At 50.2% G+C, this 141,912-nt stretch overlaps 2 protein-coding genes and 2 non-coding genes across 9 annotated transcripts; 1 reads left to right on the top strand and 3 right to left on the bottom strand.

Moving 5' to 3' along the window:
• Nucleotides 1–45,067: 45,067 nt before the first annotated feature.
• Nucleotides 45,068–58,293, bottom strand: PPP1R15B (protein phosphatase 1 regulatory subunit 15B). 2 transcript variants are annotated; one of them, XR_004680219.1, is made up of 5 exons: nucleotides 55,909–58,293; nucleotides 49,305–49,368; nucleotides 47,006–47,048; nucleotides 46,565–46,715; nucleotides 45,068–46,265 (listed from the first exon to the last, which is right to left on the bottom strand). XR_004680219.1 is itself a non-coding variant. In XM_035010247.1 (2 exons), exons 1-2 carry the CDS (start codon nucleotides 57,811–57,813, stop codon nucleotides 52,379–52,381), a joined length of 2,127 nt encoding a protein of 708 aa, XP_034866138.1. In that variant the 5' UTR covers nucleotides 57,814–58,288; the 3' UTR covers nucleotides 49,957–52,378. The 2 variants fall into 2 exon arrangements, 1 of the variants encoding a protein (XP_034866138.1); XM_035010247.1 differs by lacking the exons at nucleotides 45,068–46,265; nucleotides 46,565–46,715; nucleotides 47,006–47,048; nucleotides 49,305–49,368 and adding an exon at nucleotides 49,957–52,600 and having other exon boundaries at nucleotides 55,909–58,288.
• Nucleotides 58,294–66,480: 8,187 nt separating this feature from the next.
• PIK3C2B (phosphatidylinositol-4-phosphate 3-kinase catalytic subunit type 2 beta) lies at nucleotides 66,481–132,665 on the bottom strand. 5 transcript variants are annotated; one of them, XM_035010242.1, is made up of 34 exons: nucleotides 132,143–132,664; nucleotides 109,137–110,169; nucleotides 105,773–105,873; nucleotides 104,999–105,153; nucleotides 104,553–104,673; nucleotides 101,580–101,691; nucleotides 101,335–101,414; nucleotides 100,920–100,983; nucleotides 99,301–99,447; nucleotides 98,647–98,680; nucleotides 97,101–97,296; nucleotides 95,958–96,080; nucleotides 92,386–92,553; nucleotides 91,763–91,874; nucleotides 90,383–90,525; nucleotides 89,922–89,993; nucleotides 88,941–89,129; nucleotides 87,635–87,728; nucleotides 87,388–87,482; nucleotides 86,736–86,916; nucleotides 85,426–85,533; nucleotides 84,754–84,846; nucleotides 83,818–83,947; nucleotides 82,256–82,392; nucleotides 78,436–78,605; nucleotides 77,793–77,949; nucleotides 77,344–77,453; nucleotides 76,219–76,420; nucleotides 75,684–75,808; nucleotides 74,542–74,659; nucleotides 70,483–70,564; nucleotides 69,958–70,064; nucleotides 69,063–69,191; nucleotides 66,481–68,551 (listed from the first exon to the last, which is right to left on the bottom strand). In XM_035010242.1, exons 2-34 carry the CDS (start codon nucleotides 110,079–110,081, stop codon nucleotides 68,363–68,365), a joined length of 4,989 nt encoding a protein of 1,662 aa, XP_034866133.1. In that variant the 5' UTR covers nucleotides 110,082–110,169; nucleotides 132,143–132,664; the 3' UTR covers nucleotides 66,481–68,362. The 5 variants fall into 5 exon arrangements, with proteins under 5 accessions (XP_034866133.1, XP_034866137.1, XP_034866135.1 ...); XM_035010246.1 differs by lacking the exons at nucleotides 109,137–110,169; nucleotides 132,143–132,664 and adding exons at nucleotides 107,276–107,405; nucleotides 107,712–107,847; XM_035010244.1 differs by lacking the exon at nucleotides 92,386–92,553 and having other exon boundaries at nucleotides 132,143–132,665.
• An 8,353-nt stretch (nucleotides 132,666–141,018) lies between these two features.
• TRNAK-UUU lies at nucleotides 141,019–141,091 on the top strand. Its single transcript has one exon. It is a non-coding gene; the product is annotated as a tRNA-Lys (tRNA).
• A 280-nt stretch (nucleotides 141,092–141,371) lies between these two features.
• On the bottom strand, nucleotides 141,372–141,444 carry TRNAK-UUU. Its single transcript has one exon. It is a non-coding gene; the product is annotated as a tRNA-Lys (tRNA).
• Between the last annotated feature and the right edge of the window lie 468 nt (nucleotides 141,445–141,912).

Here is a 141,912-nt window from a genome sequence, read left to right as displayed (position 1 = left end):
TATTTTAGGGAGAGAAAGAGAGCGTGCAGGGGTGGGGGAGGGGCAGAGGGAGAGGGAGAGAGAGACTCTCAAGCTGACTGCCCACTGAGCACAGGGCCCAATGCGGGGCTCCATCTCGCAACCCTGAGATCATTACCCAAGCCGAAATCAAGAATCGGATACTTAACTGACTGAGCCACCCAGGCGCCCCCTGTTCTAAGTTTTTACATGTGTTTATTGGCTTAATCTTCTCAACAACCCTATGAGGTAAGTACCATCACTACTCACAATTTACAGATGCATAAATTGAGGCTCAGAGAGGTTAAGGATTATAACCAAGGCCGCATAGCTGGCAAGTGTAAAGTCAAGTGCAGGCCAAGGCAGACCGCCCCAGAGCCTATATTTTTCCTACTGTGTCATATTATCTCTTGACCCTTGTATGTCTGACTCTTGAAACCAGAGTCGAGACAAGTTTACCAAAAGGTAGAAGACCAGCTTCAGTTCAGCATTAAGGAAGGATACAAGCTGAAGCTGTCCAACGATGGAGAAGGCTGCTTCCCAGAGCAGTGCTGTTCATCACTGGGGGAATCCAGTGGTGCTGGTGCTCACGTGCCTGGGACACTGGAAGGGTGACCGCTATTTGCAAGAAGCATTGGGCCAAGACTGAAACTCCATGTCGCTCTCCTGTCTTGGTCTCTCTGTCTAGAAAAAAAGACTCTGACACCCGAGCACAGTGTTAAAATGAGCTCCATTTAGCCCGGACTTGCCCACAGATTCTGGTGCGTGTGATGGAGAGAAAGTGACAGCAATGCCCAGAGGACAACCTGCCCAGTATGGCTAAGAAATTGAGCCAGAGGAAGGATTGTGGGAAATATGCAAATGAGCTTCTGCTGACATCTCCTTCCCGTGACCTGTTACAAGGTTCTGGTGGGAGTAATAAACTCCTCTAAGCTGGCTGAAAATAGCTTGCTCCTTCTCAAAGAAATATTAAAAATATACAGTCATCATTAAAAGAACGAAAGAGGTTTGGTGTTTCCTAACCCAAACTATACTGTGGGCCAGCACCTTATCTACATTATCTGGTACCCCAGCATAAGGGACAGAGCCTTATCTCCAAGGAGAAAAGCAGAGAAGGATGGAAAAGATATCCTCAAACTCTACCCTGTCAATCCTTCAGCCACTGGCTGGGAGACAGGGATTCCGGCTCTGAGCCAGAAAGTGGAGGAATCTGACATCTCAGCCCACAGAAAGATCTGGGCTGAGAGGAGCTTCCTATCTTATTCATATCCTCGCTCTTGCACGTTGCCCCATCCCCAAGCATGATGCCTAGGGAAGGTGGGGGAAAGTGTGGTCAAGCACCAGCTATTTGCAGGCATTATGCTGGTCACTGTGAAGAGACACAAGTTTATCAGAGAGAAGGACATATGTGAATGAAAATATTTCAGGACAACTTCTACTTCCAACTGGTTGTTTCAACCATTAAAAGGACACTTTTAAAAATATAACTTAGTAAGTGTAAGTGTTATTGACTCAGTTCTGACAACACCAGATTTGGGAGAGGCTGGGCCCAAGCAGGAGGCTTTCCGTTTAGGTTCCACAAAGTCTCTCCTGAGGTCTGGCCGCTCCCTCTGTCGCTGAGGCTCTGCCGCTCTGCCTCGGGGACAGTTGGCCAGAGGCAGCCCATCCGAAGGTACACACTCTCCATCTGCTCTTCCAGAGGTTCCTCCCTCGCTTCCCTGCCTTCTCCACACGCGGGATCTGCCGCCATGAGGCGGGTCTGCAGGGTCTCCACGTTCATCCCCCCTCCACACCGGGGGCGCCCTGACTTGCCTGCAGGGCACCCTCACCCCCAGCACCCGGTCACACGAAGTGACCCCAATGATAAAGGCTAACAGAGCGGAGTCCGGGAAACATTTGGGAGTAGTGGACAGGGAAAAGAAGGGACTGAGGCAAGCCTGCTCTGCGAGATTAAGTTGGGTTTAAATGAGGACGTCGGGTTTCTGGATTCAGAGAAGGCCTGCACTCCGAAAGGAGCTTGCTCTGTTCGATAACCCCTCCTTCAGTTGTGCGGGGTGGGAGGGAGCTGTAAGGACCAGCCCTGGATATGCTGATTCTGCCTCCGAGAATCCCTGCAGCTCCTTCTCCAAGCCTCTGCCTCGGCACCGTGGTGACTTCCTCTCTGCATGGTCAGACCAAGAGCAACCGATGCCCCCCCCATATGCACACGAACATGCCAGTAACACATGCACACGCTCCCACTGCTCCAGGAGGCAGCAGCTACCCCCGGCCTCTCCCAGGATGCAGGGTCTGGGCATCTGGGCAGAGGAGGCCAGCTGGGCAGCCCCGAGGGGCCACAAATGAGCCATGACTGTTGGGGGTGTCACGACAAGGTGAAGCCAAAAGAAAAGTCCCATGCTACCCCTCCCTCCATCTCTATGATCTCCGTGCAGTCGAATAGGCTTCCATTCAAGCTTGGGTCCCACGAGGGGTAAGGAGAGGGTTCGGGCAGGAAATACGGACACATCCACGAATTCTAATTCTGATTCTTCCCCCACCTTTCAGTGTGGTCTGGAGTAAGTGGCCCATTGTCTAAGAAATACAGGTTCTTCACAGATAAAGAGTTAAATCACCCTGGACAAGCTGGAAGGAATATGGTCTATAGTACGCTGGGTACCTGCAGAGCACATGGGTGCAGAGACAAGGGGTCCCTATTAGATACTCACCCAACTTCACGGTGTGAGTCAGTCTACTTGCAAGCAAAGGCACAGTCTCCTTTTATGATCCTAAGCCCCTGATTCTTCTTATTGGGAACCCAGCTCCCCAGGCTCTATTCACCCCACTTCCATCCCACTTGAGTTCCAGCAGAATTCCTGGTCACACACCCATCACCCTGGCCTATCCTGTGACAAAGGTACCAAGAGCCTGAGATCAGGAGCCTGGACAAGATACCTCTGACTGCTCTCATTTTTACCACTGGCAATGTTGATGCTCAAATCAGTGGGTGCTGAATAAATCACAATAAGGCCAGAAAGACAAGGACACAGCCAAGCTTGAAGCGCACCCTGCCCCACAGCTTCCCAGAGCCACAGTGCCTCTCCTGGAAGCCCCCCCACGCTACTCCTCAGCCCCCGCGTCGGGCACTTGGCAGGTTAGGCAGCTTTCTGTGCCGTGGGCGACACGTAGGAGCTGAAAACGGAATACGCCCAAACGGAAAGGAAATGCGTCTCCCCTGTAAATGCCTTGCCCAGTCTTCTGTTTGCAAAGGGCAAAGTCTGTGGAGGGAAGGGACGGGACTGGACCGTCAACCGAGCCCCTACAAATGGGAAAACCAGGTCCTGAGAGGGGGAGAGACAGGCTCAATTCTCACGGCACGGTGGAAAACAGAACCCAGCAGTATGGAGTCCTCCCCATGCTCCTAATTCTTATTCCAGGCCTGATCCTGAATTTATCAGAGTAAATATTTACAGGGTTAGCATTCTGCCTGGGTGCTCCAGAGCCGCCCTCCCCTCTCCAGCCACTCCCAAGCTCAGCCACCTGGTACTAAGCTCTCCTCCAGCCAAACCTACTCTGTGGTCAAGTCCACACTGGGCAGGCCTCCTGCCGACCGTCATTTCTGTTGTAGTACAGGAGATGGACAATTAAAAGCTCTGCTTCTCAGGGGACGGGCTTAAGTCTTTCCTGTCAGAAAATCTTCCAGAAGCCTGAGGCCTTTAGGCCTTGGCCCCAGGACCCTGACACGGAATCCTTCCTCACAGCTACACCCAGCCTGGCTCAGCAGCCAGAAAAGCTCGTTGGGAGGGGTGAGCTTCAGTGCGGCCAGGCTCACCCCGTCCCCCCCGCCTGCAGCCCCTCACAAACCCTGAGGGGAACACACAGGTTGCTTCAGACTCAGCCTCATCTCTCGACAGCTCTCCTCAGCACCCAGCTTCTCCCACCCCTGCAACAACAGACAAGAGGCACCGAGTTCTGGTCTCTGCTCCAGGCCCTCCATTTTGAGGTGGCTGGGACAAATCCTTTTGGGTCTTTAGACCCCAGTTTACCCCCACCCCCAAGAAGAACCCTTTGGCTCCGCTCACAGCCTCAGATTCAGCACACACAGGGGTGCCCCGTGAACCCACACCACAGAGACCCTGGTTCAAAAGGCGTCTACAACTCTGGGCAAACCGCAGGCCTGACCTCCGACCTGTGACCCTGGGTAAGTCGTGTGACCTCTGAGCCTCGGTTACCGCCCAGTCTCGAGTCGCAAGGATCCAACCAGATGACATTACATGTGGAAGGTGAGAGAAGCCTGAGGTCCTACACACACCCGAGGGAGCTTTGGTTTCTATTCTCTCTCAGGGCTTCCCACTCTGAAGGCGGTGACCCGTCGGTGGGCGTGAAATCAAGCTCAAGAGTCAAGACTTTTTTTTTTAAACAAAACAGGCCAGACTAGACTAAAATATAACAGGAAGCTAGTGTGCACTACACGCAGTCAGGGTAACACACACGTGTTTGCTGGATTCTGATGGAAAATGTATTTCTACTGGTTGCAGTCAAACATTTCAATTAGGTCTTACTTTGAAAACTTCCTTGTGGACGTTCCCACTTGTAAAAACTTGCTTCCTGTCCCCAGCAGATTGGGATGGTAAACTCCTTCAGGGTGAGAGCCATGTCTCTGGATTCTCAAGAACTCCAACCCTCCCACCCCCCATCCCCGGCCCCAGGGACCAGGGTGGGCCCCAGATAAAGCCCCTGGCAGCTGGAAAGCATCCACGGAATAGAAAATCAGCATGGAAGGAGAGCAGGAAACCACATTGATGGTGCCAGCCGCTGTGCCAGACAATGTCCCTGGAGGTGCGCATTAGCACCTCCATTCTACCGATGAGGAAACTAGAGCTCAAAGAGGTGAAGTTGCCCAGGGGGTGGGGGAGCCGGGATTGAGATCTGGGTTTGGATGGTCCACGGCCTCCCCTCTGGACCTCACTGCCTTTATCACTGCCCGGGGGATCCTGCCCAGACCTATCAAATCTTCCAAACATCCTGCATTGGTCAAGACAATTCACCCCACAAAACACACACACACACACACACACACATGCACACGCACATGCATGGCAGGAAACACCACCACATCCTTTCCTACCTGCCTTTCTTGGGCTTTCCCAGTCCCTGAGGGAGAGAGGAGAGGGCTGTGCTGGGGGCATCTGGGATTTGTCTTCGTCTTGGTCCCGCCCTTGTCCTTCTCTGCCTCTTTGAGGCTGATTTCCCCCCAGCTCCCCACCTCCTCCCCCAATACCAGCTAACTGGTTACCCGGGCAACCCAGCTGGGAGGCTGCCAGTTACCACGGCAACCCAGCATGGCGGCCAGGCTGCCTTGCTGAGGAAGGTCAGGGGACCAGTCAAGCGACAGAGCCCAGGGATGTTGCTGCAGGACTGGCCTGGGCTGGGGCCTACGTGCCTGAGGGAATTAAGTTCCTGCTGTCAGGGGACCGCGTCTCAGTCTCCCTGAGGCTGGCTCCCCCAGCTCAGGGTAGCAGACTCGGGCTTACCCCCGGGGGCGCGCCCCCCCCCCCGGGGGGGGGGGGCCGGGGCCCCCCCCCCCCCCCCCCCCCCGCCCAGTTCTGGAGCGGTTCTCAGACTGAGCTCAGCCTAACCCCAGGGGTGACCCCTCAGCACCTTCCTTTCTGAGCATATCTGGGAGTCAACATGCATGCGACATGTGTGTGTCTGCATGCAGATGTAGTCTCTCCATGAAATACATTGGTAATAATAAGACAGCTAGTATTTTCTAGTACTTACTATGTGCCAAGCTTGTCCTAGGGGCCTGGTGTGAAGTCTCACCACTGACCCATACACAAAGGCACGGTCCCCACTTGGCGGACACAGCGGCTGAGACTCGGAGCAGTGACGGAACTTGCTGCAGGTGGTGCAGGTATTTACGGCAGAACTAAGCAGTGCAGCTCTGGGGCTCAGCTCCTGAAATTTTTGAGCCCCCCCTCCCCGCTCCTGCCCTTCCCTCACCAGCCCCCCACCAAGGAAACATTTTTAACATTTATTAAAAGATTATTCAGTGTGGGATGTTTTTATTCATATTATTTGATTTCATTCTGTCCTCGCCTCTGTGAAGGAGACTTTAGTTCTGGTGAGAAATCCATGAGCTCCAGCTTCAGGCCCCTTCCTCGGGAATCCTTTCTCTCCCGGGAGATTCTACCAGTTTCCTTCTTGGCCGCCGACATATGTAGCATATGTCTCTATCACATACAGGACAATTATTTGCCCACACGTCTGCTCCCTTACTAGACTGTGAATTTAAAAATTCATTTTTGCAACCTCATACCTGCCTGGGACATAATGAACATATGGTAAATATTTGCCAAAAGAAAGTGGCCGGGCCAGGATTCTAAGCCCAGATCATCTGTCAATGTCATGCTCTCTCTACCACATGACCCTGTCTCACTCATGCACTCACTCATTCATTCATTCATTCATTCATTCATTCATTCGAAAAGCAGTTACCCAACAACGGGCATGTGCCTGGCTCTGTGCGAAACATCACAAAGACAAGGACAAATAAGACCATCTCTGGCCTTGAAGCAACTCAGTCTAGGGGAATGAGGCGCAAGGCTGAGGAGCACAGGAAATAAACACCTCCCATACACACCATCAAAGGCTTTCTCGTGACTGTCTCCTGGAGCCAAACCCCCTCCCACCCAAAGCCCCATATAACCAACCAACATTTACTGAGTACCTGCTATGCGCCAATGCGCTCGAATCAGCCGTGGTTTGGAGGAGAGAGGGCAGGATGAGCAGACAATGGAACCAGGAATTACCGGACAGGCGCCCAGGGACACTGAGACTGTTTGTATCTCACCTCTGATGTGATAAAGCATTCTCATGGGGCCCGGCTTTACACTCATACCCACTTCCTACCTTAGCTCATGTGAGCCTTGGGGTTGCAGGTGGGGCAGGAATTGTTACTCCCATTTTCGAGATGAGGAAATTGAAGCTCAGAAAGGGAAGAGCAGGGCGCCTGAGTGGCTCAGTGGTTAAGCATCTGCCTTCAGCTCAGGTCATGATCCCAGGGTCCTGGGATCGAGCCCCGCATCGGGCTCCCTGCTCAGCGGGGAGCCTGCTTCTCCCTCTATCCTTCCCCCCTTCTCATGATCTCTCGCTCTCTCACTCTCTCTCTCAAATAAATAAAATCTTTTTTTAAAAAAGAAGAAGAAGGAGAAAAGCATGGGATTAGAAGGAGGAACCCAGGCTCTAGAGCTCACCTGTGACGCTAACAAATCCACATCTCTATCGGCACACTCCCACCCTCCCATCCCACCTCACCAAAAGTCGGTTTTCCTTCCCCACGACGACCTCTTCAATTCTTCAGCCTGGCAGCCACAGTTTTAGGTGGAGGCAAGCAGGCTTGGATGTCTCTGGATGGCCCAGTGATGCTAATGAGGACCCAGGAACCAAGCAAAATCAGAAAAATGACCTTACCACCAGAGGCCGGGGTGCATTGAACAGGCTAATTGCAAGCATTAGGCTAATTAAAAGCAAATTGGCCCCTGCAATTATAGACTCAGGTTTTCAGGTAATGATGAGCCAGACGGGGTGGACATGGTGATGTCAGAGCTAAGAAGGGGTCTCACCTCCTCCATGGAGGGGGATCCTAGGTCCTGCAGGGGTAAAGCCTGAGCATCCATGAATGTTCATCAGATCTGCACTGAGGTGCCCAGCCTTATTTCCTGAATTCACACAGTCAGGACCAACCCTTAAGAGAGCCTAAATAAATGGGGGAGGAGGATTTGACGGTCACCCTAAATACTATCAACCCTAAACACATTTCTTACCAACTGACCCCTCCTTGTCATATCTATCCAGAGTGTGCCCAGTTCCTGGGAGCCCTCTCAGCGCTTCCCAAAGTAGCGCTAGTTGATCTGATAAACTAATCCTGGGCTTGGTTCTGGTCTGATCTTTGAGTTAAAGCACTGCATTCTGATACACATTGTTTCAATGCACGCATCTAACAATAACTGACATTTGGATAATTATCTGCAGTTTACAAAGCACTTCCATAAGTATATATGTATTACTCTCCTGGCAATCAACTAGTTAAGTGGCTAGTGATACTAACCCCATTTTTCAGAACAGGAAACAAAAGCGCAAAGAGATTAAGGGACTTGCTACAAATCACACAGCTCTGCTAATTTGGACCAGGGTTTGAATCTATGTCTTCAAGTTCCAGATAGGCCTTCTTCCCACAACCTGCGAGGGCAGCGTACCCACTCAGTCTTATTATTAACATGCAGCCCAGAATTAGTTTATCAGATCAACTAGTGCTACTTTGGGAAGCGCAGAGAGGGCTCCCGGGAACAGGGCACCCTCTGGATAGATGTGACAAGGAAGGATCAGTAAGGACACACACAGCGGGGAGGGGGCTCCAGGGCAGAGTCCTCATGTGTGCAGAAGACACATGAGGAGCCAAATCCCCTTCATCCAGGCCAGAAGTCCCCAGAAGTGTGACATTCCAGGGGATCATGTTCTGTCCTGGTGGGACCGCACCACGCACGTGAGGCTCCAGGAAAGCCTGAGAAAGGAATTGGGGCCGTTGGAGGAATAGGGGCATTTAGCCCAGGACAAGGAGACCTGGGGGGCTTGGAGGGTGGGAGATCATGATACCATCTTCAGATCTCTGTGTTTCTCACACACACCAACAACAGTAAAATAAGAGCAAACGCATGTGTCGATCTGCTCAGCGTGATTCTACCTGCTCTGTAGATGAGACCTCGCCTATCTCCACAAGAGGGGCATGAAATAGGTAACTTCATTATCTTCATCTTACAGGTAGAGAAACTGAGGCACGGAGAGATTTAAGTCACTATCAAGGTTGTATCACTGGTAGGTGATAGAGCCCAGATTCAACCCGAATTCCACCCCCCTTCATCCCCCATCCCCCAACCCCCATCACTGCCATCTTGACGACTGCACTAAACCTTAAATCTCACTCCTAATCAAACAAACACATTACAACAATGAAGCGATGGATGAAAGCAATGACAATGTTATAATGTTCAATGCTGATGCTCGTATAAGAAAACATGTTCTCGAACACAACTGCCAGGAATGTAAATTAGTAATTTCCAACAAAGAATTTGGCAAAATATGGCAAAATATTTTAAAACACAGCAATTCCTGTTGGTGGGAATGCAAACTGGGGCAGCCACTCTGGAAAACAGTATGGAAGTTCCTCAGAAAGTTATAAATAGAACTACCCAACCATCCAGCAATGGTATTTACCTAAAGAATACAAAAATACTAATTCAAAGGGATACGTGCACTCCTATGTTTAAAGCAGCATTCTCTACAGTAGCCAAGATATGGAAGCAGCCCAAGTGCCCATCTATAGATGAATGAATGGATAAAGAAGAGGTGGTGTGTATATATAATGGAATATTACTCAGTCACAAGAAAGAATGAAGTCTTGCCATTTGTAAGGACATGGATGGAGCTAGAGAATATAATGCTAATGAAATAAGTCAGTCAGAGAAAGACAAATACCATATGATCTCACTTGTATGTGGAATTTAAGAAACAAACCAAATGAGCAAAGGGGGGGAAAAAGAGAGAGACAAACCAAGAAACAGACTCTTAACTATAGAGAACAAACGGATGGTTACCAGAGGGGAGGTGGGTGGGGGATGGGGGAAACAGGTGGTGGGGATTAAGGAGGGCACTTGTGACGAGCACCAGGAGATTAAAATAAAAACTTCCAAAAAAAAATAAAAATAAAAAAACACAGCAATTCCATTTCTAGAAATGTAACCTAAGGAAAAAAAATCATTGATATGTGCAAAGATTCAGATATTTATATGTTCATTGCAGCATTGCTTATAAAAGCAAAAAGCTGGAAACAACTAGTTTAACAAGGGGGGTCAAAAAAGAAAACAAGGGGGTCAATTAAATAAATAGAATAGATATATAATGAAATGCTAGGAAGCCACTTATGTAAGTGACAAAAATATATGGGGTCCAAAATGTTAATAGTACATATGTGTATTGCGATAATATAGTTACACGTCCATGCATGGATTCATAAAAACATATATGTATCAACATGGTAAAATTATATACCAAACCTCTGAGACAATTACGGGCAATTTTAATCTTTTCTCTGTTTTTCAGTTTTTTTAAAGGGCTATGTATTATTTTTCAACTCAAAATCGTAATTTTTTTTTAAATATTTTATTTATTTATTTGAGACAGAGAGAATGAGAGAGAGAGAGCACACGAGAGCGGGGAGGGTCAGAGGGAGAAGCGGGCTCCCGATGCGGGACTCGATCCCGGGACTCCAGGATCATGACCTGAGCCGAAGGCAGTCGCTTAACCAACTGAGCCACCCAGGCGCCCCCAGAATCGTAATTTTTTTAATGTATATACTCTATCGCATTAATTCTATGTCTTGGGATTTATCCTAAGGAAAGAATCCAAAACACAGAAAAGGCCTTTGCACACAAATGTTCATGTTGTGTTATTTGTAAAAGTAAAACAAGGGTAACAACCTAAATGTCCCAATACAAAACTGGTTACATAAAACCCATTACATCCACACATTATTATATGCTATTTTAATATGAAGAAAACCATCTTTATCACCACGGGAAAGAGCACTGACTGTTTCGTGCTGCTTCAGAGAATCAGAACCAAAGGGCAGGCCTTAGAAGTGGGCAGATTTTGGGGGCGCCTGGGTGGCTCAGATGGTTAAGCGTCTGCCTTTGGCTCAGGTCATGATCCCAGGGTCCTGGGATCGAGTCCCACATCGGGCTCCCTGCTCCTTGGGAGCCTGCTTCTCCCTCTGCCTCTCTCTCTCTCTCTCTGTCTCTCATGAATAAATAAATAAAATCTTTAAAAAAAAAAAAAAAAAAGAAGTGGGCAGATTTTGATTCCATATAGAAGAATGTTCTAACCATGGAGCAGGCTGCCTGGTGGGGTAATGAGCTCCCCGTCGCTGGAGGCTGGGGCTCCCAGCAGGGAGGCAACAGAGGGCTCGTCTGGGCTTGGAGGGAGGCTGGACCAGACAGTCTCTGGGGGGCATCGGGAGGTGTGGGTGCTGAGCAGGAGCCCACCTGGACTGATCGACTGCCAAGGGAAGAACCCCACTCAGCCTGCCTCGAGGCCTTTACATCTCTGTTCCACATTTATTTCTAAATGTTTCCCAACCAAACCGTTCTTTCCTCTCTAAATGTTTTTTTTTTTTTTAATTGCTTGGGGACTGGCCTGCTAAAGTCATCTCACTAATCGCGCACTGGCTCCCAGACCACCTCAGCCCAGAGCTCAATCCACTGCACCAAACCTCTGGCAGCCAGAACCCCCGGCCCCCGCTGCTCAGCAAGCTCTCCCTGACGCCCAGCAGCAGTCCTCTTCCTCCTGACCCTCCCCTGGGGGACCCACATGGATCGGGTGCCTGCCAGGTGCCAAGCTCGGTGCCAATGTCTTCGGGGAACCTCACTCCAGGCCAGCGAGGGGAGCGCTGAGGACCAGGACCTCGCTTCTTCACGCTGGCCTGGGCCCCCTCTCAGCTCAGCTCCCTCTTCCGCACCCCGAGGCCACAGGCCGGGCCTGGACAGGCCACGATGTCAGCCTGGGAGCCAGGGCTGGCTGCCCCGCTCGCTGACTTCCTCGGTAATTACTTCATTTACACTGAGCAGGAAGAATCCGACTCAATAATCTAGGCAGACACGTTAAAAGTAATTGTCTGTGTAATGCATCCTGCACCGTCACCTTCCTGTGAAGATGGGAAAAAAGCTGAACCCGGCAAAAAATTTAAAAAAAAAGCCCCCATTGTCTCGAGCCTGCACAGCGCCCGCCAGGATTAATTACACACCAGCGCTAACACAGTTATCACCTCGCCACTGATTGGAAAACCAAGGACTTTTAATAATTCATATCTGCAGCCCAGCACTCTGCGCCCTTGTGAGCAGATACAGAGAGCCGCCTGTTTTCTGTAAGGGAGCCCAGCGGTGGGGCCAGGAGGCCTGCCCCGGCCCCTTCAGCTGCCCCCACCAGGAGATGGCTCCCAGCCTCAGGCCACTACCCGGTCCTTCCAGGAGCCAGCGCCCGCTGTGCCTCTATGGGACCTCCCTCCCACCTCCTCTCCACCACCGGGATCTGCTCATCTCCTGCCCGAGCTGAAATGCAGCTGCGTCGAGGTAGAAGGCCACAGAAAGCCTCCCCGGCTCCGTGCTCCCCCAGAGGGGCCTGGAAGCCAGGATTTGGGGGGGCTTTGTAAGGGGGGATGCCTACGATCTGGACAAGGCCATCTGGACAGCCAGCTCAGGCCGAGACATGCCCACATGGCTCCCACCCCCAGGCATTCAGGAGACCCCCCCAGGGAGCCAGCCACCCAAACTGCCAGACTGAGGGCAAGGGGTCTATAGGGGTAGGGGAAGAACTGCAAGCTCAGAAGACCTTCTCTGGCTCGGACTCTGACTCCAACTCCATCCCCTCCCACCACCTCCCCCTTTCTGCAGCCCTCCCCACCCCTGCACCCTAGGGCTAGCTCCCTCTGTCCTGCCTCTCCCGTCTCCGGCCTTCCCAGGCTCCAGCCCCTTCTCTTCCCTTCTCTGGCTGGCCTGTGGTCACAAAGAGCCTCTCTCTAGCCTCTTCTCTCTTCTCCCTCTGCCTTCCCATCTAACCCCCTCCCTACCCCCCCACCCCTCTCTGCCAATTCCCCCACCTTGCTGCTTTGCCCAGAACCTCACACAATAAGGCTGAGGCTCTGTTAGCTGCAGCCTGACCCCCACCATTATGAACCCATCCCCTCAGGCCCCCAGGCCCACGTACCAGGCCTCAGCAACTCAGGTGCTCCCCACTAAATCTGAGATCCCAGAGATCAGCTGCCCCTAGGAATTCAAGAGCCTCAGTGGCCCTGGGCCCCAACCTCAGACCCACAAAATACACATGCCGTGACCCCTCACCACATTGAGGGAGGTGAGTCCCTGGGGCTGACCCGAGCCTGACCCCTGGACCCCCCTCCATCTCTCCTTCCTGCTGGCCTTCAACTCACTTCTGGCAAGATTAGAGGCAGGGTGGGGCTGGCCTCTTTGCTCTAGCCAGGCTGGGGGGGCCCAGCTAGACCCTAGGGGGCTGGCAGCCCCAAAGCTGGCCTCACCCAAGAGATGCAATTCAAACGTAATAAATTCCAACAACATCAGCCCTTACCGGGGATTCTAGAGGCGGGGGTGGGGGCACAGAGCGGGTTGTAATTAGCATTCTCAGCATCCATGATCCCCAAGTAAGGCTGCCAAGAATGAGGGATGGGGAAGGCAGTGGCTCCGCAGTGTCAGCAGCCCGGACTCACACGGCTGCCAGGCCGACCAGAGAGAGCACAGCCTTCCTCCTCCCGCCTCCTCTGTACGATTGATGATGCATCAGGACAGACTCACCGGCTTCAGAGGTGTGAGCCCCGCGGTGAAACGCTCGAACTCTCCGCGCCCGAGGCACCCCTCCCCCAGCTCCGGCCAGCTGGGGTCCTCCTCCCCCGCCCCTCAGGGCCCCCTTCTGAAGAGCGGGGCTCTGGATGTGATCCGGTCTAATCAGTCATCTCTCCGGCTGGCAGGTCCCTGGCGCGGGGAGAGGATGCTGTTGTGGTGACTGCAGGATCCAGCATCTTTCCCAGGCAGAAGCAGCTGGGCATGCTCCATGGGCTCCCGCGGGGATTTCAGGGCCACGTGACTCTCCCTCCCCAAGCTGTCACTTAGGATCAGGAGTAAATAGTCCCTGGAAAGGTTTAACTCCATCCACACCGGCGACAAGCTGCTAACCACCCATGCTTCCCGCCCAGGAGAGGATGGAGTACTTGGGCACAGCCTTCCTGGCCTTCCACCACCAGGAAGAGCTGCCCCCCACCAAAGGGGATCTGGGGCCACCTTCCTCCATGTAAGCTGCAGTTTGCTGTTCTCCCACTAGAGTGCAGGGAACCAGAAGGTGCCCAGGGGTCTGGCATCATGGGGGCTCAGCACACCTGCCTGTGGGCGCCTTTCATCTCTGCGGCTCTCCACCCAAGAGACAGGCACATCTCTGGGTGTCAGGAGGGCTTGGTAGGGGCCCTAGCACCTTCACATCCCCTCCCCCAGCACAAGGAATTGCAAAAAATAACATGTGCAGCTGGCTGGAACCCATGACAAGGTGCCAGGACCTCCTAGGTCTCCAGCCCAAATTCGTCTCCAGTGACCGTGGGCAAAGATATGCCCGCCGAGTCAGGGGGTATCAGTGTTTGTTCAGAGGCAGAAGGGAGGGCTTCGGACAATAGGATTGTAGCCCCATCTTAAGGGATCTCTCTCGCAATCTCTATCTCTCTTTCTCTGGCTCAGTTTCCTTCTCTTGACATTTCTGTGGATGCTGGAACAATAACAGATTCTCTGTGACAATGGGTAAGTGCAAGGGGAAGGCTGAGTTTCACAACCAGGATCAGAAAGATGGAAAGAAGATGGAATATTCCCACCTGAACTTCTGGGCAGGCTCGTGGGGTCTCAGTCCCACCTGCTCCGGAGACCCAGAAGTTGTACAGCAAACCAGAGGAACTCGGGGCTCACTTCTGAATACAGAAATAGTTCAAGAAGCAGGAGCTAGATGAAGGGCATCTGCAAGGACTCACCCACCTGACTATTATATCTTTTTTGAATATTTATTATTACAACAACTTGATTTCAAAAATGAAGCTTCTCTTCACTCCAATGCACTATTTATCTTTCTCTGTGGGTCTCTTTCAGTGTGATCTGAGTATAAGCATCATTTAACCAACGGAAGTCTTCTTCTTTAAAAAGAAAGGAGCACAAGCTTCCTTTCCAGGGTCCAGGAAGAACCCTGTTAGTGGGGAGGGGGGTCATTACAGGGATCTGATCCACACCCCAGTCCCACACACCCCAGAGAGAGCTCCCACAAGGCGTGTCCTTCCAACCCCAGAGTAGGCCAGGCCAGAGCTGAGAATCTCAGGTTAGAGCAGTATGCACCTGCCTGCAGCTCTGGCGGGGAGGGAAATCCCTAAGTCCCTGCCCCACCACTCCCCCAGCCCAGCTGAGATGCTGAGTTCCTCGGCTGTGAGAAAGGCACTCAGCTGAAGGGGCAGAGAAATCCTGGGTACAGGCCTAGTGCCAGGCAGGACCGATTAAGCCCAACCCACCCGCCCTGGCTCTCTAGGACTTGGCAAGTCGGCCCACGGCAGGCAGGGGGAGAGCCGGCTTCCAGCCAAACAAAGATGAGGGGCTCTGGGGGCATCTCTGGCCTTGAGGAGCCAATGGAGTAAAGCAGGGCTGGGGCCAGAGATTACAGCATCCAGGGGGAGACAGACAGGGTAGGGAAGGGGATGAGGACCCCAGTCCCCAACCCCCACAATCCTCGGGCAGCTGAAAAAGGCAGGAGACGGACAGAAGGGCCTGCTGGGAGGGTTTCCTCTCTGGCAGACAGAGGGCAAGGGCTGCAGACAGATCCTCTGAGTTGGCCCTGCGGATGCCTCTGGGCGATCTGGGCGGCCCTGGGGGCGTGAGAGACCAGAGGTAGGACTGCCGTTGGAGCAGTGCCTTTGTTTTGGGGAGCGGGGTGAGGGAGACCTTGCAGCAGGAGGGTCTTAGAGTTCCAGCAAGGCTGGGTAAAGAGAAGCAGAGAAAAGAAACTTCCTTCAGCAAACATATATTCTCTCTCTTACGAGCCCAGCAGAGGAGAAGCAAGATTTTTGTGACACTCAGGTGGAGAGGGCGTGAGGAGGAGGCGTGAGGGAAGAAAGCGCCCTTAGAATTCATGCCCCCGGGGCTCAAAGGGGAAAGTCCAAAACTCTGAGTCACAACCAGTCTCTAAACACCTGGGCCACCCTGACTTTTGAATGTCATCACAGTCCAGGCGGCCATGAAACTGATGGACTTGTTGCCCCTCAGACATGTCTTACCCATTCCTCACCCTGGCCATGTCCACACGGGCCCCCCCCCCCCGCCCCATCAGAGTGAACCAACTGGGGAGAGAAAAGGGAGCCCCCTGTGGTGAGCTATCTTTGAGGGCCTACTGCGTTCCGACCCCAGCTCTACCCCTTACCAACCGAGCGACTTGGAACAAGTTATTTGGCTGTTGGGCCTCAGTTTATTGCATCTGCAAAATGGGGTTTCCCTCCCCGAGCCTCATTCCTTGGAGACAGAATTGGCAAACTCAGCAGCCGGCTGCTTTAGCAGGAAGCAGGGGAGGAGCCAGAGGCCAGAGAAAATCAGGAATGGGTGTAACGTACCCAGATCTCTAAGCGTCTGAAAGAAGTCTACCAGACCCACAGCGGAGGAGATGTGGCGGAGGATGGTGGAGATGGCCCTGGAGCGGCCGTGGGTCACCCCTGAGCGAAGGCTTCGAGGCCTTCCTGAGGCCGATCCTGTGTGCTTTGGCGCCCTCTACTGGATCGATGTGGTACACGCACAAGGCTTGCCGCGGTTTCCCCCACATTTTAACCCGGCTTTTTCTCTTCTCTCTGCACCACCTGCCTGTAAGAGACACCCTAAAAACCGCAGGCATGCTTGAGCCATGACATCGTGGGCATCACGAGAATCACCTCCCAAACACCGTGAGGGGAAGGCCTTCCTGACACACGGTGATCATATTCGTCTGATCCTGGGCAAGTGTCAACGTTGGCTCATTGAAATTTGAGAAGGGAAAAGAAATAGCTTCTCCAGTTGTCTGTGTATCTGACTTTTATTGTTAGCTCTCGGGATCCACGTCCGGGGTCCTCAGAGTTTCTAACTCACCCACCAACCCAATGTCACAAGCCTTTGTAGGGAATGGATGATGCAGGGAACCGTGAAAATGAGTGGGCCAGAGTCCTTCCTTCCTTCCTTCCCTCCCTCCCTCCCTCATGCAGTCAGGGTTTCTGGAACAATCCACCACCACCACCCCCCGCCGCCCAATTCTGAGCACAGCACCAAGGCAGCTGTGGCGTTAAGCTAGGCGCCCAGGCTGCGAAATCAGGCAGACATGGGGCTGAGTCCCAGCTTCGCTTCCTACAAGCTTCATGACACTGAACACATTTTTTTACTCAGTTTTAAGTCTCAGTTTTCTTCTGCCTTGTTAAAACAGTCAGGGATGATACAGCAGCTCCCTCATAATGCTGTGGTGGGGACCGAATGAGACCATGTAGTGAAGCTCAGCTCTCGGAGAGGCCCCTGCCGCTCTGGACACTTGGGGCGGCCACCGAGTCTGGGAACAGACGTGAAAGCATAATAGCTTGTTGACATTTCGTTGCAATACGTCATGAAGTGATATTGTCTGTTTCCAGACTTTACGGCCACCCTATGTCTCCCCTGCCCTGGATGAGTTTTCAAACTAGACCCCTAGTTTTCCAACTGTGGTGCCTGGACCAGAAGCATCAACAACCCCTGGGGGCCTGCTGGTAATGCACATTCTCAGACCTTCTGAACCAGAAACTCTAGGGATGGGGCCAAACGATCTGTTTTAACAAGCCCTCCAGGTGATTTCAGTGCACCCTCAAGTCTGTGAACCACCAATCTAGGGAAAATGATACACATGTAAACAATCACAATACAGGTGGGCTTCCCTAAAGGCGTGATGTCATGGGCAGAGTTTTAAAGGAAAAGCAAGTGTTCACAGGTGGACACAAGCCCTATGAGAGCAGAGATTAGCACTTGCAAAGGCTGGGAGGCACAGAAGGGAGGTGTGTGTTGAGGGAACCACAAATGATCTGGTCTGGCAAACTGGGGAGTATGGGAGGTGAAGCTAGAGAAAGAAGGCAGGAAGCCAGATTATGAAGGCCTTTCAAGTGCCTGAGTAAGGAATTCAGATTTTTTCCTGTAACTGATGGGAAGCACGAAAGGTTTTTAATGCAGAATGATGTGACCAGATTTGCATTGTAGAGAACAAGCATTCTGGCAGCAGTCTGGCCTGGAGGCAGGGAGATCAGTTGGGAAGCTGCTAGAATGATCCAGGTGAGAGCCCATGTGGGCAGGAACTCAGGCTGCGGCCATGGGGTGAGATATTTCGGAGAACCGACAGGCAATGGGGCGCCAGCCTGTCTCTGAGGGTTCTGCTCTGGTGGTGCTTCTGAGAAAGATGGAATCGGTGTTGGCGAGGAAGAGGGGACGAGTTCAGGACCGGGCACACGGAGCCAGGGCAGCTCAGGATGCTCCAGGCTGGCAGCTGGAACAGGAGTCAGCCATGCCTCTGTTGTTTATCCCCCAACATCTCCCATTATTTATTCCAGCAAATATCTTAGATTCCTATCATGCGCCAGCAGGGTTCTAGGACATGGTGGAACACGAAATAGCCAGAATCTGCTCTCAGGACTGACGTGGCAGTGGGGGGACACCAGCAATAAATAAGCAAATACAGAAACAGCAAACTTCTGGCTACCTGGCAGGTGGTATGAAAAAAAGTAAGAGGGTCTGGGGGCGCCAGGCCTGGCTCAGTGGAGCATGAGACTCTTGATCTCGGGGTTGTGAGTTTGAGCTCCACATTGGGCATAGAATTTACTTTAAAAAAAAAAAAAGTAAGAGGGTCTAAGGAGGAGCAGAGTGGGGCAGGGAATGGGGTATCAGGAAGGGTTACTCTCACAAGGTAACACTTGAGCTAAATGATACATAGGTGCCAGATACACAAAAACAGGAGGAAAGTGCTCCCAGGCAGAAGGAACAGCACATGCAAAGGTCCTGAGGTAAGAATGAATTTGGCACAATGGAGGGAAAGATGAAAATCGCCATAGCTGGCCAGTTATGGAAGATGAGGTCAGAGAGGGTCAGGGCCAGGCTACAGCAGGTGGTCCGTGTTCAAGGCCAGAGGAGAGGGGGTAATACAGGTGAAAGTACCTAGTAGATGGTCTCACGCACCAGATGTACATAAGGAGTATGCAGACGGTATCATCAAGGAGAGAAGAGGAAATAAATCTTAACTGCAGCAAGGATTTCGGTTCAATGTCAGGGAAAGCTCAGGCCATAGGAGTCATGTCATATCTGAACAATCTCCAAAGCAGAGAATTTGTCCATTGTGTTTAACAGGGGTGCCTGGGTGGCTCAATCGGTTAAGTGTCTGTCTTGGGCGAGTCCTGCATCGGGCTCCCTGCTCAGTGGGGAGCCTGCTTCTCCTTCTCCCTCTGTCCCTCCCTCTGCTTGTGCTCTCTCTCTCTTTCCGTCAAATAAAGAAATAAAACCTTAAAAAAAAAAAAAAAAGAATATGGGCGCCTGGGTGGCTCAGTCGTTGAGCGTCTGCCTTCAGCTCAGGTCATGATCCCAGGGTCCTGGGATCGAGTCCCACATCGGGCTCCCTGCTCCGCAGGAGGCCTGCTCCTCCCTCTCCCACTCCCCCTGCTTGTGTTCCTGCTCTCACTGTGTCTCTGTCAAATAAATAAATAAAATCTTTAAAAAAAAAAAAAAAGAATATGGTTAACAGCCAAGCTGGCGTAAGTGCTGGCTGGTCTCAAGGCAGGGGATGGAAGGATGAGCTCTCCGGACGGAGGAAAGAAGATTTGGAAGGAGAGCAGGAGGGGAAAGAGGTGAGGAGGGCCCTCCGTCCGTGGCCGGGCCGGGGATTCCTCTGGCGGTGCCCGCGCCCCAGCTGTCTGCACAGCCACGCTCTCCCACCTGTAGACTCCGAGGCCAGACCAGGCACAGGCCTGTGCACGCCGAGGCTCGCCCATGGGAACTAAGCCAGGACCCAGCCTGCCTGGGAGATGGAGAGACCAGGGCTGATGCCGAGGGCAATGAGTCCGGTCCGTGGATGTGGACGACCCCAGCCCAAAGAGTTACCTTCTGCTTCCAAGGTCACCTCCGGGACACCTTCCCCAGGTGCGCAGTCAGCTGCTGAGAGCGCCAGCTACCCCGGCCCATGGAGCAGCGTGACCAACCCGCAGAGAAAAACAGAGCACCGCATACACCCCTGCCACCTCCACGATCACATATGCCCCAGCCAGGAGAGCAGGAGAGATGGGGTGGGCCTGGCCACCTCCCGGCCTGCCTGTCTGTGCACCCTCGCTAACACCTTCCCTCCACCTGGCTCCACTTCCAGCCCCTTTGGCCATCCTGGTGCTCGGGCTCCTTCCTCTGAGCCTTTGTCCCATGTGGGTCTAAAGCAGCCTCTTTCCTTTATTTGCTGAGCTATCCCCCCGCCTTTTCAACCCAGCCCAACACTCCCCTCACCCACTCCAACCCGGAATAAACTTCCCATGACCGACAATGGCTCTCCCAGAACAGCAGAAACACACACCCAGCTTTCTCTGCCACGTTCAGAAGCCTGGACGCCTCCTGGCCATTCACAGACCCCCCCCCCCCCCCGCCCTCAGTGCCCCCGCAGACCCCCCAAGCACCCCCCCCCCCCCGCAGCCATCAAGGACAAGGACAGCAGTAGGCCCAACAGTCAGACCAGAAAGAAACTGCATCTTACTCACTTGATGAAATACACAGCTCCTTCCTGGGTAGAATCCATCTCCCAGCCCTTGGGCAATCCTGTGAGGAAGCAAAATCACATCATGACTCTCTCTTCTCAGCCCCACAAACCCGATTTGCACACAGGAGGGATGGGGCGGGGAGAACTAGGAAAAATTCACAGACAAGCCAACAGTGCTCAAGCCAACCATGTCACCTTTTTGGTCCATTATTCCTATCCATCTGATTCCAGCAAATAATAAGAGCGATGGCAGTGAATGGGACGCCCCCTGTCTGTGAGCAGCGAAGTCACCAAGTGGATCATTGCCTTGCACAGTTTGCTCATTCATTGGACAAACTTTTCTTGAGCGGCTCCTCTGGGCCAGGCCCTGCGCCAGCCCCGGGGATGGTTGCCCGGGCAGGGCGCTCAGGGTCATCCCACAGCCCCCTCCCCTCACATCACAGAAGCACAAGGGGGAGCCAAGGTGGGTCACTTGCCCCAGGCCTCACCGGGGATCAGACCAGGACTCAAGCCTGCAAACCCCAGCCCAAATTATCACCTCTGGCTTCTGCTGCTTCCAGACAAGATGCTGAGGACTTAGGAAATCAGTCCAGGGAAAATGGAGAGACTTTAAAAAAAAATTTTTTTAATTGACATATAATTGACACATGACATTATATTAGTCTCAGGTGTACAGGGTAATGATTTGTTATTTGGATACATTGAGAAATGATCACCACAAGGCTAGTTACCGTCCATCACCATACATAGTGACAATTTTTTTTCTGGTGATGAGAACTTTTAGGATTTACTCTTTTGGCAACTTTCAAGTATGCGCCTTCAGTATTATCGACTACAGTCACCGTGCTGTACATTATATATCTATTTATTTTATAATTGGAAATTTGTACCTCTTGACCTCCTCCACCCATTTGGCTCCCCATCAGCTCCCCTCTCCTCCAGTAACCACCATTCGGCTCCATTATCGATGAGTTTGGTTGGGTTTGTTCATTTGCTTTGCTGTTTAGATTCCACATAAACGTGAAATCCTATGGTATTTGTCTTTCTTGTTTCACCTAGCACAGTTTTCTCCAGGTCCATCCTTGCCATCACAAATGGCAAGATTTCATTCTTTTTTATGGCTGAGTAGTATCCTATGGGATATATCTACCACATCTTTACACATTCATTCATCAATGGACACCCAGGTTGTTCCCCTGTCATGACTGTTGTCAATAATGCTACAATGAACAGGGGTGCATCTATCTCTTTGAATTATTGTTTTTGCTGTCTTAGAATAAATACCTAGCAGGGGAATTGCTGGATCATAGGGCAGTTCTGTTTTATTTTCTGAGGAGCCTCCACGCTGTTCTCCACAGTGGCTGTCCCAGTTTGCATTCCCACCAACAGCGCAAGGGAGTTCCTCTTTCTGCCCCTCCTCGCCAACGCTTGTTATTTCTAGTCTTTTTGATAAGAGCTCTTCTAACAGCTGTGCTGTAATATATCATTTGGTTTTGACTGCACTTTCCTGATGATTAGTGATGTTAAGCATCTTTTTTATGTGCCTATTGGCCACCTATTATGTCTTCTTTGGAAAGATGTCTATTCAGGTCTTCTGCCCCCTTTTTGATCAGATAGCTTTTTTATTTTGGGTTTTGTGTGTGTTTGCTTTTTGGTGTTTTTTTTTTGTTTTATTGAGCTGTAGGAGTTCTTTATATATTTTGGATAGGAACCCCTTGTCAGATATACGATTTGCAAATATTTTCTCCCATTCTGTAGGTTGCCTTTTCATTTTGTTGATGGTTTCTTTTGCTGTGCAGAAACTTTTTAGTTTGATGCAGTCCCACTTGTTTATTTTTTTATTTTTTATTTTTTTTAAGATTTTTATTTATTTGAGAGAGAGAATGAGAGACAGAGCATGAGAGGAGGGAGGTTCAGAGGGAGAAGCAGACTCCCTGCTGAGCAGGGAGCCCGATATGGGACTCGATCCTGGGACTCCAGGATCATGACCTGAGCCGAAGGCAGTCGCTTAACCAACTGAGCCACCCAGGCGCCCCCCCACTTGTTTATTTTTGCTTTTGTTGCCTTTGCTTTTGATGTCAGCTCCAAAAAATCATCACTGAGACCAATGTCAAGGAGTTTATTGCCTGTGTTTTCTTCTAGGAATTTTATGGTTTCAGGTCTTACATTCAAATCTTTAATCCATTTTGAGTTAATTTTTGTGTATGACGTACAATAGTGGTCTAGTTCCATTCTTTTGCATGTAGCTGTCCAATTTTCCCAACACCATTTAAAGAGACTGTCCTTTCTCCCTTGCATATTCTTGCCTCATTTGTCATAAACTAATTGACCATATATGCTTAGGTTTATTTCTGGGAGTCCTTGAAATAAATACCATTTGATCATGGTAAATGGTCCTATTAATGTATTGTTGAATTCAGTTTGCTAATATTTTGTTGAGAATTTTTGCATCTATGTTCATCAGGAATATTGGCCCGTCATTTTCATTTTTCATGGTGTCTTTGTCTGGATTTGTTATCAGGGTAATGCTGGCCTTGTAAAATGAATTTGGAAGCAATCCCTCCTCTTCAATTTCTTGGAAGAGTTTGAGAAAGATCGGTATTAAATCTTTGAATGTTTGGTAGAATTTACCAATGAAGCCATCTGCTCCTGGGTTTTTGTTGGGAGGTTTTTGATTACTGATTTAATCTTCTTACCAGTAATCACTGTATTCACATTTACTATTTCTTCGTGATTCAGTCTTAGAAGATGGCACGTTTGTAGAAATTAAGCCATTCTTTCTAGGTTGTGTAATTTGTTAGCATATAATTGTTCATTGTATGTCTTACGATCCTTTGTATTTCTGTGGTGTCAGTTGTAACTTCTCTTTTATTTCTGATTTTATTTATTTGAGCCCTCTTTTTCTTGGTGAGTCCAGCTAAAGGTTTATCAATGTTGTTTATCTTTTCAAATAACCAGCTCTGAGTTCATCTTTTCTATTGTCTTTCCAGTCTTTCCAGTCTCCATTTCATTGATTTCCACTCTGAGCTTTGTTATTTCCTTCCCTTCTGCTAACTTTGGGCTTCGTTTGTTATTCTTTTTTCAGTTCCTTTAGGGGTAATTTGGATTGGTTATTTGACATTTTCTTGTTTCTTGAGGTAGGTCCGTATTGCTATGGACTTTCCTCTTGAAGCTGTTTTTGCTGCACTACATAGATTTTGGTATGTCGTATTTCTGTTTTCATTTGTCTCAAGGTATTTTTTTCATTTCTCCTTTGATTTCTTTGTTGACCTATTGGTTGGTCGGTAACACATTGTTTAGTCTCCAAATATTTATGATTTTTCTGGTATTCTTCTTGTAACTGATTTTTAGTTTCATACCATTGTGGTCAGAAAAGACATTGACATTATTTCAATCTTCTTAAATGTCCTGAGACTGGTTTTGTGTCTTAACATATGATCACCCCTGGAGAGTGTTCCATGTGCACTGCAGAAGAGTGTGTATCCTGCTGGTTTGAGGTGGAATATTGGGTATATACCTATCAAGTTCATTTGGTCTGATTTAAGTCCTATGTTTCCTTATTGATTTTCTGTCTGATTGATCTATAAAAACATTTTTTAATAGCACCCCTGAAAAAAATTATCCATGGAAATGCTCAGAGTGGAGAATTGCAGACTCACAGAGTGAGCAAGAACTGAACAGCTGAGGAAGCTGACCACAGCTCAGAGGTGCCGGGGCAATCCCTACAGGCGGCGGCAGCCCCTGCTCGGCAGCTCCAGAGAGGCTGAGCACCTGTCTCCGAAGAGTGCTCTGTTGGGTACCATTTTGTCCTACCCATCCTCCCCCCAAAAAATCCTGCCTCCCTGGCAGACAGGATTCCTCCACCCCAAAGCAGACAGGGAGTCTTCTGAGAAACCCAAGGGAAACCCCTGTCAGAGGTGGGGCCAGGCAGGGCACTGGTAGAGGTCATTGCTTTCGGGCGAGCAAGAGCCCTGCGGCTGACATATTGCAAAACGGGTGTGGCTTCTCTTGACAATCACCGCCACCTTTCTGGTCAGGCCGAACATCTGCCTTGTGTGCGAGGTTTTATAAAACACGGCTATTCGCTCTTGGTCTGAACCTCGCCCACCCCATCATCAGCTGCCTCAGGGCACAAGCCGCTGCCGAGCACAGCCTGCGTTCTACGGAGTGGCAGGCGCAGCTGTCAGCACTCATTTTACTCACCCCTATTTCCATGTTGCTGTTGATGGTGACGCTACTCTTCAGTGCGGCAGGAAAGCCAACGAGCCCAGCTCCCCTCTCAGGACCTGGTCCATAGAAATTATAACACCAGCTGCCCCTTAATGTGTCCTTCCTCTAAGCTACACATTTTACCACTGTTAGCACATTTAATTTGCACAATAACAGTATATAATAGGCATCAGCTTGAACACTTTTATCGATGAGGAAACTGGAGGCCCAGAGAGGTTAATCAACTTGCTTAAGGTCACACAGGAAGCGTCTGGGCCGGGATGTGAGTCTGGTCTTCTGCTTCCAAAGCTGACATTCTATCTTCTGTGCTGTTCCATAAATGCTATTTGTTCCCCTCCGTCCCTGGGGGAGGACGTTCCCATTCAGAAGGGCGTGGGTTGGCAGTCTCCCCAAGTAGAGGGATCCCCATTGGGTCAGAATCATAAATAATCCTGCCATTGTGATGTGCTTGGGAAAGAGGCCAGCGTGGATTATGTCCCCTGCCTTTTCCAGCAACTTCCCTCCACACTGCCCTCTCCGCCCGGGCAACACCAAGAGTGCTTATATTCCTGTCCAGGCGGAGTGCCCGCGGAGACAGCTGCCCTCCCGGCAAGCTTCAGGGGCACCTTAACCCCTTCCCAGCCTTGGACAACCACTTGGCTGAAGCCCCAAATAAAATAATTGGCATGAAGGCTTTTATTCATCTTCTAATCCTCCCTAGAGTCCTAGTGAGATAGATGGAATTCGATTTTAAACACCGACAGCAGCAAAAACACCAACCCAGAAGAAGCACGCAGCCCGGCCTTGGGGTCCGGAGGCCCTGCTTCATGTCAAAAATAACAATAATGACAATAGCAATGGCGGTCTCCTCCACCAAAGGGGATTCTCTCCGGTAGCCTTTGTTAGACTCTTCGGAGGTTCATCATCCTCTCCCTATCTTACAAATGAAGAAGCCAAGTCCTGGACGATTTCAACCACTTGCTCAAGACCACACTAACAGAAAGCAGAGCCAAGATTTGAGCTCAGGGCTCTCTGCCTCTAGCACTTAGGGTTTAACCCCAACACAACTCCGCTTATTAGCTGAGTGGCCTTGAGCCAGGTACTTCCTCTCTGCTCTTCAATTTTCCTACCTTTAAAAGGAGTTGACTCCAGGGTCCCTGAAGTCCCTTCCAGCTCTAACAACGGATTCCAGCCCAGAGTCTAAAAGAAAGGAGGCTCTGGGCAGGCTAACACCTTAACTCAGTGTGTCCAGCAGCACCAGCCGTACCCCATGAAATGGCCAAAACTCCTAGAACCACATGTCTGGTATGCAGTCAGGGAAAGGGCTGGAAGGCCAGGGAGGGCAGGTCAGTGGCAGGCAGCATTCTGAAGAAGATGATCGCTTGTCCACTAGAAGCACCCTAGCCCTTCTCCTTCTTGGTGTCTCCGCCTCCCCAGTTTAGACTGAAATCTTGACTGTGCATGTCCCCACTTTGCCACTGGCCTGGGAGGTTTTTTAAGGGCTAGCGATGGAGTCTTCTCCACAGTAAGCAATCAGTGTGGGCCCTGACTCCTTTTCTTTCATGTTCTCCCCAATGTGAAGGAATTCCTATTAGCCATGTGGAGCTATTTAAGTTTAAATTCATTAAAATTTTAAATTCAGTTCCTCAACCACACTAATCACGTGTCAATTGCTCAGCAACTACACGTGGTTAATGGTGACTCCATTGGGCAGCATAGAGAGAGAACATTTCCATCCTGGCATGTAGTTCTATGGTACAGGACCAGGAGCTGGGGTTCTGTCTAGGTCAGGAGCTCTGAAGGTGGACGGGATTTTCTGATTGGGCAAGAGGATGATGGGGCGCCTGGGTGGCTCAGTTGGTTAAGCGACTGCCTTCGGCTCAGGTCGTGATCCTGGAGTCCCGGGATCGAGTCCCGCATCAGGCTCCCTGTTTGGCAGGGAGTCTGCTTCTCCCTCTGACCCTCCTCCCTCTCCTGCTCTCTCTCTCATTCTCTCTCTCAAATAAATAAATAAAATCTTAAAAAAAAAAAAGAGGATGAGAGAGAAGTCAAATCAGCATCCTCCATGGTCTGTCCCACATATTAACTGGAGAGCTAGAAACTTGGAAAACCTCAAGCTGAGTATCAACCCTCCTGCACCCTCCCCCAGATGGTCGTCCAAATGCTAAGCTCAATCCATCCATGGAGAAAAGAAAAAGTCACAAGAAAAGTCAGGGCAGGGGATGTGTAATGCTACCTCAAGCCACCGCTTCATCCTCGACTGCAAAGGCAGGGACAGCCGAGTTCCTTACCTGGGCTGGAGGAGTGTCCACTCTGGATGGCAGATTCCGTGCCAGGGTGCACCCAGCTGGTTGACTTTTCCTCATCACTACAGAAGACCAATAAGAAAGTGTCAGATACAAGAAGGCCTCCCTGAGTAGGACACCCCTCTCCAAATTCACATCAACACTGATTCACATTCACGAAGCATTGACTGAGCAGACGCTGAGGATTCAGTAATGAATAATATCTGACCCTGACCTCAAAGAACTTATAACCCACCGGGGAAACAGACATAGAAAAAGGTAGTTGCAATATGATAGGATAGGAAGTATACCCTATCCCTATTATAGCTACGTGTAGAGAGCATTATCCCACCACCGAGGAGGGAGTGCTAACCGGGATGAAATTAAGGAAGAGGGACAGCATGAAGACTTCACTAAGGAGGTAGCATTTGAGGTGATTGGTGAAGTCTCTGGGGGGAACAGGGAAGGTCCTTAACTGGCAGCCTCTCAATGGATACGAAAAGAGGAGGCTGGGTCCCTGGGTGTCTACAATGCTAAACAGTTTCATTCACAACAGTCCCTCACGTTAGGAATTTTACAGATGATGAATCTGAGGTTCAGAGAGGTTAAGTAACTTGCCCCAAATCATACAATCAATAAGTGATGAAGCCACGATTCTAATATCTTACTTCCAGCAAAGTGGGCTCCCTACCACTGCAGATCCTCTGGGTCTGGATCGGAAGGCAGATGAATCCATCAACATTTCTCAATCCCCCCCTCAACCAAGTGATACTGAGGTTTCCAGAGCCAGAAGGGACCCAGCATGAAGCGCCTAACTTTCTTTTTTTTTTTTAAGATTTTTTTTTTTTTTTTTTTTTTTTTGACAGACAGCGAGAGCAGGAACACAAGCAGGGGGAGTGGGAGAGGGAGAAGCAGGCTCTCCGCAGAGCAGGGAGCCCGATGTGGGGCTCGATCCCAGGACCCTGGGATCATGACCTGAGCCAAAGGCAGCTGCTTAACGACTGAGCCACCCAGGCGCCCCGAAGCACCTGACTTTCTCGGCCAATCCAGGTACGTGGAGGAGAGGACTCTCAGATTGCCTGTATCATCCAGGCTTTGGGGTGGGGCCGTTGGGACCAGGACAGGACTCCACTCACTGCTTTCAAAGTATCATTAATACTGTAGTTAATATAATAAACCCCACTAAGAATGCTTCCACTAAAGTAAGATACACAATACTGCACATACTTAAAGTGTACAGTTCAAAGTTTTGACATATGTATGTACCTGTGAAACTATCACCAAAATCAAGATGTGACCCTCCCAATTTTTCTCCGTGCCCCCTTGTAATTCCTCCCCCCAGCAACAACTGATCTGCTTCCTGTCACTATAGATCAGTTTGCATGTTCTCGAGTTTCTAGAACTTTATATAAATGGAATCATGCAAGCTAGATTTTTTTCTGACTTCTTTATTTCTTCTTCTTTTCTTCCTCCTTCCTTCCTTTCCTTTCTTTCCTCTTTCTCTCTCTTTCCTCTAAGTTTGGACACCTACTACGTACAGGAGGGCATTCCCCAGCTGACCCAGCCCTCTAAAGAGGAGAGAAGAAACAGAGTCACTGTTCTCGTGCCCCCAGGGCACTCAGGGATGCCCTGTGATGTGGGCTTTGGTCCTGGGAGGCCGTGGGAGAGGAAGCCCAGGGAGGGCAAAGTCAGCCAGCGCTAAATTGTAAGTGTGCGGGGAAACCCATGATGCCCTTACACCTCCTCCTCAGCCACCCTGAGACCCGCGGGCCCCGACCCCTCTTCTCCTCTCACCGTTGCTCCCTCAAACCGCATGACTACCCCCACCCCTCCTGGATATCATGGACCATCCCAGGGTCACAGAGGTGGACACAACCCATCACACCCTCAACTTCCTCCCCCTGTTCTTCTGCCGCTCTCCCCTTGTCAGCCCCTGGCCCAGAACGATGTAGTCCTGGGCTATCTCCACCCCGGCTTTGGGCTGACAGGGAACCATAAAACTGGGATGACCCATGTCACTGCAAACCCACAGCCCCCATGCTTAGCTGGGCCCTAAGTGCCCCCTGCAATCTTCTTCAGGGTCCCCAGCCAGTTGCCATTTGCTGAGAGTTCCAAAGCTTCCCCAGCAGCCTCAAGTCCCTCCCCTGCCTCTCCTTCCCTCCCCCGTCCCCATCCTCAATGGACAATCTTTATCGCTTACTTCAAGAAAACACAGAAACCATCAGGTAGGAGCTTCCTCACTACAGCCAACCAGCACCCCCCAAATGGGCCCATATCCCCACCTTCATACTTGCCTCTGCACTAGGGAGAAAGTGGCCTTCCCCCAGTTAAGAGTAATCCTCTGCCTGGGTTACAGTCCCCATCATCTCCTGTCTTTTCTAGAACCTTCTTCTATTGAACATCACAGGCTCATATCTTCAACTTCTCTCTGTCTCAGGTCATCATCCCTTTAAGCCCACCCTGGTCTGTGTCTTCCAGTCTGAACCCCTGCCTCCCTCCCAATGCCACCTCCCCTTCCAGCTTCCTGTCTTGGGCTCCTCTTCTTTCAGCATCCTTCTTGGAAACCAGTCTCTTCAAGCTATCCCCACTTCCTGGTCTCCCTCTCACCTATCCTCTGCAATCTGGTTTCTGTCCTCAGCCCTCCCCTGAAATCACTTTTCCTAGAGGTCGTTAAAGAGCTCCCTAGTTCCTAAATCCAAAGGATGCTCTCCAGTCTTCAGCTCACTTGGTCTTTCCATATTGACCATTCCTTCCTCCTAACACCCCTCTCCCCTGCCTTCTAGGGCAACGCCCTTCCCTGGCCCTAGGGCTATCCATCCTGAGATCCTTGGTCTCTCCTCCTCTATCCCTTCTTTCAGTGCTGGTGCTGCCTGGGTAGCCCTGTCTTCTTGGTCACATACTTCTGGATGGTTCCATCCCTATGCAGTGACTCCCAGGACTCCCTCTCCAGCCCAGGCCACTCTCTTTAACTTCTATCCTGTACGTCCAGTTGCCTGTCAGACATCACCTCCTGCACATCCCATGGGGACCTCAAATTCAATACTTCCCCCTGAAAGTGCACTCCGCCTAAAAACCTGTTCCTCGTCCCATACTCCTGATCTGTCAAACTCTAGTTAAAATATCTGAGATTCGTCTTCGATTTTTCCTTTTCCCTCTCTTCCCCAACTTTCAGGCAGTAAATGAACAGCCTCAGTTCTACTCCTACAGACTTCTCCTATCTCCCCTCCCTCTATCCTCACTGCTAAAATCCAACCCATCAGCTGTCTCCTGGACTTCGGCCGTTGCCCCTGACAGTTCTCCATATGCCAAGTCTCTCCCCCTGTCTCCCTGTTCAGCCCTCAAATCATCACCTGTCCGCCCAGCTGCTGGAGGGATCCTTCCAAAGCCCAGGTCTAAGTGTGTCAATCCTCTTTGAAAAATCTCCTCTGGATTCCCATCACCTGCAGGACCACGTTCAAACCCCGTAGCCAACCACACAAGGCCTCCCCAAAGCTGCTCCTCCCACGTGTCCTGCCCCCACTTCTGCAGCACCCAGCAGCCCCCACTCCATCTCCACTGACCCCCTCAGAGTGTTCTAGACAACCTGTGCCCCAGTACCCACCGGCCCCCGCCTTCCCACAGTCCTCTGCTTCAGGGCCCCTTTCTCCCTGGTCCTCTGCTCCAGAATCAGCTCAAATGTCTCCTCCTCCGGAAGGCCCTCCCTCCACTCCCCAGAGAATGCTAGTTCTTTCTTCCTGGTGTCCCTAGACCATCATGCAAATACCTCTAGAAGATATCCTCTTATTTCCTAAGTATTTACCTGCATCTTCTCCCTACCACCTTCAAGGAAAAACCTGTCTCTTACTGGGTTTTTCTCTCTAATGCCGAGCGCTGTGGCCCACACATGTTGGCTACTCGAATGTTCGTGGGGGAGAAAGAGAAGCTGGAAGGCCAGCAAGAGTTTGGGAAGGAAGATGAGAAGAGGCAAATTAACCGCCTGGGCCGGGGAGCTTGCGGAAATGCACAGCGAAGGCCCCACCCCAGGTGGGAATCGCCATCTCCGGAGGTGGGGCTCAGGAATCAGCCTTTTCTCAAAAATTCCTTGGGTGATTTTTAGGGACTCCGAAGTCTCCAACCACTGACCAAAGGGACTGCAGTTTTCATACCAGTGAAGTTCTGTCATTTAAGAATCTGACCCAGGGTCAAGAACTTTTGTGGAGTTCCTTTCTAAGATAATCTAATTACAGCATCAATTATGATCATGGCGATGATAATTACAGAAGGGCCTAAAACAAGAGTGGAAGCTGAGAAGCACCGGAGACAAGCCGCCGGCTGCCTGGGCTCCTTACAAAGGCAGTTCGGGGCAGGGGGAAGGCAGGGCACTAAAGTCAGCGGGTCCTGGGCTCAGTCTGAGCTCTGATTAGCAAGTGGTTTTATCTCAGACAAGTACTCTCCATCTCTGTAGACCTCGCCTCCCCAACTGAGAAGTGAGGGGGTTGCAGCCAAGGTTCCTTTCAGCTCTAATGTTCTGTGAGTGGCTATCTTGAGAAAGAAAAAAAAAAACCATCATGTGTGGGTAACAGTTCAGAATGCTGTGCTTCTAGACTTGCTATATTATCGGGAGATTTCTATCCTGGCAAAGAACGACTATAGTAGGAGCGGGCCAAAATAGCACCAGCGGGGCCACTCTGTTATAATGAGATTATGCCAGAGCCATTTTGGTTTATGAAATTAATATAAGGACACTAATATATTACTGAGAGCAACGGCTTCCTCTCTTTAAAGAATACCAAATGCACTGTGGGCGTCTTCTCCTTCCCCTTGACCACAGCCCCATAAAGAAGCAGGACAGAGAGGGGCTGCCCGCCTGGGAACACTGAGTCCTGGGGTGAGGGCAGGGTCTCCGGGTGTGATGTCACTTAGCCAAGTGTTCTCGCTGGAAAATCTGGGGTGGGAGCAAGAGAAGGAACGTCCCCCTGGCCCTTTCTGTGGCCGGAGCTGAAAGGAAAGATGGCCTTCCTCCTCTGGGCGGCCACTGGCCCCCTGGGACTGGGGGGGGAGGCCCCCCCGCCCCGGAAAGGCCCGCACCTGCCCTGCCGCACCCTGCCTTTCCAGAGGAGGGCAGGCCCAGCCTAGGCTGGACTTTGACCCATTGAGGAAAAGGCGGGAGACACATTCAAACCGGCATGGTGATAAACTTATTAGTCACGCGTGCTTCCAGCCAGCTTCCCCCTACCGCTCAGCCTGCCCCCAGCCCTGCCACCTTCCAAGCTGGACAACTCGAAAGAAAAAATAAAATGGCAAAACGAGAGAGAACAACGTACTTGATGAAGAAGACTCTCCCCCCGCGGTCAACTCCGTAGGTCCACCGGCCGGGCAAGTCCAGCCAGTCAATCTCATCGGCCATCTCGGCGTCCAGAAGCCCCTCTCGCTCCGGGCCCTCCGGGGCGCGCAGGGTGGGGGGCTTCCTGCCCAGCGGCCCCCACTGTCCGCCCTCCCGCAGGCGGCGGGGGGTGGGGGGTAGAGGGGAGGGGAGGGGTCCCTGCCGGGCGCCCGCCTCTCACTGAAGGCGGCGGGCCGCCAGCCGGGCGGCGGGGAGCAGGGGAGACTTAACCCCGGCCGGGCCGGGCCGGGCTCCCGCTCCAGCCGCCGCCTCCCCGCCCGGAGCCCGCTTCGGACGCCTCCTCAACTTAACGCCGGGCAATCGGCGCGCCGGGGGCTTCCGACGCTCCCTCGCCGACTGCCGGCCGCCGCGCCGAGCGCTGCCCTTCCCGCCCGCAGCCGCCCGCGGAGCAGGTTGCTGTGCGCGAGCGAGGGGTGTCGCCTCTCGCTCCCAGCTGCGAACCTGCACTTGAACCGCCGGCCGGCCGAGGGGAGGCGGGGCCGCGCCGCCGCCGCCGCCGCCGAAGGTAATTCACAGCCAGGAGGAGGATCCGCGGCCGCCCCGGCCGGTCCCCAACCCCAGGCGCCCGGCGCGGAGAACCAGTTTGGCCGAAAGAGCTTTGAATCACGGACCGAGGGGACGTGTCCAGCCGCCGAACGGAGAAGGGCGAGTGGTCAAACCTGGTTCTACTTGGCGGGAGGTTAGTAGAGGAACAAAGGTCAGATGCCGGGAAGGGTGGCACGCACGGGTGTGGGTAGCAAGGGGCCCTGGCTGTCAGCCTCATTAGTCAAGCTAGCTCTTACTTTTGTTTCTGAGCACTTCCTCCAAGAAGCCTGCCATGACTAAGGAGAATCAGAGTGAGACCTTAGAACACACTCAGTAACCAACAGCTTTTATGTCCCTTTCCCCTAACTTGCACCAGAAAAGGAAAAGGGAAGGGGGGAAAAAAACAAAAAGAGGAGGGAATGTGTTCTGTGCATAGAATGCAGGTTGTAAGCTTTCAAAACCGGCATATCAAAAATGGTATTGCTGGAGCCCATAGTTGTGTCTCTGTCTGCCTCAAAGCTGGGGTTCGGTGAGCTTTCCCGGCTTACCCGGGACCTGTTCCTGGGGCTCCCATTAGGTGCACACCGCTCGGATCCATGTGTTAGACCCAAGGGAATCATTAGACAAATGAGAGACGCCTGCCTTTAGAGGAAGCGGTGTGTTGCATGGAGCTGGCTGGTATGTGTTGAGTGAGCGTACTTACTGTGAGCATTCTAAGGGATTTGATCCCTGTTCCTCCTAGGAAACTGTGTCTGCCCATGCATCACCTCCTCCAGGAAGCCATGCTTGCTTGACTCCACACCAGACAGATTTGTGTATCCATCCTCTAGGTGTCATGATGCCTTATTAATAGTCCTATAGTGGAACTTATCACACTGTAATGCAATCCTTGACTTACTCATCTGTCCCTTTCCTTGGGCTGTGTGCTCCTCAAGGCAGGAGCTCATTTTATGCATCTTTATAGCCCTAGCAGAGACCTGGGACACCTAATTCATGTTTGATGAATGACTGATGCTGTCATAGCTGGGAACAACTATTTTTGTTTAAAGATTTTATTTATTTGTTTATTTGTTTATTTATTTATTTAGAGAAAGAGAGGAACAGGGAGATGGGAGGGGGATAGACTCCCAAGCACGCTCCCCCCTGAGTGTGGGTCTGCTCACAGGCTCACGACCCTGAGATCCCGACCTGAGTCCAAACCAAGAGTCAGTCACTAAACCAACAGAGCCACCCACCATCCCGTACTTCTGGGCCTTACTTAGGGGTCTGCTGAATTATAGCCATCAGCCACACCGAGGTGTGTGTAGGGAGTGTTTTCTGGAAAAAGAAACAGACAGTGAGCCTTCCCAGGTATCCCAGTGCTCAAACTGGAGGACATAATGTGTATACAGCTGCTAGATAATGAAGCTAGAAGATGCCTCAGGGAACATCTAGTCCAATCCTTGTGTTAAATATGGGAAACAGAGAAGCTAAGATGAGAAGAGGCTTATTAAGGTCACTGAGCAAGTGGGGGCAGAGAAGGATCTGCCCACCAATGTCCAGGCCAGAACTCTTGCCATTACATCATCTTGTCTCCAACTCTGGGAATTCACTCTGCCGACGTATGCAAGTTGATTCCTGGATGCCAGGTGGAAGCTGAGCCCATTCTACAGACGCAGAAGAGTAGCAGAAACCCGTAACACCCAGCTATTTCCTCCCCCTCTCAAAGCCTATGGGCTTCTAGCCGAGAAAGCTGCATTAGACAGCAAAGCAGAGCTGCGCCTGAGAAGCATAGGTGGGGATCTGTGCCCCTGAGTTCCTGAGTTGGGGAGCCTGGGAGGATCAGGGATCAGACTCCCCTCCAACTCCAGTCCCCTGTCTTGTGAAACACCTGTAAGACTCGTCCTGCCGATAAAGCACAGAGCCACCTACCAGCCCCTGTGATATCAAAGGATCTGAACCACCAGAATTACTGCCAAGATGCCCCCAGGGAAAATACCAGCAGCCAGTGCACTCCCAGTCCAACCTGAGCAACCAGTAAGGGCAGCTGCTTGGGCCGAATGTGGGTGGAAACAGGGATGAAATGACATATATTTGAAAACATGTATTCTTCCACTGCCTTCCTTGAGGTGTAGGGGTTCCTGTTGATTTCTTCACAAGATTTTTGCATTATTTATCTCTAATCCAGCCTGGGGTTCCTTGGAACCTATACCTAGACAAGAAAAGGCTGGTGGTTGAGATTTTGAATTTTTTTTTACTCATTTGAAATGAGAAATCAGTTTTGAACTTTTCCAATTATGGTGTATTCTCAGTGACTTTTTACATTCAAGATCTTGTTTTCAGTTACGATCAGTATTAATACTGCTAAGAAAGACATTTTAGGGGCGCCTGGGTGGCTCAGTCGGTTAAGCATCTACTTCAGCTCAGGTCATGATCTCCGGGTCCTGGGATCGAGCCCCGCATCCAGCTCCCTGCTCCGCAGAGAGTTGGCTTCTCACTCCCCCTTTGCCCCTCCCCCTGCTCCTGCTCTCTCTCTCTCAAATAAATAAAATCTAAAAAAAGAAAAGACATTTTATCAAAGGAGCTAAAAAATAATGCAGAAAAGGAGTAGAAAGCGCAAATAAAAACAGCCATTGTTTCAACAGTTACCTGTTGAAGCGGGCAGGAGGGTTGATATGTTGAAATAAAAACCTTGCATGCTTTGTGGTCCGGTTAAAAATTTAGTTATTTGTTTTCCCCTGCAGCAAATTTTATTTCACTTCTTTAAAAGGCAACAAAGCACATGGAGAAAATCATCAGTAATATTTAGAAATGATTCTGATTCTCTCATCCATTTTGAGGCCTTGGTCACTTACATATTCCTATGTTTCTGGCTTAGTATGGGTGGTGGGTTGAGAAACAGCCCCCCAAAAGCGGCCCATGTCAAATCTCTGGAACCTATGAATGTGACCTTATTTGGAAACAAGGTCTTTGCAGATGTAATTAAGTTAAAGATCTTGAGACGGGGAGATTATCCTGATTACTCGGGTGGGCCCTTAAATTCAGTGACAAGTGTCCTCAATAAGAGGCAAGGGGAGCTTTGAAACAGACAGGGTGGGGGGCAGGGTGACCACAGAGACAGAGATTGAGGTGATACAGCCACTAGAAGCTGGAAGAGGCAAAGAAGGAATCTTCCCTAGAGCCTCCAGAGGGAGTGTGGCCCAGGTGTTGACCTTGATTTTGGACTTCTGGCCTCCAGAACTCTGAGAGAATAGATTTGGGTTGTTTTAAGCTGCCCCAACTGTGGTGATTTGTTACAGTGGCTAGGGGAAATTAATACATACCTGTAAGAAAATCATCACTTAATGAGACCTGAAATATATGTCAACTACTTTTACTTGTCCAGTATCTAATCCCCTTTGTTCTGTTAATAGCCCCCTGAGTTTCCTTCTGACATCCTCCCCCCTGCTACTCTCTGCCTGTGTAGGTTGGATGGGCTGGCCTCACCCCTACCGCAGCTCCGTTGGGGGTGGGGGGGTGGTGCTATGACACAGATGTGGCTAATCTGACCCCCTGTTTCCCTGGCCCTAGTGATCGGTTCAGGAGGGGACACATGACGCCAACCAAATCAAGGAGATTATTTTTTAAGAAGACCCCAGAGTTGGGGCACCTGGGTGGCTCAGTCGTTAAGCGTCTGCCTTCGGCTCAGGTCATGATCCCAGGATCCTGGGATCGAGCCCCACATCGGGCTCCCTGCTCGGCAGGAAGCCTGCTTCTCCCTCTCCCACTCCCCCTGCTTGTGTTCCCTCTCTCGCTGTGTCTCTGTCAAATAAATAAATAAAATCTTTAAAAAAAAAAAAGAAGAAGACGACCCCAGAGTTCTTAGATAGCAGCTCTTTTTCTCTTGGCTTTGAAGCTGACAGTTGTCACTTTCGTGCTCCTGGGATCCTCGTGTGGAAGGGGCTGCTGAAAGGGAATCCAGTACAGGAGAAAGTGGAGCCCGACCTGAAGAGAGCCCGGGGCCTCCTTCCATCCCATGAGCCCTGGGACCCGGCTTGCCAGAGGAGGCTCCACCCCTGGGATTTCAGCTTGTAGGTGCCCTTAGTGGCTTCGGCCAGTTTGAATTGGGTTTCTGCCTGTGACCAACACAAAGGTCACAGTGTCTTGTGCTTCTGTTCCTTTGGTGTAAACAATGTTTCTTTGGGAAAGCCAATGAGATAACCAGCTGCATTTTTAGTGATGCAAGAACAAGAATGCTTCTCTTCCAAGAAAACCACAATTTCAGATCAAAAAAAGATCTTAGTGATCACCTCATCCGAAGCTTACATCTTCCCCCTGGAGGACACTGGAAAACTCAGGAAGAACCCAGAGTTGGGGTAATTCCGCAGCAGAATTGGGACCATAACTCCGGTCTCCTGAAAACCTGATCAGCAGAAAGCTAGACTTCAAGATTGACTTTACCACGTCAACATATTTGGCTAAGAGACTTACATAGTTACAAGATTACACCAGATTCCTCTGCTCTATAAAGAATAACAACAATAGTAATTTTTATTGAGTGCTGGTGTCTCATAGTTAATGTTCACCTGCAGGCTAGGTCATCTGCCCCTGCTGACTTTCTTACAGGGACTAAGAAGCAAGGGAAAAGACAAGGGCCATCTCAGCTGGGATTCAATACGAGTGTGTAAATATGCAAAAGCCTAGACAAACCAGTTGCTTAATTTGTGCTTCTAGAAGGACTTGGGAGGGAGGTTTTTATGATGAAAACTGCTGTATTAGCGCTGGTACCCAGAAGACTGCAGGACCCTGAGGTTTCCCTACAGCCGACTGAGTTCAATTAGAGTTATTCTACAGATATTTGGTACCTTCTGTGGGCCAGAGGATTCAGTATTTTAAAACAAAGTCCCTGCTCTCATAGAATTTATGTTTAATAGATATATAGTCTCAGGCGATGTTGAGTCTATGGAGGACAACAGAGAGAGTAAAGGAGACAGGAATGTAGTAGATGCTGCCGCCTGACGTTCCATTTATTCCACGTACAGGCTGCACAGAAAGGTCTCGCTGAGAAGAACGACATTCGAACAAAGACTTGGAAGAATTGAGAGAACCAACCATGTGGCTATTGGGAGAACGTGTTCCAGGCAGAGGAAATAGGTGCAAAGGCCCTGAGGCAGAAACATCCTTGGAACATTTGAGAAACAAGGAGGCCAATGTAGCTGAAGCAGAGTGAATGAGGACTAGGAGATGAAGGAGGCCACATCATTCAAGGAACTTCGTAAGGAACTTTGCTGTTATTCTCCATGAGCTGGAGGACTAGCGGAGGGCTGCCTGGAGGGGTGCCATGATCTTCATGGTTTAACATTTTTTAGAGGATCATTCTGGCTGCTGTCTGGAACGGGGTTGAAGCAGAGTCCAGGTAGGAGGCTACTGCAGTAATCCAAGCAAGACATGGGGGTTGCTTAGTTCATGGTGTTGGGGGGTTAGAAGCAGGGAGAAAGGGTGAGATTCTCGGTATCTGTTGAAGGTAGAGCTGAGGGATTTGCTGGTAGATGAGGCTATAAACAGGCTGTGAGAGGAAGGGAGGAATCAGGGTGACTCGGAGGTATTTGGCCGGAGCGATTGGAGGAAGGAGTTGCTGTTGACTGAGCAGGGAGTAGGCTGCAGGAGAAGCAGGGGTGGGTGTGGGGGGAGAATGGGGAAACACAAGTTCAGTTCCAAGCATGTTAAGCTGGAGATGCCTCTGAGATACCCAAGTGGGGATGCCAAGGAGGTGACTGGCTATCTATGATGGGAGTCTGTCTCAGGAGTAGAGATACACATTTGGTATTTTTCAGGGATTGGATGGTAGTAAAGCCACAAGGCAGGTCGAGGTCACAAAGGAAGTGAGTGTAGGTAGGGAGGAGGCGGAGATCAAGGGCTGAGAACTGAGGCACTCCAACTCTTAAAGGTCAAGTTCATGAGAAGGAATCTGCGAAGGCACCTGAGCAACGTGAGACTAGTGAGGTCGGAGAACAAGAGGGAGTGGTGTCCTGGAAGTGAGCCTTGAGTGTGTTCACATCCCTCACAGGAATGTGCGGATGGTGCTAGTGTTCTAGAAGGGCTGAGGTTAGGGTGGGTTCTGTCTGAGCAGGAAGCGACTTGCACTCCTGTGTGGAGGGGTGGGGAGACAGCTCAGGTTATTTTTAAGTTGGTCTGACAACGGGCCTGGGAAGATGATCGTTTGGCTAATGAGCCCTTGCTCATGGGTGAGAAGTGCACCTGAAATGTGCCCCCTTCAGCTCCAACTGAAAGGCTCTGCTTTGGCTTCTCCTAGGAAGGACGCCAGCCCAAGATGGCTGGCTGATTTCTCCTGCCAGGACTGCGTCGTGGAGCAGAGCACTGGCCCTGGCAGCTCCCCAGAGGGGGAGAGGAGGGCTGAGCCTGTCAGTCCTCTGCTCAGGGCAAGAGACAGGGGCCAGGTGGAGCCAGCAAGATGGGCCCAGAGTCCACCTGCTGCTATTTCTTCTCTGGGTCCCATCTTGAATCCATAGCTCAGGCAATGCTCTTGTGCTGACGTTAATGTCTGACCTCAGGTTTTTCTAGAAAATGGCAGCTGGTGCTGACTTGGGCATTTCCTGGAACTAACACAGCACTTTGGCTCAGTTTAGTTCAATAAATGCATAAGGCACCATTATGCTTCTATCTCCATGTAAAACGGCTCCGGCCCTCAGCCAACCAGTTTCTTCCCCTCGTCTCTGCCACCACCAACCTGCTGGTCACGGCTCAACACTCGTCAGAGACCTTGGCTCTTGGTTCAGCCTCTTCCTCTCCATGCCTCGTCTCCCTCTCATGCCGTGTGATTTTGGTGCCAATGTGAATTAACTACCCAATGTCCTAACCCACCATACCTTAATATCCTCGTCTCCAGGGGCAGTCACCTCTACTCCATTAAGTTCCTCACACCCAACACCATGCTTTAAACGGTCTGACCACTCAGATTTACTCCAACTTGGAAAACATAAACTCGAATATCCCACTTTCTGATCATAGATTGGCTCCTTCCAACACCCTCTTTCCTTCCCTTCCCTTCCCTGCACTTGCCCTGCTTTCCTACAGTACCTGTGCCTTCTCTGATTTCCTCCTCATCTATCCACGAAAGCCTTGGTCCACTTCCTGTGCCACTCAACCCAAACTCTCAGCCGGTCACAGCATCCCGCCACTTGTCCTCAACCATATCCACGCTGCAGAACTACCCTCCGGATTCTCTTGTCCACCTTCACTGCTCTCAGGCCCAGGAAAGCATCACCCCATGCCACTGGAGGAAGGAAACAGGTTGCTGCCCCTGTCATTCACTCTCCACCTTCCTCTTGCTGCGTCTGCAGCCAGTCTCGCCGCCAGCATTATTGTAACAGACCCCATCATCATTCCAGGGGAAAACAAAGGCAGTCAGAAAGACACAGCCTTGACTGGACCACGTTAGTTCAGTCTCCCTAGGCCCACTGGTGCGACCCCACCTGTGTTTCCGCCCATCGGGCTCTCTTTCCTCCTGTCCAAAGCTCCACCTTCCACGTATTCACACCTTACAAGCGCCCATCCCTCACCAGCTCCTCAGCTTCCTCCCTCAATGATCTCCTCTCCCCTGTATTTTTAGTTTTCCCTCTCTTCTGGTTTTTTCCCTCAAGCATGTACACACACACACACACACACACACACACGCACGCACTCATGCACGCTCGCATGCACATACACAAGTGCACTCAGTAAACCCCATGCCCACCCCAGCTACCATATCCCCACTCTTCTTCCTTCCACTTCTCTCAGTGCCCAATTCCGTGCCTCCCAGTTACTCGCAGTCTGGTTTCTGTCTCCACAACTCCTTGAAAATCTAAAACTGGGGTGCCTGGGTGGCTGAGTCATTAAGCGTCTGCCTCGGCTCAGGTCATGATCCCAGGGTCCTGGGATCGAGCCCCGCATCGGGCTCCCTGCTCCGCGGGAAGCCTGCTTCTCCCTCTCCCACTCCCCCTGCTTGTGTTCCCTCTCTCACTGTGTCTCTCTCTGTCAAATAAATAAAACCTTTAAAAAAAAAGGAAAGAAAGAAAAGGGCTAAAACTAGTCTGGCAAAGATAAGCACTTACTTCCGGGCTGTGAAGCCCAACAGACACTTTGGGTTCTCATCTTGGGTAATGCATTTGGGGCTCCAGCCCTCCCTCCTCCCTGCCCTGGGCACCACCTTCTGTTTCTGCACTCTCTGCCCCAGCCATCCTGAAACCCCTACTGTTGCCTGTGCCTATGTGCCTGGGGGCCTCCTCCACCTGCAGAACCCTTCTCTGTCTGCTCTTGTCTTCCACTCTCCTGCAAGGCGTAGCCCAGAGAGGAGCCCCCTGCACTTGCCCGGCGTCCTGTGCTAGTCATCCCTGTATGGCAATGGACGCTCCTGTCGCCCCACTCCTTGGGAGCGCAGACTTCCTCCCTCCCTCCCTCCCTTCTTTCCTTCCTTCCCTGTTTTTATGTGACTCACCCTGTGCTCATCAGGACAGGTGCCCTCCTTAAGCCCCATCACCTATTTTACCTACCTCCTCCCCCCTCCTTCTGGTAACCACCAGTTTGTTCTCTATAGTTAAGAGTCTGTTTCTTGGTTTCTCTCTCTCTCTTTTTTCAGGAACTGTCTTTTAAATCCACTTTTTTGTCTTCATTTTACTCGGCACTGTTTGGCCACTCCCCCTTTCATGAAGCTCTTTTTTTCCTCTAGGCCTTCATGACACCACATTCTCCTGGTTTACCTCCCACTTCACTAGCTACTCCTTCCTAATCTCTTGGGTAACTGCTTCTCCTCTGCTTAACCTCAAAATGTTGGAGAATCCAAACTTCACCCTCAACCTGGTTCTGTACTCTACCTACACACTCTCCCTAGGTGATCTCCCCCATTGTGTTAAATTCCATCTACATGCTGCTGGCTCCCAGATTTCTATCTGAGTCTGATCTCTCCGTTGGGCTTCAGATACGTATATCCAGTTGTCTACTCCTCCACATGGATGTTTAATAAGTATCTCAAACTTAATGTGGTCAAAATAGAACTCTTGATTTACAGTTCCAAATCTGTTCTCCTGGAGTGTTCTTTATTTCAGTATATGGCACAATCAATAATCACCCCATTGCTTGGTCCAAAAGCCTAGGAGTAGTGTGACCACCTGTCCTGGTTTGCCTGGGACTTGTCCTTGTTTTAACCCTGAAAACCCTATTCCAGGAAACTCCTCAGTCTCAGGAAAGCCAAGACGGTTGGTCATCTCACCTAGGAGTCACCCAAGATTTCCTCCATTTCCTCACATTCTATGTCGAATCGACTGGATCTCCATCCAGATATACCCTCTTTCCTCCTCCACTGCCACCTGGTCCAAGCCTCCATCATGTTCCACCTAGACCATTCAATACCCTCTTCATCTGGTCTCTCTCCTTCCTTACTTGGCCCACTCATTTTTCACACACTAGCCAGAGGATCTTTACAAAGAGAAAATATGATTATAGGACCACGCTTACCAGTTCAAACACTCCAATTACACTTAGAATAAACCCAAATTTCCTTCCTCTGTAAGCTCTACATGATCTGGCCCTTGCTTCCCATCCACTATCGTCTCCTAGTTCACTCCCCCTTCTTACCATCCCTCCCTTCCCCCCATCACCTCATGACTCACTCCCTCCTACCATTCAGGTATGAGATCAAAGTTACCCTCATGACTATGTCCAGAGTCATTCCCCAAGTTTCTCCCTATCGGATCTTTCTCTTCCATTATCTTCAAGGCTTATATCACCACCTGACGCTATCTTGTTCCATTTTTTTTGTTTGTGTGTATCAACTCCCCCATCTAAGATGTAAGCTTTAGAGTAGAGACTTTGCCAGTCTTGTTCACATCTGTGTTCTCAGCTCTTGGCTCAGCACACAGTAAGTACTCAGTAAATCTTTGCTGAATAAAAGAATATTCAGCCATAGTACAGGGTCTCTCACTTTGCTCATAAAGGATATTGAATGGACAAATATTAATGAGAGTCAACCAAGCTCTGGCTAGGCACTGGGCCCACTTTCATAAGTAAGTTATGATTTTTTTAGGAGTTTATGGTTTACTGAGAGATACATAAATCAAGCTTTTAAACTAAGTAGTCATAACAGTTATGAGTATGCTGGGGAGTAAGAAATGTCATAACCTTTTCTTTTCCTTTTATTTTTTTTTAACTAAGTATTATACCCAACGTGGGGCTTGAACTAATGACCCTGAGATCAAGAGTTGCAGAGATCTGAGATCAAGAATTGCATGCTCAACTGACTGAGCCAAACAGACACCTCATAATCTTTTATTTTCTTAAATAAAATGTGATTTGCTCTGGGTCTTCATCCCACTAGGGTGGCAGAAAATTTGATCTCCAATCACTACTGAGGCACTCCCCCAACCTCTAGAGTCATAAGGAGCTTCCGGGAGTCCAAAAGATCTAGGAAGGACCCTTTAATCTTCTGTCCACTCTGGCCACCTCCTATAATGCTCCTGGCTCAAGCCGTCACAGTTCCTTGAAGAGTCAGCTGATTCTTGGCCAAGCTTGTACTTGGGGGAAAGTTTGGATAGGGCAGTTGAGTGGGGGTTTTGTGGGAACAAAATGCTGATCCAAGCCACTCATAAGACCTCTCAAAACCCCCATGCTATTTTCTGCTCAGGGAAATCGTTCCAAACCTGCTTTTGGTCTATGAATTCCATCTCTCTTTACCTAAGCCCTTCCTTTCTTTCCCTCCTCCACTGGAACTACCCTACAAAATCTCCCTTAGATGGCTCACCTGGCTGCTTCCTGCAGATGGAGAAGATGCTAAAAATGGTCAGTTACCCATGTAAAGCAGAGTTCTTACATCTCCCCCCCCAAAATACTCCTCTTTCAGAGTTCCCTAGCTCAATTAATAACATCACCCTCCTCTGTCACCAAAGACAGTAAAGCTGACACATCATTACTTCATACATATACTTGTACAAGAACATTCTGCTTGACCCATTCTTGTTTCTCCTCAGTTCAATCCATCCACCAAATGACCCGAGAGGTAATCCAAAATAACCAGTTTGACCATGTCACTGCTTTGCTGGCTTGTCTCATGTAGAACGAAATGGACCAAATTTTAGCATGACCTTCAAAGTACTCTATCATTTAGAGTAAAAACTTTATCCTCCACTACATTTCTCCATCCCAAACAACCCATACCCTGCTTGACTCGCCTATTAGCCATTCCCCCAACATGCATTCTGTATTCTTCCATTTTTACATTTTCTCTAAAGCTATTTTTCCTACTTGAAATGTCCTTTGCCTCCCTATCCTTTAACTGCTCCCTTTCCCCAACACTTACCCAGTTAAGAGTACTCTTTTTTCCAAACTCTAACCCTATTTCCATCTCATCTATGAAGATTTCCTGAAAGGAGTGAAACAGGGACTCTGGAGCCAGGCTGGGTGTAACTGCCCGTTCTCTGTCATTCTTCCTAGCTGTGTAATCTTGGGTAGGTTAAGATGCTTCAGGTTCTTCTTCTGTAAATTGGGAGATACATAAAATAGATCACATAATTCACGGCAGAAAGAAGGAAATGGACTACAAATCGGGAATTAGTGGACTAGAACACAAAAACAGCAAAATAATAGAGAAAAATCAATGAAACCAAAAGCTGGTTCTTTGTAAAGATCAATAAAACTGATAAACCTTCAGGGCGCCTGGGTGGCTCAGTTGGTTAAGCGACTGCCTTCGGCTCAGGTCATGATCCTGGAGTCCCAGGATCGAGTCCCGCATCGGGCTCCCTGCTCGGCGGGGAGCCCGCTTCTCCCTCTGATCCTCCCCCCTCTCATGCTCTCCCTCTCTATCTCATTCTCTCTCTCAAATAAATAAATAAAATCTTTAAAAAAAAAAAAGAACTGATAAACCTCCAGCCAGACTGATAGGGGGAAAAAAAAAGAGAGAGAGAGAGAGAAGACATAAAATACAAACACTAGGAATGAAAAAAAAGGAATCACCAATCCTACTGGCAAGGCAAGGGTGTTTGCTCTCACCATTTCTATTCAACAATGTACTAAACATCCTAGCCAGTACAGTAATGCAAGAAAAAAGAAATAAAAGGATACAGATTGGAAAGAGAGGCAAACTTTTTATTTATTCTAAGATATAATTATCAATGTGTAAAATCTTAAGGTCACAGGATACAGGATCAATATACAAAAATAAATTGTATTTCCATATATTAAATGCTGCCAAGAATTGGACATTGAATTAAAAAAAAGTACAATCTACAAGAGCATCAAAAAAAGAAATATTTAGGGATAAAGGTAAAAAAATATGTACAAGATCAGTATTTTGAAAAATACACAACACTGCTGAGAAAAATTTCAAAAGATCCAAATAAATGAAGGGATATACTATGTTTATGGATCAAATGCAAATTGCAAATTTATACCAAGTAAGATTACCACTATAAATCCACTAGAATAGCAAAACTTCTAAAGACTTAGAATATCAAGTGGTAGGAAGGATGTGGGGCCATTGCTACCAAGTGGTACAGCCACTGTGGAAAACTGGAAGTGGTTTCCTTATAAAGTTAAACATATACTTATCATATGACCCAGAAATCTCACTCCTACATTTAGCCAAAAAGGAATGAAAATGTGTGTCCACAGAAACACTTGTACGCAAATGTTCATAGCAGCTTTAGTCATGGTAGCCACAAACTGTAAACAAACCAACTGTCCACCTAAGAGTGAATGAATGAATAAATTGTGGTGTAATCGTACAATGTGATACTACCCAGCAGTTTAAAGGGTGGATGACCGATATAACCAACACCAGAAATGAATTTCAAAAGTATGACACTGGATTAAACAAGCCAGACACGAAAGGGTACATAACTGTATGTAAAATGCCATTTTTATAAATCTCTAGAAAAGGTAAAATAGTGATAAAAAGCAGATCATTAGCTGCTAAAAGCTGCAGGTTGGTTGAATACAAGAGTATGAGGGAGGGGCACCTGGCTGGCTCAGTCGGTAGAGCATGCAGCTCTTGATCTCGGTGTCTTGAGTTCAAGCCCCATGTTGCATGTAGACCTTACTTAAAAAAAAAAGAGAGCAGGAGGGAACTTTTTTGGGGTAATGGAAATGCTCTATATTTACCCCATGAGGAAGTGCCTTTCATGACACTGATCAAGTTCCCATGAACCTCATGCTGCTCCTTGAAAGATTTGTAATGAAGATATGGCATCAACTGATTTAAAACCGTAGTTTTAAAGTCACCACTAGTAATATTAGCTTCTCAAAAACATCTCAAGTAGTATAAATAAGCATAACGTATACATTGAAAATAGAGCTTTCCACACATTTAATTGCTTTTTCGAAACACATGAATCAATACATTACTTAACTGTGTGTGTGTTGGCCGGGAGCCTATCCACTGGGAGAAGGCGGCTATGGAAATTGTCACTTGAGTTAAAGCAAAGTATATTGTGCACCTAAGACATTCTGGTTACTATGCTGAGGACCCTTCCAGCAAAGAGGTGGACAGTCTGTAGGAAGAAATGGAAGCGCAAACAGTTACAACTCAGTGTGACATGAACAGTGAGAGAAAGGGAGACAGGGGCCCGTAACACTGAAAACAACGTAATGAACTCCGTGAGGATACACAGATGAAGTCATCATCAGGGAAGCCTTTGGGGGAGATGAAACCTGATCAAGGAAGGTAAATATTCCCAATGGACCCTGAAGGGGTCTACGCCAAATGGGAGGCATATGAAGGGACCCCTGCTGAACATAACTTGTCATCCCCCTTGAAATGACCTGGGAAATTAACTGCAAGAACATGCACCTGCTTCAGCCCTTTGACTTCCCAGCAGGACTTCTCTTCTGTAAGTCAATCCATCTCTTAGGCAGTGCTGGGCCACACCCCCCAGGCCAGTCAAGCTGTGACTCACAGCAGGTTGTCTTGGGGAAGGTCATCGCTGTTCAGAGGCGGGTGTCTAAAAAAAATGGGGCAATCGGAAGTCAACAAAACAAAAAAACTCCTCTGTAAATTCCTGAAGGTACAACCCCCCCCCACCCGCAAAACCCCAAAAAACATCTCCTCCGCTCGCTACTCAGTCAAATCCAGCAGAAACACAAGGCAGGAAGAGCACCACTGTAATACAGCTGAAAGGTGGCCCGGCCACTGCAGGCAGAGAAAACTGTATGCAAACACACACCGGCCTTCCATCTGCACACCGGAAGTGTGTGTGCTGGGGGCAGCCCCTCGGGGCCAATACCAACTTACCAAAGAACAGTCCTGGGTAGCCACCTGGCCTTGGCTGCTAGCTCTAAGAGGGAAACAGAGAACAGCATGAGACCCCGGCCCAGCAGTTCTTTAGGCCCTTTTCCTCCTTCCAAGCCTGTGCCATGTACAACTCCGTAATGAGACATGGTGACTCTCCATGCCTCGAGCAATGTGGCACCCCGTCTCTCCGCTCCCTGAGAATGACTGCCCTGGTTCACAGGAATGCAATAGGAAGCAGAATGCTGAGCAGATAGTTAAGGGAGATGAAGCCCTAACTGGAAAAACCCCGATCCAGAAAACCCAGCAAATAGCCTCTTAGATTTCACCCCTAATCTCCTAATTATCCTCCCTCCTTGGAGAGCAGGAACCATCAATTCACGTGTTTGTGTTCAACTACAAATCGTGGTTCTCCCTTAAGGAACAGTTACCACAAAAAGGTGGAGTCACAACGGGCAGGCCTGGCATGGGCAGGGCAAGGCAGTTCTCCAGCTTGTTTATACACCCAGGGAACAACCTCCAAGGGAGCAACACCCATCACATTAGTAATCACGGGGATCCGTCAGGCACTTCGAGATGGTAACGCCATCTAGTGGAATCAACAGAACATCTCTAGCAACCCACAGCCGGTCTTTGGCCACAAATGAACCTGCTGGTGTTGTGGGAAGAATACTTTGGTATTATTAATACAGAATACTAATTCTGGAAAAGGAAGGTCTCAGCTGATTTGCTCACATATGAAATTCATGCACCTTATTAATGACACTCAAATTAACTGATGCGGTATCCCTAGCCAGGTTGAAATTTGTAATTACATTCTACAAATTTAGAGCTTACTGCAACTTCTCTGGAAGGCCTTTTCAGTTCCGTGATTCAACATCAGCTATGATCAGCATAATCAGACATGGCTGTGTTGATGTAATCTCAGTAAAGGCTATATGAGAGGTGACTTTAGGAAAGTGATTAACTCGGGGCACCTGGCTGGCTCAGTTGGAAGAACACACAACTCTTGATCTTGTGAATTTGAGCCTCACGTTGGGTGTAGAGATTACAAAAATAAATAAATAAACAAACTTTTTTAAAAAGTGATTAACTCATTCAAATCTTTTTTGAGTATCTACAGTTCTAGGCTCTGGGCTCATAAACAAGACACACGAGATCCCTGCCCTCACAGCATTTACCGATTCGTGAGGGTGACAGCACACAAGGAACAGATGCAGATGTTCACAAGACAAGGTCAGAATGAATATAAATTAAAAGGGCAAAGGGAGAGGGAAAGGAAGGTCATGGTGCTTTTGAGATCCAAAGAAGAACTCATCCTCTCATGATGAAAACAATTTTTTTTAAAGATTTCATTTACTTATTTGAGAGTGAGCAAGAGAGAGAGCATGAGTGGGGGACCCTGGGATCATGACCTGGGCCAAAGGCAGACACTTAACCAACTGAGCCACTGAAGTGCCCCCTCATAATGAAATGTTTTTGAAGACAACCATTCCTGGGGCACCTGGGTGGCTCAGTTAGTTAAGCATTCAATTCTTGAGCTCAGGGTTGTGAGTTCAAGCCCTGCACTCCACACTGGGCATGGAGCCTACTTAAAAATTAAAAAGTAAAAAATAGAGGCACCTGGGTGGCTCACTTGGTCAAGCATCTACCTTCAACTCAGGTCATGATCTCCAGGTCCTAGGATTCGGCTCCCCATCATGCTCCCTGCTCATCGGGGAGTCTGCTTCTCCCTCTCCCTCTGACCCTCCCTACCCACCCCCGTGCTCTCTCTCTCACTCACTCTCAAATGGATAAATAAAATTTTTAAATAAATAAATAATAAAAATAAAGACAACTGTTCCAGAATAAATATGCATATGAGTTTTCAAAGCTTTTTTGGGGACTCCTCTCTGGTTTTTGCCTGCGGAACCAATGTATGAACTCCCATCAAGAAAAGCAGCCTTGGGGGCGCCTGGCTGGCTCAGTCGGTGGAGCATGCAACTCTTCATATCGGGGTTAGGAGTTTGAGCCCCATGTTGGGTGTAGAGGTTACTTAAAAGTAAGATCTTTAAAATAAAAAAAAACACAGAAAGAAAAGCAGGTAACTCAAAGCAGCAATAGTGCATGCAGCTTTACCGTCACCTCTTTCATGGACCCTGAACATCTTTGGGATATTTCTGAAAATTAATCCACTCCCAAACCATATATATGGTAACCTAACGTTCTGGTGGGGAAGTATGCAGCAAGCTCTGGAGAGAGTTAAAAATTCTGTGAGGTCCTTTCTTCCTCTTGGTGGAGAGTATCTCTAATGAATGCACACCTCTGGAAATTGTGCTGTTCTTTTCTTTTGCTATGGAGGTCCTCATCATCTTCTAGGGAAGGACCTGTAAAACAATAGTAAAAAAAAAGTATGGGTGCCTGGGTGGCTCAGTCGGTTAAGCATCTGCCTTTGGTCATGGTCCCAGGGTCCTGGGATGGACCCCCATGTTAGTCTCCGTGCCCAGCAGGGAGTCTGCTTCTCCCTCTCCACCCAGCTCATGCTCTCTCCCTCCCTCACTCTCTGTCGCAAATAAAAATTTAAAAAAAAAAAAAAAGGGAAACGCTATGCTAAGCCCACCATGTGAATTTATTTTACTGCTCCTGTGAATACTCTATTGTTTTCTCAGTAGAAGTGGATGACTGGGGCCAATTTTGGAATCAAAACCCCAGTCTCTAAGAAGGGCATTCCATACTCTAAGAGCCAAATTCTCCTTTCTATTAAAATGTGGTTTGCAATCCTATTTATTCCCTTAAAATTCCTCCCCTTCAACAAGCTGACGTGCAATTTACATGTCCCCATAACCTTTTTAAACCACAGCAATTTGTTCGGCACCTCTAAGTTTATAGTGCTTCTACAAAAGTACCTGATTTAATCCTGAAAATTCAGCTCAGTAAGTCCAAAGCTAATGTAAAATACCAGGAAACACACAATATAAACTTAAACCAAAATATCATGTAACATTTAATAATTGTAAATATATTTATTACAATTTACAGGTTAAAGTTATATACACAAATATAATTTTAGCTATAAAATCCCAACAAACTGGTTACATTTAAGTCACTGGATCTGTAGAAGCCAATTTAGTCTTCTAGTCCCCTAAATTCACCTCCCTTAAATTATACAAAAATAAAATCTGATAGTTTTGATTTCAAGTTAAAGATGAAGAGGTGCTGTTACCACATTGCAACACTAAGAAAAGGAAATTTTACCTGTCTGTATGCCTTCACATGCTACATTGATACTTAAAGCACCATTATAAGACTTTAAATGTGTACAATGTTCAATTACAACTTCCAAGTTTAACTTTGTTCTAACAACTAGGATTGGGATGAAATGACAAGAATTTTTTCTCCTTCAGTCCAACTTAAAAACAGCCCCTTCTGTCCTTTTTGTCACTGTCTCGATCACTTCTTTTAAAGGAGGGCAGGAAATGGGAGAATTCTTCACCAAGCTTTTACTGTACTCATTTGGTAGTGAGGTTGGAATCCCAAGGGAACAAGTTTCCAAAATCCAATCAATGTCAAGCTATCCCATTATTTTCAACTATGCAGAGGTGCTAGATTTCAGACTAAGCCGTGAAATAAAACAGTATACTTCAGTCTGGTTTTAAAAGAATGCCTATACATTTTCAGAAAGCTTTTTTTCAAGGCAAATGATCCCTTCTTCCCAACTGACACAGCTGGTGCTTGAAACCAGCCTGTTTTCAGCAGGACTCTGCAAATGCATCCCCTACGATTACCTAAAGTGGAGGTGCACAACACACGCTGAGTAAGGGCTCTGCAAAAATCGGACCAGCTTTCAAGTTGTTGTACTCTTGGCGTGTTTATGTACGAATACATATATCATCACTGGGGGCAGTTCTTAGAGCAAACCAGACAGAAATAAAATAATGACCAGGTAGATTGTAAACTGAGGTAGTAACTCTGCAAGCACTTCTGACAAAAAATTTGTTCCCACACTGAAACAAGTTCAAACTTAAGAGGTCACCTGTTCTACTCATGTTTTCCATTACCTGCAACAAGAGGCACGTGGGGCAAAAACAGACCAGTAAGAAGCGGATCAACATAACCTCAGCCTAACAGAGGCACACCATGTCGAGCTAAACAAACAAACAAAGGACAACCAGCCACTGCAAAAACTTCAATTCAAAAGTAAACTCTGGGCTAAAAATACTAAGACTTTCTATTGTTAAGTCTCTAGTACCATCCTTTCCTGAAAGTTATAGGCCTTGTCATTACCTCTCTCACTAACAGTAGAACACAATAAACTTGGAGATTAAGTCTCTATTTTACATTGCAAACTGGAAAATTCAGAAGTGCCCATTTCCAAGTTTATAGTGTCACCTTGACAGGTTTTAAAAGTGCCAGTGCTGAAGTATGAGATTAATAACACTGGTTTTCTGTTGACAGCATATAAAACAAAAACAAATTGCTCTGAGATGTCTCCTAGTTTCTTCCTAGGAAAATTCTTGGCTTTTCAATTTAAAAAGTAAATGTCTATGATGCAACTATTACTTTCTGGAGTCTTTTACAACAACTTCTACCTGTTGAAACTCACAAAGAACCATTTAACTGGAATGACAATCACACACACAAAACCCTCTCCAAGAAACAGTTTGCACAGAAGTTAAACGTGTGAGATGTTAAAATTTGGCAGAAAGATGCAGCTTTCCCAAAGCAGCAGAGAGTACTGCACATAAAGGTTTTGTGGCAGTCCTTGGAAATATCTCAGGTACAATTTAACCTATAAAAGCCCACCACACATGTCCATCCAAAGTCATTTTTAGAAGGGAAAAACAAAGTTAACACAAGGTAATTTAAGTCGGTAGCATATACAAGATCATTTTCTTAACCTTAAAGCTAGAAGGACCACATCACTGAAATAAAAAATAGAGAGAGAAAACATAAAAGCCCATTAACTTTAAAATGTTGGGTGGGGAGAGCCCAAAGTTTTCAGACAGGTACACATAATTTAAATTAGAATGGAAAATGGGCTTTGAACCCTATAAATATTGTTTCCCAAGGAAATCAGTTTTGAAAATGCAAAATTCCACCTTAAAAGGTCCCCTTTACACCTCAGCAAGCACATGACATTCAAAAATACATCCAACTGAATCAAAAAAGGGAGTATTAGAAATCACACCATCTCATCCTTCATTACCAGGGCTTGCCTTCAAACCTGGCCATCTCTGAGTGGGATCAGTTACAAAAAAAATATTAAACTAGGTCACTGGATCCAAGCTGCATATCCTCTTAAAAAAAAAAAAAAGGACAGCTGCCATTTTTTGTTTTTAAAAGAAACCTCTCAAGTAAGAGGTAGTGTATGCTCAAGTTAGAGGCCGTCAAATCATCTTAACATTGCTTAAAAGCATTAAGTCCTTTGAAGCCTGTTTCCTGGAATCTATTGAACATTCTTTCTCTGTGCTCAAACGTCAAGCAATATCCAATAGCATCTTCTGTTTCTTGAATTCGTTTCTGGAACCTGCACCCATCCCGTGCAAATTCTTCCCATGGTCCTTTGCGGTCCTCATCACCACTTATATAATACTCAGTAACTTCTTCAAGGAAGGTTACCTATAAAGACAAAGACTAATTTTAATCATGCTCTAGGATCTTAAAATCACCACTGAAGTAATTAACCCTTTATGCTACTAATTCTTTCAGAATATCAAATATCCAAATCTTACAGGAGTATTTGGTTTCAACTGTAACAGAAGAAAAAAGTAAGTTCTGACGGACTAGATGGCATCTCAGTAAAAAGTGAGCAAACTCCATCTTGATTTCCTTCACACACACACACCTGCTCCCATTTCTCATCCTGTCATCCCGCCTCCCTCCTCTTGGCTTTTGATGTTAATAAAATGAATCCAGATGGGGAACTGAAAATTTCCTGATGTTATCAGTCCTTGTTTTTTTTAATCCTTAGGGAAATACAGTTCTGTGATACTCTTCCTCAAAAATGACAAATGTTTCCCAAAAAATTTTCCAGAAATATTTGAAATAGTTATTAGTCAGTATTAGTCAATGCTTTTATTACAGCACAAAAGCTTTTTTTTTTTAAGATTTTATTTATTTATTTGAGAGAGAGAATCAGATAGAGCATGAGGGGAGGAGGGTCAGAGGGAGAAGCAGACTCCCTGCCGAGCAGGGAGCCCGATGTAGGACTCGATCCTGGGACTCCAGGATCACGACCTGAGCCGAAGGCAGGCGCTTAACCAACTGAGCCCCCCAGGCGCCCCAGCACAAAAGCTTTAACAAGATCTTCACCGATTTCTAGTCTTCCTTTTTCCTTTTAAATACGATTTCACTTTTCAGTGCTTTCCAATTTTTGCATCATAAACACATAGTGTTACTTTTATTACTATTTTTGTAATGAGACTATAGAAAAATTATTTAGTAAACAAAATGCACCCAAATTAACCTATCTTTAAGGTTATGTTACTAGGAACGCCTGGGTGGCTCAGTCGTTAAGCGTCTGCCTTCAGCTCAAGTCATGATCCCAGGGTTCTGGGATCCAGCCCCACGTCGGGCTCCCTGCTCTGCAGGGAGTTGGCTTCTCCCTCTCCCACTCGCCCTGCTTGTGTTCGCTCTCTTGCTATGTCTCTCCCTGTCAAATAAATAAAATCTTAAAAAAATAAAAAATAAATACTATACACATGATTTCATGTAAAGAGTTAAAGTCCCTTCTAATCCCTACTTAATTTCTAACATAGAAGTTTCTTTCAAACACAGCAAACTACGAAAGTAAATACTTGCTTTAAAAATATGTTCAATAGTTACATCAGCTAATCCCATCGTGGCCTACTCCTTTCATTCCCTTTACATCAGGCCACGGAATGCCCTCGAGGACAATTAGCAGGTATGTAACCTCTTACTAGATATTGCATTCTAGAGTTACTCATTGTGTCACTAAAATAAGTAACAGCAGCAGCATTTATATGTGTTCACCACATGCCAGGCTCATTTCAGAGGACTTTATAGTTTTTATCTCATTTAATCCTCAGATCAACCCTAAAGGGTCTGTACTACTGTCACCTCCATCGGATAGATAAGGAAAGCGAGGTTAACGGATTTGTTTCCAATCATACAGCTTCCCTCTGGTGTAGTAATCAGGATTCAAACCTGGAGTAGGGCTCCACAATCTGCACCGTGTTATGTCAATGACACAGGCATTTTAAGGCTCATTCTAAGAATCACGCACTACCCATTACTCCCACATACCTAAAGAATGGCAAGTGGTCAAAGGCTGCCAAAATAATTTTACCATAGTTTAGACATAATCTTTCATAAATGTTCCTTCTTGTTCACAGTCAGTAGTCTCACATCTACTTGACTCATCTCAGTTTTGCTCAATGAGCAAGCCAAAATGAGACATGAGACTGGCCTGAGGTCCCTGAACAGTAATAGCTACCAATTAAAGGCAAGGCGATGGATGAGGAGTTTTACACACTCATCTCATTTAAATCATGCAATAATTCACACAGTATTTATAATTATGACTCCCATCAGATAAATGAGTGAACCAAGGCCATGAGAAGTCAAGTTACTTTGCAGGTCTGGCTGTCTTTCCAAATTTCTTGGCCCTAACCACTCAGCGGGAGGGAACACAGGCCTCCAGATACCAAATGCTCATTCTGTTGTTCCACTTCCCAATCAGGCCTCGGTTTTTTAACCTATTCACTAATAGGTTTTAACCTATTCACTAATAACTAAATAGGTCATTTTGTCAGGGTCCCCTTAAGAGTAAATAGAAAAGATCTTTTATGACAGCATTTACGTAAGTGTGAACTAAATTTTTAACATGACCTATTCTACAGGTGAGACGTAAGGTTATCATCATGTAGAGATATTTTCTACCCAGGAAGTATCTCAAAGGAATTAAGCTCGCCATCTGGAGCCAACAGATTATGGCACTGTCCACCTGAAACTTTCTAATGCGGCAGAATCTGAGGTCAAAAATAACTTATTCTCCTTTGTCTTTCAAATAAGTGTACAGGAAACTAAAGAAACTTTCCCTCTACAATAAAAGATACCCTGTGTGTTTGGGGGAATTCCTCTCCAGTTAATAACTTTCGCTGAATAAATAGTAGAGGGAAAAAATAAAGCAATTCCAAAGGACCTCCCCAAATAAGATTAACCTGACAATGTGTTGAAAGAGTAAAACGTTTTAAGACGAGCTTAGGAACAGGAAGCAGCTACTCAAGATAAACCAAAGAGGTAACCATCATTGTTACAAATGATTATTAACCTGTGAGTGGCCACTGATAACTAGTATTACATTCTTCAGAAATGGCAGTACTATTTCCTGTATTGTTTTATTACTGTCAATCAAAATCATGTTCACATCAAAAAGTTTTTACACTGAAATTAGTATCTTCTTTCATGGCAAACTTGCTACTTGGTACTATTATCCCTCTGGGCTCTAATAGGAATGAAGACACTTGTTATCCTGTAAATAAAGTATAAGGTGTCCGCAAATGACATACAATTAATACCATTTAAATACTCTGTAACGGGACCTGACCAATCTCCAGAAGAACTGTGTACACACAAGGTGTGATTTTTCTGTTCTGTAAAAAAGGAAAGTTGAAGATTATATGGAAACAGCCCAGAGATACAAACCCAAATGAAAAGGACATTTTCCCGCTAACATCCATATGATTTTCGATTTGGATAGGAACAACATTCCACAAGAAGGGAAGAAGGCAGGTGATGGTTATATCGGGGGGGGGGGGGTCATTTCTTAATCCAAGTACAGAAGCTTAGAGCCCTTCCTCAAAAATATGCTCTACTATGCCTCCAGAAGAGTCATGCTACTGTATTTAACCGTATCAAAACAGTACCAATTATCAGGCACGTTAAAAACAAACAAACAAACAAACCTTTTTTCTCTTGATATGTGCGTGTCTTTCTCCAGAAAGAACCCCACCGGGTACCAAGTCTGGACCTTCACCTTCACGGCTCCCTAACAGCTGCACCTCACAAGACAGTAAGGTGTGACAATCAGAAATGGCCACAGTGGGCTCAGATGGCCCCTCTGAGTCGCGACCGCCTTTCCAATTTTTCCCTGATGTTTGAAAAGGAGCCTTAAAATTTAAAAGGTTGTAGGGGTCATCGGAATAACAGAAAGAGTTCCACAGTTTGAGACTCTCTGCTTCATCTGCACTAGACTCCCAGTCATCTTCCTCCCCAGAACTATGGTCAGGAGACTCGGGAAGGCTTCCAGTCTGGGGGGAGTTCTCTAGAGCAGACTTGTCAGACGAATCCTTCTCTGAGTCAGAAGGGTCTCCAGGAACAACTCTGGCAGCAGTCTGAATTGTTGCCGTGAAGTTTCGGGGATTGTAAGGATCTACACTATAGAAAGAGTTCCAAAGGTGAAGCCCTTCAGGGTCTTGTTCAAGGTCTGATTCGGAGAGAGAGCTATCACTATCAAAACCATCATCCTCAGCTTCCTCATCCCAATCCTCACCTTCGGAATCAGAACTTGTTTCCAGGTCACTGGATGCACCTCCCAAAATGTAATCTATCAGCCTGTTACTACAAGCTGGCCTGGTGGAAATGGGAATGTCATCTTCTAGGTCTGAGGAGTCCCCGACACTTATTTGGTCCTCTCGAGGCTCTTTCTCCACAGGTACCTCACCAGACGGACAACCTTCCGAGGGGTCCTGTTTTTCCAAAGCAAGTGGAACCTCCTTCGTCAACGATGCGATCTGTCCCTCGGTGGGTTCCTGGGCGGTTCCGGAAACGGCTCCAACAGAGGGAACGCACTGTGTGGGACTATCTCCGTCGGGTTTCAGATCCAACCGGAGCATGCTGTGTTCCTCCTCCAGGCTGTGGTAGCCATTATCTTGGTCTGGGGTGGGTAACGCTTCCCCCTTTCTGGCCTGCTGAAGGAACTCCAGCCGTTTCGTGCGAAGATGGTGGATTTCTGGCAGGCCCTCTCTAGAAAGAGGCGGACATCCCTGCCGCGTGGAGCAACTGATGTCTGCCTTCAGCGGGTGGGGAGGATCAAGGTCTTCAGTCAGACAGGTGCCCTCTGGGCTGAGGGTCTGGAAATCAACAGGCTCGCCACTTCCCACTCTGTTCTGATAGCCGAGCCCCACCCGGGGCTGGCAGTCCCGATAGGTGGGGTTCAACAAATAGGAGACGACGCTGAAACTGCTGAAACGCCGAACTTGTAGAGGGCCAGCGGGCGAAGAGCCAAGTTCCCGGTTAGAGCACAGATGGCCCTGAAGGCCACTCGGTAACAGCTCCATTCCCCACAGCTGCTGCTCTAACAGAAAAGCGTGTGCGGCAGGGTCCAGAACTCTAGCCTGGGCTTTGAGTTCCAATTCTAGCTCTGAGGACGAGCACTGCCAGTGGATCCCCTCCTCCAGCCAATCGAGGGGACGGGCAGCAGAGTCGTCCGAGGGGTCGAGCCGCAGCGAACTCAAAGATTTCTGCGCTGGGGGACCGGCTGGGTCCTCCCGAGCCTTCAGGGCTCTGAGAGCGCCGTAGCCTCCAGCAAAATCTAGCCACCTGGTCGGAATCATCCCGCCGAAAAGCTGGCTCCAGATCAGCAGCTTCTGAAGCAAGCTGGGGAGCGGCGCGAAGAGCTGGGAAAGCAGCTTCATCCAGGAGCCGGTCTGAGCCTGGGGCTGGGGGGAAGCAGCCAGTCTGGGGTCCCTGGAGTGTTCCGGGGCAGGAGGTGTGGGCAACTTGGAAGTGCCGGGTTGCGGGCGCCGGGAAAAGAGCAGCCAGAACCAGGAGCCCGGCCGTGGCCGCGATCCGTCTGCTGCCGGCTCCATGTCCTTGTTCTAGGCAGTCTCTCGGGGCTGCAGGTCGGGCGGGATTCGGAGAGGCCTAAGCAGTCTTGGCCTTGCTGCGCGGCGGAGTCGGGGCCCCAGGCCGATCGCCGGGCCAGGAGAAGAGCCACAGGGGGAAGCGGCTTCGGCCGCGAGCGGCAGACCACACTCCGGAACGGCAGGCGCAGGACGCAGCGGCCAAGACGACATTCATCCTGGCGGGAACGAGATGTCCTAGTCCGCTCGAGGCCTCTCCACCATAGACAGAGCCCTCCCACGGCGACTGCGACGACTTCCCAGAAAGACGGGCCGTTAAAAAAGCCCCTCGGCAGCGCGACCCCGGAAGGGCTGGGCAGGCGGGCGCGGGTGGAAGCGAATCCCAAAATGGCCGCCGGGCCAGCGCGGAGCAGGACACCCACAGGCAAGAGGACGAGACGAAGGACGGCGGCTAGCTACGCCACCAGCCCCGCGTCGCCCAACGTCACTCGCAGAGCCCCGGCGGGCGGGCCCTTCCGGACTCCTCCGAGCGGCCGCTCATTGGTCTCGCGCGGTTCCCTGTCGGCTTCCTTACTCCCGGCGGACCCAGCCCGCGCGCCGGAGGTTGCATCAGCCGGGCCGAGGCTCTACGCGTGCGCACTCGTTCCCGGTGGTCTCCTAGGAGACCGCCCCGCCTCCGCGTCCCCCGCCCCGCTCTGCCCTGTGGGCGAGAGGGGGAAGTTACCAGATAACACGAGAATTCCCGGAAGCCTTTTTAAGGGCCTAATACACACCCAAGTGTATACACTTACCTTTGACTTGCAGATTTCGGGGCTCCTGTATTGTTGAGTGCTAAGTAGATCATCGCAGGAGGTCTTAGTATAATAGGAATTGGCAATACTGTGTAAATACATGTCTGGTGTTAAGACACTAATAATTTGGAGTGACTAATAAGAGGCAAAACCTTAAGTGAAAAATGAGTCATTCGTATGCATTCCTGCCCCTTCGGTTTTCGGGTTTCTAAATCACTAGCTTTGCCTAGGACCTAGCTTTCAGTATCTGACCCACATACATCCACGAAAATGTGAACTTGTGTTTCTCAGGTGGTGTCCCTATTAGACTGTCCCCTTTCAGTGGGGCAAACCGAAGTCGCAGAGGCGGAAAGAAACGTAGCCCTCAGAACTGCTGACTCTCTCCTATGCTTCTGAGCAGGCAACACATTCAAGTCCTATTTGTATCCTGAGGCCCCAGAACGGCCGGATACAGCTGACAAAGAGGGACGCACAGACCATTATCCTTTGAAAAAATTTTGTCTGATAATTTTTAAACACTTTTTTTTTTTTAAGATTTTATTTATTTATTTGAGACAGAGAGAATGAGAGAGAGAGAACACATGAGAGGGGGGAGGGTCAGAGGCAGAAGCAGGCTCCCTGCCGAGCAGGGAGCCCGATGCGGGACTCGATCCCTGGACTCCAGGATCATGACCTGAGCCGAAGGCAGCCGCTTAACCAACTGAGCCACCCAGGCGCCCTTGTCTGATAATTTTAATTGCTATATTTGATTCTATGTTGTGAGTTGGTCTTAATTCATTTCTTAATTTCCACTAAAAGTTTTTCATTGACACCTCTGAAGTCAAATATCTATTGCAGAGAGAATGTGGCAGGCAGTCTTGTGCACTTAGGGACGGCAGACCTTTCTGGAGCCAGGAGGAAGGCAACTGCTCTTCCTGCTTCATTGGGACTGTTCAAAGAACAGCTACTTCCTTCTAGGAATCTGAGATGTCCTCAATCTCTATGGTTTACCCCTTCTTATCTTACTCATATCTCTGGAAACATCTCATTTTCAATCCTAAGAACTTCAGAAAAACGTATTAATAGGAGTCAGCTTAATAAAAGAGCTCCAAGCATGCAAATTAAATAATTGAAGCCTCAGTTTCTTGGTTGTCAAGTGAAGCTAATAATTCCTCTTTCGACACGTTGGTGAGAGAACTAATTCTATCTAATACCTAGATATAGTAGGGGCATAAACATCAGCTAATGTCCGTTATTTATCGCCTAACAATTATTTCCTGTTGCCCACACAATAAAGGCTCCGTACAGCCTGTCCACCTACTATACTTTATCAGCCTTCTCTTCCTAACTTCCCTTACTGCGTGTTAACACCGTAGAACGTTGGACATGTTTCCTGCCTTTACTCATGCGGTTTCTCAGCCAAGAAAGCCCTCTTCCTCCCTGTTATGCAAGTACTCATGCTTCAAGGTGCATCTCAACTGTCAACTCCTTCTTGAAGTCTTTGCCCACCTTCCCAGTCAGAATTCTATTATTATATACTATGTGAGCACTTAACACGCTACACTATGTATACCTGTAAATGTTCTTACCTGCTGGTCTCAGCTCCTTTTTTCTTTCCTTTTTGACAGAGAGAGAGAGACAGCGAGAGAGGGAACACAAGCAGGGGGAGTGGGAGAGGGAGAAGCAGGCTTCCCGCGGAGCAGGGAGCCCGATGCGGGGCTCGATCCCAGGACCCTGAGATCATGACCTGAGTCGAAGGCAGATGCCTAACGACTGAGCCACCCGGGTGCCCCCTGGTCTCAGCTCCTTAAGGGCTGTATCCCAACACTTTGCCCAGTGGGTCCCAAAATATGATCTGGGCACCCCTGGGGATCCCATTTTAAGACCCTTTCAGGGGGCCCTCAAAGCCAAAAAAATATTCATAATAATACAAAGCTGTTATTTTCCTTTTTAACTCTCACTTTCTCCTGAGTTGTGTACAGTGGACGTATATCTTCTAGAGGACACGTGATAAGTGATCTGGCAACAGGTGGAATGCAAAAACAGGAGATTGGAGTTGTCTTCTATTAAAAGCCAGCTATGAAAGACATTTGGGGGGGAAAAGGTCACTCTTTTGCTACAATTTTTGGTTTTGAAAAATAATTTTTCATTAAAAGTGTTGTGTTAAAAAAAAAAAGTGTTTTGTGGGCGCCTGGGTGGCTCAGTCGTTAAGCGTCTGCCCTCGGCTCAGGTCATGATCTCAGGGTCCTGGGATGGAGCCCCACATCGGGCTCTCTGCTCAGCGGGGAGCCTGCTTCTCCCTCTCCCACTCCCCCTGCTTGTGTTCCCTCTCCCGCGGTGTCTCTCTCTGTCAAATAAATAAATAAAATCTTTAAAAATATATAAAAATAAAAATAAAAATTCCTCAGCTTTGAGTTCTTAAACAGTAACTCTTGATAGATATAATACTCATAAAAAAAAGTTCCTTGGTGTCTTCAGTAATTTTTAAGAGTGTAAAAGGGATCCTGAGACCAAATAGTTTAGGAACCCCTGACTTAACATGTTGCCTGGCACATAATAGGTGACCAATAATGTTTGTTGAATGAATGGAAGAGTATTCATAATTTAAAATAATAACATCTTCCTTATGACTAAGCCTTTTGCTTTCTACTCTCAACTTTGTCATTAACACCACATTCCCCCGAAAGACATTTTTTTTTTTAAGATTTTATTTATTTATTTGAGAGAGAGAGAGAATGAGAGACAGAGAGCATGAGAGGGAGGAGGGTCAGAGGGAGAAGCAGACTCCCTGCCGAGCAGGGAGCCCGATGCGGGACTCGATCCCGGGACTCCAGGATCATGACCTGAGCCAAAGGCAGTCGCTTAACCAACTGAGCCATCCAGGCGCCCCCCCCCCCCCGAAAAACATTTCTTAAAGCCTTCTTGAATGAGCCTCCCCTTCCCCATCTAGTCGTTGAATACATAATTTTATTTTCCTCACCTTGGAAGTTGTTCTAAAGGGAAAAAAACCACAATCATAAAGTACCAAAAACTATAGGAATACGTGACTTTGTCCAATCAGTCCCAACAGGAAAAAAAGGGGTGTAAACTAGCCTCCTCAAGCCTGCTATCAAGTAGAAGGCAGACGGAGGGTAGGTCTGGACACAGAGATAACACGGTGTTGCCATGGCTGCAGGCATGCTGGTGAAGACAAGAAGTCCTCGGACTGGTAAGCTGACGGGCACTTGGGCAAAAGAGAAGATTTAAACCTCAGTTAAGTACATGTGTTTTAAAAGATTTTGCGGGCCTGACATAAAGGCTATATTGCTTTTGACTTCATTTTTCTTCATTTCTTCAAAATCTTATTTCTCAGCATCCCACACTTTGGGTGGCTACCACCTCCCATCTCTGCAAAACACTGCCCTGGTTATCAGCCCCCAGAAACGCTCCCTCACTTCCCCGCTCACCCAGCGTGCCTTCTGTGGTCCCCTTGCAAAGACCCTTCACACTCTTGCTCTTCTCTGGCAAGATTCCAACCCTAGTTAAACCCAACTACCCACTTACTCTGAGTCTACGCACTCGCAGCCAATCATTGCGGAAGCACTCAGCCGAGCCGACTGACTTGCTTCGTATTTGTGATCCCAAATTTCATCAGTGCCAGCCACTCCCTACAGCACTGGATAGTTCCACTGTAGCTTTGTTTCTCCCACACGCAGACGGTCTCACAATGCCTGTTCTTCCAATTTCCAGCATTCCCGTAAACACACATTCTCAGCTTAGGATCACACCTTATACTTCATTGGGAAACCAGATACAACTGGACATAGACAACCTCATCTTTCCACCACTAAATCCACCAATCTACCTGCATTTGGACCCACTACTCCTGCCTTCAATCCCATGACAAGAAAAGCAGCCTCCTGGATCCTGTCCTTTCGTGTCTACCAAAGGAATTCTGGCCTCCCTTAGCCCCTTTCCTGTAACATGTAATTTTCTCTCTCAAGCTTCTAGAGCACTCACATGCAGAGTTAGTATCACCTATCTTAAAAATTAAAAAAACCTGGGGCACCTGGGTGGCACAGTCAGTTAAATGTCCGACTCTTGGTTTCGGCTCAGATCGTGAGTGATCTCAGGGTATTGAGATCAAGCCCCGTGTCAGGTTCCGTGCTCAACGTGGAGTCTGCTTGAGACTCTCTCTCTCCCTTTGCCCCTCTCTAAAATCTTTTTTTTTTTTTTAAGATTTTATTTATTTATTCATGAGAGACAGAGAGAGAGAGAGAGAGAGAGAGGCAGAGGGAGAAGCAGGCTCCCAAGGAGCAGGGAGCCCGATGTGGGACTCGATCCCAGGACCCTGGGATCATGACCCGAGCCAAAAGCAGACGCTTAACCATCTGAGCCACCCAGGCGCCCCTAAAATCTTTTAAAAAAATAAAAAATTTAAAAATTTAAAAAACTCTCCCAGATTCGTGCCCCTCCAAGTTTCTGTACCATTACAGCAAAGTTTCTCAAGAGTCATCTATGGTTATGGTCTCTACTTTCTCAGCATCTATTCTCTCTTCAGCTGCCTCCAGTGTAACCTTTGTCCCCACTACTCATTCAGACAGCCCTCATGGGGCAGCTGGCTGGCTCCGTGGGTGGGGCATCAGACTCTTGATCTCAGGGTCATTGAGTTCAAGCCCCACCCTGGGCATGGAGCCTATTTAAGAAAACAACAACAACAACAAACAACCCTTATCAAGATCGCCAAGAACAGTTTAGCAAGTCCAGTCCTCTGACTGTGGTGGGTTGAACTGTGTCCTCCTGAAAGATGTCGAAGTCCTAATCCCCCAGGACTTGTGAACGTGACCTTATTTGGAAACAGGGTCTTCACAAGTTAAGATGAGGTCATTAGGGTGGGTCCAATCTGGTATGATTGTGTCCTTATACAAAGGACAGACACACATGCATGACACACATGCACATGCAGGGAGGACACCGTGTAACATGAAGGCAGAGATTGGGGCGATGCACCTACAAGTCAAGAAATATGAACCGTTTCCAGCAAACTACTAGAAGGTAGAAGAGGCATGGAACAGATTCTCCCTCTCAACCCTCAGAAGGCACTGACTCTGCCAACTCCTCGATCGTGGCCTTCCAGCCTCTGGACCTGTGAGCAAATTAAATTGTTGCTTACTTCACCCAGTCTACGGTGCTTTGTACGGCAGCCCTAGAATATGGACAGTACCTTTTTTTGGGCTCTCGTGATGGCCCTCCCTTGGTTTCCCAACAATTCCAGGGGCTCCTCCTCTTCCTCCTCTGAATGTTGGCCTGTATCAGAGCTCAGTCCACCCACGTGTTTTTTTCTAGCCTAATCCAGGTGATCTCAACCCCATGCGGATGATGTCCATCTCTAAACTCCAGGCTGACCTCTCCCAGGAGCTTCAGATTCCATTCTCTGGCTTCTCCACGTGGATGTCCACATATCTCAAACTGATCATGATCAAAACAAAACTCTTTAAATAATAATAATTTTATTTACTTACTAAGTAGGCTCCATGTCCAGTGTGGGGCTTGAACTCACAACCCCAAGATCAAGTGTCGCAGGCTCTACCGACTGAGCCAGCCAGGTGCCCAAAACAAAACTCTTGATTCAGCTCCACCAAGCCCATCCTCCCAATGCTCCCTCAATGGCTACCCCCAGTCCTCCTCACCCAGTTGCCAAGGCCCTAAACTTAGAGTCACCCTCACTTCCTCTTTCCCTCAACTCCACATCGAATTCATCAGCAAATCCATGGGCTCTACCTTGAAATTCACTAATTCTCTCCAGAATTTAACCACTTCTCACCAACCCCCCCCAACCCCCCTGCCCTGTCATCTCCCTCCTAGACTTCTGCAAGAGCCTTCCCTGCAGCTTCCCTTCTTGCTTCAAACAGCCAGAATGACCTTTTAGTTATTTTTTTTTAAGATTTTATTTATTTATTTGAGAGAGAGAGAATGAGAGAGAGCACATGAGAGGGGCGAGGGTCAGAGGGAGAAGCAGACTCCCCGCCGAGCAGGGAGCCCGATGCGGGACTCGATCCAGGGACTCCAGGATCATGACCTGAGCCGAAGGCAGTCGCTTAACCAGCTGAGCCACCCAGGCGCCTCATGACCTTTTAGTTATTATTTTATAAAAGATTTTTTTTTTGAGAGAGTGTGTACTCAGGGGTGGGAGTGAGGAGGGAAGGGGGAGAGGGGGAGGGAGAGGGACAAGCAGACTCCAAACTGAGTGCAGAGTCTGAGGTGGGGCTTGATCCCACAACCCTGAGATCATGACCTGAGCTGAAACCAAGAGTTAGATACTTAATCGCTTAACCACTTAACCCACTGAGCCACCCAGGCACCCCAGGGCACCATTTTTAAAGTGTGGTCTTTCTACCACAATCAGAATGACCTTTTAAAAATGTAAACTGGAACACTACAGTCTCTTTCTCAGAATCTTCCAAGGGCAGTCCCATCACACTAAGAAGAAAATCTGGTGTTCTGACTTCAAAGTTCAGTTCAAGTCTCTCCTTGTGAAGCCCCCTCTGGCTGCCTGGCCCCTCTCCTTTCCTGCCTCATCCTGAGACACCGCACAGTAATTCTTTGTTCCCGGGCCTGCCTCCCTAGCTGAACAGGGAGTTCCTTGATGACGGGATCCACATCTTTGTCATTTTCATGGCCACACTGCCTAGACGCCCAGCCTGACCCCAAGAAGGCCCTTAGTGTGGTCTGTTGAACAGAACCCTCAGACATGGTCCAGCCACCAAAATTACCTCTCAACTTAAGAATGCTGCCTCGTTTTTGACCTTTTAAGTCCAATCTAATCTTTGCTCCCAAATCCCAGCCAGTCAGGTTATTTCATTTTTGGCACCTCTCTTTGCACTCAGAAAACCCAGCCTCCTGGGCTTCTTTTGTTTCTCTTTTCCCTGAGCAACCCCTCTTCCTCTACTCCCAGCTCCCATCCCCACCCCCTCAGGGTGGTTCAGATTTCTGCCTCATTTGGCCAAGAAATTTCCTCAACTAAGACTCTTGCCGGATTCAAGTTCTAACTTTTAAAAGGTCCACTGGGATTTGCCCAGAACTGCCGTGACGTCTCAAAAACCACTTGGAAACCCAGCAAGACAGGTAACACTTCCTACTGTTTACTACTGGAAGTCCCGTGGAAGCCCCACAGAATTTCCCAGGGTGAAACAGGACACCCCACTGCAGTTTTGAAAACTTGCTTGAACAAGGGTCACATGGCCTCCTTTTTCCATTTGGCGAGTTCCGTTCCGGGCTACAGCTCTGCTCTCATGACTTCACAGTTGTAAGGCACCTCAGAGGTTCAGTTTCCTCTTTTATAAAATGTGGTTGGTTAAATACCACCAGGCGGTAGACTTCTTAAATGCAGAGACTGTCCTGATTTATCTTTGTAACCCTCAGCCTGGCACACGGCCCGGGGTCCAGTGCACAACTCCAGGGGCCGTATTCTTTGTGAATGGAAGCATGCCAAGGTAGCACTGGTAAACACGGTAAACCTTTGTTGACAGAATGAATGAATGCGCCATATGGGCTTCCCATGGTAGTTGTGATGGAAAAATGACATCACTTATATATAAAACACTCTGAAAACTAACAATTAATATACCAACTTAAGGGGCTGTAAATCTGAGGTTGCCCCAGGCTTGGAGTCAACCCTAGATTCAAATTCCAGGCCCAAGGCCGACTGGCTGTGTCCTTAGGCCAACAACTTAATCTCTCTGAGCTTGTTTCCTCATCTGTGAAATGGGGACACTACTGCTCACCCGATCGAGTTGTTCTGAAGCTAGATTTGGCAGGGCACAGTGCATCTGAAAGGCACCATTTGTAAGATCACCAACCATTACTATTTCATCTTGTACACCAGCTGCTTTCATCGAAACATCAACCAATCTTAAGATGCTAGTTTTGTTTTTCTCAAGTGTCATTTATTAGAAAATACAATTCCAGAGAAAGTAGCAGATACAAGGACGTCTGGGAAGTGGGTACAGTACACAGACCTCTTTACGTCAGGGGCACAGAAGGTCAAAATAAAATGAGCTACGGGCAAAGAGCCAGTAACACAACTATGGTCCGTTCATCTGGAGAAGTTCCATCCCTGTCCCCACCTCCCCCACCCCCTTCCCCACAGTGGCTACTTGATCCTTGACATTTTGAACCTAAAAGAAAAGTTTAGATTTCCTTGCTACCCTGTGGCTTCAGTGAATGGAGCTTCTTTCTCCAGTTATGGAATGAGTCAGCAAACGGGGGGACTTCTGATCCTTAGAGCTGAGAAGGAAGCTGGGGAGAGGGATGGTTGAGAGTTTCCTCGATTACCTCCATGCCCCCATCATGGGGTACATCCAGCCAAGTCTGGTTTAAAAAGTTCCTATCAAATTCGAAGTCTCTCCCTCTTTTTCCAAGGAATACAACCCTCTGGAGTAAAGCGCAAGGGTGAATCTGAAGTCCATCTGGTAGGGAATAAAGAGTCTAAGAGCTAAGAGCCCCAAACTCTCCCTCCCAGCTCAGCTCCAGGGGATCAACCACACGCTCCACTCCAGCCTCCTCAAAACCAAAGAACATCACTGGAATCCCCCACCCCAGGCCCCTTTCCTCCACTTAGGGCATCCCTTTGGCTCCAGACTAAATAGGTTTATGGCCCCACAGAATGAGGGAAATTCTTAAAAAAAAAAAAAAAGTGACAGAAATGGAGTTTGGGGAAAACAGCACACAAAAAGGAGAGGTGTGGTGGGTTGATGTGGTGGGTTGACGGGAGCCCCCTGGCATCTGCGGCCAAGAGGCCCCTGCCTAGGGCCGGGACGCCCTTGGGTGGAAGCAAATCAGAGCTGAAGCAGCACTTTATCCCACCGGAGAAAAAGGAAGGGAGAGAGACCTATGGAGGCGCACCCCCAGCGTATCTGTGGGGACCAGATGGTCCCCAGGGGGGCCGTGAGAATGGAGGAGTAGAAGACAGTATTCAGGGCAAGTCCTAGCAAAGTAGGGGAAGATGAGACGAAAAACTCCCCCTGAGAGAGCCCAGGTCCCTGAATACAGGTCCTCTGCAGAGCCCCATTCGGGAGGCCCTTCCTTACACACGTAGGTATCACATCGCTCTCCTTTGGAGGCAAAATCAGAAAGGCCCCGCACAGGCCTCAGTCCAGCACACCCGCCCCTCCCCACCCTCCCCGACCTGCCCTCAGAGAGGGAGGGCTCTAACCGAGGACCCACTGGGCCCCTCCCCAAGTAAGTCCTATAGATAGAAAAACAAAAACGAAAAACAGACAAGCAAACAAACAAAAACCTAAGGAAAAGTCCAATAAGAACCTTAATCATACAAAAAGTCCAAATAGTCTTCCTCTCTTGCCTTCCGAGGCATATGTGAAGTCCCTTCTCACGAGGCTTCCTGTCCAGTCAGGACAACATTACTATTTCATTTTTTAAAAATAAAAATAAAGATAATCCACCCACCCTCCCCCCAAATGCTACTTCATACAGCCCACCCCACGCACCCCAAACCAGGCATTGCTCCCTTGACACAAGGTAAACTTAAAACTTTGCTGCCACCTCACAGCCTCCAAGGGGCTGCTCATCACAACCAACCCAAATTCACTTGGCAGAGGAGGGGATAGCAGAGAGCATCTTACTCTCCCTACCTCCTGTCACAGAGGCCCAATCCGCCTGGACAGAGGGGAGGGCCACCAAGGGCCCTGCCCCTTCGCAAGGAAAGGGCCCCTGGAGCAGGGGACGAGTCCTCTCCCTTGGCTCCCCCAGCAGTCTGGGGTCCTCGGCAGGGGAGGGCTCTGCTGGGCTCACAAGGTCTCGTGACTTCGAGATCCCAGTGCAAACCAGCCAGTCTTCTCCTGGGCCAGGTCCAGCTCTCGCAGACGGATGTGCACCTCACCAAGGAGAACGTTCTCCCAGAATCCTTGCTCACTCAGCACACTCAGCTGCAGCTCCCGCTGCTGCAGGTCTCCCTTGGGGATCCCATCATACACCAGCTGCAAGCGCAGAGATTGGGAAGAGAGGGAACACAGAAGAGGGAGACGCTTAGGGCCATGGGGGTTTGATCTGGCTGAGGCTGAGACCACTGAGCTCCCCAACCAGAGTCCAAGGGGATAGAGAAGGCACTTGGAACCCGAGAAGAGCTTTAAAGAACTTCGTTCTTTGCTGAGAGGTCAGGCGGGTGAGGGCTTTGTACTGGGCCCACCGCTCATTATTGGCAAAGGACTCCTCCCCCTGCCCCCCCACCCCCACAGGACAGGGCCCAGGCCACGCCCCAGCTGTGGAATCCCAACCCTCAGGGTCAGCAAACTTGTTTACAGGAAGGGCCAGATAGGAAATATTTTAGGCTTTTGAGGCCATAGGGTCTGGTCTATGTCATGAGTACTCCATCCTGCCACTGCCACAGGACGGTACTTAAACGGATGGGCGGGGCCCCATTCCAACACCACTTGACTTCCACAAACAGGTGTAGTCAGCTAACCCCGGCCCCCGGCATTCCTCACACACCATCTCATTGTACGTGGGGTTGCAGGTTTTCCGGGCCACTTTGGTTTTCTTCTTAGTGGTTTTCTGAGGGTCAGGGAGGAGGTAAATCTTCACGTAGGGGTCCGGGTCATTCCCATCCTGGAGCAGTTGCTACAAAGGGAGTGGAAATTTTTTAAAAATTAAAAAAAAAAAAAAAAAAAGATTCCCAGGTCTGTGTCTTTTATCACCATTCCTATGATCACCACCGCCCCCCACCTCGGCCCAGCCAGAGACTCTTATCCCCCACAGCTGGCTTCTTGCGAGGCACAGGAATGTACGTCCCAGCTCACTCCATTCTGAGAGAAAGCTCTCCCATGACAATATGAGGTGTCCTACTAAAACATCAACCTGGTAGCCTATTATACCCAGTCTGTACTTTTCATACAAATGCTCGGGCATGCCATCCCTTGGTCTGTTTTGACTGAGCCATCATGTCCCTAGATATCTTCCCGCCTGGCCCAATGTCTTTGTCTAGTTTGTCATTTGATCCAAGTAACCCCCAAGAGGTGGAAGATGAGTCAGACAGATTAAGTTGTTTGCTGAAGGCCAGCCAATTAGGGCTTCATCCAGCCTGATCCTTTTAAAACTTAAATTAGGGGGCGCCTGGGTGGCTCAGTTGTTAAGCGTCTGCCTTCGGCTCAGGTCATGATCCCAGGGTCCCGGGACTGAGCCCCGTGTCGGGTTCCCTGCTAAGAGCAGGGAGCCTGCTTCTCCTCCTGTCCCTCTCCCACACCCCCAACTGCTTGTGCTATCTCTCCCTCTCAAATAAATAAAATCCTTTAAAAAAAAAAAAAAAAAGGCTCAGAGTAATTAGGCTACTTGCCAAAGTTGGACAGTACAAGAAAGAGAACCAAATGAAGACTGTGTGTATACTTACCAAGCCCCGAATATGCATCACCATAATGAAGAGTTTATTGTTTTTGTAGGAGATGGACAGCTTCACCTCCCCACCCACCTTCCCGACAGGCCGGGCCCATGAGCCGTCTACAGGGACAAAGAAACGCAAGAAAGGTCATGAGGCCAGTTTTGTCCCCATCTGGTGCCAGGCAGATGTTTCTGTTTTCTTCTCCCCACCCTCCACCCCCATATTTTCATGTCGGTCTCCTGATACCCCATGGGGGAACTGCCAAGTGATGTCTGTGAACATGATTTAGGACTGGGTTGAGATGGTCTATCCAATGTGTGTGTGTGTCATCACCGACTGAATATCCTGTCCCTGGGAAACCTGTGTGAGGAGCTATGGGCCCCACAGCCTGAGTGGGGAACCAGATCCTCTAGCCAGTAAGCAAAGGAACAGAGACAAGTCAAGGAAAGAGAACTGGGAGTGGGTGGGTGCAGGAGAAAACTACCCCGGGAATGGTTCAGAGAGGTTGGCAGGAATGGCACAGAAAAGACAGTGTACCTGAGGGCTTGGGAGCTGTGCTGGTGCCCGCAGGCTTCTCATCTCGGGGCAGGGGGTGAAAGAAGGTGTATACCAAATCACACTGAAATGAAATCAGAGACAGAGTCATTCTTCAATAAGACAACAGCCCCACAAAAAAAGGGAAAGGGACTATTCTAGATTAAACAAAGCCTATGAAATGGAACAACCAAATGTAGTATGTACTTCTTGTTTGGATCATGGCTCAAATCAGCCCACTGTAAAAAGAATTCTGGGGATGACAGGGAAACTTTGAATATGGACTGTGTATTGGATGATATAACGATACTGTCGTTATAGAAGAATTTATTTTTCAGAGTTGCACAGTGACTAGGAACAGAATGTCGTGATGTCTGTGATTGACTTTAAAATACTTCATACAAGGGGCGCCTGGGTGGCTCAGTTGGTTAAGCGACTGCCTTCAGCTCAGGTCATGATCCTGGAGTCCCGGGATCGAGTCCCGCATCGGGCTCCCTGCTCGGCAGGGAGTCTGCTTCTCCCTCTGACCCTCCTCCCTCTCATGCTCTCTGTCTCTCATTCTCTCTCTCTCAAATAAATAAATAAAATCTTAAAAAACTTCATACAAAAATAGGCAAATATGGCAAAACATTAACTGTTTAGGTGATGGACATACAGGCACACATTATACTGTTTCTCTGGCTTTTTCGTATGTTTGAAAGTTCTCATAATAACAAATTTTTTAAAAGGAAAAAAAAAAACCTAGGTCACATCAGGTCAAAAGCAGTCTGTTCTTCTCTGCCATGCCCTCCCCCATGGACACACACAGACCTTTCAAGCAGAGAAGTACCTGACCCAGCCCTGAACAGAGACCATGAATTCTACTCTTCTTGAGAATGTTTCCTAACTGTGTTAGGGAAAACAAAAACTAAAATGTGAAAATACGTATCCTAACATTAATAGTGGGGGAAAAAATGGACATAATCTATCTCTCAAGAAGCAAATGGTTAAGGAGATTTTGGTATTGCAAGTCAAAGTATTAATCTGGTACATATATTTAAAGTTGTGCTCTAAGAGTAATACTGAAGCTATGACCAGTATAAAATGGTAAGAGTCACATTTGCATATAGATAAATAGGAAGGAAAGATGGAAATGGGATGAGATGATCTGGGGGGGGGGGGGGTGGACACTCCTGATGATTGTATTTGTTTTTATGCCCATTATAACACCAAATTGTAATACCAATTGTTTAAAAAAAAAAAAAAAAAGCTAGGTAAATAAACACAGTCAGCCTGCTCAGAAAACTCCTTTTCCTCAAGAACCCCTTCCTTCCCAAGGTTCTGATCACTCTTAGCACTCTGGGATGGCTTCTGATACGTAAATGTCTCTCTCCCTGCTCCCGGAGGCATGCTTTCATTGCATTTAAAGGCACGACCTGAGAGGCGGGAGCCAGGACCCTCCTCCCCCCTTCTTTCTTTCACCCCCCGCTTCCCCTTCCTCCTTCCTTCCCTCTTACGCCTCCTCTTCCTCCCCTGCAGAGTCAGACCCAAACAGCCAAGTCCCGCCCTTGACCGCCAGGGGGCTCACCCCCTCCCCGCTTCCCGCACATCCCCCGCACCCCACCCCAGCGCCCCGAACAGCCCGGAACAGAGGAGAGCCCACCCACCTCGGCCACCTCGGGGGCTTCGTGGGTCAAGTGCCGGATGTAGCGGTTTAACTCCTCCCTCCGCCGCTCGGCCATCGCCTCCCCCCGCGAGCGGCCAATCACGAAGCGACTAGGGAAGCTGGCGAGGCAGGTGGGCCGTGGGAATGCAGGAGAGGCGAGAAGGGGAAAGAAAAGGAAGAGGCGGCAGCCTTTCATCACATTTCATTTGCGTTTTCAGCGACCTGACCCACATTTCTCACCAGCCGGCCCCATTCCTCCCACGGCTCCCCGGGGCTGCGCCAATGTCACACTCAGCATCTCACGCAGCAGTTCCAGGAACCCCAGACAAGAAAGCCAAGCTGTTGGGCAGTCCTAGGGCTCCCCCAGAAGTGCCTCGGGGCTCTGGAGGAGCCCGCAATCCTCCCCATCAGGGTAAAAAGTTCATTTGAAAATTCCTTTTAAAAAATGTGTGATGACATACACAGGAGATAAAATTTACCATCACAACCATTACAGTTCAATGGCATTAGATTCACAGTATTGTGAGACCATCACCACCATCCATTTCCAGAACTCTTTCATCTTGCACAACTAAAACTCTGTACTCATTAAACACCCTATTCCACCCTCCCTCCCTCCCTCCAAGCCCTGGCGACCACCATTCTGTTTTCGGTCTCCAGGAATTTGACTACTCTAGAGACTCATAAAAGTGGAATATTACACAGTATTTGTCTTTTTGTGATTAGCTTATTTCACGGAGCATAATGTCCTCAAGGTTCATCCATGTTGTGTCAGAATTTCCTTCTTTTTAAGACCTAATAATATAGGGGCGCCTGGGTGGCTGTCAGTTAAGCGTCTGCCTTCGGCTCAGGTCATGATCCCAGGGTCCTGGAATCGAGCCCCGCATCGAGCCCCGCATCGAGCCCCGCATCGAGCTCCCTGTTCGGCGGGAAGCCTGCTTCTCCTTCTCCCTCTCCCACTCCCCCTGCTTGTGTTCCCTCTCTCGCTGTGTCTCTCTGTCAAATAAATCAATAAAATCTTTAAAAAAAAAAAAAAAGACCTAATAATATTCCATCATATGTATATGCCAAATTTTGTTTATCTATTTATCTTTTACTCTTCAAAAGATAAGAAACTTTAAGGGGCGCCTGGGTGGCTCAGTTGGTTAAGCGACTGCCTTCAGCTCAGGTCATGATCCTGGAGTCCCGGGATCGAGTCCCGGGATCGAGTCCCGCATCGAGTCCCGCATCGAGTCCCGCATCGAGTCCCGCATCAGGCTCCCTGCTCGGTGGGGAGTCTGCTTCTCCCTCTGACCCTCCTCCCTCTCATGCTCTCTGTCTCTCATTCTCTCTCTCTCAAATAAATAAATAAAATCTTAAAAAAAAAAACTTCATACAAAAATAGGCAAATATGGCAAAACATTAACTGTTTAGGTGATGGACATACAGGCACACATTATACTGTTTCTCTGGCTTTTTCGTATGTTTGAAAGTTCTCATAATAACAAATTTTTTAAAAGGAAAAAAAAAAACCTAGGTCACATCAGGTCAAAAGCAGTCTGTTCTTCTCTGCCATGCCCTCCCCCATGGACACACACAGACCTTTCAAGCAGAGAAGTACCTGACCCAGCCCTGAACAGAGACCATGAATTCTACTCTTCTTGAGAATGTTTCCTAACTGTGTTAGGGAAAACAAAAACTAAAATGTGAAAATACGTATCCTAACATTAATAGTGGGGGAAAAAATGGACATAATCTATCTCTCAAGAAGCAAATGGTTAAGGAGATTTTGGTATTGCAAGTCAAAGTATTAATCTGGTACATATATTTAAAGTTGTGCTCTAAGAGTAATACTGAAGCTATGACCAGTATAAAATGGTAAGAGTCACATTTGCATATAGATAAATAGGAAGGAAAGATGGAAATGGGATGAGATGATCTGGGGGGGGGGGGGGTGGACACTCCTGATGATTGTATTTGTTTTTATGCCCATTATAACACCAAATTGTAATACCAATTGTTTAAAAAAAAAAAAAAAAAGCTAGGTAAATAAACACAGTCAGCCTGCTCAGAAAACTCCTTTTCCTCAAGAACCCCTTCCTTCCCAAGGTTCTGATCACTCTTAGCACTCTGGGATGGCTTCTGATACGTAAATGTCTCTCTCCCTGCTCCCGGAGGCATGCTTTCATTGCATTTAAAGGCACGACCTGAGAGGCGGGAGCCAGGACCCTCCTCCCCCCTTCTTTCTTTCACCCCCCGCTTCCCCTTCCTCCTTCCTTCCCTCTTACGCCTCCTCTTCCTCCCCTGCAGAGTCAGACCCAAACAGCCAAGTCCCGCCCTTGACCGCCAGGGGGCTCACCCCCTCCCCGCTTCCCGCACATCCCCCGCACCCCACCCCAGCGCCCCGAACAGCCCGGAACAGAGGAGAGCCCACCCACCTCGGCCACCTCGGGGGCTTCGTGGGTCAAGTGCCGGATGTAGCGGTTTAACTCCTCCCTCCGCCGCTCGGCCATCGCCTCCCCCCGCGAGCGGCCAATCACGAAGCGACTAGGGAAGCTGGCGAGGCAGGTGGGCCGTGGGAATGCAGGAGAGGCGAGAAGGGGAAAGAAAAGGAAGAGGCGGCAGCCTTTCATCACATTTCATTTGCGTTTTCAGCGACCTGACCCACATTTCTCACCAGCCGGCCCCATTCCTCCCACGGCTCCCCGGGGCTGCGCCAATGTCACACTCAGCATCTCACGCAGCAGTTCCAGGAACCCCAGACAAGAAAGCCAAGCTGTTGGGCAGTCCTAGGGCTCCCCCAGAAGTGCCTCGGGGCTCTGGAGGAGACCGCAGTCCTCCCCATCAGGGTAAAAAGTTCATTTGAAAATTCCTTTTAAAAAATGTGTGATGACATACACAGGAGATAAAATTTACCATCACAACCATTACAGTTCAATGGCATTAGATTCACAGTATTGTGAGACCATCACCACCATCCATTTCCAGAACTCTTTCATCTTGCACAACTAAAACTCTGTACTCATTAAACACCCTATTCCACCCTCCCTCCCTCCCTCCAAGCCCTGGCGACCACCATTCTGTTTTCGGTCTCCAGGAATTTGACTACTCTAGAGACTCATAAAAGTGGAATATTACACAGTATTTGTCTTTTTGTGATTAGCTTATTTCACGGAGCATAATGTCCTCAAGGTTCATCCATGTTGTGTCAAAATTTCCTTCTTTTTAAGACCTAATAATATTCCATCATATGTATATGCCAAATTTTGTTTATCTATTTATCTTTTACTCTTCAAAAGATAAGAAACTTTAAAACATCTTCAGATCCAGTTAGTCCTCTGCCTTTCGCTTCAGTTTTCTCTCTCGGTCAGGTGGACCCAAGCTCATTTTCAAGGCTGGACTGAGAGAGTCAGGAGATCCCAGCCAGAAGGGGGCGCACGCGTTACGACACTCATTACCAGGCCAAGAAAACCAAGCAGATCTTGGGAAGGGTAGTTTCAGGATCCTGCAATCCTGCCGGCCCCCTATCCCTTCTCCTTCCCCAGGATCCCCCTGTGCAGAGAGGAAAGGGGGCAGCTACCTGGGCAGTTGGGAAGAAGGGAAGAGCAACCGTAGCTTATTGTGTAATTCCTGGAACTCCTCAAACGTCCGTTGGATGTAAGTGGCCTCGTGAGTGTTCTCTCGCATCACCTTTACCACATAAACCTGCAAAGGTCCAAGTCTTAGAGAATACCTGACAAACCCCGTGCACGGAAGGAAGGGAGTGGGTAAGGGAACACAAGAGGGGAGGGGTGTGTGCGTGCGTGTGTTGGGGGAGTCCACTTTCCAGAAGGAAAAGTGCAAAAGTGTCTCCAAAGGACAAGACGATACAGATGTACATTTGTCCTGCACGTGGTTCCTAGGACCCTTGACCCAGACGGAACAACCATGCAGTTCAGCCCCCTGATTCCAGCAGCCCCCTCGGGCAGGGGAGAGGCTCGGTCTGTGACTGCACTGCCCGGAGCTCAGGATACTCACAACTCCAATGCCCACCGTGTGGATGTGAAGAGGTCAGAACCGCAATATGCTGGGGGCGGTGGGGAGCAAGACAGGGTCAGATTGGAGAAAACACTTACGTAGCCCTTGTTGGGGTGGAAAGTCTTCTCGTGGCGGCAGAGGAAAACATCACTGATGCGGCCAGAGCTCTTGAGCGTGTGTGTTCGGGGGGCAAAGGAAAGGGTCAGCCGGTCGTCTGAGCCTGTGAACTTCATCTGAGCCAGGTTGTGGATGAAAAAATTGAGCTTTGTGGCTACACTGCCCAGGCTGGACTCAATCAACCTGTTGGTGCAGGAGGATGGGAAGAAAAGGATGTAACCACGGACCCAAGTCCCCACTGCCTGGACAGAGCGATCTCCACGAATATCCCTGGACACCTGAGCCTAACACTCAGCTCAGACAGAATCATTTTCCCTGTGTAATATCCTTATAGAGTGCTTGACTGGCACACAATTATCTACATGCAATTTATTCATGTGAATCCTGGGGTCTTATCTCCCCTCGCTGCCCTCCTGAGCCAAAGACAGTTAAACCAAGGTAGGAAACCAAGGTAGGAATTAGGGATTCCACGATAGGGTCAGCATGAAAATGTCTACATACAGGAGACCTCCAGTACAGTGGAACCTTACCGAGAATCGTTCAATCTAGAGATTTCAGATCAAAAGGGAGGTTCTATGTGAGACCAACAGAGAAAATTTAGTTCGCCAAGTTCCAAAAAGAGTGCATGATAAAACAGAGGCATCGCCTACACGGACAGAACTGTAGACATAAGTACAGAGACACTTCCTCGCTTTCATACCGTGTGCCTAAAAACATTGCCAAGTATGGGAAGATGGAACCATGGAAGTCCATGTTTTGATAAGTGCAAGGGTTCTGATCCAGAGAGCTGAGGACTAAGAAAAGTCCATGTTTGTCCCATAAACAAAGTCTTTGATCAAGACCTGGCGAGAATGTAAGAGATTGCTATAGCTCTGTATACTAAGGTGAACGCCAAAGTACAGACAGAAAATGGAGTCGGGGAAGTCAAGTGATTTCCCTAAGTCAGAGGCAAAGTTAGGACAACAGACACATGTCAACTCTAGGCTCCGCCATCTCAGCTATGCCTTCCCCGTTTCCCTAGCCCCACTCCTCCCCGTCGGGCAGCCCGGAAATGAAGGACTCGGGGGGTGGGGTGGGGGGGCACTGTTTTGTGCACGTGGTGTTACCTGGTGAAGTAAGTAGTAGCATTGGCTTCTGTGTCCTGAGGCCTTAGAGCATCATACACATATTTGAGGTCCTCCAGGTCTGAGAGCTCGGGGATCCCACAGGACAACATCTAGAAGGAAAGCAAAGATGGAGAGAGGGCACCTGTAAAACCAGACATTCTTGCTCCTTCCCCCCGTAAGGCCAGATTTGCTATAGCTAGACTCCCTAACCCTCCTAGGGGGTGGCAGACGGATGCTGTGGGCAGGGGCTGGAAGGCCACAGGAAGGGAGGGGCTGGGGCGGGAAGTCAGACACCACACACACCACTGTTCCCAGTAGTCTGGGCCCTGCCTTTATCTAGACCTCAGAGAAGCAAATCTCCAGAAATCCTTTGAAGCAAGACAGGGGCGTCTTAAAGATGGTGCCAGATGATAAGAAGGAGGGGTTCAGAAAGGGATGGAGCTCCTCACCAGGCCCAGGAGGTTGAGGAAGAGGTGGGTGTGCTTGCGAATGAGGTTGTAGGCTTGGCAGCAAAGGTCAACAAAATCATGGAAGCGGCTGGAAGGCTTGTCACCTCCGTTGATGACATACGCCATATCCGAGGTGAAGACAAAGGGGGCACGGTCCCTGGGCCGAGGGGAACATACAGGTAGAAGGTCAGCATGGAGGAGGAAGCCCCGCCCCTTGTGGGGTGCATCAGGGAATGCCCCTCATCACCTGTGGGAACCTGGAGAGATGGGGCTCTCCCTAACTGTTCCCTTTTGCTTTTCCAACCTTAATCTCAAAAGATCCCCAGAGACGTCCTTCATCGATTCCTTGTCTGTGTGCTACCGATATTTTTTTCCTGGATAGCTAACTATTCCCTTTTGCTGTGGTTTGGGCTCATTTCCCCTTGCTCAGGCCTCAGCAGGGAGGGAGAAGAGCAGGTCCCCACCTTCTTCTGTAAGGCCCTGCAACTACTTGACCTCTTTCTCAGGCTTTGCTTCTCTGAAGCTGCTCAGCCCAGGAGCTCAAGTGCAGCCCCCTTCCATGAGAGGCTTGTGTTCAGCCCAGAGCCACTTCTACGGACCTCCCTGCCCTCCACATGCAGCCTGGCTTCAGGAGACCACTTACCGCTTGATGTTGCCGAACATCTGAGCATGGCCCAGGAAGCGGCCAAAGTCTATGTGGAACATGTGGCCGGTGGTCTTCAGCATGATATTGTCATTGTGCCGGTCACAGATGCCCAAGACGTACGTGGCCACGCAGCAGCCGGCACAGGAGTAGATGAAGTTCTCCACAGCCTGGGGTGGGGGTGGGGGGAGGCAGGCAGATGGGAGGAGAGGACAGAAAGCTGGCTCTGAGGGACTCCAATGGCCACGGCCAGCCTCAATCCAGCCAGCCCTGCTCTCATGCACACACCCCCACACACAGACACCTCTCTCCTGTCTCATAGGTTGTAAGGAGGTGGAAGGCTGGTGTGTGTATCTCCATCCACCACTTTATCTGCCATTCATCATCCTCTGCACCTTTCCTTCTTCTAGGGAAACTGATTGGAAAGAGAGTGAACTTATCCGGGAGCCCCGACTTGAGCAGCCCTGACTGAAGAGACCTTAATAGACAGGAAGACGGATGTTTACCATGTTCCCAAATGGTTGTGACTGGCTCAATTAAAGCGCAGCCCTGAGGCAGCCGGCTTCCGGGTCTCTTCCTGACCCTGCTCAGAATTCTCCGGGCTTCTCCCTGCCCCGAAGACACCTTCCATTCCCAGGGTTCTTGGTATCAGCTAAATGCTAATCTAATTAAAGTCACTTCACTCCAAAGAAGACCTGAGGCAGTTCAACACTCCTAGGAGGGTTTTACACTTGAAAATCAGACATCTCTAGCTGGTAAACTGTGTGAGAGATATTCTTAAGTATAAAACAGGAGGGAGGGGTGGCTAAGATCCACTTTATTTCATCTGGTCAACATCTGTCCCCCTCTCTGTCTCTCCAAGAAGTACAAATAAGGAATTAGCAAATGGATACCTTTCACCCTCTGAATCCTCCTTGTGAGGTTTACAGAATTTCTAAGAATTGAAGACAGACTCATCAGCAGAGGGCAAAAACTAGCACAGCCAACAAGGAATGTACAGATTTGAGAATGAGAGAAAGCTTCCCAGATAGAGAATGTGTGCCCTCCCTGCCCCTCTCTACAAATTTCCCCCCATCCTTCAGGGCCGGGAGTCCCAGGTCCTTCCAGCTCCCACAGACTCCTCCCCCATTGAGCCCCGACAGCCTCACTGCCACCCCAATTCACCCAGCACTCACTCTTTTCTCTCCCAAGGGTCTAGGGGTCTTATCTCCCAGCAGCTTCTTGACCATCCACAAGGCCTATTTCAAAACTAGCCACATCGAACCCCCGCCCAGTCACTTGTCTAATTAAACCAGGTGGCGAGTCCACAGGAATCTAAGAACAGAAAGTCTATAAAGAAATCACAGAATGCACCTTCTGGAAGGAAAGGACTATTTCCCGGACAGGGTAATAGATGAATGAAGACAAACCACTCAGTAAGGAGTACAACCCAATAGGAGAACTTTCCAGTCTTGACCTTCATCTCCATCAACTTGTCTTCTGCCATAGATGTTCTTTCTACCTGGAGTGTATCCTTTTTCTTTTCTTCCTTTCTTCCTTCCTTTCTTCTTTCCTTCCTTCCTTCCTTCCTAAGATTTTATTTTGACGTAAGCTCTACACCCAATGTGGGGCTCGAACTCACAACCCCAAGGATCAAGAGTTGCATGTTCTACCGACTGAGTGAGCCAGGTGCCCCTACCTGAAATGCATCCTATCTTGACTCACAAAAGAGCTGTATGGCTGTGGGTAAATGACTCCGGTCTCATCACCTAAGTTACATGGAGTGTTGTTAGCTGCAGGAAGTCTCACCAGACCAAGGGAGCTCTCCTGATTTAAGGGGTTTTCACTTGAAGGATGTAGGCAACTCTCTTTGCCCAGGAAGTGGCCAGAAGACAAACGGCTCTAGTTCCTTCCTACTGGAAGTCAGTGGAAGAAACTACCAGCACTGTTCTAGCAGAAAGCCGAGAAGAGCTGACAGGCTGCGTTTGGAAGACTGATATTAAACACAAAGACACAGAGTGAGTTTCTCTGTGCATTCTTGTCGTGCATCCTTCTATCATATTTATTATGACTTTCTATTACATTGGCTGGAAGATGTTATAAGTCCAGCACCAAGCACAGTGCCTCTGTGGGGTGGCCATTAATACCTGAGGAATACATGTTAGTGGGGTTGAGGGTCTTGCGGTTGGCAATATAGAGAGGGTGGGTTTTGAGGGATGGGGAAGGGAACACCTGGTTTTCCAGGCAGAAGGAACACTATCATCTCAAGGTATCGGGGAAATAGAAGGGGCCTCCTAGGCTGGGGCATAAGTTATCATAAGAGGGGAGCTGCGGGGGATGGGACTGCAAGGGTAGGCCGGGCTGGATTCCAAAAGGCTTTGTGTGCAATGCCATGGATGTTGGACCTATCTTTTAGGACATAGGGAGCCTTTGAAGAACCTAGAGCAAAGGAGTGACATGAGCGGTTTGTACTTTATTAAAAAAAGAACTTCTGACTTCAAGCAGAGGATGGCAACAGAAGGAAAAGCATTCTAGTGGTTCAGGCGACAGCACATAGCTGAAGGGAATGGAAGGAAGAGGACAGCTGTGAGAGATGCTGGGGGAGAAGAATCAACAGGGCTTGGTACAGCAGAGGTGAGCCAGAAGGAAGCATCAAGAAGACTCATGGCTCTGTCTTGGGTGACGAGACAGAGGCTCACACTATTTACTAATAGGAAACACCCAAAAAAAGCAGGCTTCAAGAAAAGGAGAGATGGAAAGATTGGGTTTGCCTATACTGAGTTTGAGGTATGCATGAAGTTCAAGTACAGACACCCAGTAAGCAGATGGCTCAGAGCATACAGCTCGAGGGACGGAGGAAGGAATGGCTTTGGAAGATGTCAGCAAACAGGTGGTACTTCAAGTAATAAGAGCTGATGAGCAGGCACGAGAATTCAAAGAGAGTACAGCAGGCCAGGAATGAAATCCTGGGGAATGCAAACATTTAAGGCCATCTAGGATCATCTAATTAGATGTTCACTGAACAAACATTCTGATTATAATTCGGCTGTCCATACAGGTTTTCCCTCCGGGATAAAATGCACTGATCAATATACCTTAGTATCAGGTCCCCTTAGAAGTTAAATTATATAAATGGGCATTTTGGCTTATAGCCCATCTCTTATGAGTTGGTTATTAGGACTGGCTCCCTCCCCTAAACTCAATAAACACAGACTAGCCCCACAAAACCGTGGACCAGCCATGGACCACAGCGGGCCTCCAAGGCCCTACCACCTAAGAATGCTCCACCTAAGGACCAGGCCAACCTCCTTTTCTATGATCTCTGTCTCCTATCCAGCCTTAATCCTGGCTTCTGCTTATTTATAGCCTTGCCTCAAACCAGCTCCATAACTGGGAACAACTGAGTGGATCTTAATTCACATTGTGAAGAGGGGTTGGATAAAAATGATCTCTAAAGTCTCCTTCAACTAACTCTTGTTCTACAAAGTGCCACTGAAGCCCTCTGAGGGCACAGGACGAACTGAACAGGAGCCACCATTAGGAGAGATCCAGGCAGTTTCTCAAAAGTTGGCCCCCCTCCTGCTCCCAAAGCTCAATCTGCGGGTGGGGGGCTCAACGAAGGTTTCCCAGCTGGACACCAGGGGATTTTCTCAGTCCGCTTACCACAGTCATTTGACCCAAACCCTAGCTATGCGGAGACACCTGTCAGCCCAGCGTGTTTCTTTCCTCCCGACACAGCTGAGCTGTCTCCTCCGCGCACGCGCAGGCCTTGTGTTCACACAGCCATGTGCCCGAGTCAGCCGCACCCCGCCCCCAGCCTCGCCCGCACCCCCAATCCTACCTTGTCATACTCGTCCTCCCCGGGGTTGTGTTTCTGCAGCCAGTCTGCCAGGGGCCGGTCCTTGAAGGAACCGGTCACCCCGTGCTCCACCTGGATCTTGCGCAGCGTCTCGGCATTGGGGATCATTTCCACCATCCCTATGAGAGGAGGCGTGGGTGTGGCGCTCCCGGGCAGAGCCAAGGGGGCTACGGGGAGACAACTAGGGAGTTCTGCTGGATGCTTCCCTATAAATGAAGCCCTAGGCTATTTGGGCAAAATATGATAATCAGGGGAAAAGGATAGTAGGAGAAAGAATACCATTCCCAAGCCTCACATTCCACGCTGGGACACTGGGGCTCTTTGGTCTCCCTAGTTCATCACTGCTGTTCCTTGTTTCTGACTTTTACTACTGGAATTTTCAGACATACGTGTGTGAACAATGTTTATGAATAATTATTCATATATATGTATGAATATTTTTAAACGATTTTATTGATTTATTTGAGAGAGAGAGAGAGAGAGAGAGGAGAGGGAGAGGGAGAAGCAGGCTCCCTGCTGAGCAGGGAGCCTGATGTGGGGCTCGATCCCAGGACGCTGGGATCATGACCTGAGTCGAAGGCAGATGCTCAACCCACTGAACCACCCAGGTGCCCCTGTATGAACATTTTATACATACATACATACACACACACACACACACACAGGAATAAACAGAATGGGATTATGTTTTTTGGTTTTTTGGGGCTTTTTTTGTCAGAGGGGGAGACAGTGCGTGCACACAAACAGGGGGAACAGCAGGCAGAGGGAGAAGCAGACTCCCTGCTGAGCAGGGAGTCCGATGTGGGACTCGATCCCAGGATCCTAGGATCATGACCTGAGCTGAAGGCAGACACTTAACTGACTGAACCACACAGGTGTCCCACAGAATGGGATTATGAATTCACACATAACTGTCACCCAGTTTCAAAAATTATCAACATTTTGCTGATCTTGTTTTACCTATTTTACTCAGCCAACCCTGTTTTTCCCTCCTTACTGGAGTATCTTTTTTTTTTTTTTTAAAGTAAACTCTGAGCCCAACGTGGGGTTTGAACTCACAACCCTGAGATCAAGAGTCACAAGCTCTACCAACTAAGCCAGCCAGCGCTCCCTTACAAATCCCAGACATGTCATTTCACCCATAAATATTTCAAGTACAACTAACAAGGACATAACCACCAGGCCATTACACCCCAAAAATGAACACTCGTTCTTTAACCCAGTCTATACTTACATTTCCCCCTACTGTCTCAAAATATACCTTTTCACAGTGGGTTGGTTTGAATTAGGACCCAAAGTCTACACAACATGTCTGGTGGTTATGTCACCAAGTCTGTTTTACTTTATTCCAGTTCCTCTCTCTCTGCCCTACCTTCCTTTTTTTAATGCCCTTCCATGGCTTCTATTGAAATAACCTTGCCAGTTTCGTTTTTTCTGGAAAAGTACAGAACTCATGCTGGGGAAGGGGAGAAGGGCAGTAAGCAAAGAGGTGCCCTCCACGCCAGCTGCCTCCTCACAGCCCCCCTCCCCCATTCCCAACTGACCTCTCCCCCGGCCAGTGGAGAAGCAGCGGAAAATGACCATGCGCATGTCCAGCCCCTCTTGCACCCAGATCTTGCTCATGATGCGAATCATTTGCAGGGTTAGCATGTCCTGGCGAAGGTCGTCCCCACACTGAATGAAGAAAGTGACCAGAGCTTATCTCCATTGCCTCCCCTGGCTCCCAGATGCTACAAGAGAGCCACCTTGGCCCAAACAACGACAGGGGACTGCCCAGTTTTCCCACCTCCCATCTCGGCTCACACCAGGTCAAAGGACCAGAGGTGGGCCAGCCATCACATTTGCCCTTGCGGTGTTCCGGCTCTTTCTTCAACCCCACATCCCATCTGAACTGAATTTAGATTCCTGATTGTCAAGATTTTTTATTTAAAACTTGAGTGTTTATACCTTGGATTTGGAACTGATGCACAGCCAATATATACATTACACGGTGGCATCCATGCATCTCCTCTCCCCCGCTAGATTACATGCTCTCAGACTACAGTTTACTTCTCAGAATCACGCATGTCTTGCATCAGTTAGGATGGACCTTAGGGTTCACCTAGTCTAACCTGCACCTGCTCTCTTAATTTCCTCTTCAACACTGCTGCCGTGTGGCCAACCTCTGCTTGAATACCCTGGGGTACAAGCAGATCGCCACTGTATCCATTCACTGTTGGGATAGCTCAGCCTCCTAGAAAGCACTCTATCCCAACAGTGAATGCCTTGCTACACCTGCCAACATTCTGTTCCTAGCCCGCTGGGGCCACAGAGAATTAGTCTCTTTCCTTGGTCACCTGATCATCTTTCACATGTGCAAATAGTAGCACGGAGTAACAGCAAGAGACCTACCCTGGGGCTGCACCTGCCACCCTTCAACCCCCTCCTCCCCTCCCCTCTACCACCTTCATCATCACACCAGGTTTACGAAGTGTCCTCACCTTGAAGATGACACGGATGTTCTCGCCCAGTGGATCCACATTTTGGAAGGACAGCTTGAGGGGGACAGCATTGGAGTTGAAGTAGGAACAGTCCTGCCACGGGAGAGAGGGTAGTGACAAGGGAAGGAAAATGGCCTCTGCACCGTGGGTCAAGCTGCTGCCACCAGTCCACCCGCTCGTAGTTCCTGCCAGATTCCTCAGGAGCCCACGCTCCTTCCTTCCCCTGTGCCAGTCTGTTACAGCCTCGGCTCCGGGGCCTGCTTTCATCCCTTCAGTGCTTCGGCATATAACCTACTAGGATATGATTTCCATCGATACCTCAGTCTACTCCTCTGTAAAATGGGGCTTCCAACAGGACCAACTTCGTAAGAGTTGTGAGTGTAAGATGCAATGACTGGCGTCAAGCACTCAGAACAGTGCGGCACTCGGTGGTGACAGATGACAGTTATGGTCATTGTCACCAGCCCCCTGTGTCATCAGGGGAGACACTTACCCAGCCCCCGACCCCATTCCTCCACCTTGCACAGCTGTCAGTCAAAAGTCCATACACACTAGGTCTGGAAAGAGGCCCCGAATATGCCTCTCTTCCTCCTCTCAATAACCAGGGTGGTAGGACCTCGCCTCCACTGCGCCCTCCCTGCCCCGAGAGCCCCAACCCCACCAGTCACTCACCCTGGGCACGATGCCCTTAACCAGCAGACTAGGGCTGAGTGGCAGGCGGCAGGAGCCGATCAGGGCAAAGAACTGCCTCACCTCCTCCAGGCCCGTGCGGAGGATCCCCTGAGAGGGAGGGGAGAAGGAGAGTAGGGGTGAGGGGGGTGCCCATGGGCTCTACTCAGAATCAGGCCTCTCCCAGGGGTGGGCGCCCCTGGAATGGCTGAGATGAAAACCACCATCGGAGAAGTGTGAACAACCCCCAGGAGACCGTGAAGAAGGAAAACTACCCCGGCCTGGGGTGTCGCGCCCGGGACAGTGCATGGGCAGCAAGCCCAGACAGCTTACAGAGGTGAGGCAGATGACACCACAGTGTGAGGCAGGCCACAATGAACTGAGAGAGCCGGTGCATCTCAAGGGGGCGGTGCTGCTCAGGCTGTTGCCAAGAAAAGCCAACAATCTGGACTTTAAATTCTCCCAATTTTTTTTTTAAGATTTTATTTATTTATTTGAGGGAGACAGCATGAATGGTGGGGGCGTGTGGGAGAGGGGCAGAGGAAGAAGCAGGCTCCCCGCTAGGCAGGGGGCCCGATGTGGGGCTTGACCCTAGGACCCTGGGACCATGACCCTGAGTCAAAGGCAAACGCTTCACCAACTGAGCCACCCAGGTGCCCCTAGATTCTCCCAATTTTTATTTATTTATTTTTTAAAGATTTATTTATTTATTTATTTGACAGATAGACAGAGCCAGAGAGCACAAGCAGAGGGAATGGCAGAGGGAGAGGGAGAAGCAGGCTCTGCATTGAGCAGGGAGCCCGACGCAGGGCTCGATCATGACCTGAGCCGAAGGCAAACGCCCAACCATCTGAGCCACCCAGGCGCCCCAATTCTCCCAGTTTTTAAATGTTAGTAACCGGGAACACTGTTGGCCTTATACAGCCGGTTGTACAAACAGTAAAGGTCTCCACTCTGGGTAACAGTAGCCCTGAGCTATGGCTCACAGCATACTGAACAAAGTAGGACTGGATTTCAGCCCACACTTGCCCTCTCTGGCTGGGTGCCCTTGTGCAGTGAACAACTTTTACAAATGTGCTTAGCCTTTAAAGCAAACAGTTAAAACGGTAACACTCTGCAGGCTAACCAAAACTGTATCCAGTCTGCAGACTGTCATTTTGTGGCCTGTAGGTTAGAGACAGAATTCCTTCCTTCCAGTCCTTAAATCAGAGACGGTCAAGTGCCATCCTGCCGTTGAGGACGTCGAAGGAATTAACGGCTGGTTACAAAAGCCCGAGACCAGAAACGGGTAGAGGCGGCTCCGCCCCCCTCACCTGCCGCGCAGACGGGGCGGCCTCTCGGACCTGCTGGGCCAGCTTGGCCAGGGTATTGACGAGCCAGCACTGGCGGTTAAACTCCTCTCTCAGCCCTTTGCCACAGCAGCACAGCAAGGCTGCCAGCAGGTACTGGTAGCGGATGCTGAACTGAGAGTCTTTGAGGCCGTCCTTCAGGAGCCTGCAAGGCAAAGGGAGGGGGGGGTCGGGACACTTGGGATCACCAGCAAGGGTGTGTGGAATGGCGGGGAGGGGTCAGACGCTGCTCCAGCTCCCCGGAAAACCCCTCCCAAGCCCGGGAGGGAAAAATAGACTCTGTATGCATAGCTCATACAGAGGTGTTCATCTGGATCCCAGTCTGTGCCCACTCTGCCTTGATTTAGAGCTCAAAGCCCCTCTGTGGCTCCCTTCTCCTTTCTATCTCTGCCGAGTGTAGATGGAAAGGAGGGCCAGGGATAATCCTCATTGTCCCCTGGGGACTGACACCCCCCCCCCGGGGGGGCGGGGAACAGTGCTAGCCTGCAGCCACACGGTAAGTCAGCAACGTCCTGGAACCCCGACGGCTCAGCTCCCCATCCTTGCCCACCAAAGAGTAAAATACTCCTGAGCCGAGGACGCATGTCTGCCTTCCACCTCTGCACACACAGCTCACCAGAAGAAGTAGTGAGTCACTCTCAAGTCAGAGATGGCTCGTTTCAGGAGGAAGCGCACCAAGGGGCTGTCCAGGTAACACTCGTACTTCAGGGCCTGTTTAGGGGAAAGAGAAGGCTATATGGCCTGCCTGTCAGCTACACCTCCCACTATCCCACTGGGGACCCTGGGCTCTACAAGGAGAATGCACACGGACTTGGGGCCGGGGGAGGGATCCTCAGAACTGGAGGGAAGGCCGGTCCGCCCACCTGCACAAGCTGAGGCAAGTAGTCGAGGAGCTCAGCGTCCGACAGCGAGCCAATCCACTGGACGGCCATCCGTCGCACCTCCTGGTCCGGGAAGCTGCAAAACAGAGCCCAGCCCCCTGACTCCCCAGCTGCAGGCTCTACAGCCCAGGAGTGAGCCAGCACCCTCACAGCCGGGCTTCAGAGACACGGCGGGAGAAAAGGCAAGGTCCCTCAGAGTCTGCCAAAGCCACTAGAAAAATCCTTAGCTCCTTGTCTGGACAGCAACCCTTAAGAACGGCCCTGTCCCCTGGTCAGAGCTGGCATGGGGCCACGGAGGAACAGGATGGTGGCCACTTCCATTCCTTGTATGAGTTAAAGAAAACTGGACAAAGTCTTCAACCCCATTCCTGAAAATCTTTTCCTCAACTCCCACTGTGCTAGAAATTCCTGTCACCGAAGAGCCCTTATGTGGATTAAAACATGATGGTACCATCCTTTAATGCAAAGCCAGCCAGGTGGAGAATAGAGAATCATGGAGTTTTATCTAAGCCAGTACCCCATGGCAGAGTTTAGCTGAGCAGAGATTAGCAAAAATGTGGTCTCAAAAAGTCCCGAAGGCAAGACACATGGATCACGTACAGTTTAATTACCAAGAGCAGCAAGAAAGAAGCCAAGAATACTGGGTACCATCTGGAAAAGGCAGCCCCGGGGGTCTGAAACTGGGAGGAGCAAGTCCCCAGAGAACCCTTCCGAAGGAAAGAGGGAAGAGAGGGCTGTTAAAGTCGAACTAAGTGGTAAGGTTTGGGTCACCCAGGGGTGTGCACTTGTCAAGACTCAGCCAACGTACAAGTAAGGCGTAGGCATTTCCTGATATGTAAATTTTCCCTCAAAAGAAAAAACAAACAAGCAAACATTGAGTTCTAGTTAATGATATATATACGCTGACGTATTTAGAGGGAGGTATGATGTCTGCAACTTACACTGAAATGTATTAAAAAAAATAAGATGGATATTGACGGTTGGATAGAGGGATATACACGCAAGAAAGCAAATATAGCAAATAGTTAAAATGGTTAGAATCTAGGTAGCGGGTACATGGATGTTCACTGTAAAGTTTTTGGTTTCCAAGTATGCTTGGAAAATGTTCCTAATGTCACACCGTGGGGAAAGGAGGCAAAGAAAAAGCAAAAAAGAAGCGAAGATGCCCTGAATTTCCTAGTCCACTTTACCATTTTCCCCAGGGCTGGCTCAGGCTAGCGGTGCGCAGTGCCAAGCCTTGGCTTCTGGAAGGACTCGTGGTCAAGGAAAGGTGGGTGTTACAACTCACGTGGCATGCAGGAGCCCCAGGGCATCCTGGTGATTCATGTGGGTCCACTGCTTCAGGAGAGCATAGATGTCGGGCAAGCAAGCCCACTCCCAGCTGGGGGCGCTGGCGAGCACCAGGGGGAGGGAGTTCACCTCCAAATGGCAATAGTATCGCTTCTCCCACAGGCGCTTCTTATCAGCATCCGTGAGCCTGCGGGTGGGGGTTGCAGGGGAGGTGAGCGAGAGCACTGTCAGCCACAGGGTAGGGAACTTACTCTCCAAAAGAATGCTACACATTCTCCAGTTCAGTGCTTCCCAAACTTTGCTGCACATGACAAATACCTGGGGAGGTTTATAAAGTCCCCATGCCCGGGCCACACCGACACCAAGGGAGTCAGGATGTCTGGGGAAACCAGGCAGTGGTATTTTTAAAAGATCCCCAGGTGACTGCAATGTGTGAAGCAACGTTTGGGCACCAGGGCCCAAATCTTATCTTTGATCCTGACATCTCAGGGAACATCTCAGACTGAGGCAGAATGCACAGGTCAAGGGCACCCAGTCTGCCACCGCTCCTGCGGATGCCCTTAGAGCGCCTCTCTCAAGACAAACCACCAGAGGGCAGTGGTCCCCACATGTCCGGGTCTGGATGGCCGAGAAGCCTCTGGGGCTTTCCCGGGCCAGCTGGAGGTTTTATAGAAGCCACAGCGAATTAAGCCTTGCCTGAGATCAGGTGTCTAATGGGAGAAGGGAGCTGAGGGGCTAATGAAGCAAGGGGTCAGCAGAGGAGTGCAGGCAGGGGGATCTGTAGTCACTCAGCTACGCTGGCTCCTTGGGTGGGGATGAGCCCCATCTCCCTTGCCCCCTCCAACACACACACACACACACACACACACAAGCAGGCAGGGCAGGAGCCCCCATCCCACCAGCTCCTCCAACTCCCCTCCCCCTCCAATCCTGGTAAGAGAAGCAGCCCCAAGGATGACATCAGCTTGGATTTGCTTACCCTTGAGAGCTGCCGGCCTGCCCCGACACCTGATCCTTTTTGGAAAGTGACAGGGCCAGAGAAATGCAAAGGCTGTGGGTGTGGAAGGGGCAGGAGGTGGGGGCAGGGTGGTAAGGACAGGAACCAGCTGCCCCCATGGATAGCGAGTAGTAGACAGCATATCTGGGGTGTGGGTCCTCTGGCAAGCCGAGTCTGGGCCAGGTCCCCATTGTGGGGATGGGCATTCCTAGATCCAATCAATCTCCTGACCCTGGTCTCACCACTCTGCCTAGTGTCAGCTCAGGAGAAGCCTGGAGGCTGCCCCAGCAGAGCCCTCTCTCCACCGCGTCCTGCCTCCGTGGCAATGCCCACCCCATCCCATCTCTACTCCCAAAGCAGGAGGGCGGGAACCTGGAGCTGGCGGGTGAGAGGTCAGACAGACTGGGGCCTGAGCCACACACGGGGAAGGCCCCGGGCCTCACCAGTACAAGGACTCCTTCTGCATGATGTTCTTAAGCACCCGTTGGTCTTCCTCCCGGAGGCTGCCAAACACATAGCGGGGGCTGAACTTGTCTCCAGGGGGGCTGGTGAACTTGATGTCGAAGGCTGAGGTGGGGAAGTCGATCTGGGGGATAGCGTCAGAGAAGTGGGGAGAGAGGACAGGCAGGTGAGTGAGTGAGAAGGTGAGCCGCCACCTTCCCGGCTCTCCAGCACCTCCGTCTCAGGCCGGAGGTCCTGCCTTCTTCCCTCCCTTCCTTCCCTGCAGGTTGCTTGTAAAATACCCCTTTGGACTTCGTGGGAACTTGGGACTCTGGGGAAAGCCCCTTCCAATTGTCACTTCCAGCAAAAAATGAGAAGGAAACAGAGAGAGTGAGAGGAGAATGGGCAAGTGAGAAAGAGGTTGGGGGGAGATGTAGCCAGGTGAGGGGGGGGGCCCGGCCCCAGGCCAGAACTTTGAACAGGAGTGTCACCAAGCTGAGCCACTGGGAACCTCCAAGCTGAGGCCAGGGAGCCTTCAAGGGTGGCCCTGGAAGGCACTGCTGCCTGATGGGAAGTGGGACCACATGCCAGGTGAGGGCCCTCCCGACTCTCAACCCTGTGGCCCCGGATGCCCTTGCTCTAGGATCTTCATCCTATGAAGTCGGGTATCAGAGCGGAGTGGGTCCTATGTTCCCTCAATCAACAAATATTTATTGAACCCTGATACGTTGCCAAGCAATGTTCTAGGTCCTGGGCATTGAGTCTGGTTAATTACGAGAGACAAAAATGCCTGCCTCTGGAGCTTTCATTCTGTATCATTCTATTGCATGCTATGTCCACTTTGATATTCCAGATTCCATTCCAAAGCATCTCATGATCATAAGAAAGGGGAGCCAGAAAGCAGTAACTAGACCTTGGGCTTGACCAGCTCCTCCTCTCCCCAGAGGGTGGGTCCACTCCGGGAGCGACTGGGTGGCTGGCTGCACGGGGGGTTTCCCCTCAGGCCCCAAGAGGGGACAGCTCAAATTTTATCAGACTCAGTAATACGTGGGCTCAATACAAAGGATTCCAAGTTGCTGAGCCCGGGGCGGGGAGCCGGGGGGGGGGGGGGGGCGGTGCAGGTGCTCAGGCCCTGCCTTCGGCCTCCTTGAAATCAAAGTTAACCCCCAGGAGATGGCACACAGATTCCACAGAACTCACCCTCCCACCCCGGGTCCAACCAAATTCACCCGTTTGCTTCCATCACATCAGGGCCCTGTGCCCAACGTGTCAGCAATTTCTCTTACTTCCTAGCCCAAACCTTCAGGCAGAAGACTCAGAGCTGGCTCTTGGGCAGTCCTGAGCAGCGGGTAGGAGGGAGGGTCCTGGGGCTGGGGTCTCACCTGCAGGATGACGCTATCTGGCTGGTGGAAATTAGGTGCGCTCCAACGGGCACTGGGGTTTTCCTGTGTTGCTGGCCATAAGCCCAGAAGCTTCCGACCACAGGTCAGGACTCTAAGGAGAATGGAGGGGAGGGGAATGAGCCAACAAACACGATGGTTTTCCTCCTGCTCCCCCATCCAAAAATCTGCCTTTGAAACAACCACCCAACTCTGTCATTCTTAGATCACAGGCTCTTCCTTCTTCCAGGTCCTATAAAAGCACACCCCCTCCAGGAAGCCTCTGGATGACCTGGTGGTGGGGATGCCCCATGAGGCAGAGAGGTGGACTAGATGACCTCTAAGGCCCTTCCAGTGACAGGGCCAGATGACGTTACCCAAGCACTCTGTTTCCACGCATGCACACACCGCCCCCAGCCCCATCCTGCCCAGAAGCTCTTGGTTACATCACCTGTCCTGGTCTCTACTCCTGTGCCTTGGTCCCCCAGCTAGGGCCCTCTGGACTCTGTGGGTGAGCCCCACATGGCCAACTGTCCCAAGGGGCACTGGCCAGCGCAGCACCAGGCCCCTCTATCCCCCTCCTTCCCTTCCAAGGCCAAGAAGCCACTGGCGTGGGAACCACGTACTGCCTAAAGTTGAAGAGTGGGGTAGTGACCCAGCCCAGGGCTTCCGGCAAACGCCGCTGCTTATTGGCCTCGGAGGAGCTCCCAGGCAAGGGGATGGGCAGAGCGTAGAGTGTGGCACAGAGCAGGGTCTCCCGAGGCAGCCGGTTCACCTGCACGGGGAAGCAGATCCTGGGGAGGACAGGAAACCAAGTCAGGAGGTGCCACCCTTGTGGCGTCAAGGGACAGGTGGCCCAGGAAGCCGAGCGGAGGCTGAGAACTCGACCTGCCTCTCGGGATATCAGATGTGCTCCCTGGGGAAGCCTGGAACCAGGACAGGTCCCAAACGGTAGGCGCAACCTCCACGGGATGCGCCCAGAAGCACACTGCTGTCTCTGCAGCCTCTCAGTACAGTGGGCCTAACATCCCGATTTGGGGGCCACCCGCGGTGACCAGACAGAACTTGGGTAGCCAGAGCCATCTCAGAGTTCCGACGACTACAGGTCCCATAGTGAAGCCACACGCCCCCGGTTTCAGGATTTCTGCAGAGGGTCACCAAGAAGCTGCAAGTCCTCTTGACAATCCTCATCCCTCCCCCACTTCCCAGGCTGAAAAAGCAAGGAGGAAGAGGCAGCAGGGTGTTCTTTGCCCTCAGGCCACCCTCCCCCAATAGTCCTCCCACTGTCTGTCCTCTCCTGTCCCCTTCTTCTCTCAACCCCCAGGGCACAACATGGTCTGCTGTCACCCCAAAAACATTTTCAAAACCAAAGGGTTAAAGAGAAGGGGCTTCCCAAAGTCCCTGGGGGGAGAGCAAGCAAACTGGCCAGCGATGATAAGAACTGAGACACGTAAGCCTTGCCACCACCCCAGTCCAGATGTGTTCTCCGGGGGCTCCTCTGCCCAGATCACGCCCAGCCACTCCCTCCAAGCTCAGGAAAAGGAGCTGGGGTGGGGTGAGGGAAAGAGAGGAGGGGAGCTGTGGAAAGCGAGGGAGGACCCACATTACCTTCTGGGGAAGCTGTCCCTGGGCCAAAGTCCACACTGTCACGCCCTCCTGGCCAGCCCAGGGCAGTTTCTACGCCAGAGGGCACAGAGGCAGGGCGGCCACCCCCAAGGTTCTGAGGGGCCCCCCGATCAAGCAGCCTCCCTCCACTGCTGCCCCTCACTCCTGCAGGAAAGTCTCCACCTAAGTGAGGCACTCCCTCCCACCCGCCAGAGACTGGCAGAGCCCTGCTGTCCCAGCTGCTGTACCCTGGGCGCCCACGGCTATAATTAGGGCCCCTCCAGCAGCCAGCAGACATGCGAGGCCCGGGCTTGGCTAGTGGATGGCAGAGCGCAGCCGCTGGGCCTATTTTGAGAGTGAGCTGATCCCAGTACTGCGGAGGCAGGACAGTCAGCTGACCCCACAGCAAAGTGGAGAGGGGGCTGGTGCTGACCCCTCTCTTGTCAGCCCAGAAGAGGCTTCTGGCTGTGCATCCGGAGGCAAAGAGAATAGGAAGCCACAACCCTTAGAACCAGCCAGGATCCCCTTCTCCTCAGTCCTCGAGTCCATCTAGCATTCCAAAACCTCTCCCACAGACCATCATCCGGGGTCCGTCAGGATAACCAGTATACTGACTGCAGCCTGAACCTCCTCCCTGCCTGAGAAACCCCTCTCCTTCCCTCTGCAGCCATTCCTCAACGTCACATCACAAGGGCCACCTCCTCCAGGAAGGACTCCTGGGATGTGCCGGTTCCAGTCCTGGTTTTGCTACTCGCAACCTCAGAACGGTGCACACCTCGACCCTGGGTTCCTCTTCAGTGGAGAGCGGAACACAGCTTCACTTGTGTGATGTGTGTACACATTGTGTGCTTTTTGCTACGGAACACTGAGGCTTCTGCACTGGACTGGGCTATGCAAATAGGATTTGCATGCACAAATATCTCCGTGTACCAGTCATTGTGTCAGTCACTTGGAACAGGGAAACCGGAACTGAGAAGGCTCCCCCAGCTAAAAAGATGACAAGGATGAAGAAGAAAGCATTTATCACATGCTGGCTACTGTGCCATGCACTTTACTTGCAATGTCCCAGAAGTTCTCACACGGCCCTACAAGTGAGGCCCTATTACTTCCCAAGGTTCCACCTATAGTTAGGGTGAGTGCGCCCAAGCCCGTGCTCTGAACCCTACACTGTAGCGTCTTCTCCCAGATGCCATGATCCTGACCATGAAGGTGCCACGAGCCTCTGTGGGGCATGGGGATGGGGAGCGCGGAGAGGAAATCTCCACAGGCTCTAGGCAGGGACCAGCCCTTTGGGATTCGAGGCTGAATCTAAGACAGGGAGTGGAAGGAGACCCACAGAGCAGGCAGGCCGAGGTAGGGCAGGCCAGGCCAGGCCAGGCTCTATGCCGCTGAGACTCTATGGGAAGAGAGGCTTGGGCCAATGTTGTGGGGTCTGCCTGGGTTGGAGCACTTGACTGCACGACCCCCTTGGCAGCGAAGTCATCGAGGCCCACGGGGCGGAAGGTGATGGTGAAACTCCAAAGCCATCGGAGGCAGCCATCCCCTGCCTCCAAAGAGTCTCTCTGGCCCCAGTGGTTGTTTGATGAAAGCTTTATGTACCGCTTTATTACTCTGTAACTTACACAGGTGTGAAGACAGGAGAAGGGCCTGCCTTCCCAGCTGTCCGTCTGTTAAATACCCCACCTCTCGCAGTGCCTGCACAGACTCTGCCTCGGCCTATTTTGGCAATCTTGGCCTCCCCGAGGACCCTGCTCGGCCTCTAATCTGCACTCCAAATATTGAAGTTCTAGTTCTGCTCTGCAAATAAGGACTCAGACACAGCCAGTCTGGGGAAGTGAAGCTGGGGGCAGCAAACAAGGGGCTTTCTGGCAGTCTGGAGGAAGGGCAGGGCGCAGCACAGAAAGGGCACAGGGCGGGCACACACCTGCAGTGCCTCCCCGCCGACACGTGCTTGCCTCCATTTCCCTCCTGCCCTGCCTGGCAGACGCCTACCTTCCCGACAGCAAATGCTGGTAATAAATGCTGATTACTACCACCTTGTGCTTGTGGTTTCATACTTATATTTATACTCTATCTCATTTCAATGCCACAATGGCCTCTGAATTAAACAATTGGCCCCACTTTACAGTTTGAGGCACAGAGAGGCCAAAGAGAATGTAGGACTAGAGACAGAGCTAGAAAGAGAGGCTTATTCCTGTGGCTCCCAGCCCACTCTTCTTTCCTCTGGACAACCTGCCCTTTCCCTCCTAGAAGGAAAAAAGCACAACCCCTCTCCGTATTAGATGGAAACTTGGGGAAGAAGGGAGAGGATGAGAATCCCTCAAGCTAGTTAAACCTTAAAAGGAGACAAGATCAAGACGATGAATTATTATGAAAGCCAACCACGAACTTTTATACGATCCTTTATGGTTTACAGAGAGAGCCTTTGTGCATTAGAAATGGTACTTGACCCCATCTAAGGGTTAAGGAAACGGAGACTCAAGAGGCTGAGGGTCTGTGTAGGTAGGGTTCGTGGTGGGGCCTGGTGTACTGCAGGTGTGGGCCCCTCTGTGGGGTCTGCAGGGGCGGCCCAGGGCCCAGGGGGAGGGCTTACTGCTGGTCCCAGATGATGAGGTGGAAGAGGTACTTGGAAAAGTGAGCCCTTCGGGTGTACAAGGAGCTGCAGAGTTCCTTCCCGCCATGGCTGAGGGAGCAGGAGAGGTAGAAATCTTCATAGCTACAACAGAAAGAGAAGAAGGACGCTCAGCTTCCAAACCCCATCACAGTCACCCAGCCTATGCCAAGCTCCATTTCTCCTGTGAGGACTCCTCCCTGTTCCCTGGGGGCCACGGGACACAAAAGTCAAAGTGGATTTGAGAAAGCTTCAGGAGAAGCAACTGGATCTGGATCCCTCCGCCCACCTTCAGGCTCCATGCTGGGCCCACGGTTTTCCTCCCTTTACTGGGGACCAGCCCGCACAGCCACCTCCTTACAGTTGGTGGGTGCCTGTGTGCGCATGCACAAGAGACAAGGGTGGGGGGGATGAAATCGACATATGCCGACGTGAATGCCAACACATGGGGGTCCCTGTGGCTCGTGACAGGTGCCCGACAGAAGAGGTCAGAGAAGGCCCTGGTTTCCCAGGCTGCCTCCTTTGTTCTCCGCCAATCGCCCAGGGGAATACATTAAGTGAGGAACAAAGAGAGAGGGGGAAGGGGGGGGGGGTCCGGAAAGGAGGGAGGTGGAGCCAAATGCCTTTTCCCCCAGGCCCTGGATGCCAGGGACCAGGCGGAGGAGCTGAGGATTACCAAATGAAGGCTCCCCCTCCACCCACCCGTGCAGGCCTAGGGAACTGCCCACAAAGGGTCATCTCCCACCTCCCCACCCCCCTCCCATTGTGCATCTGCAGGGAAGTGCAGTCATTGGCCTTGGGGCAGGCACTGAATCTGGGAAGCCGCCATCTGTCGCAGTGTCTCCATCAGCTGGCCTGGGACGGGTGGGGGGCAGGGATGCCGATGCAACCAGCTCTGAGGGGGCCTGGCAGGATCTGACCACTGCAGCCTCCTCTCCGATCCCAGGGCACCTCCTGCCTCTCCTTGGGATGTCCCTGCCCACAGTCCCCCACCATCAGGCCCTTGGTGCACCACAATGCCTCAGACCGTCCACTCAGGACAGTGGGGTTGCACGCAGACAGGGAGAAGCCATCTGAAAGTCACACTCCGCTCGCTCCCTGGAGGACATTCAGCCCTGGGCTCACCTGGTAGCCCAGGTGATGGGGATGCGGTGGGTGGCATAGACAGTGAAGGCCAGGGGCCCAGAGAAATGGCAGGCCTCCTGGACCAGATCGTGCTTGCGGCTCCCGTGCACGGCCGTCTGGAAGTCCGCATCGAACGTGCTGCAGTACAGCTCCACCAGGTCCAAGATGGCGGCCGTCAGAGCTTCCACAACCTTCTCTGTGAAAGGAACGGGTCAGAAGGAAAGGTCACAAGGGCTCAGCGCGCCCCATCCTGTTGCCATGGCACTGGGGAGGATGGTGTACCCCAGGGCAGTAGTCCCCAAATGCCAGTCGGTTTCCAACAGCCACGACAAGGTTCACCCAGCCATTGGTGAAATGAGGGGGAAAGAGCAGAATCATGTCATGAGCTTCTCACAAAACGATACTCAATTTTATTATTACCGTTTTAAATATCAGGGTCTCCTTGGTTTTGTTTTATAAAGACTTTGAGAGAGAAAGAGAGCGTGAGAGAGAGAGAGAGAGAGAGAGAGAGAGAGAGAGCGCGCGCATGCGCGCACAAGCAGGAGGGAGGAGTAGAGGGAGAAGCAGGCTTCCCGCGGAGCAGGGAGCCCGATGCGGGGCTCGATCCCAGGACCCTGGGACCACGACCTGAGCTGAAGGCAGATGCTTCACCGACTGAGGCACCCAGGCGCCCAACACTCAATTTTAAACATTCTCCTTATTTTTACATAGGGCTACTTATTTTGTGTTAAAATGTCTTTTCTTTTGGGAAATAGTGGGAAATCATCATTAAATGATCATTTAAAAGTCATTGCTTGGCAAAAGAAAAGCAGACAATTTCTATGTTGGTCCTTAAAATAAATGCTTTGTTCAGGGTGCCTGGGTGGCTCAGTCGGTTAAGCATCTGCCTTCAGCTCAGGTCATGATACCAGGGTCCTAGGATCGAGCCCCGCATCAGGCTCCTCAGCGGAGAGCCTGCTTCTCCCTCTCCCTCTGCTCCCACTCCCCCTGCTTGTGCTCTCTCTCTCTCTCTCAAATAAATAAATAATCTTTAAAATAAAATGAAATAAAATAATGCATTGTGGGGCAGGTTATTAATTCATGGAATCCAAAAGACTGGGAATCACTGACCAAGAATCCCAGAGAGCAAAGTTCCGCTTGAAAGACTCACTCCTAGTGAAAAATTCTTTATCACCTTCTCCGCAGGCCCATTCTGAGTTGGAAATACAGGTGTCATGAGCCTCCTGAAGAATAATGACAGCCCTACCCTAGTGAGAGTTTTCTCCTCTGGAGCCCAGGGCTAATTTTGCCTCACCACCCCCAGCCTCCCACGTATATCGCCTCATCACCATCTCCCAGGGACACCACAGGAATAACTAGTAAAAATAATGAGAAAACATTTTGTGGAAAGAAATGTGCTCTCCAGCTGGAAAACACACACACACACACACACACACGCACGCAGACCTGGACCCATAAATCAAAGGGCCAGGGAGAAAAAGGAATCTGGGCAGAGACCTATTTTCAGCTGCCCCCGCTGAATAAAGACAGAGAGGAGTTCCCTTACCTCGGTTTTCCCTCACAGCCAAGACAGTGGGATCCTATTGGGGGAAAAGGAGAGGGAGGGGAGCTTCAGGGCTGTGGCCTTTTTTGGCATAGCTGGAAGAAGGGCTTTCCACAGCTGTGCTCATCTGGACCAGACTGGCCTGAAATGTGAGGCGCAGAGAGAGAATCCCCAGAGAAGACCTCATCACGGTTTATACCAGAGCCACGTGATGGACAGAGGGAGCCAGACCAAGGTTAAAGTCGTGTCCACCCAAATGAGACACTCCCACCCTCGGGCCACTCCAGCCCAGGTCACGGTGGCTACCTTGCTGGCCCTGTGTGTTCAGCATGCGGCCCCCACTGTGGAGTCACAGAGCCCCTGGCTCAGGGGAGGGTTTGGTTTTGCACCCTGACGGGTATGCAAAGCGCCAGGCAATGCCTCGGTGATGATGAATAAAGCCTTTGCCAGCCCGGGTTCCTCGCAATCAGTGCCGGGGCGGACCCTCAACTGCCCTCATCCTCAGGAAGAGGGGACACAAGAACTCTTGTGGTAAATTCCAAACTTGCAAGATGGAGGTGGAGAGAGGACCTTTTGAGTAAGTGGGCACCTCGTCACCCAGCTACCTGTGACTACTGTTCTCCTCCTCCCCCACATTAGCGCTCTGAGCCCCGTTACCTTCTGAATTTTCGGCTGCATACGGGAGGGGCAGGGGGGCAGCTGGTTGAGGGCGCTGGTGATCTCAGGGGTCTCCACGGCGGCTAGGGCGTTGCAGATGGCTTTGACGGACTGGACCACCCTGTCGGCCTTCAGTGGGAAATCCCCCTATGGGAGGCGGCACAGCGAGGCTGGCAGGCGAGCACTCTCAGCCCCCAGCACCCACACTATTGAAGGAACGGGTTGTGGGGAGTAGGGCTTCATGACCCTCAGGAGTAAGAGTGGACTCCCATGCTTGATTTTCAAACATCCAGCATTAGCAAACAATCGCTCCTCTTGAATTAGATGAGCCATGCCCAGGCTTCTAGGTCTTTCGCCCATCCTCCCTGAACCTCCTCTGATTCCCAGACTCCCTCTGGCAGCTACTGTACAAACACATAACACACATACATCCCCCAGAGACATGCAGTTTTAATAAAACCAATCCATAGGGAATAGCAAGGAAGCTGGAGACCATATTCAGGCCCCTTTGCCCAGGCCGCCTTACAACTCTTATTGTCACCTAGACCTTCCAGGGGGATGCCAAGGCACCACAGGCAGGCCACACCCATGCGTTCTCCTCTGCACTTGGCCTCCTGCAGTTTTCTCACTCGGAATCACCTCACCTGTCCTGTCCTGATTACCTACGGAAGTTCAAATCATGGACCGGCGAACACCCAGCTCCTTCTCACAGCCCCCTGGCCGGTCTTCTTATCCCTCTCCAAGAGCCCGTGATGAACTCATAACCACCCTGTTCTGTCTACTAACAGCCTTGTGTTACTATCCTGTCTTGCTAGCAGGAACACACACTCCCTAAAGGCTAAGACAATCTTTATGCTTCTCTACCCACAGCAGCCACTGACATAGAGCCAGACTCGTACACAAAAGGTGCTCAGAGACCTTCCCGCTCATCCCGGTAAACGTGGGCATGGAGGAGAGGCTGCCGGAGAAGGGATTCCGGTGGTGGGTGGAGGACTGAGCTACACATAATGCTCAACTCCCCCAAAGGCAAGAGTCCATGACCACTGTGCACTGGAACCATGAGATAGGGATTAGTTTTGAAGATCGCTGTCCTTTTTTTTTTTAAACCTTCATGACATTTGGGGCAAATGTTTATTCACATGGTTTCGCAGCTTAAAACTCCACGAGAATCCAAGTGAGGAGAGTCCCGGCCCTTGCCTACCTCTGGGACCCTTCACCTCCTGACGGTTTCCTACCTGTGACTCCAGCACATCAGAGCGTCTCAAATCAGAGGTTCCTGGGCATTGCTCATAGGATGCACACTCTGGTGCACATTCAAGTACAGGAGCCGGGGGGACATCTCTATGTCCCTTAGCTTTGGAGACGCCCTACTCCGGAGACAGGGATCAGGGCATGGTTCTTGACCTGCTTCCACAGAGGAGCAGAACCCCTCTTGCCAACTGCCCAACAGCCAGCAGCCTTGGTTTGCCCATGGGCTAGGGGAATGGGAAGAAGTGCTCTGCTGATAGATCTTCAATGTCTACTCCAGATCCCTTTAGGGCTGGCTGATCCCAGGATGACTTTGGGAAAGCAGGGGAGGAGCTCTGGGCAGCTGGGCCAGCCCCACGATGGATACTCACATCAGCTAGCAGGAAAGCATCCACTTCATTATGGTATGTGTCGAACAGAAGATCCAGGGCCTGCCTGGGGAGTTGGGGACAGGGAAAAGTCATAGGAGAGGTCAGGACAGGCCCAAGGTACTGGGAGACCCATTCTCTCCCTCCTTCCCCACAGCTCAGGATTCGGGCTCTAGTTTAAAGGGGTTCCCACTCTTTCTATAGGTTCACCACCCCTCACCTGGAGAATGATGGCAAAGTACTAGAGGGAAGAGATGTAACACACCCTAGAGTGGGGATCTCCTCCTAGAATACTCTTGGGTCTCATCCCAGACACCTGTAAGAACCCCTGGCACTGGCAGAAAGGCAAGCAAGTTATCCGTTGGGGTCCCCTCCCAGTTCCTGTTTGGCCCACATCCAAGATGGCACCCACGCTCACCTGCTGATGGTCTGTTTGACTGGCCTCTCTTGCAGATGGACGAGGTAGTTCAAGGTGGAGGGGCTCTGGTCATCATTCACCTGTGTAAGAAGCATCCTATTCAGAGAGGAGCGGTACCTTTATCATAACCCGGCGCTCCTACCCTACTCCCACTGAATGTGCTCTGTATCACCTTCTACCCACCCCACCTCCCCATCCCTGTGCAGCCATCCACTACCCCCCCCCCCACCCCACCCCGCACGAACCGTCCGGGCCAGGTCACTGCGTACAGCTTTCAGCTCCATCATCTGTAGCCGAATGTCGATGTCAAACTTGCGGCAATATTGAATGTACTCGTGGCTGCCCAGGGCATGCTTGCTGGTGGAACAGGGGGACAAGACCATTAACACCCCGGGCACTCAGTGGGAAGGGAGATGTATACCTTAACCTTGGGGAGAGAGAAATAAGAGGAAGCGGGCAGTGAAGGGGGGGACTACCTGGGCTCCTGGAAAATGTCCTTGTAAAGCTCAGGGGAAAAAACAGAAGTCTGTCTAAAGAAAAGCCACCTAATACACGTAACCTTGGTCTGTATAAACGCTGACTTTCCTAGGCATTTATTATCTGTATCATCATCACCGATTGCTCCAGGGGTGGGCCTTCTGGAGGGAGTTGGGTACAGAGATTTCTCGGGGGAGGGCGTTGATTAAACCCCATTCTCTCAGCTTTGGTATACAGGAACTTTGGAAGTCACCTGTGCTCCAGCTGGGAAATGGAGCTCACTGAGCGACACTCTTCCCACCCTGTGGTGCTCAGTCTCCCACCCCCTTACCATCGGCGACTGGGGTGCTGAGGCCAACCAAATAAACCCACCAAGATTCTAGGTCTGTTATTCCCGAGCCCAAAAAAATCTCTTCACCCCTTCATCCATGGGTCCTGTCCGACTGTGAATACAACACACATCTCTACAGACTTCCTGACCAACACCCACCTGCAGGCCATTCACTGCTTAAGTGACAACACAGGAGACCCTGTTGACCCGAGTCTCAGAGGAGGCCTCGGGAGTCCCTCTGTGACCCAGCCTTTTCCTCCCTCCCAAATCACATCATAATCAGAAAGGAAACCCAGGAGAAGGGGCAGAGGGAGTCTGTCCTGCAGACCAGCACTGCAGGCCTGGGCCGGGTCCCAGCAGCTGGGTAACAGAAGCCGGAAAGGGACTTCCTTCCTCGGCAGAGCTGGGAATCTAGGCCAGAAATGGAGGGGAGAGGAGAGGAGCAAAGGGGAGGAGTCTGTGCAGCAACCCAAGAGGTGGCGGCCTGAGACCGGTCTGGGTCCAGCTGGGACTGAAGGGGTTCTTCACATCCTGAGGGGCCAAGCCTCAGATCTAGGCCCCAACCTGCCAAGGCTGAGCTGGAGCTAAACCATGGGGGTGGAGAGGCTGGGCAAGGGGGGTCTGGTGGGAGTGCCCCAGGAGGAAGGAAGAGTGTGGTAGGGGTGGGGGAGGCAGCAGGAAACCAGCCCTCCCCTGGGACCGTCTCAAGGTTCTTATCTGAGAGCAGCCTGCATCCTGGACCTACCACGCCCCCTCAGCATCAGCCCCTGCTCAGCCAGGGTAGGAAACCACAGGGCTTCCTTGGGAGCCAGCAGCTTTCTGGAACCCCCAGAGGGTCTGTCCACCCCCACCCAAGGCAGCTGTCTGGTACTCAGGGGTCCAGGCTTTTCTGCTGGGTGGGAGGGAAGAGAAGAGCCTCCGTGGAAGAGGGGAGCTTCGGGACCATGAGTCATGGACACTGGGGTCCCCTGGGGACTTAATTGACCTTCTCTGTGGAAGGCCTTCCTCTGTGTGCATTCAGCTTAGAGTGGGAGGGGCATGACCCTAGGACCACTGATCCGGTTGCACCTCACACTGAACACTCCAGCGAGATCTTCGCAGGAAGTCAGAACCTGATAGCCTGTCTACCATCTTTGGCCCTGGGGGCTCAAGGACTAGGACAGTATCCAGCTGATCTGGATCCCCATCTCTCTTCCCTTTGGGCTGGTCCTTCCCTGCTCATTGCGGCCTTCTTACATGCAGTCCTTACTACGTTTTAGGGAAGAAACTGAGGATCAGGGTTTTACAACTAGTAAGTGGCAAGCTAGAACCCAAACCAGCCATACTGGTGTGATCCATTACGCCCCTTGTTCCCTTACAACAGTGCCTGGAGTGCTCTCTGCCAGGAGACCCTGAGTCTAGGACCCCTTCTTACGCCTCTACGGAAGGTGAGTACACATTGAACACACTTGAACAGTGCTCCTGGGGCGGTGCCACTCAGGGCCCTGCCCTTCCTTTCCCCAAGGTGAAAGAAACCAGTCAAGAACTGCTCTGGCCTTTGGTGAAGCATCCCTGCATCTCGAGCCAGTGGTGGTGCTCATCCAGCCCTCCTAAGAACTGAGACCCAGGCCCCTCCTTTCCCCACCGCCAAGGCCTGCTTTCTTTGCGTGGCCAGGGGAAGTGGGCAGTAGGCAGCCAGAGGCTTGGGGAGGAAAGCATATCTCTTTTTTCCTTATCTGCTGCCTTCTGGCTGATTCTAGAGCCTGCCCACAGCCCTACTCCCAGAAGGGTGTATTCCTTCCCACTCCCACCCCAGCACCCAGAGCCCCAGGGCAGTGCAAGGGGCAGAGCTGTAGCTGGTCCACATCAGACTTTCTAGGAGGCTGCCTGCTGCCCAGGGCACTGGGTAGAGAGGAGCTGGACGTAAGCCTTTGCTGGATAACCAGCTGCACATGCCAGTGGGGGAAAGGCTTATTGGCAGGGAAACGGGGAAGAGGGAGCAACTGTAATTTTTCCCCTAAGTTCCGCAAGGGCACTTCTGCCCAGTCCTCCATCTGCCCCTGACCATAAAGACACACAATCTAGGAGAAGTAGCCCCTGACAGTCCCCTCCCCGCCCCTCGGCCCCACACCCACATCTCTCCACACGCAGACGTCTGCAAGCAGATATGACTTAGTCTTTGCCTGGTCCCAGCTCCAAGCTCTTTCCACAGCAGACTTGGCTCAGAAGCCGGCCAGCCCTGCTGGAAGACAGAGTGCCTGGGGAAAGTGCGACGTGGCTGTGCGTGTGCCCAGAAAGCAGCCGTGGGATCAGGGAGGGGCTACCAGCCCCAGGCCGTGAGCCCAGCACCACCCCGAGGAAGCCCCTTGACAATCCTACCACGCCAAAGGCAGGTGCCGCTTCCTACCCGCTTTCCCCACAGTTCACTCACTTCTGCAGGAACTCCTCCAGCCCACAGGGCTTCAGCACAAAGTTCCCCACGTCCACATCCCTCAGTTCATCGTGGGTGTAGCACAGAGTCTGGTGGATGAGCAAGTCTACAGTGGAAGAACCTGTAAGGGGTGGGGCAGGGGAGCAATGATGGGGGGAACCGGGGAAGGTGGGGCTCAGCATCCCCACGCTGATCGCCCTATTCCTGGCTAAACATTCTCCAGCACCACGGCTATCCAGATAAAGCAGGCGAACACACAGTTTGGGCTTGGGGAAAATGACCGTGGGCCCCTAAAGCTGGCCCCAGAGCCAGTCCCCCAGAGGAGCATCCCCACTGCCCCTCAGGGCCACAGGTGGGGTGGGACTTGAGGTCAAAGGATCCTGTAGTCCAGACCACAGCCATCCCTGCTCCACCTCAAAGGATACTCATCCGTCCTCCCCACTTACAGTTGCAGGTAAAAGTGAGTGGCTCCTGTAGGCTGTCACACAACACGGTCACCTTCAGGTTGACCTCATCCCCAAGGTGCTCTGGGCTCGGGGTGACAGCACTCCAGACATATCCAGTGAGGGAGTAGTCTTGGATGTCAGAGCCAGATCGAAGGCTGTACAGAAAGAGAGGGAGAAGGATCCTCACTGTGCCTTCAGAAGAGAGCAGTTGAGAAGACACCTGCTGGAACCCTTCCACCCTGAGGCCAAGGTCCCTTCTGTCCCTGCTCAGCCCGGCCCTCCAGGTCTGCAGCCCGGGATTGGGGCAGTGGGGAAGCAGCTCTGGGAAGCCATGTTCTTGATACATTTGCTACAGCTACAAAATGTTTCCCAAGCCCCGCTGCATGGCAGGGACAGTTCTAAGTTCTACAGTGACAAAGCTTTCTGTGCTCAATTCAGTGGGAAATTCTCCCGGCTCCATTTCCTTTCTCTTTTAGCTCCAGGTAATATACTCTTCGCTCCATCCAGGGTGCATTTGCTCCTGAGGGCAACCGAGCCTGAAGCCACTGGGATAATTTGCCTGTTGGATCAATGGTTGATAAACTTTGCCCAAAATGTGAAACTTCTAAGATTTCAAGAAGCCCACAAACACCTATTGTAGGAAATACCCCATAGCCGTGGATTGAGATTGATTGAATATGGCTCTTCTTCCTTCCTAGAGAAAAGTTCTGAGTGGGCTGGCCCTCCTCCCCAGCCCCCAGAGCCCTCCCCAACACCCCATTCTTTAACTCTTACACATCCAGCATGTGGCAAAATGCAGCAACTTCCTCATCTCTTTCCTCTGAGACCTCAAACAATTCATGGCCATTGGCAACAGCATGGCGCCGCGAGTCCACCTTTAAGAGAAGAGCAGCTGACTCAGTGCCTTTTCCCTCACCGCACCCCCTTCCCACAGGCTGCTCCCAGATCTAAACCCTGAAACTCTGGGTGTAGAGGCTTTTTAAGCACTGAACATTCAGGGGCACAGGAAAATGTGGGAAATCCGGGAATATCTTTATCTGCTGTCCTAGGAGACCGGGAGCCAAGGGGGAAAAAAGAGAACTTGCAGCCTTGGCGGAGGCTGGAAGTCTGGGTGGAATGGACAAGAATGTGGCCAAACCTCCCCTCCTGGGGGGGGTGGGGGCGGCCAGCATCTAACAAGCTCAGCCCCGGCTAGGCAGCACGCAGCCCTGCCGGTCCCTGGGCTGGCTTTCTGGGGTGCTCCAATGGGTGTGGCAGCTATTTGTCTCCATCCCACGTGGGGTCCAGGGCCAGTGGGTTGCCCAAACAGTGCCCAGGGAAGCTGGGCCCAGGACAAAGGCCTCAGCATCCACAGCGAGCCCCAGGGACCCAAAGCAGAGAGAGACCGAGAGCCCTCAGATGGAGGCGGTGACTCCGGCCTGTGCCTTCTCGGTCAACGCGATTTGAGGAAGAAAGCATCAAAGCGGCTTTCTGGGCAGGAGAGAACCTGGAGAAGGCTTAGCTGCTCCTGGCTCCCGAGAGAGTTCAGCTGGAATGTCGGGGAGCCTGCCTGGGCCCCACTTTCTACCCGGGAACCTGGGTGTGGTGGGGGGGATTCTCGCAGACGAGACGCGCCCTGTCTCCCAGCACAGGGCGAGTGCTAAAGAAGCCCTTGGCAGCTCTCGGCCCGAGGCCCGCAGCAGGGGCCCTAGGGAGGAGGAAGTGGCGGGGCAGCTGGGGCCCTGCAGGTTCCTGCCTGACAGGCCAGCCCACGGGGACTGCAGCTCAGATGGAGCCCAGCCTGCATCCGGTACCGCGGCCACGGCCGGCAGCTGCTTCCGGGGAGCGCGGCCTGGGCTCGGAGCAATGCCTCACCTCTCGCCCTCCCCGCTGGCTGTCCTCCTGTCCTCCTGTCCTCCCGGCCCCCAGGGCCCCACAGCAGCCACTGAGCACCTCATCTGAATATCCAAATTGTTTCCTCTGAGTGACCCCTCTCATTAGCCTTGCTCCCAGGGTGAGTGTGGAGGGGTGCAGAGGGGAGGGCGCGGCGGGGGCGGTTGGCACGTGAGGCCCTTGCTCTGCCAAGTTCCAGCCTGTGTCCCACTCACAGCAACAGTGCCAGTGTCAGCAATTAACCCACAAAAGTGAGGGGGGGACAGAGACAGAGAGACAGAGAGACAGAGAGACAGAGAGAGGAGGGGAAGGCGAGGGGGATAGAGAACAGAGTGGCTACTGAAGGCCATTTCCATGCCCTTCAGTACCACCCCCTGGCTCCGTAAGAAAACAAAAGCCACTTACGTCTGCGCGGCTGGCAGGCCCTGGTGGCATCACCCGACGCCGGCTGGGGGGATCTGCCGGGCAGAGGCTCGCAGCGGGGGCACCAGGCTGGCATATGGAGCCGACCATTTCCAGAGCCGGCTCCGCAGGCCTGGGATAAGGAGGGTCCCTCTGTCTGAAAGCCCGGTGGAGGCGGGGTGGCGGGATGGGCCGATGGTCCGAGAGGCCCCCCTGCCCGGTGGGATGAGCCCCCACCCCGAGCTGAGGGGGGGACGACCAAGGCCGCATTCCCCCCCACCCCAAGAACTGGCAAGAGCTTTTTGCTCTGCCCTAGCTTCTTCAAGGACACTCTGGACCAAGCTCCCTCCAGAACCCTGGTGACATGCAGGGGTTAGGGGAAGGGTGCGGTGGTGGAAGGAGGCAAGAGAGATAGGGAGCAACAGAGGTGACCACCTACCCGGGTGACCTGACTCTGAGCAGGCCCCGCTCTGGGTGAGGAACTGGGAGCTGGGAACAGGAATCTCCCTGTCCCTATAAATAGCGGGAGCAGCCCCACCTCTCGGAGCAGGGCCTTTAAAAAGCCCTGAGCTCCAGAGTCGTGACTTCTCCCAGAAGCCGATTCTGCTTTGGGGGACTCTCTTAGCAGAAGCACAGGAAGGAAGGACCACGTGACTTTCCCAGAGTTGTGAAGGATCCCAATTGCTGGGACACAGGGCGGGAAAGCCCCCGTGTCTCTTAGACAATGGATAAGGAGGAAACAGGGATGGAATGAAGTGGAATGCTGTTCCTACGGAAGCCACTGGCTGTAAGATACCTCTTGACTCCCTCTGGGGTCGGGGCCTCCAGAACCAAGGGTGAAACTCCAAGTGGCCTCAGGTCCCACCCATGGAGATACTGCTGACACTCTTTTAAACCAGAAAAAAGATCAAAGCTGTCCTGGAACCTACCCCATACTTCCGTGTGGCTACTTTGCTATTTTATACTGTGTACGGATAAAAGCAAAATGATCATTGTCACACTGCATATCTTTTCTAAATATTTTCACTGTGAAAGCAGGTGGCCGGTGGGGATGGCTGGGCAACAATGTGAATGTTGCTAATGTCACCGAACTGTACACGTCAGATTGGCCAAGATGGTAAATCTTGTTCTGTATAGTTCCCCACAGTAAGAGAGAGAGAAGGAGAGAGAGACAGGCAGAGAGACAGAGGGAGAGATAGAAATAGAACCAAAGGGACAGAGGGGAGACAGAGAGAGAAAGGCAGAGACAGAGGGGGTAGAGAGACAGAGAGACGGAGAGACTGAGAGACAGAGGGAGACAGAAGAAGACAGTGAGCAAGAACCAGCAAGCTTTGGAACAAGAGAGACCAGAGCTGTGTGCCTTGGACTATCCAGTCCAGGATTGTTGAGGGGTCTGGACCGGGGTCTGGGGACCAGCGAGCACTAAACACTGGTTAATGCCATGATTGAGCCTATCACCACGCAGCACTTTGGGCAAAGCAGGTCAGAAAGCAGAAGCAACCTGCTCCAGTCCACAAGGCCATTTGGCCACAGAGTCCCCACGAATCCCCTCAGCCCAGTACCATCCTTACCTCCGGAAGTGAGCACACGCTAGGAACCAAGATTCCAAAACACCTGCCCCCCGCAAGCGCTGTTTGGGCACAAAACTCAGCCCTGAAAAGGAGCCCCATCTCTCCTGGTGCCCCTCTTCCTCTCCCCAGCCAGGGCCCAGGGGCCAGAAGACAGGGGCAGAGGGGAGGAGAGGACTAACGGGGTGAGTGGGTAGCAGATTTGGATTTGGAACAACAAAGATGAAAGAAGGACTACTCTGTTTCCCGAATGGCGCTTGGAAAGGAGAGCAGAAGGAACGCAACGAGGTCCTCACCGGAGCTGCGGAAATCCGGCGGTTCTTGCCTGGGGTCTTATTTTTCCCGTTGGCGTAGCGGGAGGTATAGGTGCGCGGCGGCACCTGAGGGGGCATGGTCTTGCTCCGGGCCACGGGTTTCCCAGGACTGTCCTTGCCGCCAAAGTCCAGGGGCCCCCGGCCCTCCTTCCAGCCCCTGGTAGTGTCACGCAACATCTCCGCATCGTAGGTGGACTTCAAGTTGAGCCGCGTGATCGCATCATTGATGCCGTCATAGTCCACAGGCCCCAGGAGGCGTCCCGGACCCCCACCCCCCCGCTCCTCTTCCTCCTCTAGGATGCGACGCCCCAGCAGTTTGCCCGGAGGTTGCTCTACCAAAGAGAACGTGTTGATGTCATTGGGCTGGGAGATCTTGGAGGATGAGGGAGACCCCTTTCTGGGAGGCAGCGGAGGGGTGTCCCAGATAGAGACGCGGGGAGGCAGAGGAGGTGGGGACAGTTTCTTGGAAGAGCCATCTATGTCCCCCGGTCCTATGTCCCCCGGCGACAAAGAGAGCCCCTCATCTGAACCATCAAAGATGTAGAGATAGTCTCGAGCCAGAGAGCCTTTGGGCCAGGGATCTGGGCCAGGCTGGGAGCCCTGGGAGGTAGAGTGGTTGGATAACCCTTCCTGCGGGGAGAGTGAGTTGTAATTGAGGGTAGGATCGGAGCCAGAAAGACCACGTAAGAGCTTGAGGTCCTTCTGCCTTCCTGCCGGCTTGCTGTAGAAGTCTAGGACGGGCTCTTCCCAGCTGATGAGAGAGGAGTCTGTGTTCTGCTTGGCTCTGCTCTCCTCCTTGTCGTGCCGGAGCCGGGACAGCGCGTCGTACTCCATCTGCAGGGCTTCGGCCATGGCCAGCTCCTTGCGGCTGATGCCCACCGACTCCAGGGACTTCCAGTGTTCCCCATTGCCCTGAGTCGAAGACATGGTGAGGACGGGGAGCGGAGGAGACAAGGAAGTCTTCTACTTCCTCCCAGTGTCAGGTGTACAGGATTCTGGCATGGTGTCTGGGCACCTGCAGGTGAGGGGTTAAAAATATCATTCAGCCACAAAAAGACTTGAACTAATAATGTGACCTGGGTGACATAATCTGGGCCGCTGCCTGCTTCTCCAGTGGCTACAACAGATGGAAAGAAACAAAAAGATGGAGAAAAAGAGAGATACCAATACAACTCTACTGAATACATCCATCCACCTTTCCATTCATCTACAGATGTCTGGTCCTTTGCTCCCACCCTCCTCTCTCTCCCGTGTATCCCGAGGAAAGAAGGAGGCACCTTGCATCAGCCAAGAGAAGACGGAAACAGGGGCTCTTCGATCCGTTTAAAGAGGACCGTTCTTGGGGTGCCTGGGTGGCTCAGTTGGTTGGGTGTCTGCCTTTGGCTCGGGTCATGATCTGGGGGTCCTGGGATCAAGCTCCACATCGGGCTCCCTGCTCGCAGGGAACCTGCCTCTCACTCTCCTCCCTGCTCATGCTCTCTCTCACTGTCTCTCTCTCAAATAAATAAATAAAATCTTAAAACAAACAAACAAATAAATAAAATAAAGAGGACCATTCTCATACACTGGTGGGGAATGTGAAGTGGGGCACCCACTTTGGAAAACAGGCAGCCTCTTGAAAAGGTAAACATCCACCTACCATATGACTCAACTATCCCATTCTTAGTCACTTATCCAAGAAAAATGAAAGCACATGTCTGCACAAAGACTCACATACGCATATTCATGGTAGCCTTATTTGTCATATCCCCAAACTGGAAACCCAGGTCTGTCCATCAACAGGGGAATGAATTAAAAAATGTGATTATGTCGACAAAATGACACTAACTTAGCTACGAAAAAGAATGAATTACTGACACATGCACTAACATGGATGCATCTCAAAATAACTATATCTGAGTAAAAGAAGCCAGACAAAAAAGTATGAATATGTAGGATTCCATTTATATAAAATCCTGGAAAACGAAAACTATCTACCGTGACAGAAAGGAGATCAGTGGTTATCTGGGAAGGAGGGAAAAGAGAGATGGATGACAAAGAAGCTTAAAGGACACTTTTGGGGGTGACAAATATATTCCTTAGATTGTGGCAATGGTTTCACGGCTATATAAATATGTCACAACTTAATTGGATTGTATGCCTTAAATAGGTACAGTTTATTGTATGTCCATTATACCTCAATAAAGCTATAAAGTGAAAGAGAGTCCAATGAAACAGACCTTGTAACCACTCAGACTGCACTAAGATCCTCCCCAAATACACCAACATGAGCAATAAAACAAAGCCTGGCAACAGGTGAGAGCCGGGTACCTGATGGATTACAGGCGTGCCTTATGGATTCCCCTTGGCCCTCAGGAAGCCGGGCAGGAAGGCAGGACCCCCAGGCCAGCTGGTCCTGGCTGCAAGCAGCCCCCTTCACACACTCCAGAGTTGGTATCCTTTTCTTTAGAGGCCATGACACAAAGATAGCACTGAATGAACGGTTGTCGGGACAAGGCTAGCCTGGCCCAGCAGTTCTCAACCTTGGTTACCCGTTAAAAACACCGGGGGCACTTTTTAAAAGTGCTGATGCCTGGGTACTCTTAAGAGATTCTAATTTAATTGGTCTGCGGTAGAGCAGTGGTATTTTTTAAAACCCCAGGAGGTTCTGGTCTACAGCCGAAGCTGAGAACCACAGACTTCTGTGTGTATATGGTTCAGATTAGGTTGGGGGAGGCGAGTGTGAAGTGGCCACTTCTGACCCTTAGCGCCAGCAGCCAAGAAGTTCACGATTTCATACAATTCCCAAAAATGATTCATTGTATTGTACGGCTTTACCCAGCAGGTAATCAACATGAAGCATGTTGTTCCTAAAAAAAGAAATCTGAAAACATCAGAAGGAAAAAGGTTCAGGTAGATACTCGGGCGGCAAGCTCTAGCAGGTCCCAAATGAGTTAGGACAAAGGTATCCCTTGACCTGAGGTGCCTGCCCAGGACTCTGGTGTCTCCGTCAGGCCCAGGCTCAGAACCCTGGCCTGGAGGGCTGAGGCTAGCTTAGAGAATCTTAGCAAGTAGTTCCCCAAAGACTGAATAGCCCAAGCCCAGTCTCGGGGCATAGCAAGTGGCTCTCTGCCTGTGGAGTTTGTCCACCCTTCAACAACTTCTTATAGATTACTTTTTACCCCCAGAGGGTAAGAGGGAGTCTTACCATTTGAAATTCAAAGGAATTGGATGAGCAGATGGAGAAACCCAGAACACAGCTCCTGGGACTTGGGAAACTGGTCCCAGGAAAAGGTCCTAGTACTTTAGACAGGAGACACCAGATAAATGCTCAAGCTGGACCAAGCCTTTTATTCCAGAGAGTGTTAAGACTCGGGGCCTCATTTTTGGTCACACACACACACACACACACACACGGCTGTCTCCTCTCTGGCTGCACAATTTCCTGGACTCTGCCATTTCTGGGCTTCTCTGTCCTTCCAGAAGTCAGGTCAACCTATGCTCACCCAGCTGTCCTTGGTGTCACAATCTCCAGGAGGCATTCCCATCAGCAGTGAACACCAGGGACATCGAGTGTGACTGGGGTCCTGCCACCAGGACAGCAGGACGTGCCCTGAACACCTGCTGTCCTGGGATGAGGCTGATGCTCAGGAATCCCGGGGGCGGGGGGGGGGGGGGGGGGGGGGGGGCCTCTGTTCCCATGGGCAACTCAGCCCCTGAGCATCTCTGCGCTCCAGTCGGTGTCTGAGGCTAATTAATTAGTACAGTGATTCTGGGACCCCAGGCTCAGCGCTGCTCCCCTGGAGCTCAAGGCCCATAGGGATATGACACACCGTCCCAGGGCCACAGGGCCTGTGACCTCAGGAACAGAGTCCCTCTTATCTTTACCTCTTCTCCACTCAGATGTGGGACCTCTGACAGAACCTTCTGGGTCTGGTTGGCCTAGGGTAATAGAAATTCCTTCTTCTAGTCATGGGTGGCTGAAGGAACAATTGCTCTGTCCTGAACATGCTGAACACAAGGCACAGGGAGTAGAGCTGTGCCACCCTTGAGTCCAGTGTGATCCCAAATCTTTCCTTTCTGGAGGCTCTGTCTGGGTTTGGTAATTCCATCTCTGGTATGGCTCTAAAGCTCATAGGAACAGCTTCTTCTTGGGTTTCACTGGGCACTGCATCAGGCTTTTTAACCTGCAGGACCAGACCCATGATACACAACTCATGACTATAATAATAATAACAAATCAAATGATTTTAGAAACAAGTTTATAGACCCCTATTCAACTGAAAACAGAAGGCATTTCTTTTCCATTGTTTTTCCATCCATGCTTTTAACCCTAAATTCCATCCATTTTCTCTCTGCAATAAACAGAGATCTGACCAACAACAACAACAACAAAAAAGACGCCTAGGTGGCTTAGTTGGTTAAGTTGTCAACTCCTGATCTGGACTCAGATCATGATCTCAGGGTCATGAGATGGAGCCCCATGGCAGGTTCTGCGCTGGGTGTGGAACCTGCTTGAGATTCTCTCTCCCTCTCCCTCTGCCCCTCCCCAACTCCCCACTTGCATGCGTGCTTTCTCTCTCTTAAAAAAATAAATAAATAAAGATTTGCCTTCCTTCCGCCAGGCACCATTATGAAGAGGAAAACTGAAGCCATCGGAAATATTCTAACTTCCTGCCTCTCTTACACACCAATTTATCCACACTTGCATGCAGTCTCCCTTTCTTCATTTCAGTCTCAGAGGAAGTGGGTTCCTGCCTCCTGCTGAGGTACACAACCTTCTTGTGCTCTTGCCCCATTCACTGGCTCTCCTCCAGGAGGATGCCCCATGAGCTTCCCTTCCCTCTGCTGTACCTTCACCTCTTCTCCTTACTGGGGTCTCTCTCTTCAGCACATAAACATGTTAAGGCTGCTTCTAGCCTTAAAAACAAAGAATGAAACAAAACAAAACAAAACAAAAAGCCCTACACCCTAAGCACTTTCTCTTGCCTTTTTGCCTTCTAGCCAGTACCTTCTCTGTCTTCCTTCCCAGCTAAGCTCTACAAGAGCACAAGACACGTGAACTTTCTCAATTCCCATTTACCCTTCAATTCACTGTAATCTGGCTTCTGTCCCCATCCTTCTACGAAAACTGCCCCAGCAACAATGCCCAGGGCCATCCAGTTCCACAGGTCTTTTTTTTTTTTTTTTTTTTTTTTAGATTTTTATTTATTTATTTGTGTGAGAGAGAGAGAGCATGAGCAGGAAGAGAGGGGGCAGAGAGAGAAGCAGACTCCCCGCCAAGCAGGGAGACGAGGGGCTTGATCCCCGGACCCTGGGATCATGACCTGAGCCAAAGGCAGATACTTACGGGGCTGAGCCACCCAGGTGCCCCTCCACAGGCATTTCTATCTGCCCAGACATGGCTACTACATTTCGCTCTCTAGACCCTTTCCTTCTTCCCTAAACCCTCTACCCCTTGGCTTCCGTGACACTACTCTTTTCTTGTTCTCCCCCTCCTTCTTGGTCCTGCTCTTCCTTTGTCCACCCCTGAAATGTTGGTGTTGGCTCAGGACTCCATTCTCAGCCACCGTTTACACCCTCTGCTCGGGCAACCTTGTCTCTCATCTCCTATTCGTTCCACTCATGTGTCAGAGCATATCCAAAGGGGTATCTCGCCCCTCAAGTTGATATGCCCACCCATATCTCAAGCCCCAAATGTCCACAACTGAACTACCACCTTGTCCTTCCCCTTCCCACAACCTCTCCTCTCTCCTGGTTCCCCACCTCAGCAAAGGGCACCAGCCAGTCGTCACCCCAGCTAGAAACCCGACAGCCACTCCAGATTCGTCCGTTGCCTGGCCCCCACAGCCAGTCATCAGTCTTCCTCGTGAAGCGACTTTTCCTCGCGACTTTTCCTCATGAGTATTCCCGAATCTAGTCGTTCCCACTATCCCAAGGGCAGCAGCCCTCATTGAGCCCTTATCTTCTCCCATTTAAGCTATTGTAATAGGCTCCTAACAGTTCTTCCTCTTAATCTGCCCCTCCTTAAGGAGAATGCTTAAGGCATTCTCCCCAGAACAGCCAGAGGGCTCTTTCTAAAAGGTAAACCTGATCATCCCACTCCCTGTTTCCACCCCTTCAAAAGCTCTCTATTTGCTTCCTTTACAAATCCTTTATCACCTGCCCTATCTTCCTCTCAGCCATTCATTGCCAGGTACTCAATACCTCCCTGATTTTGTTCAACATCTTCCTTCCCCTGGGCATGCCCTTCCCAAATCACTCTTGCTTTCAGCATGTGGGACTCAAGTAACTCACCCAGCTGACTTTGCTCAGACATCACGTTCTCCAGGAAGCTTTCTCTGAACCCCCAGATTGGACTAAGGGCTGCTTCTTTATGCTCCCAATAGTACCCTTTACATACCTCAAATACAGTCTTAAAATAGTATATTCAAAATTAAATAGGTATGGATCTGTCACCCCACCACCACCACCATTACGCTCCTTAAGTTCCAATTCACCTCATTTCTCTTGAGAAACGTACTTGAAATGGGATGGAAAGACAGCACTTTCTGGTGGAAAGGGTTTTTAGACATAAGACCAGTGATCAGGAGGCAGCTGGTGCCCTTCCTTGGGTCCTACAAACACGGGACTGGGTATCACCTCACTGGGCTGGGTTTGGCATCTGTAAGGACAGGGTGGGTGGACAGACAAGACCACCCCACAAAATGCCTTCCAGCTCTGGGCCTCTGATTCTAACCCATTGGTTTCCTTGAGTCAAATTTCTCAGAGGACTCCAAAGTCACATCCCAGAGCAGCCTTAGCCCTGGGAGGAAAGAGAAGAAAGGCCCACAGGCGATCCAGCAGGCCTGGCTCCTGAGGTTCTTCCAAAACTGGAATTCAGACGAGGAAAGCCGAGCTACCCCCCTCTAACCACCGTCCCCTGGCGCCTGGCCAGGAATCCACCAGACTGCGTGTCAGCCGTGCAGAGAAGGAGGCCCAGCCTGCTGACAGGTCCCCCGCGCCAGGGGCCACACTGGCTCTGCTCACTCTGATGCTGAGGGACCTGAGGTGAGGAGGCGGACAAGCAGCAGGACCAGGAGAGCCACCCCCGACGGTGGAGTGAAGGTACAGAGCGCAGCCACGCGCAGCAGGGGGGAAAGACAGAAGTCAGGAGCAACATTCCCAACAACCTGGAGCTGGAGCGAGCTGGCTTCCTCGAAGAACTCAAGCCCCAAATTTCAGTTTCTGGGACGGGTGGGGAGACAGAAAGCATTTTAGGAATCAGATTCCCGCCTCCCCCTCCCCTTCCCAATTTAGCTCCCTCTCCCCCAGCCTCTGCTGGGTTGACAAATTAGAAATTGCTCTGTTCCCTTAGTCCTCAAGGGCTCCCGGGGATTCTGGAAAAAATTCACGTAGGGGCGCCTGGGTGGCTCAGTCGTTAAGTGTCTGCCTTTGGCTCAGGTCATGATCCCAGGGTCCCGGGATCGAGCCCCGCATCGGGCTCCCTGCTCAGCGGGAAGCCTGCTTCTCCCTCTCCCACGCCCCCTGCTTGTGTTCCCTCTCTTGCTGTGTCTCTCTCTGTCAAATAAAGAAATAAAATCTTAAAAAAAAAAAAAAAAACTTAAAAAAAAATTCACGTAGGTCCCAGGGAAGAGGTGGGGTGGTGAGGGCCAGGGTCTCTGCAGCCCATCCAGGAAGAGAGAGCTGGGGTCACTACTACGGTGTTGCACAACTCCAGGGGGCAGCCCCACATTGGAGTCTATGAGTGCCACCCTCTGACCACAGCAAAGAGAACCATGAGAATGGCACCCCCTGGAGTTGCCCACCCTGGTGGCACTGGCTGTGTTCTTTTCTCAGGTCCATCTTTCAGAGAGCAGATGCAAATTGTCTGGGAGACCACTCTCAGCCAGGTTCCCTTCACCACCCACGCACAAGCGCTCACCGTCTACACCTCCCCACATCGGCGCGCTCTCTTTCTCTGCTTAACCATTTGCAAGGAAGATGCAAGCACTTCACCTCTAAACACTTCAGCCTGAATCTCTGAAGAACTAGGACACTTTCCTACATAAACAGACTCCATTAGGACACCCACAACATTTAAGGTTGACACGATAATATTATCTAATACACAGCCCACATCTGAATGCTCACAATTGTCATCTGGGAAGTTTTTCACCAAACGTACGGATTCCGGGCCCCTCGTCTGGAGGGTCTGACTCAGCAGGGTGAATCCAGGGACTCTGACCATTTCAAAGCCTCCCAAGCAATACAGATACGCTGCCAGGTTTAACCCTACGGACCACAGTTTCAGAACTGCCAGGAAGACAAGAGGCAAGTGGGGGGAAGGGGACCCCACCAAGCCCCAGGCAGTCAGCTGGTGAAGGAAGAGGGCATGCTTATGGGTGAGCAGGTCGGTGCCAGGGTCTAGGCAGCACCAGGCACCAAATAGTCCACAGGGCTGCCAAAGGATGGCTGGAGGCCAGTGGGGGAGGAAATGGGGTCAGGGCAGAGCCACACAATGGTCTGGAGTCAAGGGCGGAGAGAAAGGAGAGGACACTCCCGCTAGTGAACTGGCTCTGCTCAGTCCCTGTGCCAGAGAGGGTGGGGCCCCAGGGGCCAGCAGTGATCCCAGCTGTGGGCAGAGCGGGCCTCCTGCTGCCTGGTGGGAGGGTGCCTTTTCAGAAGGGCTCTGCTCAGCCTGATGGGTCTGGGTCATCTCCTCCCACCCAGACCCACAGAACTGAATCTTGATGGCCACTGAGTACCAGCTACATGGCAGGCGCCATGCTTGTCCTTGAAGCATTCAGATGACCTCAGCACAGTTCCAGGGAGCTTACCATCTAGCAAAGGTGACAGGCGTAAATAATTCAATCCCCTCCCTCCCTTGGGGCACAAAGCAGGGCAGCACCGCATGTCTTGGCAGGGAACATGGCGAGCCGTCAAGCAAGATGGTAAAAAAATATATGAAGGGTCTCAAGCCCCCAGCCTTGGGCATCCCACCTTTTAGCAGTTTTTAATAATGGAAGAGGACTTAGTTCTAGGACTACCTAGGAAGGGACCTTCAGCACCTCCTCTCAGAATAAATGGGTCAAGGAGTTAGAAGCCATTCAGACTTAAACCCTTTGGCTTCCAGAGTTTTGTCTTCAGAGGACCCCTGCCCCTCTCCACCTCCCAACACCCACACTCACCCACACCCAAAATCCCACTGGCTCTGTAGCCAGGGACCCATCCCCCACCCCTTGCTCCATATACTTGCTGCCGGACTGACCCACCTACCACGCCCCCGCCCCCACCCCCAGAGGCTCAGCTTTAGCAGGGAAGGCTAGCGTGCCTTGTGTCACGAATCCAACAGGCAAGTGTATATGAAAGGTCAACTCCCTGTCTCCCTCCAACAGATAATCCACCTGATCCTGGCTTCTGCATTGAAAACCTATAGGTTGTGCACAGGTCTGCGAGCTTCTTTGATGTCAGGCCCATCATTGGATCACATGCACCAATAAGGTCTTTTTCTTATCTATGTTCCCTCTCTGTGGCTATCACTTGGTTCCAAGTGTGGGAAGACAGAAAACGACTGTCTGTGCTTTTTTCCTACTCACCCAGCCCCTCTCTAGCATCCTCTTGGCCAGATTAAAGCAGCCCCACATGGTTCAGTCTTTGCTATTGGAATCTAACTCTCCATCCCTGGATTCCCTGGGCCTACCCTGGACATTCCACTCAATTGAAGCCAAAGTTGATACCAGAGTTAGTAGAGGGCTCTCTGGGTCCTAGGAGCGCAGAGACGGGTGCTAGGAGCCTGTGTGACATGGCTAGATAGGGCTGGGTTTGCATTCGGAGCCTGAGAGTCCTCAATCCCAGCTCAGAAACCATGGGTGCAATTGGTTCTGTACACACACACACACACACACACACACACACACCCTGAAAATCACCGATCCTACCACAAACCCTGCAGATTGAGGACTTGAGTAAGAAGAAAGTCAGGGATGGAAGAGTTCAGGCAGCTCGTGGCTCCTTTCAAAACTTTCCTTCCTAGAGCTCTCGATGTAGATCAGACACTGGGAGCTGGCAGTCAGCTGAATGGAACCCCTGGCAAAGAAGGAAGAAAGGTCTTGGCAGCATATGGCTCTCTACTCCAGGAACCATCCCGGGAGCCAGAGCAGCCACATCTCCTCTCTGTCTGGTCTGAAACTCCACCCCCCCCACCCCCCACCAACCCTCCCCACCTGCCCTGAGCCACCGCAGCCCATAGAACCAGCCCTTCTAGTTCTGATCAGCTGGGTTCCCTGCAAGCAGCACGGTGGTTAAGAATTACTCTTCCAGCTTTCTTGGCCCTCCAGAGAAAGGCAGTGGGACAGGATGGCGGTGGGGACAGGGAGGGGGGGAAGGAGCTCCCTGGGGTGACCTTCCCTGGCCAATCCTGGTCTCCAGCTGAGAGGATTCCTAAGGAAAGCTCTTTACAAACAAGATTCACACCAGCCCATCCCGTGTCAGAAAAACCACCCCAACATTGCCAAACACCAACATCTAAAAAACCTTAATCTCTCTGAGGGTATGGGAGACCCCATGAAGGATAAAGGAAGCCCCTCTGGGAGGAGGATGTAAGAAAGTGGGTGGCGTGGGGGATGGGCACACAGCTGCCCTCACGGCCTTTGCCTCCTCTCTTCAGCTCTGCTACACAGTGCCATTTGCTTCTTGCAAACCGAGGCCTCCCGCAAGGCCTGTGCTGTCCCCTGTCACCTGCAGCTCGATCTCCAGTCCAGCTTCCCCAGCTTGCGTCCGTTGGAATCCAGTTCTCCAGGATTCCTGTGTGGGCTGGGGAAACTCCCTGGAGGCGGCCAGCCCATTAAACAGAATCCAGAAAGCAGGTCACTACTGTTCCCATCCAGCCATGGCACCAAAGGGAGAACAGAACACACCAGTCTCTCTGCTCTGCCTGGAGGATCCACCGGAGGGAAGAGATGAGAGGCAGTGTGGAGACACCTCACTGCTCCCGTGCTCTTGCCCAAGTCCTCATGCGGGACTCAAGTCTCTTGAGTCTCTTGCCCCTGTCCAGAACACGTGTCCCCCTCAGTGTGGCCCAGCAGGCAGCCTGTCCCGGGCTGCGCGGGGCTAACCTATCAGAGTCTGCAAGACTCATTATGGCCCGAGCCCATGGCAAGGGGACGGGGTGTATCTTGGGGTAACTGCAGAGGCACTGGACTAACCAGAGTACACTGAATACTGCCAGTGGGACCTCCTCCAGAAGGACATCCTTGCTGGGGATCAGAGCTTGGATTTTTAGGGAGCATTTCCAATGAATTCAATGCTAACAATGCTTTGGTTGTTTTCTGGTAGCAACTTCTTAGACATCTGAAAGGCTCTCTCTCTTCTCCATGACAGGGTCCTCCTGTCTATTAGAGACGAGCAGACCGAGGCCCACTAAGTGTCGGTGACTTTGCCCTGGGTTTCACACTGGAGCTGTGGCAGAGTGGGGAAGGGTCCACAGACCCGATGTGGGGAAGCTACATGGTGCTGACACTCAGGAACAATCCTGACCCCAGCCCTGGGCTGTCCCCCAACAAGTACACACCTGGCCCAGATGCGCCAGAACCCCAGGATGAGGATGAGAAGGACCCGGAAAACTGGTCCCCAGAATGATCCTCCACACAGAATGCAGAAAGTTGGGCCGGCAGCCCCCATGCAGTGGTGCTGTCCATGGGAAGGTTGGGGGCGACTGCCTGTAAGCCTGAGTGAGAGCCGGGGGCAGGGACAGGCTGTGTGGGCTGCCGGCAGCTGAGAGCCACCTGCTTGGCTGGGAGGAGGGCAAAAGGAGTCAAGCAGAAAAAGGCTGAGCTAGTCTTCCATGGGAACCTGAGCTGAAGCCCAGACCCCACACACACGCCCAGGGCCAGCTCCCTGCTCCCTCCGGGTAGGAAGGCTCTGCACACTCCACGAGCCTTGCCCACTGTCTGTCTGCCAACATAGTCCCTAAACCAGCAATCTAGACACGTGATCTGATAATAAAGATGTCTTCAGTTAGTGCTAACTCCCCTGATCAAGAAAATTTCTGATAAACTAGTCATTCTCAGGGTCCTGAAGCCATGGTATGGCTTCTCAGGGTCCTGAAGCCAGGTGGCTCTCAGCTGCCGGCAGCCCACCGCCCACACAGCCTGTCCCTGCCCCCGGCTCTCACTCAGGCTTACAGGCAGTCGCCCCCAACCTTCCCATGGACAGCACCACTGCATGGGGGCTGCCGGCCCAACTTTCTGCACATACATCCACACCTTCCCCCATGCACCCCACACCACTCACTCCCTTCCCCGTGCACCCTCCACATCCCCTGAGACCTAGCTCTTCCACAACCACCCTCCCCACACTACACACACCCCTACATGCACCCCACACTCTCCATGCCCCGCATACCTCCTACAACCCCCCACACCCTGCACAATTACCCACATCTGCCCCTGCATACCCCCATACCTTCCCCCCGCCACACACACACACATCCCCTCCACCTTGCTCCCACCCTCATCAGCTCCCTGAGGAGAGGGGAGGGGAGGAGAGGAAGCCGGCTTAGACACCATGAAGTCACAATCTTAGTGTCACTGGCAAAGAAGTCTGAGAAAAATAGACAGAAGGTTGAACCCGGAAGAAAAAGGGAAACAGGAACTTTCGGCTCCTGGGCCTTCCCCGTCCACATTCCAATACACTGGAGGCAGGCCCGCAGGGCACCAGGGAGCCAGAATGCCAGGGAAGGGACACCAGGCAGATGAGCCCAGGAGGGCCTCGGCCCAAAGACCACCTAACTTCTGGCAGGCCTCAGAGGTGGTCGGTTATTTCTTAAGACAGGGCACACTAGAGAGGCCCTGGGGTCCCTGCAGACCAGGGTGGGAAAGGAAAGGAAAGCGGTGCCCCTCTCAAGCAGCCCCCATCTTACAGCCCAGAAAAAAACCCCACACATACAAAGACAACACCCTGAACATCTGATACTAATTTACACAGGGGTGTTAGAGGCCACGGTGTTAGTCTCGCCCACGGACATTGAACATTTGCATTTAAAAAGCAGAGTCTGAGGAGAGGAGTGCCCAACCCAACCCATTTTGGAAGTGGTAAGGGAAATTTCTAGTGGCCTGGGAGGAATGATCCATTAAAAGGTAGGCGGGGTGGATCTCTGGTGCTGGCCGTGCCTCCTCAAGGCTTCTCTGGTCTCAGCGCCTGAGGCCTAGACGTCTCTTGCCCCTGTCCAGAACACGTGTCCCCCTCAGTGCGGCCCAGCAGGCAGCTTGTCTCTTAAGTCACTGCCCCCTCCAATCCCAGGCCTTGGCTACTGTCAGCCAAGATTGACCCAAGCGGCCACCAGCCTTCCCCCATAGCCATGAAGTTCCCCTCCACTTTTCCTGGTAACAGGCAGGATATCCTGCTCAGGGTCAGCTAAGGACACTGAACCTAGAAAGAGATCAAGGATTCCATTTTACCCAGGTCAAAGAAGAAACCACACTCGGAATGCAGGACCCTGAGAGGGAACTAAGATTGAGACTTTCCCCAAGATGGACTCTCAGTGTTCAGAATCCCCAAACCACAGGGAAAGGGAAACATAGATGGGGGTCTGGGGAGGAGGCAGCAGGCAGTGTCCCGTGGTACCAGATCCCAGCCAGGACTCCCCATATCAGTCTGGTCACCCCTGTCCCAGTAGTGGGTCCAGTGCCCTCAGTCGGACCCATCTGCACTGACAGCCTCATAAAGACTCCCCATGCCCTGTTCCCCACCCAGCTGACTCTCAGGGCCTCAAAAGTCCTGGGTGCAGCTGGAGGCTCCTTCCTCCTCCCTGCTTTCTGTCTCTCCTCTTCTAACTCTGACTCAAGAGCCTCAGAAGCCTTCCCTGGTCAATCCTTCCAATTTCTCTTTACTTCTACTCCTTGTGTCTCCTTAACACTCTGATGCGGTATGTGACACAACAGATTAAAATGGTGACCCTGGTGTCTGGGGCACAAGAACAGCACATTTGCCTTAGATGGCCTTTAAACAACAACTTTCATCTGTGCAGAGGGGTCAAGAAGACTTATTTTCTAAGCAGGTAGTGACCTAGGGGGTGGGGGAGTAGGGCAAGGAGTCATGGCCATTCCTTTTGGTGTGCTCTGGACATGCTCTGATGCTTTCTCCTATCTCTTATGCCCCACGCCGCCCAGGAAGGTCCCAAGGGAGACAGAGGTGTCCATAACATAGAGCCCTAGTCTACACCGGCAGAGGGGTAGACCAGCTACCCACCTGGCACAGGCTAGCACACCCCCATCCCACCAGTCCCATCTTCATGGGGCCTTGCCCACGTGACCCTCCCTCAGGGTCCACCAGGGTAGCAACCGTCAGAGGCCATTCTCAGTAGGGATTAGCTGACATCACTTTGCAGCTGGGTAAGTGTAGCCAGGGAGTGACCGTGTGTGCGGGCCTAGCAGGGCTGACGTTCCACAGACACCTTGCAGAAATACCACTCCGAGGTATGTAAACACCATTACAGAGTCTGTCAAGTTCGTTCCCCCAGGGACAAGTCTGCCGTCATGACTGGAATGGAGGTGTCATACCTTGGGTGAAAGGGAGAGAGGAGAAGGGGGCAGGGCTGGGGAGAGGCTAAGTGAATATGAGCAGCACAGAAACAGAAGGAAAGGAGACCTGTTTTTCCCCTCCGCAATTTTGTGCCAGGTATTGTCTTCTTTAATCCTCACAACAATCCTCCCACGTGGATATTAATATCCTTATTTAATGGATGAGGGAAGTAGAAAACAGGAAGGGGACTGCGTAATTTACCCAAGGTTACACAACTAGTAGACGGTAGAATCAAGAATTCAGTCGAAACTTGTTTGAGGCCAAAATTCATAGTGTTTTTCCCATCCCATAGAATGGGACCCAGGCACATCCCAGTTTACCGAAGTGCAAGCTGACATTGGTGATTATCCCAATACACTTCCACATTCTCCCCCCACACCCCAAAACATTTCTTCATCTCCCAAGCCACTCAAAAGCAAGCAAATAATAAACAAGGAAAAAACAAAAGACGACCCACCGTTTTGCAGATAAGAGGACCAAATGACCAATTGTCTAAATGGGTGAAGAGGAGTGGGAGATACAGGCTTTCCGTTATGGAAGGAGTAAGTCATGGGAGTAAAGGGCACAGGGAATCTGGTCAATGCTTTCGTACTAGCGTGGTAGACAACAGATCATAGCTACACTTGTGGTGAGCACAGCATAACACAGAGAGAAGGTGAATCCCTATGTTTTACACCTGAAACAAATGTCACATCGTGTGTCACCTATACTCAAATGAAAACATAAAAAAGAGAGAGAACCAATGACCAGAGGGGAAAAATGACTTGTCTGGAGTCACACAGCTAGTCAGTGGCAGAAGTGGGACTAGAAACTAGAGGCCCGTCCCAGGCTCCCACTCCAGTGCTCTTTCCAGACTGAGCCACAACCAGTCTACCTCCAGGGAAGGAAATCCCCCAGCCTCCCCGTTCCAATCTCTCTCCAATTGGTCCATTCCTTTCCAAGCCTTGGATTGCTTTCCTTAAGTGAAATAACCTATTGAAAGCACATAATAGGCACCAAAAATTATTATTCTTTCTCTTACCTGAACAAGTGAAACAGCCTTCTAACAAGGTCTATCTCCTCGCTGACCTCTAAAGCATCCACGCTCCACTGTCAAGATAACCTTGCACAATGGTTGTGTTCGTGTCATCCTTCTAAGGAAAAGGTTTCTGTCTCTCCCCTTCCTTATCAGACCTTCAAGACTCCCCACCCTAAGTCCCAGCCCAGTTCCCTGCATGCCCCCCAAATGCGGATGGTTATTAACCATTTCCCAGGGCCACGAGTTTTCCCACAAATCTTCAGTCATGCTAGTGCTTTCTGGAATATTCTCTGCCTCGCCCTCTACAAGTGCCTGCTCTTCTATTTGAGGCTTGTCTCATCTCCTATGACTGAAAGTGACTTTTGCTCTCTTTTTGAACATCTCTGAACACATACAGCATTTGTATTGTTTTGCATTATACCTACTAGTGATTAGAATAAACATAATTTTTATCCACGTGGGTGATTTATAGTTACAAAGCATTTTCAGAGACATAAGTCCATTAATCTAAGAATAAAAATTACCTCTTATTTATCTTTGTCTTCCCCACGATGCTCAACACAATGTTTTACACCAGGGACAGAGCTGTTAAGTACTGTGTTTGGAGGGTGGTCAGACCAACCCAGAGCAGAACATTTAACACCCCCTTGCTGTAGGATTAGAGATTCTGAATGTGGAAGGCAAAACTGTAGTTTATTTTTCCAGGTTGATACCCCATAGCATTTACTACTCTCAGAGTTTAGAGGTCCCCAAGATATTAAGCACCCTGGTCCTAGCTTCTATACTTCTCTGAAATGCTGCCTCAGATTATAGCAGGTCTTGGAGTGAGGCAACTGCCTCATAGTAAGCTTATAGGATAACCCTGCTCCATAAAGCAGTTCATCCATTCACCTGCAGTTTCTGGAGTACAATGTGGTTACCTCAAGGTCATGGACCATACTGAATTTAATTTTGTATCCCTATAACACAATTATAACAACCACCATTTACTAGCCCTTACGAAGTATCAGGCAGTGTTCTGGGTAGTTTATTAACGAACTCACTTCATTTTTACCACAGCCTTTTTTTCCCTGGTACTATCATGTTTCCTGTCTTACAAATGAGGGAAAAGAAGCACAGAGAAATTAAGTAACTTTCTCAAGATCAAACAAGTAGTACGTGCGAGAGCCAGGCTTTGAACCCACGGAATCTGGCCCCAAAGCCATACTCTTACCTATATACTGAATTTATACTGCCCTTCGGTTGATGAATCAATGAATATAAGAATGAGGGAACAGAGGCACTGAAGATGTTTTCGTTGAAGAATTGACCAACCATTAATTAACCCACCTTTTGCCTCTACCCTATGTTACCTGTAGGACTATCCCAAGAGTCTTTCTCAAACTTTCCCTAAGTTCAGCCAGAGTTTGTCTATGAGGAATTCCCTGACCTACCAGTATAGAATCCCTGTCAGCAAAATAAAGAAGCGTGATTTAATTTATTCTTAGTGAACTAAGGTCTCCCAGAACATAAACTCCAAAAGGACAGGGACTGTGTCTTCTTCACTCCTGTGCACTAAGGAGAGCGTCAGGTACATCATGAAAAAAACAATAAAATACAAACTCCTTCAATGGCTCTGGCCAGATTAAAGTACTTTCACTTCACCTGCTTTTTGCCTTTCACTTCGTCCCCCAGCCCAATTTCTACTCATTGTTCTGATCTCGGCTAACACTGAATTTCTTCCAGGAAGTCTGACTACCCCAAATGCCCCACTTATGAGTTTCCAAAGCATCCCACACTCCCCCACCCACACACCCACCCCACAGTCTATTTACTTGTCTGTATTCCCCACTCAACTGTAAGTTCTGGAAGGCTCTCTGTCCTCATCACTGAAAGCACTAGAAGTCATTAGTAAGCCCTCAAAAACATCTGTTGAATGAATGAATGAGTTCTTTTTAAACATTATCTGAGAGACTTATCTCCCTTTGTGACCATAGCTTCTTCCACAAAAGACTTTGAGAACAACCCCTTCTGTTGTCAACTGACTCTTGGGGAAACCCCATCTCACTCAGAACTTGGGCCTCATCGACACTTTTCTCTCAGAGGTTCCTTACAGGGGAACACCAAAGATAGAAACACAGATGCTGGAAGTACCCGGACCTGGACGCAAACTTCAGTTCTTCTCTAATTATCTTTGGCATGTTTCTTAATCTTCGTTCGAATCAAACCTAATCGAAATCTCAGCTCTCCCACTGATAAAGGGGGAAGACACATTTCCTTTCTTTCTTTTTCTTCCTTTCTTTCTTTCTTTCGAGTAAAGCGATAGAAGTTTATTAAGTGAAGATACAGAAAAAGCTCTCAAGAGTGAGAGGGGTCCTAACAGGGTTGCCTGGGGGAAGACACATTTTCATCATCATGGTTTCCTCCAAGGTTAGGGGAAGGGGAAAGTAAAGATAAGGTCTGAAAAGTTACAGGTGGACAATACCTGAAACTAATATAATACTGTATGTTAACTAACTGGAATTAAAACAAAAACTTAGGGGGAGAAAAAAGAACAAAAGCTAAAAAAAAAAAAAAAAGAAGAAGAAGAAGAAAAGAAAAAGAAAGAAAAGCTACCAGTGGACAGGCAATGCTACTGGCTATTCTTCATCACACGCTCTTGCCTTTCATGGTCCTTGAACTTCCACTCAAGTGGCTCCCTTTCGCCTTGTGTGCCAGAACCATCTACAGTGTCATCAAAATTGCCCTTCAGAGAATTTGCCAACCCTTTGGAACCACTCTATCTTTCAAAGTCTCTTGTCAGGGAATTATATCTATCCTTTCTCTTAATTAAAAAAAAAAAAAGCCTTCTTGAAGTCTACAGTGGAAACATGAAATCCTGGCCATAATATTCTGGGGGGAAAATAATATGTCTTTTCCCAGCTTCCCATTAATACCCAATTTGCAAACAATCTCTCCTTTTTGGGTCAGAGTTAAACACACTCTAATGGTGCTCCTTATCAGTTTAACTTCCTTTATTTACCCTTAGGAAGACGTAACAGCATGGGGAATCAGGAACATGGCAGACGCTCTGCTTCCAGCAAAGACAGGCTCTCAAGAGATGTCTCAATGGTGGAAGAGCCCCATTATTACACTCACCTGTGTTCTGGGTTCGTTTGAGACCTAAGACAAGAAAGCTCGTATCTATTTCTTCTCCCTCGCAAGGGACGCTGTAGCATTTCCTCAAAACGGAATCTTCTTGGTTCTTTCCTCTTTTCCCCTCACCCTGTGCTTCTGGTTTGCTGCCAAGGGTACCAACTACACTAAGAGAGAAGAACTTGGCTGACGAGGATGCCTCCATGAAAGTTTACCCCTGGTGGGCCTGGCCAATCAGCCATGTTGAGCTCTCATTCCTGACACCCACCTCCATTTGGGGAGGATACAGGGAGAGGAGATGAAGTAGGATCTAGCCTCTAGGACAGGCCCCTCAGGAGCAGAGGCTTAGGGCACACAAAGCGGTGTAGGAAGAACTGCCAAGAAGAAAAGAAAGCACTGCCACCCAGGAGATCAATCTTGCAGTGACTACTAGGGTTGGTTGGCTGGAGAGAGAGAAAGGTGCAGGAAGAAGGGAATGGAACAGTGTTTTCAGGAAGGAATAGAGGCAGGAGTGATAAAGCGTTGATGAAAGGAAAACATTTTCTGCAGAGGCAAATGATCTCTGGCTCCTCTTGGAAATACTACAGAGCCCCTGTGGGGTGAGACTTCCTATGGGAAGTATTCCCAAAGAGGAAGGAAGGAATTGCTGGATTCCTTTAGCCACAGGTTCTGTGTTCTGCCTCAGGAATATTGAGAACCTCTTTCCTCTTCCTTCTCCTGACCTTGAGGGCCTCTGCCCTGCAGCATAAACAGTGTCTTATGTGTCCTTAAGGTCTTTAACCAACATAGGAGTTTGGAGGGAGTGAATTCCCCAACAATGAAGTCACGGGCAGGGTCTGCACACGGTTGTGAAGGGCCAAAAGATAGGTCCTGTCATTGGTCATATTGTGATCTAGGGGGCAAGGGTAAAGTTCCACCACCACTAGTAACTGTGTGACCTTGGGAGAGTCACTCCTCCTCAGGGAAATGATCTCCAAAGTCCTTTCCAGTTCTAAAGCCTTATGGGGTCATAGGATGTGCAAGAATAACAGTCTCCTAAGTTTCATTTTATAAAACAGACACAAAATGAAGCACATATAGAAATACTAAAATGAAAGATTTGCCTCAATTTTCCAGAGTACCGCAAGTCCCAAACCTCTTATTAATGTTGCCCAGAAGGGAGCAAAATTACTTGATTTGATTACCCCCACTCTTCTCCTTACACTGAGGTAGGGATATGAATGGGAAAGCAGAGAAAGGCCGGTAAGGCAGGAACCCAAGGAATTCACATACATGTGCCTTGACCCCCAAACACCTGGGAATTAAGGAGGTGCTATGCTGGGCCCCGGCCCTTGAGAACTTTTTTTTTTTAAGATTTTATTTATTTGACAGAAAGAGAGACACAGCAGGGGGAGTGGGAGAGGGACAAGCAGGCTTCCTGCTGAGCAGGGAGCCCAATGCAGGGCTCGATCCCAGGACCCTGGGATCATGACCTGAGCCGAAGGCAGATGCTTAACGACTGAGCCACCCAGGTCCCCAGAGCACTTTATTATCCAAGGACTGTCCCAGTCTGGTGACTTGTCACGGGCGTTCAAGTCAGGGAATCCAGTATGCATGAATTCTGTACTCTGCTACCCCTTTCCGTCCTCCCAAGACCTGTTATCACCCTCACAGTGGCATCGAGGTTATGAGCACAGGGTCTGGAATGAAACAGCCTGCATCAAATCCCTCCTCTGTCATTTACTAGCTGATTGACATCAGTAAATGTTAGCTATTATATTATCTGCCAGCTCAGCACTACCCTGTCTATGGACAGTAGCCCGCCTTTGGGGGGTGTTTCCCCACTTCCCTACAGATATCATTAAGCAGCGTCTCCTTCTCTCCTAGCTCCCATCCTGCCAACCCTTTTTAAAGAGAAGTAATTCCCCCCCCCAAAAAAAGAAAAGTAACCCAAGAAATAGCTACCTTGGTATCTGCACATCACGCTTCCCTTGCCCTATGTTCCAGAACATTCTCTATTCTGTCCCTTTCTCCCACCCCTTTCCCAACCCCCACCAGCTCTCCCTCCCTTGTTACAAGGCTACACACATTGGTATAGTACTCTGCAGTTTCCAGAGTGCTTTTGCACACATGATTTTATTCAGTTTATGGTAAGCAGTGTATTTCATCTTTAAAGCAATCTTGTGAGCCAAGGGTATTTCCCCCCATTTTACAGATAAGCAAACTAAGTCTTAGGTTCATAAGTTGTCCATGCTCACACAGCTAGGAAGTAAGTCATACCGGGACTCAAAGCCAAGCCTCCTGACCCCAAACCCACCCACTATTTTCTCTACTACTCCACATTATCATGTCCAAGTTCACATCCTGGGAGCGCGAGGAGCCTGAAGTTTATGGCCAGCCACAAACTCCTCCAAGGGAACACAGTTCTCTCATTTTCCTCCCTGCTGGCTGTGGCATGGCTGTCCAGGCTGAAGTACCATACACAAGGTACCTGCAAAGCACCGGGCCAGGTACCGTGAGGAAACCAGAAAGGGGACCAAAGGCCCACAAGGCTGTGGGGTGTCTGCTAGAGGGCCACTATGTCATGGCAAAGACCAAAACATTCCAGGTCACTGGGCAATCCCAAAGGAGCACCCCAGAGAAAATCCTGAGGCCCCAGATCCACTGAGCCTTCCTCAACCCAGCATACCCATGGGCCTCCCTCACTGATGCTTCCAGGGAGAGGAAAGTGCACAAACTCCCTTCTGGCCAGGGCTGAGAGCTTGATCAAATTCAGACACACACACCCATGCACACTCAGCAGTAAATTCAGAGCCATGGAAATCAAACCTTGAGCTCACCCAAAGGCCAAAGGAGAAGCAGTCCAGGGCTCTGGCTCACAGCCCCATCTCCTCAAATGCCAGATGCCAGGCAGAGCTATATAATGTGCCTCTACTTCATTTTTCCATGGACACAACCCCAGACGGGACTGCCAGGCTCTAGAGATGCAGTTCTGAAGCCTCATAACCTCTCTGCTGTAGGATGCACAGCTGGACTTGGGGAAGGAGGAATATTTGGGGATCAGGTTTGCCACCCCCTGGAACGTTTCTCTCCCAATATCTTTCCAAGGCCTAGTGCTGGGGTGGAGTAAGTTTTCATTCAGCAACTGATACAGGGTTGGAATTCAGTGCAAATTGCTTACATCTGCTTGGCCACATCCCAGACAGGTAGTTTAGAGAGAGAAGGAGGAGCAGCGTTGGCTCACTTCTGGAAGCCCGGGTAGCTGTGTGCTCAGGAATCTGGTGCCATGCTGGGACCAGCCAGCCCAGGGTACAAAATTCCCCAACGGAATTGGGGGGGCGGGGCAGGGGAGAACATCAGGGCAGCAGGAGACAATAGAGATTCCATCCCAGGCGTGGCTGGTGGGACTGGGACAGGGAAGCCACAAAGACCCCGCAAGGGGGTGGGGACGAAGGGCCTCGAGGCGCAGGAGCAATGGCAGGTTCTTCACACACACACACACACACACACACACACACACACACACACCACACGACCCCCCCTTAGGCAACCAGGGTGTGTGCACTAACCTCATACAATTGGTAATCTCTTCTCACAACACAGGAGCTTGCCAAACCCCTTGGCTCCCCACCCTACCCCACCCCAGCTTGGCAGCGTCCCCTGGGCTTCCTGCTGCTGCGATTGCTCCCCAACATCAAAGCCGCCGCTGTCGGGAGCTGAGAACGAGAGACGAGTACCAGCCAGGAGAGCAGCGACTCCCCGGAGGGCCCGGAAACTCAGGCCTGAGGGTCCCTCTCTCCCGGCTCCAGCTTCTCCTGGTGCTGCAGTACCCTTATAAGGCAGAAGCCAAGTCTGCCCTCCGTCTGGCTAAAAAATGTATATATTCCCCAGGCTAGATGCTGACTTTTCACCCACTGCAAGAGAAAGCGCCACCCCCACCACCCCCACTCCGGGGCAGGTTTTGCTTTTTATTTCTTATCTTAAACAAACAACCCCCCCAAACCATCGGTTGGCTCAGATCGTCTTGCAGCTGGGAGCCAGGAAGTGTGTTGAGAGGGAAAGGAGTGGGAAGGGGGTGCCCGGGGGCCCGAGACGCCCCGAAACTGCTGGTGCGGGGTGGCGACGGGAGTCGGCAACCTGCAGGGCGCCGCGGGCTGGAGCTCTCGCTGCCACCGCGTCCGCGGCTCGGCCGGCCTCCGGGAACCCGCGGCTCCTTCCATTGTTGCAGCTCGGCTGTTGCCATGTTGGAGGGAGAGCCCCTTGACCTCCGCTCCGTCCACTCGGCCGGCCATCCGCGGAGCGGCGGCGGGCGCTCCCGGCCCGGTGCGCGTCCTACCTGTGCTCGCTGCGGGCTTCCGTGCCAGACCCGACGTGGCGTGTGCTCGGCGACGCGGGCTGCCTGCCGGCTCCGCAGCTCCAGGCGTCCGCAGCACCCGGGCGCGCCGGCCGCGCACCGCCCGCGCCCGGGCCGCTCCCCTCTCCGCGCTGCTCGCCGCGAGCGCCGGCCCTGGGGCCCCCACCCCGGGGCGGCGGGGAAGGCAGGAGAGGGCGCGGGACAGGCTCCGGGGGCGCGGCGGAGCCCTCCGGGCCCCGAGCGTGCGCGAGCCCGCAGAGTCAGGCCACCCCGGGTGAGACAATAGCGGGAGCAGCGGGCGGGAGCGGAGAAGCCATCTCCCGGAGAGCCGGCGCACTGCACGGCGACGCGAGGCGCGGCCAGCCCCGGCCTGGACAGGCAGCCGCCCGGCCGCCCGCTCCAGCCCGCAGCGCCGAGTCGGCGGCGAGCGCGAGGGCGGGGCGGGCCCGGAACCCTGACCGCCCTCCACCTCTCCCTCCCGCCGCCCGCCGCCCGCCGCCCGCCTCCCTCCCTCTCTCCCTCCCTCCCGCCGCCGCCGCTCGCTCCCTCCCTCCCGGCGGGGCCGCGGGGGAGAGCGGCGCGCGGGCGTCCGATTGTGCTCGGGGACTGCAGACGGCGCTGCCGCTTCCCACTTGGGTGAGGTTTCTGCAGATGGTCGTTACTTTTCCCTGCGGGGACCCCTTTGCTCCGTGTCAGATGAATGCCAGGTCGCTCTGCTGAAAAGGACCCACTGAGGGAGGGTTCGAGGACTTCCCCCCTGCGTTACTAGGATTGCGACGCCTGCAAAAGCCCCTACCTTGAGGGCGGAGGTGGGGGTAGGGGGGAAGCTGGCTCGGGGCTGAGCAATCAGCCGTGTAAGTGTTTCTGTCCGCCCGAGTGCCTCGTCCGACCTGAACCCCAGAGAATAGCAATCCTGAGGGGGAGGGGTGGGAGAGGGTCCTCCAACCCAACCATGGTAGGGGAAAAACCCACTTCGTTCATTCAGTTGGTTATGTTTAAGATTTTGACTCCACGTGCTTTCTTTTGAGCAGTGGTCTCTAGAAGAATTTTCCTAAAGACTCCCGCCCACCCCCACCCCCCCCGCAAAAAAAGAACAACCAAAGAATTGGCCAGCTCCTCATTTGCATTTGCTTTGCATAGTAACTAAGATCTCTGATCTCAAAGTACAATTTCCTCAAAACTTGAATTTGTTCTCCCCCAGGGCCCTCCTTCCTTTCTGGCCGGTCTGTGAGGATCAACACCTGGTTCCCAGCCTCCCTCCCCTGCAGTTCCCCTTCAGGTATCAGGGTCTCCAGGCTCCCAGCCTCCTTCAGAAGCCTGGGACTCCCCAGCCAGGGTTCCCATGGAAACGTCTGCCAATCTACCCCTTTCCTGGTCTCAAGGAAATATTTGTTAAAATGCTACTATTTCAGTCTGTTTAAGGTTTACTAGAGTTAAAAAAAAAAAAGTCAAAGACTTTTTAATAAGATATCGGGCCTCTAAAATTTCCTTAGTAATACAAAACTGTGAGAAAAGCCAACACAATTCCTAGATTCATAAAATTATAGAATTTGAAGAGACTCCAAAGCTCAGTAAGAGGATATTTATTAGGAAGGGAATTTGACTAACCAGAAGAAGTCCTACAGGGGGACAAAGCAATATAAAGAGCGAGTTCCAGTGGTGTGAGAACAGTCACAGTTCTTGGGATTGAGAAAGATTTCTTGGGATATTGTTTTGTTCTCATATAAGATGAAATCTGAGCAAATGCGAAGGAACCCTAATTGCAGGCAACCTTGAGTGAGACCATAGGGAGGAGAGGGGAGACCCAAGCCTGTGTTTCTCCTCTCTACCCTCTGCCATGTGACCTTGGGTAGTCCACCCTCTGAGCATCAGTGATAATATCAGCTCCTAATCCTCGAGAGCCACAGGGGATAAAAACACACATTGGTTGAACATCTTATCAAAGGCTCTACAATGCACTTTGGTAGGGAGAAAAAAATTTCCTTATAAGAGAAACCAGGGCATGCCAAGAAGTTTAGATTTTGTTTCGTGGGTGACAGAGAACCCAGGGTGTAGACAAGTGGAGCTGGGAGTGATATGATCAGAAAAACCTCCTGGCATATTACACAGGAGGATTTGCAAGATGCACTCTGTGTCTTCCCATTGTCCCTGCAGACTCAGTGTTGGCCATCCAGCTTCCTAGTAGAGGGTGGCCACTGGGAGCCCTGGCAGAAGATTGGAAGGAAGGAGGTTGAATAGATCTGGATATTCGCTTCTCAGGATTTCCCTCTTTTTGGAGTCCCTGTGGGCTGGCTGCCACCCTCAACCAAAGTTCACAGCTCCCTCTGGGTGGTTCCCTCTCCCCGCCCCCCAACTTTCTCAATTCAGATATCTCAATTACCTTCTCAGGCCTGGGAGTGGAAACTTGGTTTCCTGCTGGCCCCAATGTGCTGCACACTATTCCATCCTACACTCCTCACCCGCATCCACTGCCTTATATTTCTCCTTTCCATTAATTGCCAAGTTTCTAGAAAGAAGCTCCAATATCTTCATGTGTCTCTTTTATTCCTTAAGCCACTGGAGCCTCTGGGTTTAACTGTGACTGTTCTCACACCACACACAGCTTTCCTTTACCCTGCTGACCCTTTGTAAATTGTCTCTTCAAATTGGAGTGTATCATTTGCTTCCTGCCACGTTAGGAGTACAGGCCGAGAGCTCACGGAGGCCACGGCTACATTCAGAGTGCAAGATCAGAGAATCTCAAAACCCGGCCAGGGCTGTGGCCGTGGGGATAAAAAGGAAAGGACAGATACAAGCAATGGTTAGGAAGTCAAATCAATAATATTTGATAATATATTGAATGTAGGCAGCTGGAGGAGGGATCTAGAATCACTGTCCATTTGATGCCTTAGGAATTAGTGGCAAGTCATGCCATGCACCAAGTGGGGGGACTATAGTAAGACAGGGCCCAGGTGTTGGGGGAGCAAACATGAGTTTCATTTTGACATGTTGGGTTTGAGGTAGCTGTGGAATGTTTAGGTGAGGATGTCTAGAAACTAAAGTCAGAGCAGAGGTGTGGACAAGTAAGGGCAATTTTGGACTCTTCAGATCATGGATGGTCAGTGAAGCTGTGGGCATGCGTGAGATTACCCAGGTGGGCACATACAGAGGAAGACCCCTGCCAAAGAAGTTGAGAAGAAACAACCAAGTTGGTAGGGAAAACCTGCGACCACAGAGTATCAGAAAGGAGGGTGGGAGGAAGTGTCAGGAAAGTGACCGGAACACAAGTGTGGCAGGGAGAGCCAGGAGGGCAGGCCTGGAAAGTGCCCTTTGGATTGGCAGGAGAGTCACTGGGACCAGTGGTGTGAGAACAGTCACAGTTAAACCCACAGGCTCCAGTGGCTTAAGGAATAAAAGAGACACATGAAGACATTGGAGCTTCTTTCGAGAAGCCTGGCAATTAATGGAAAGGAGAAATATAAGGCAGTGGATGGGGGTGAGGAGTGCAGGATGGAGGGGAGGATTTTTGTTATGGCTTTCCTTTTTCAAATGGGAAGAGCTTAAACATGCTCAAATGTTGAGGGGAAAGACCAAGGAGATAGAGAGATGATTAATGAAAACCATCCCGTAGGAAATGGCGGGAGGGACAGGGGTTGCCTGGGATATCTGTGAGAAAGGGCAAGGAGCGGAGCAGATACTTGTACTTGTGTAGATTGGTAAACCTAGAGGTTAGGAGTTAACTGGTTGCTACCTGATGGTCTGTAAGCAATCTCTTGAAAGAGAAGGGGTCAAGTTGGGCTTGAGGACTTAAGGAAAGTGGGTAAGGTTAAAATAGCCACCAAAAGGAATGAGAATGGTAGCTTCTTAGAGAGAGAAATGGAATTGTCAGTAGAGTCGAGGATGTGGCTGGAATCAGATATTCTGATATGTAGTGGAGGTGATACATTTTCCTCATTTTCTTCTGCAGCGCTGGGAAGCCCAGGTGTAGAATGTTGAATCAGGGCTGGGGGTGGGGTGTTGCAAAATAGGTACAGTTGGAGGATAAAGGGGAAAGAGGTTCCTGACAAAAGAGGAGGGGTCCAATGAGGGGCATGAAGCTGGAGAAAGGCTGTGAATCTTGAGGAAGGGAGTCAAGGGGTCTAGCAACCTCTAGTCTTGCTCCCTCCCCTCCAGTCTCTTCCCCAACACCCCAGCCAGAATGATCTTTCTAAAGCAGACATCTGCTTCCCTTGTTTAATTAGCATCAACTAGCACTGAAGCTCTGTAAGGGCAGGGATTCTTTAGGTTTTTTTTTCTTTAGTTTTTAGATTTCTGTATTCCCAGAGCCTGGAACATGCCTGGCACGTAACATGTGCTCAATAAAATTTGTCAGATGAATGAATGGATGACTCCATATAGCTCTTGGATGAAACTCAAACTCTTTAAGAAAGTCAACAAGGCCTCTCATAATCTGGCCCTTGCTTTTCACTCTAGCCTCAGAGGACAGAGACTTTGTCTTGTTCATCCTTGTATCCTCAAAACAGCACCCACCATATAGAGGGCATTTAATAAATGTGGGTTGAATGAATAACTCCCTCCCTCATTCCAATGCAAACTTCAGGTTGTTTCTGGAATACATACAATTTCTACCTAGGGGTCATTCTACAAGCTCTTCCTACTGCTTGGAAAGGGCCTCCTCCCCGCCACCCCAAACCCCACCTCTGTTGCCCTTCCCTTTATGTGGCTGTCTTTCTACATGGTAGGCAGAATAATGCCCCCCCCCCACCCCCAAGGAGGAAATGTCTGCTTCCCAATCCCTGGAATGTGTAAATATGTTATCTTACCTGGCAAGGGGATTGTGCAGATGGGATTTAGTTAAAGACTGTGAGATGGGGAGATTAGCCTGGATAAACTACCCAGGTGAGCCCAATCTAATCACACTGGTTCGTAAAAGCAGAAGATGTTCCCCAGCTGAAGTCAGAGGGCGATGTGGTAATGGAAGAATGGTAAGAGGGAAGCAACACTGCAGGCTTTTAAGTCGGAGGGTTGAGGTCCTGAGCCAAGGAATGTGAACAGCTTCTAGAAACTGGAAAAGGCAAGGAAACAGATTCCCGGAGCCTTCAGAAAGGACCATGGCACTGTTGACACACTGATTTCAGCCCAGTGGGACCCATGTTAGGCTTCTGATTTCAGAACCGTAAAATAATAAACTTTTAATCCACTAAATGTGTGGTAATTTGTTACAGCAGCAATAGCAGACTAATACACCCTACAATTAGCTTTCCAGGAAGCTTCCCTAGAGTGCCTCTAAATACACCTGAGAGATTAGGGTTGTAACACTAATCACAGAGTGTCGAAATTACTTGTTTGATTTTTTTCTGGATTGGGGGAAGGGACAGAAGAGGAGGGTAATTAGACTATAAGCTCCTTAAAGACAAGGCAATCTGTGTTGGGTTTACCTTTGAATTTCTAGAACTAATTTGTTGCCTGATCCAAAACTGGTGTTCAGTAAATATTGGTGAATGAGTGAATGAATGAGGACCTGGTTATTAGGGAGCAGGTGGTTGAAATGAATGAGAGGAGAGGGTGAGTAAATCTGTGCTGTGTTCTCCCAGGGCTCTGCTCTGGGCTCGGGTTTATCTGTAAAACAACTTTAAACTAAAATTGCAAAAGGCAATGTTTGTACCATTTTCATTTAAAAATCCTTCAGTAGACTTTCCTCAAAAAGATCCAAATATTTTTGAAAGGTGAATAGGTGTTGGAGATGGGGTAGGGGAGCTCTGTAAATATTTGGTGGTCAGATTGACCTCTTCAATCTCATTGAATCCCACTGGCCTTGACAACAGTGCTGCTTCTCTCCTACACCTTTTCAGTGACCCAGGACATTTGAGGGCTGCCTGGTTCAGGGACTATTTATCCCAGTGTCTGAGCTCTTGATGCTGGCCAAGGTCGTTGGGCTGCTAGTTTCCCTGTATTCTCAGAGAGGAGAGGGCTGGGAGCACCCACCAAAAACCCAGGCTGCTCTGGGCTTGGAGTTATTAGGGCCAAAACACCAGAGGAGACTTCTCCAAACGACTTCTCTGTACCATGCATCTCCCTGGTGCCTTGTAATGGTCTCAACTCCAAACACTCTATACAGTGATGCTGGACGACTGGGTCCTTGCATAGGCAGCTATACTTGGCCTTGCTTTGGGAAGCCCTGGGAAAGCCTCCCCAAATTAAACCTTTCCTTCTGGCTTAAATTAAATTCCACCATTAGAGATGTGCTTATCTGGCTCTTCAATACAATTGTACAACTCACAACTATCCATGTGCTTTCCCTGCCATGCACCACTGTGGGACTCAGAATTAGTTCTAGAAATTCAAATAAATGAGACCTCACCATGCACGTAGGTGCCTCCAAGTCCCTGTGAAAAGTTTCCACTTCAAGGTGTAACTGCTTACGCTAAGGCTTGCCAGCTTTAAGAAGAGGACTGTGTCAGGGTCCAGGTAACAAATGGTGTCACCAAGAGGGCAAGAATGTGGGAGAACAGCAAGACCTCTCTCACTCCACAACTTTTCCCAGCTCTGATACAGAGTCGATGGTGATTTTCAAAGACAGATGAATCTGGTGAATGGGGGGCGGGCGGGGTGGGGGAGGGCGGGTAAAAAGTGTCCCTTTACAAATTGGGGGAACACCTGAGGCTAATATAACACCATATTATTTAGCTATACTAAATTAAAATAAAAACTTAATTTAAAAGGGGGTAAATTAGTGGAGGAAATGATGCTTAAGAAATGTGGGGCGGGGTCCCCAACATAGAATCTGTGAGTTTAGACTGCCCTCTAGCGGGAGAATTAAGTTAGACAGTATGGGAAGTGAGAAGCTCGAAGTACTCCAGGGTTATCGCTAAATATGGTACAAGAGAGCGCTCCTGCCGGTGTGTGTAATGCAACGTAGGGCAAAGACGATTCAGTTCCTGCTACCTCAGGTGGGACATTGCAGTGTTAACAAGACAAACCTTCGATTCAACTTTCAAACTTTGCCATTGCCTATATGATATAATTTTTCTCCTTGGCCTGAAAGCTGACCAGCTTTTCTGTATCTGACACCTCCTCTCTCTACCTTCCTCCGTTCCAGCCACACTAACCTGTTCACCAACCTTCAAACCCAATATACACTCCCCACTTTTCTTTCGGGCTTACTGTTTTCCTTCCCACTGTGCCTAGTTTACTGCTGTGGAAATAGTAGGTACTCAATAAGCAAGTTGATGGGTCAATCTCATTCAGTCTGTTCAACTTTAAACAGCAGGTTTATTATCCTGAAGGAAAGGGAATACCAGGTAACAAAGACCCTGCGCAAGGGAAAGAAAAAAACCTTCAAGGTCCCTCTGTTCTTTGCCCTTTAGGGAGCCTGGACAGATACCATTTCCCTTCCTTAAAAAAAAGGTTAGGTATAATGCATTTCATAAAAACAGAGCAAGAAGTTTTCCTTATTTAACACAGTATGTGCTCAAGACATGTCTGAATAAGTAAATGACAAATGTCTGGTGGCTCATTACAATCTACTCTGTATACCTCTGACAGTAACTTGTTTAAATTCAACTCTGACCTGTGTTTTTCTTGCTGAAAACTCGAGGGCCCCATCCTCATTTAATAACCACGGCCTTTCTGTCCAGGCTCATCTCCTGCCATGCTGTACTTGATTCTTATTACTGCATTCATTACTTTGTTAAAGTGGTTGGCTTAAGTGTCCACCTTCTTTCCTAGGCTGTAAGCAGGATCCATGTCCAATTTATCTTCTATTCTAGAGCTAGCACAGGACCTAAGCCATCATAAATGATCAATAAACATTTGCTCAGTTAAATAATTCCTTCCTGTTGCATTTTGAGTCTGTTACTTCTAATCTTATTCACAGTGGGAAAAGTAATAGATTTAGATTTAGCAGGTATCTTACAGGTCAACCAATCAATTCCCTCATTTTATAGATGTGGAAACCCAGGCCTGCTCAGGATCACATAATTTGTTGGTCTTTGTTCTAAAAGAACCAGACAATTATAGGAAAGAAATCCCTCCAACTGAGGCTGAGCTGTTTTGTTGTTCATTGTGTTTAGAAGCCTCAAGTTCCCAGAAATAAAAAATGAATATCCTTATCAGTTTTTGAAATTTCATAATCCTGTGTTCCACACCCTATGCGTCAGGGTTGATGAAACTGATTTTAAGAAAGACTAGGCTGATCTGGAGGGTTTTGTTCTTAATACTCCATGTTGCTCCTACTGGTGCACACTGCTTTAGGAGGGCTCATTTTGTGAGCCTGACTTGAAAACTGCAACTTGCCTGGAAGGCGGGGAAAGGCAAAACTTCGATCAAAACTTAAAAGTCTAAGCTCCTTTTCTCTCAATCTAAATTTGGTCCCACGTTCCCACTGTTACTTTTATTTTCTTCTATTAGCTCCTCTATTCATGAATCAAATGCGTCTTTCCTTCTTTTGTGCTGAGGAATGCTTATCTAACAGCGACATCATCTAGTGAATGGAAATGTATTTTTCATTAAGGGGACAAATACGGTAATCTGGCTCCATAGAGTTAACTAAAATTAAGAGGTCCTATCAGCGAAGTGATAGAAGACAGAAGAATTATAATAAAAAGAGGTTGCAACTCTATGTCTGAAAGCTTAATGTTGGATGCCTTGTCTTGTAAGTTACTACTGTTTCGTTTCAGTTTTGTAGATATTGGCAATTGAGTAAACATGAAATATGAGAGAACTTGAAGAACATGTGTCTTAAGTAAATGGAGAAAAGGATAGGAAAGCGAATGTTTTTCTTTATTGTGTTGAAAAAGGCACTTTAAAATGTATTTTGCCAGAGAAGTAACTTATTAGAATTATATCAAGTAAACAGAAGAGCAATGTTTCTTAAGAGCGCCCGGATAGCTCAGTCGGTAGAGCATCAGACTTTTAATCTGAGGGTCCAGGGTTCAAGTCCCTGTTCGGGCGTCTGTGGCTTTTGCCCCTTACTTACATTACCAAATATTAGCATAAGAAATTCTTGTGATAAAACGTACTTCCACTTTAAACTGAATTCAATTTTTCATTGCTTTTAGAATATGCAAGGTAAATGTGTTCTCAGGGAAGAGAAAAACCGACTATGCAAAATCACTTAATTTCCTGGCGAATATGGAAGTTTTTGCGCAGTGGTTTCCCATTGAGACAAAATTTGTGTTTCTCAGCTTGTTAATAGTTGAAGAGAAAAGTAAACGCGAACGTTAAAGCAAAGCGCCCGAACAGGGACTTGAACCCTGGACCCTCAGATTAAAAGTCTGATGCTCTACCGACTGAGCTATCCGGGCTCTCACGAGAAAAGGCTTCTACTACAATGCCTTACATAAGAATAAAGAACCTTGTGTACTCGATTTCTTCCACCTGTGTTTTGTGAAACTGTTTTAAACCCGAGAAAGCTCAGGATTCCTACAACAAAGAGAAACAGAAGACCTAAATCACGCACTTTTCACCAGCATTAGCAGCTACTTCAGAATTTCGAGGTATTTATATGCTCAATAACCATGATCACGTAGGCTTCTTTGATTTGTAATCTCTCTCCAGGAGTAAGGGGACGCGAGGTTTACCACCTTTGAAGTGTTGTAGTGGCATCAGATCTATTTTACTATTGATAATAGGGCGGATATCAGTTCTAAAGCCGAACCGACAACAGAAAAGAAAAGATTAAGAGAGAATATAAATACACTGCTCGGAAGCTGCTGGGTTGAACTGCGTAGTTTGGAGTGCGAGAAAGGACCCTGCAGAGGGATAGTGTGATT

The sequence above is a fragment of the Mirounga leonina genome, unplaced genomic scaffold, assembly GCF_011800145.1.
Source record: "Mirounga leonina isolate KUSES-001 unplaced genomic scaffold, KU_Mleo_1.0 Mir_154, whole genome shotgun sequence".
NCBI classification, from domain to species: domain Eukaryota; kingdom Metazoa; phylum Chordata; class Mammalia; order Carnivora; family Phocidae; genus Mirounga; species Mirounga leonina.
The sequence above is the reverse complement of the archived record's forward strand: the minus strand, read 5'-3'. Positions and strand labels throughout refer to the sequence as shown.

Bases quoted from the DNA above. Each gene is read 5' to 3' on its own strand.
- PPP1R15B (XM_035010247.1), bottom strand. From the start codon at position 57,813: ATGGAGCCGGCAGCAGACGGATCGCGGCCACGGCCGGGCTCCTGGTTC. The intron at 52,601-55,908 runs GTTTGTTTGTTT...TTGTCTTTATAG, and splicing joins CACATATCAAGAGAAAAAAG to GTAACCTTCCTTGAAGAAGT.
- PIK3C2B (XM_035010242.1), bottom strand. From the start codon at position 110,081: ATGTCTTCGACTCAGGGCAATGGGGAACACTGGAAGTCCCTGGAGTCG. The intron at 105,874-109,136 runs GTGAGGACCTCG...CTTCTCTTAAAG, and splicing joins GCCGGATTTCCGCAGCTCCG to GTGGACTCGCGGCGCCATGC. The intron at 83,948-84,753 runs GTGAGGACACTT...TTCTTCATTCAG, and splicing joins ACATCCGTGTCATCTTCAAG to TGTGGGGACGACCTTCGCCA.